The 134,500-nt window shown below is 42.6% G+C and overlaps 1 protein-coding gene across 1 annotated transcript; it reads left to right on the forward strand.

Moving 5' to 3' along the window:
* Positions 1-466: 466 nt before the first annotated feature.
* LOC126455855 (UDP-glucosyltransferase 2-like) lies at positions 467-83,452 on the forward strand. The gene is made up of 7 exons (XM_050091617.1): positions 467-510; positions 24,276-24,460; positions 38,876-39,057; positions 42,434-42,893; positions 53,790-54,012; positions 59,619-59,838; positions 83,173-83,452. Exons 2-7 carry the CDS (start codon positions 24,284-24,286, stop codon positions 83,450-83,452), a joined length of 1,542 nt encoding a protein of 513 aa, XP_049947574.1. The 5' UTR covers positions 467-510; positions 24,276-24,283.
* The last annotated feature ends 51,048 nt before the right edge of the window (positions 83,453-134,500 follow it).

A 134,500-nucleotide genomic window follows, 5' to 3' on the forward strand; every position in this document is an offset into this window, starting at 1 on the left:
ATCAACCATGCGTCTACGGCCTCTACTCGTACATCTATAATTTATATTCCCGTACAGGTCAGACGTTGTACTTGAAAGTCGCTTCCCACTATCGGCAGCTAAATACGATATTGCAGTGCCTATGTTATTCTGATTAGGATGGAAAGTTCCTTTTGACATGCACATATCCACGATAGCGAAGAACTACAGTTTTTTTTTTTTTGCGTGATGAATGATACCTTAGGAAACAACGCGACACACTTTCGTTATGCGATTCTGTTATCGTCTATGTTGACCGTGCGACTTTAGCTGCCACCGGATAGCACTTTTTAATTACTGAAGCTAAGTTGTGCAGCATTTCTCCCATTCAGCTAATCTACGATAACGCGCTCGTTAGCTCTGAAGTTATCGTTTACTTCTGACGTCCAGGGAGACTACTGAAACTATAAAAAAGGAAAACTTTGTGTGGCCGTCGATCAACTTGCACCTAAGCTGGTACCCTGCACCCAGTCGAAGAAGCGAGCTTATGAGGTAAGGATACGTTTTATTTCTCCGTGGGCTGCTGCATCTATGGCTACCGCCGTCCTAGCAATAGGACTCAGTGTAATTCTCAGCCATTTTCTCCCGTATCACATGAACGCCGCTCTTGTAAGACTGAATGAATATGTCTCAGATAAAACTTCTATTGTCCTTTCGGTTCATTAGTGCAGATTCAGATCACTCTTATCGTGTTATTTTCATTGTAATTAGAGGGGGCTGAAAATCCGAACAGGGATTTAATATCACAAGTAGAATCAAATAATTTCAGCCACGGAATAATCTCTAACGCACGAGGGGTGTTCAATAAGTAACGCAACACTTCTTTCTGAAAGCACGATGGTTATATTCAGGATTCCCGTACATTATATTATTCCCCACACTTTTGGTTATAAAACTACTTTTCAACATAATTTCCGTTCAGAGCGGCGGCCTTACGTCACCTGTATGCTCGCATGGTACCAATCCACTGGTCGACGTCGCAGCCAATGTCTTGCTGTATCACTAATCTCTGCATGTACTGCTTCCCGTGAGTGCATCCTTCAGTGGGCCAAACAGACTGAAACCAGAAGGAGCAAGATACGGGCAGTGAGGTTGATAAGGAAAAACAGCTCAACGAAGTTCCGTGAGCTCCTTTCCAGTGCGCAGACGGGTGTGAAGCCTTGCATTGTCATGGAGAAGGAAAAATTCGATGTATTTTTGTGGAGACGAACACGCTGAAGTAGTTTCTTCGATTTCCCGAATGGATCACTCCTGTCAGTTGCTCCCAATTTTACTACCATCTTTACACTTTTATGCTTACTGTGGCCAGTCAGCCAGCAGCAATACGCAACTGTTTGGCTGCCTTGAGAGAGATACAGATTTCCTGCCAGTTGCTCCTCTTGTTTTCCGATGTGTTTTGCCTGGTGTCGAGGCATTCGTTACCTTAAGAGAGTCGCAGTGACTCCTGCGAGCTGTTCCCATTTTTGCTCTCCTTCACATTTCATGGCTTACTGTGGCCAGTCCGCCAGCAGTAAAACGCAACTATTTGGCTGCCTTGAGAGAGTCACAGCTATTCCTGCCATTTCCGCATCGAGTCTGCTGATGTGTTTCGCCTGGTGTCGAAGTACGAGTTACCTTGAGAAAGTGATCGTTATTACTGTCAGTTTCTCCTCTTTCCGGGTACCTTCACATTTTCATGCTTACTGTGGCCAGTCCGCCAGCTGCAATAAGCAACTATTTGGCTGCCTTGAGGGAGCCACCTTTATTCCTGCCAGCTGCTTCTCGAGTTTGCTGATGTGTTTCGACTGCTGGCGAGTCATTTGTTACCATAAGTAAGTCATAGCTATTCCTGCCAAATGCTCCCCGTTTTTGGCCACCTTCAGATTTGCATCCTTACTGTGGCCAGTCCGTTAGCAGCAAAACGCTACTATTTGGCTGCCTTTAGAGAGTCACAGTTATTCCTGCCAGTTCCTCCTCGAGTCTGCTGATGTGTTTCTCCTGGTGACGAGGCATTTGCTACCTTAAGAGACTCCTGTCAGTTACTCCCCGTTTTTGGCTCCCTTTATATTTTCAAGCTTACTGTGGCGAGCCCGCCAGAAACAATACGCAACTATTTGGCTGCCTTAAGAGAGCCACAGTTATTCCTGCTAGTTACTCCTACCGTTTGCGATGCGACGACAACCCAAACGACAGACAGTCAACACACCCATCGACAAGCTATCCCTCGCTTCACGCGACCAGCATACGACAGGGAGTTCAATGGAAGAACGTATAGACATCAAGCAGAGTAACCTCTTCAGAATCCCAGAAGACCGTCGCCATGAGGGTTCGGGATTGAACGTTTTCGTCGGAGGGGAGGTGGTATGGCGCCAGTTCGTGAAATGCCGTTTTGTTTCCGGTTCGAAGTGATGAACCCATATCTTTTCGCCTGTGAGGAAGTTCGACAAAAAATTGTAACTAACAGCCTCATAACGCGAAAGAAATTCCTCGTTGATGGTCCATCGTTGCTTTTTATGGTCTTCCGCTAGACGGCAGAAAGCCAGGGGCTCACACGTTTGAGTTCCCTAACTGGTGGGCGATTGTGTCAGTTCTGCGAACAGAGACGTCCAGTTGATCGGCGAGTAGCCTGACTGTGATCCTTCGATCACGTCGAATCAGAGAGTCCGCACGTTTCGACACTGTAGGAGTCACCGCTCTATGCGGCCGGCCAGCGCGCGATACCCGCCCAACGACTCACGGTACTTTTGCCCAATGACAAGGATCCATACGAATTCAGCAAGAGCCTGTGAATATATGCAATGCTCCGGTTTTCCGCCAAGATATACTCGATGACAGCTCTCAACACGCCTCTGTTACAGATGCCATTTTGAAGGGTATGTGTAGTGTCACCAGCCATGGGAACTTGATGAAACTATAGGAGCAGAAAGGGGAACATTACACAATGTTCCGCAACAAATACCTCTTTTTTTCAACCGAAATTAGCCGAAAAAGTATGTATTGTATTACTTATCGAAAGGCCCTCGTATTTATGCATACTGATCTCAATGTTCTGCACCTTGTTCACAAAACTTATTTGTATGAATGATTAAGAAATAATATCGTTTTCTGTTTACCCTGGTGGAATTCGAAAAAATTAATCCATAGAGCAGAATGCTGATATTTATAAAACTTTGTGGAGATTTTCAGCTAGCAACAGGTGCCATTCAGGACTGACGTCCGTCAAACTGGTTCAAATGGCTCTGAGCACTATGGGACTTAACTTCTGAGGTCATCAATCCCCTAGAACTTAGAACTACTTAAACCTAACTAACCTAAGGACATCACACACATCCATGCCCGAGGCAGGATTCGAACCTGCGACCGTAGCAGCAACGCGGTTCCGGACTGAACCGCCTAGAACCGCTCAGCCACAACGGCCGGTGACGTCCGTCATCAACATCAGTGTGTGATGTGACTCATACGGGCACTTTAAAGTTCTTGTATTCGTTGTTGTTAGTCCATTGTCGGTTACACAAGTGGACGGGACTCGCTCAGAAAAGAGAGCGAGTACTCGAGTTCGCGGGTATAACCGCGGACTCGCGGCATTACCGCTATAGGCACAAACTTTTTGAACGAAATTTCCGCCATTACACTGTAAATTATTTTTCATTTATTTCACTCAACCATGGCTTCAGATTTGTAGACATTCGGAAGTGCAAGCTGCTATGTCACAAAACGTCTGACGTGCCTAAATGACACAAGCAACCATTGGGCATGACAATTGTTGTAATCCAATATAAGCCCTCGTGACTTCAACTCGATTTCTAAACTGAAGGAAACACTTCACGGCATTCGCTTCACAACTGCTACAAATTCGTCGGGCAATAGACCGCGCCTCTCGAACTGTTAACACAAGTGGCACGGCTACGACTGTCCTACGACTTCCACATCGCTGGCAACGGGTTATACACAACGTTGGTGACTACTTTGAAGGTCAGTAAAACTTTGAAACACGTATCTATTTTGTACGACCTGTAAATAAATAGGTGCCACTATTGAAGTTCCATGCCTCGTGTATATAACTTTTTTGATGGATGCTGTAAATTTATTTTAATCTATATCATATATTCAGAGAACTACGTATTAATATGACACATACACACTTCCGGGGTGTTGCCGAGTCTGTAATGGCAGTGCCAGAGAAGAAGACATTAGAATGAAATGCAGTCTGTAATTAGTGATTAATTAGTAAAATAAATTTAAACAATTTTCGCAACAGTTACAGAGGCGAATGATAAGCTACAAAACTAGCTGTCAGCCCATAAATGGAAGTTGTCATGTTGAAAAGAATACACAAAAAGCGCGCTTTTTATTCGCGGGAATATAATAGTGACGTTATTCCGTGCCCATTTTCGTCCGAAGCAGCACGTGTTTTCTCATGGTGGAGATGGAATAAAATGTAATACTACTATTTTTCGTGCAATAAATGGTTGCAGCTTTGTCATAAACTGCATTGAGAAGTATCTATTTTATTTCGTAAAGGTGACTAGCTTCGGACACCTGTGACCATTTTCAAACCATCCCTGCAGTAAGCGTGGCAAATAGAGGCGATAGCCCATGTGCACAAACTGTCCCTGCAGTGATCAAAGCAATATATATACGATTTAACAACGACTGTTGTTAAGTTTGGTAGTTTAACGTTAAAATGTTCATGGCGTAGCACTTTTCGTGTTCGTGTTCGTTAGTGTATGTGGTTCTCTGACTTACAATGATGAATGATACACGAAATAAAAAGTAGCGTATTTTTGCTACAAGCGTCCAATGTTAGCAGTATTTCACGTGTGGGACACGTTCTGTTGATGAGGGAGCCCTACCCAAATCATCATCGCAGTATCTCGAGTTAGAAACGTCACACATTCTGCAATTATGTTGGTCACCTGTTAGTGAAGGCTTGTACAGACAATCTTCCACTAGCCCCAAATAGAAGAAACTGCATGGTGTTTCATTGAGTCAACATGGAGGATATGTAGGACAAATTCGTGGTCTCATCGCCTGCGAATTATTCGGCACTGTTAATAACCCTATGTAAGCAGTATAAAAAACTTTTGCCACTGAGAACAATTTCATTGGCAAATGAAGTTGTCTGGTTCATTTCGTAGTTGCGTGCGAGTTACTTTTGCAAAGCGTAGGGTAACACGGTGGCTATTCGTGGTCTGGCCAGCCAATTTCAGACTAGCATTTGAACTAAAAATGCCAATCATACACAGTACTGATCGACAGTCATTATGGAAAAGAGAACACAGAAACAATAAACCTAATACTAATGAATTTATTTTTCCATTTATTTAAGGCTTTGTAATTATTAGCTGGTTCTTTTCCTTTCACGATAGCGATCTGGTTTTTATTTTAAGTACTTTTGTTAATGTTCCCAGGCCAGACGCTGATGTTTTAAATTCTTGCCTCTGCTTCAGGCCAGAGCACCTTATAAATCATAGTCGAGCACTATAACGTACATCTGCATACATCTTCGTTCTTATTGTATCTCGTGTGCGGCTTCGGCCAGCTGTACTAAAAAAGAGGGCTTATTTCTTCCTTCTTTGTCAGTAAAGCAATTTACTGCTTTTAAATCAATCCTTTAGCATTAATGTGCAATGCGAAAAGATGATTAATTAGTTTTCCTGTTGTTTATTTGCTGGTAAAGTTGAAAATGTCAGCTCCAAACAAAATAAAACTGTATATCCAGGCTCTGCACTGCCACAACGATAGTATTTAATTCATCTAACTATATTGTCCTGTTGGGTACTAATGGATATTTTTATGAAATCTGGAAATGATACCTCCAAGGGAATAAAAAAGGAACCGCGGTAGCATTTACTCCACAGCTTCCCACTCTATAAACTGCAACACTAAAGAACTGTATAAAAATGGTTTTTAGGCCTTCAAAACCACAATTCAGTGCACTAATACTCAGCTGTATCTGTGACGCACAAATGCAGTATTTATGTCGCACATATATACTATTCGCCATTAAAATTGCTACACCACGAAGATGACGTGCTACAGACGCGAAATTTAACCGACAGGAAGAAGATGCTGTGATATGCAAATGATTAGCTTTTCAGAGCATTCACACAAGGTTGGCACCCGTGGCGACACCTACAACGTGCTGACATGAGGAAAATTGCCAACCGATTTCTCATGCACAAACAGCAGTTGACCGGCGTTGCCTGGTGAAACGTTGTTGTGATGCCTCGTGTAAGGAGGAAAAATGCGTACCATCACGTTTCCGACTTTGACAAAGGTCGGATTCTACCCTATCGCGATTCCGGTTTACCGTATCGCGACATTGCTGCTCGCGTTGGTCCAGATCCAATGACTGTTAGCAGAATATGGAATCGGTGGGTTCAGGAGGGTAATACGGAACGCCGTGCTGGATCCCAACGGCCTCGTATCACTAGCAGTCGAGACGACAGGCATCTTACCCGCATGGCTGTAACGGATCGTGCAGCCACGTCTCGATACCTGAGTCAACATATGGGGACGTTTGCAAGACAACAACCATCTGTACGAACAGTTCGACGACGTTTGCAGCAGCATGGACTATCAGCTCCGAGACCACAGCTGCGGTTACCCTTGACGCTACATCACAGACAGGAGCGCCTGCGATGGTGTACTCAACGACGAACCTGGAGCACGAATGGCAAAACGTAATATTTTCGGATGAATCCAGGTTCTGTTTACAGCATCATGAAGGTCACATCCGTGTTTGGCGACATCGCGGTGAACGCACATTGGAAGCGTGTATTCGTCATCGCCATATAGGCATATCACCCGCCGTGATGGCATGGGGTGCCATTGGTTACACGTCTCGGTCACCTCTTGTGCACATTGACGGCACTTTGAACAGTGGACGTTACATTTCAGATGTGTTACGACCCGTGGCTCTACCATTCATTCGATCCCTGCGAAACCCTACATTTCAGCAGGATAATGCACGACCGCATGCTGCAGATCCTGTACGGGCCTTTCTGGATACAGAAAATGTTCGACTGCTGCCCTGGCCAGCACATTCTCCAGATCTCTCACCAATTGAAAACGTCTGGTCAATGGTGGCCGAGAAACTGGCTCGTCGCAATACGCTAGTCACCACTGTTGATGAACTGTGGTATCGTGCTGATGCTGCATGGGCAACTGTACCTGTACACGCCATCCAAGCTCTGTTTGACTCAATGCCCAGGCGTATGAAGGCCGTTATTACGGTCAGAGGTGGTTGTTCTGGGTACTGATTTCTCAGGATCTATGCACCCAAATTGCGTGAAAATGTAATCACATGTCAGTTCTAGTATAATATATTTGTCCAATGAATACCCGTCTATCATCAGCATTTTTTCTTGGTGTAGCAATTTTAATGGCCAGTAGTGTAGTTTTATTTATCGATCATAGATAACATGTTCAAATGGTTCAAATGGCTCTGAGCACTATGGGACTTAACATCTGAGGTCATCAGTCCCCTAGAACTTAGAACTACTTAATCCTACCTAACCTAAGGACATCACACACATCCATGCCCGAGGCAGGATTCGAACCTGCGACCGTAGCAGTCGCGTGGTTCCGGACTGAAGCGCCTAGAACCGCTCGGCCACCGCGGCCGGCAGATAACACGTAGGGACCTAATTCACTCTCCCTAAGACAAAGAATAATGTTGAAATAAATAACTGCACTGAAAATGTTATGCACATACCTTCTCGGTCACACGAGAGCGTGGAAGTTTTACTTCAAAAAAATATATTTTTCCAATGAAAAAGGATAGCTTCTTTTAATTATTCACATCTATGACAATCACTTTATCATGTCTACTTCAGACATAGTATTCTGTGGACATTTAACTTGTTTTGTTGCTGTCGCCTTCAGTCCGAACACTGGTTTGATGCAGCTTCCCACATTAGTCTGTCCTACGAAAACCTCTTCATCTCTGATTAGCCACTGTAGCCTATAACCATTTGAGCCTGCTTACGGTATTCCTTTCTCTCCCTTAACAATTTTTATCCACTACATTTCCCTCCTAAAGCAAATAGAGAATTATTTGATATCTGAGAATGTGTCAGATCATCGGATTTCTTCTTTTAGTCGAATTGTGCCATAAATGCTTTTTCACCCTACTTCGATTCAGTACCTCCTCAGTAGACATGCGCTCTACCCATACAATCTTCAGCATTCTTCTACAGCACCGCATTGCTAAAACTCCTGAACTTGTCTGAATTGTTTATCGTCCACGTTTCAGTTCCGTACGAGGCTATGCTCCGGACAAACACTTCCCCAACCCCCAAATTTAAATTCGATATTAGAAATTGTTCTTTTTCAGCAAAGCTTCTCTTGCTATTGCCAGTCTGCATTTCTGCATTTTATATCCTCTGTGCTTCGACTATCAGCATTTAATTTGCTTTCCAAATGACAATATTCGTCTACTCCTTTTGGTGCGTCATTTCCTGATCTGATACCCTCAGCAACTCGACTCCATTCTAATATCCTTGTTCTACTTTCATTGATATTCGTATCTTATAATCTCTTTTCAAGAAACTATCCATCCGTTCAACAGTTCTTCCAACTTCTTTGCCGTTTCTGACAGAATTACAACATAATCGGCAAACCCTAAAGTTTACCTTCTCCCTCATCTTTAATTCCCTTTCCAAATATCAGCTTGGTTTCCTTTCTGCGTGCTAAATATACAGCTTGAGTAACATCGGGGAGGGGCTACAACACAAACTCCATTCTCAACCACTACTTCCCTTTCACGACATCGGCCCTTGGAACTGTAGTCTCGTTTCTGTACATGTTGTAGATGACTATTTTCTCCCTGCTACCTTCAGAATTTCACAGAGTGTGATCCAGTCAACATTGTCAAAAGCTTTCTGTTAATACATAAGTGCTATAAACGTAGGTTTCTATTTCTTCTGCCTGTCTCGTTAGATACGTTGTTGAGTCAGTACGACTTCAAGTGTTTCTACATTTCTCCGGAACCCAAACTGATCTTTCCTAAGATAGGATTCTACCGCTTTTCCATTTTTCTGTAAATAATTCGTGCATTTTGAAGCATGACTTATGAAACTGATAGTCCCGTAATATTCTCACCGGTCTTGTTTGAGACAGGAACTATTACCTTCTTATTGAAGTCTGAGGTTATTCCATCTGCATGGTAGGAGAAAGTGGCCCAAAATGACATAGTAGGACAAAACGACATAGTCCCTTTTTTTTCTAATTTAGCAGCTGACAGGATCATAATCTTTGGTTTGCTTGATAGCTTGTTATGGCTACACTTTGGCCGCAAGACATTAATCTTTGCCTGCTTCCACATGGTGACGTGAAACGTGGGAAACCGTATTTTAAGTCAACGGAACCAGTACTTCTGTTAGCAAACTTTCACATTTGTGCAGTGTTGATTATTTTCGTGGAAAATTTACTATCAGGAGGACATCTTATAAAGGTAAGTCTTTAAATCTGCGGCAATATTTTGATGGTGTGTTCGTTATTTTTCGAAGTTATGGCCAAAGATTACGCTTGTGTTGAAGAGGGAAAAATGACACAGAGACTGCAGAGACAATCCTCCAAGAGATTTCTCCTCCTTCCAGTTTGGGTATGCGTAAGAAACGCAGAACTGGTGAAGGCTGCCAGGAGCTCACTGCAACACCAAAACTGCAAGTTCTGAAGGAAAAGGAGCTCCAGAAAAGGGAAAAGGAGCTGAGAAAATCAAACCGGGCTCCTGTGAAGCGACGTTTGGCCATGGTTCCCCCCCCCCCCCCCACACCAGATGAAGAAGTAGCGGATATAAACGTCAGTACTGCTGAAGAAAAGGACGCAGCTTGTATTTACTGTTGTGATTCATGCAGCCGATCAAAAGAAAGGGAAGAGGGCTGAAGTGTATGAGCTGCTCAAAACGGAGCAATGCTGATTGTGCTGGACTTTCAAAGGGTACAAAAAAGTTTGTGTGTGACTTGTGCCAATAACATATTTTTTTCTAACTAATTAACTGAAAGTATCATTCAGAAATGAATACTGTTCAAATTTTAAATGTGATTTGTAAGATACTAAGTTCCTGGAAATAATTTGCAATGCATTTGGTATATTTTACTAATGCACATCCTTAAGCTGGTAGGATTACAGTTCTAAGACTTAATTGAACTATAATATATGTTTATGCTATAATTTATGTTTATGTTAGCAATTTATTAGTAAAAATAAAGGAATTATCCTGCTAAGAGAAAAGGTGCGTCATTTTGCCCCACCGGGTAGCCCAAAATGACACGTTGACAACGTCTCTGAAATTGTGAGTTCATAGCAAAACCAATTATTTTGTACTGAATTCTTTATGCATTTGCTGCTGTATAAATCCACTGAAATTTAAAATTGCATTTATATAATTTTAATTGGCAGATATGCGCCGTGAAAGACAGTTAACTTTTTTGTATGTCGTTTTGGGCCACTTTCCCCTATATTTTGTATAGAAGCTGGAATAAATTTGTCATTGTTAGCTCTCCCAAGGATTCGATAATTCACTGGGAATATCATCTATTCCAGGTGACTCGTATCGGTTTAAGACTTTCAGACCTCAGTCAAATTCTTCAAGCCATCAAAACTCTTAATATTAGTAGAATGCTTCAGTTTTCTTCAAATGTTTCTTTAATTTTCCTACAAGTTGCATTTATTTTTGCCACAGTCATGCATCCGTACTAGTATTATGAATGAGAAAGTATCTCCGCTTGTTACGCTTTCACGACGAACACGCTTCATCGATTTTGATGAAATTTGGGGTGGAAATAGTTTGCATGCTGAGAAAGAGTATAGGCTACTTTAAAAAAGTAGCGTAGTAGAATATATATATTGATTTGAACAATATAAAGCGAAATATGGAACAATAATTACCTTTCAAAAAGCTACTTATTCTTTGACTTCTGAAACTTTATCATGATTGTGAATACGCTTTTATTGTTTGATGTGTTCTATATAATACGGTTCAACATAATGAATACAAAACTTGTAGAAACCTAAACGAGTTTAATCCACTGTTTTATACTACTACCTGTCACAAACCAGACGCATTTTAGGCGCCGAGCATCAAGCGTCTTTTACATCTGCCGACACCCTTAAATACTCACAACGATTAGGAACATTAAATACTGTGTGACAAACAGAGAGATGTCGCACCTTTACGTGAAGAACGCGGGAGACTTAAGCGAGGGTGCATTTGATTATGATATGTGAGCGCAGCTGTGAGTGGCAGCTCGTGGTTCTAACTTTCTTGTCCAGCCATTCCTGTTTTGCCAGTTAAGGCTTGGTATCAGTTTCATTTTTTAGACTTCTGCATTCCTATTTGACTGCTTCGTTTTCTGAATTTTTATATTTTTTACTTCGCCGTCAGTTACATTCAAGGAACGAGGGAAGATTAGGATTCAACGTCCCGCCGAAAGCTAAGTCATAAGAGGCACAACACACGCTCGGAATATTTCAGTAACACAGTCCGACAATGGAATTTACCCCAGAAGAAAAAAATATTTGTTTGCTACGTATTTCAGTACTCTGACGACAGTGGTGAAAGCCATTGTTCACTATCACCTGTCTTCTGGAAAAACAGTTTTATCTGCGCTTGGCCGCGTTATTATGCTGTCGCGGCGCTTATCACATACTGTTATTTTAGGGATATTATGTCCTAGTGTGGGCGTAGAGACGTTGGGGAGGGGGGGGAGGGAGAGATAGCCACTTGGAGTAGCTAAAGGAAAGTTTCATTTATATAGGTCAATCGACTATTGACCATCGACTGTCTCATTTTCAGATAACACAGTATGGGTTATTGACGTGTGTACAGTTGCTAACACGTTGTGTGTGTTCGAGTGTTTCTTACGTTCAGTGATGTCTAGGAAGTGTTGTTAATTTACCATATCTTTTCTATTATGTGTGTGGCAAGTTTATGACTAAGTCTCAAAGACATCCCATTTCACCGATCATCAAAAATCATACGAGTTGTATTCTGAATCCAAGGTATATGAGGGTAAGTGTTGGGCACCGTTGAACTGATGCTCGCGTCACGCCCCGTATTTACGAGGCTCTTTGCGTGGAACCCATCCATCTATGCCATTTGCCGTACCACAGTTGTGGAGGGAACCTAGAGACCACGATACAGATTATTACTTTTCTTTAACGAAAATAAAAAGGGTACCTAGTACATCAAAACAGACAGTTTCTTATCCAGCTCCTGCAGTTTTTTATTCTGATTCTCCCCCCAGTTCCAAAATCACCAATGGAATGGATCCTGGAAGATGAAACGGACGATGGTAGTGACAAAACAATAGATCAAGAAGATCTTGAGTGCACGTCATCTCCAGCAGGGCTACAAAAACGTCCTATGTCGGAGGCAGAATAGATTGATCTTGTAAGAGATCTAAATTATTCAAAGTGGAAAGGAGAATTACTTCGGTCTCGTCTTCATGAAAAGAACCTGTTACAACCAAACACTTCAATGGAACTCCGTAAACGACAGCTTTTTCTTTCCACTTTTTCCGCAAGGACAGAGAGTTTGGTATATTGTAATGATATAAATGTGCTGCTTACAAAATTTGCGATGATTCAAAATCTCGGAGAATGGATCCTATATAGATTCCTCAAAGAGTAACATCAGACTTTTTTAGTTACAGAACGCAAACGAGAAACCTTATGTACCAATGGCTCCATTTAGTTAAAGGAAATCTACGAGAACATGAGGTTACTCCTTGCTGCTTGCTACGCAAACCACAATTGGAAAATCTGTGGTTATCTCAAAGATCTGGGATTTCTTCTGGGTATGCCGACTGGTTCCATAAAATATCGCTGCTTCTTGTATCACTGGAATATTAGGGCAAAAAAAGACCATTATGCAGTGAAAGAGTAGCCTTTAAGAGAAATATGCCATGCTGGTGAAAAAAAAATGTTTCGCGTGAAGCCCTTGTTGGCAAAGACAATAGGCTGTTACCACCACTCGATCTGAAATTGGGCTTTATGAAGAATTTTGCGGAAAGCAATGGACAAAGATGATGAGGGTTTTCAGTTTTTACTATCTAACTTTTCTGCGATTGACACTGCAAAAATTAGAGAAGGCATTTTCATTCGGTCTCAGATCCGTGACTTAATGAAAGACACTATCTTTCAACAGCTACTGAGAAATCAGCTTGGCTTTCTTCGAAAGATGTGTGCAACAATTTCTTGGGAAACGTAATGTCTAACAGTTACAGGGACCTGGGCTATTACAATGCTATGGGGTGCAACATTTCTCTGGAATTACGGTAACTTAATTCCCAGTTGGATTTCTTATCACCTAATCTTGAAGATTTAAGTGACTAACATGGGAATGATTTCACTACGATATCGCTGCCACGGAAAACGAAATAAAGGAGCTTGGTCGCCAAACGTTCTGACGAATTACTGCTGACACTCTTACAATAAGATTACCGTCCAGTCACAAATGGTAAGTTTCCAGGAAACGTTTGTGACTTGTAAGTACATTTCAAGCTTTATTCAGCTTTCTCATACTATTTCCATTTTATTTTAAATTTTGTAACACAAACAGTAACTTTTGTTACATCATCAGTAAATTAAATAACTACAGAATTCTCCAGTATTGCTACTGAGTTGTTTCCAGTTTCTCGAAAATGGTATATGTGGCGTATGTTTTCCTGAAAAACTGGTTCTTGATGGAACATTTCTTATTTAGTTTTCAGTCAGCGTATGTGATCTAGTAAAGAAGACATACTTTCATCTCACGGCAAGACACGAAGTTGCACTTTGTAACGGGGAAGGAAATCGGTCGTGCCCTTGCAAAGGAATGTTCCCGTTATTTGCTTGGAACGATTGAATGAAATTATGGGAAACCTAAATCTGGATGGGCGTACGAGGATTTCAACCATCATACTGCCGAACGTGGATTCAGTGTGCTGATCACTGCGCCATCTCGCTCGGCCATTTAAATTCAATAAATTGTATGTTATCCAAGGATTCTGCTGGGCCTTGTCTTTTGCCTATTTGATCCTCTGCTGTCCCCACTACTGAATCTGTAAAAGTTGCCGATTCGTCTCCATTATGTTTCTTACCACTGACTCACTCAACTGTTGCCTAACGGTTCCTTTGAAACTTCCAGGAACTTCTGGTCTTTCCAGATTATGCAAGTTACATATCCTTAACTTTCTATCTTTTCGCAATTTCTTCTGTTTTAAAGTACAGTTAATAATAAATAAATTGTGGTCGCGTGCTCATCTGCCCCTTCAAATGTTCTGCAGTTTCAGATTCCGAAATTTGTGCCTTTCCATTAAGTAGTCTGTATGAAACCTCCTGGCGTCGCAAGGCATCTTCGATGCATACAACCCTGCTTTTATAATATTTGAACTAAGTACTAGAAATGATTAAATTGTGCTCTGTACAAATTCTACTAGGTGGCTTCCCTTTCATTTCTCTCCCCCCCATCCTCGTTCTAATATTTTTGTTTAAGGTACGTACATTCCATATTATCGAGGTCCAGTCCGTCATCACAATTAAATTTAGGTTTCTGTCATGTATCTGTATTGTGAGCGTGGGGTTGATCTGAGATTCTGTTATTCTGCGCAACGGATTAATCTGAGATGTACCCTTTACCCTGTGGCTCCTGCAAGATGCAATTTTCACCTCCATACTACTACAGAAGTCAGACAGACGCTCCTAATGTTCTAAAGAGAAATTCCTGAAAAACTTTCAGCAATAAATATCTTCTGGAGTCATCCACTGTAAGGAAATGACACAAAAATTCACAAAATTTCTTACGTAACTAGTGGGATACTTGGGTACTGGGGTAGTGCTAGTTAGTGTAAGAAAAGCATGAAACTAACGAAAGTTATTATTTATTTTGCAAAAATTCTGAGAAATCACAATGGCACTTTTAATTATGAATTGAACAAGTTATATCCTGGTTCTATTCGGAATGCGAAGTTACCTCTCAAGGATAGGATTCGCTAATGAAATTTCTATACAAAGTTTAAGATGGTTGTTGACTTGGCAGGATGGCTCAGAGGCGTGCCTACTCAACTTGAATAATTATCCTTTAGAATGTTGCTAGGTACGGTCGAAGCTGTTGCGTGTGAAATGCAGTGAAGTGTACTGTTGTGGAGGAAATATGGGGCTAGCAATAGCTGTAGCGCACAATACCATAAGCTGCGATGACTGCTGTCTGCGCTGCTCGCTGCTGACAAATAAGGTAACTCTCGTTCTATCTGGATTGACCTTCGCCAATCAAACACTCCCTACGCCTTGATGAAGTCAAGGATTCCTATTCGCCCCTCGTCTAACTATTGGCATGGTACACCAGTCAGATAACCAGTCCACCACGATGCCACTCAAAAATTCGCTCGCAGGCGTTTAACTATAACTCTCTCTATTCACACCGCACAATAAGTGTGTCAGCCAACACATTGAACAATACTTAATCGCAAGGACTCAATATAGAGAGTCGCACTTCGATTCGCTCTCGACAGAGGTGCTCTCCCAGTGAAGTACTGAGGAGAGACTTGTTCCTCGCTCCAAGAGCGACAGTGGAGCGGCGCCTCTCCACGCCAGATATCTCTTCCATTACTCCTTCAGCTCAAGGCGTCAGAAATATCATCTGCTAATCAGCATTGCTGTTCTAAAACTGGAGAATGACGTTTCGTTTAAGGCGACCAATCCGGAAATCTGTGGTATCAGCGTTCGACGTTTGCTGTCTCCCTGTGAAAATCTGTGAAACTGGCGTGCGGTTGCCTCTCTCGAACTAAAAGCTCCTGTGGCCGTCATGTCTGGAATGTATGTGTGTACGCCAGCCTCGAGTATTTCAACCACGGTGCGCAGTTGCGATTTATTAGTTATTTGCATATCATTCACATGAATTCACACAACACTGGCTTTATCTTATCGAGTTTGGGTTCGAATGAAGCGTCCTGATGTGCGGAATATGATTGTGAGGGCGGAATATGTAAGCAATGAAAGTCAGGAGACCACGATGCCCTACAGTATAATTTCCGTCATCGCTTCATGCATTGTTTCAATCTCATCATTATCTTCGGAGTGAGTAGGCTTATGAGCGTATACTACTATGGTGAATGTTGGCTTCGTGTCAGTCTCTGGTACTATAATTCGTTCACTATGCTGTTCACAGTAGTTTACATTAATTCCTATTTGCTTTTTCATTAATTAATTTGCTCTTTCCGATAATCCTGTGCTGACATAATCAGAAGTGCTGTTCTTCCTGCCACCATTCTATACTAATTCCCACTATATCATTTTTAAACTATCTTTTTTCCTTTTAAACTCATACCTACACCTTTAATGGGTCTAACCTACCTCTCTTCGACCAGGAGAGCGGCAATTTCGTTTTCCTGATGACAACATCTCCCCACATAGTCATCGCCCACAGATTCGAATGGGGGACTATTTTACCTCCGAAACGTTTCAGCCTCAAGGATACAATCATACTCCTGAGGGAGAATTGTAACGGCTGCAGTTTCTCGTTGCTTTCAGTCGTTCGCAGTACTAGGAAATAAGGCCATGTTGACAAATGCTACAAGGCCACATCAATCAATAATCCAGGTTGTCTCTCCAAGGAAAACGCTTCAGCCCCTCTTGAGGTCCCTTATGTTAGTCTGGCCTTGCCACAGTTACCCCTGCGATGTGGCTGTACCTTCAGTACGGTTATCTGTATCGTACAGGTACACATACCGACCCACCACGGCAAGGTATATGCTTCGTGGGGGTATACGAGTGTCGTATATTTACACATATTTTTTCTCAAGTACCTGTACGACATGTTTGGCCGTAACTGGTCCACTGCGTTTTTCTGCCGTACGACGTGGCTCTGAGCACTATGGGACTTAACCTCTGAGGTCATCAGTCCTCTAGAACTTAGAACTACTTAAACCTAACTAACCTAAGGACATCACACACATCCATGCCCAAGGCAGGATTCGAACCTGCGACCGTAGCAGTCGCGTGGTTCCGGACTGAAGCGCCTAGAACCGCTCATCCACCGCGGCCAGCTCTGCAGTACGACCTAGACGTAAACATCTGCACCAGATTTTTTTTTTTGTCAAGTGTTTATTATGCTATAGAAGCATCAGATTGCAACCAGTGCTACTCGCTAAGTTACTAATTATACTGATTGCTGTAGAACATCAGCACTAACGATACATACTACATCCTCATGAATTGGCTTCGAATACATTTCCGCAAACTCACGTGTCGTTTTGTCAAATAATCTACTCTTTAGACCAGTAGTTGACGTTGCTGGAAAAGTATCGTCATTGAAAGGAGTATTTAACACTTTAATAGCAGAGGTCCGTCCCAAAACGTGATGACATTAAATTACTCTGTATTGCTACTACAGTATCCTCGAAGTGTGCAACCTCTCCCCCACTATATCTTGCTGATTCTTTCTTCAAACAGTTTTCTTTGCTGGGGTCGGACATGGAAAAGGCATAATTAAGAGAGAGAACACGCTCCTTACGAAACCTGATAATGTTTCCCGGAACGAAGACGTGCCTCTTTCCTTTACGAATATAGAAGTTCTTCAATTTTAAGAGTAAAACGTTGTTTTGCAAAAAATAACAGCTCATACCATTTACTTAGTTTATTGCGTTCGTTAGCAACACACTTTCTAACAACGGTTGGACCCAGCCACACTCATGTTACCATATTGAATTTAATCCCATCTTGGCACTAAGTTGGCCGTTGCTATATTGCTTTTCCAAATTAAGCTGTGTCGCGCGTTCGCGGTACCCTCAACTATCGTTCAAATAAAAATGTAACCTGCACGGATGCTATAGATTGAACATGACCGTACTGATTTGCTCACCGATTTCGTGTGTAATTAGGTGTACCCTACCCGAACGCCCTTTTTGCCATTGCTAGCCTGCTTTTGATGTCCTCCTTGCTCCGTCCGTCATTGATTATTTTACTGCCTAGGTAGCAGAATTCCTCAACTTCATCTGCTTCGCCGATCCTGATGTTAAGTTTCTCGCTTTTCTCATTTCTACTACTTCTCATTACTTTCGTCTTTCTTTGATTTATTCTGTCAATTTTCTGTACTCGTTAGATTGTTCATTCCACTCAGCAGATCATCTAATTCTTCTTTGCTTTCACTTAGGATAACAATCGTATCACTGATATTCTTTCCCCATGAATTTCAATTTCACTCCTGAACCTTTGTTTCATTTCCGTCATTGCTTCTTCGATGTACAAATTGAACAGTATGGACAAAAGACTACATCCCTCTCTTACATCCTTCTTAATGCGAACGCTTCGTTTTTGGTCGTCTGCTCTTGGCGATTGCACATATTGTGTATTACCCGTATTTCCCTATAGCTTACCCCTCTGCTCCTCAGAATTTTGAACATCTTCCGCTATTTTACATTGTCGAACGCTCTTTCGGGTCAACAAATCCTACGAATGTGTCTTGATTTTTCTTTAGTATTTCTTCCATTATCAACCGCAACATCAGAATTGTCTCTCCCATGCCTTTACATTTTCTAAAGCCAATCTGATCGTCATCTAGCACATCCCCTAATTTCTTTCCATTCTTCTGTACAGGGTGAAAAGTATTTAAACCGACAAACTCTGGGAGGTTGTAGGGAACATCAAAGCAAATATTTTTTCCTAATGTCATTTTTTCCTATGAGGAGTATTTAGACCGGTAGACGAAAGATTTCTCTGGTGGCAAATTAATTAAACCAACAAACACTTTTCCATTTTTTATGCTCAAGAGATAACACATTAACACAACCCAATTTAAGTTACAGTAGATTTTCAAAACTACCTCCATTGACACGTAAACAAATGTTACACCGTCAGATCAAGTTCTATCTGACACGGGCAAAAACCCCAGGAGTATCCTGAACTGTTCCTGCTGCTGCTACTATCCGGGCAACCAGATCCTCTTCTGATGCAGCAGGAGTTGCGTAAAAAAATGGTTGCGCATCTCTCCCCACACAAAAAAGTACAGAGGGGACAAATCTGGGGATCGTGCAGGCCATGGTACAGGACCACCTCTGCCAGTCCACGCTTCAGAGAACCGTCGGTCCGGGAATCGACGCACACGACGACTGAAATGTGCCAGCGCCCCGTCATGTTGAAACCAAATGCGTTGTCCTGTAGGGAGCGGAATGTCTTGCAGCAATTCTGGCAATGCTCTGGCAAGAAAATTGTAATAGTGACTGCCATTTAATGGTCTAGGTAGCAGATACGGCCCAATTAAACAGTCCCCAACAACATCGACCCACACATTAACGAAGAACCGCACTTAATGAGCGCTAGTAACTGTGGCATGTGGGTTATCCTCACTCCAAACATGCGAATTGTGCATGTTGAAGACTCCATCACGCCCGAACATTGCTTCGTCGGTAAACAACACAGAGGATGGAAATGTAGGATGCATTTCACACTTTTCCAGGTACCACTGCGAAAACTGTGCTCTGGGTGGATAATCAGCTGGTTCTGGGTTGTGGACACGCTGTAAGCGAAATGGACGTAAGAATTGCTCTCGAAGGACTGTTCTTACATTCGTCTGATTCGTCCCTATGTTACGTGAAATTGCACGAGTGCTGATTGAAGGATCCCGCTCCACATGCTGCAGGGCAGCTTCCTCAAATTGCAACGTTCTTACCGAGCGACGGTGTCCCTGTCCAGGTAATCTGTTAAATGACCCGGTCTCACGCAGACGTTGGTACACGCAGCAAAGGTCGTATGATGCGGGATACGGCGATTAGGATATTATTGTTGATAAACCCGCTGTGCAGCTGGTCCGCTGTGGTGCGCTACGTAGTACGCACCAACCATATCAGTGTACTCACTCCAGGTGTATCGCTCCATTAGTAAACAGAGACAATGCACTACCACGCTGTTGGACAGCAGTTGCCTACAACTGAAGATCGTAATACGGCGACCAGTTTAAATAATCCTCATAGGAAGAAATGACATTAGGGAAAAGTATTTGTTTTGATGTCCCCTACAACCTCCAGAGTTTGTCAGTTTAAATAATTTTCACCCTGTATATTATTCTTGTCAGAAACTTGGATGCAAGAGCTGTTAAGATGATTGTGCAATAATTCTCGCACTCGTCAGCTCTTGCAGTTTTCCGAATTGTGTGGATAATATTTTTCCGAAAGTCAGATGGTATGTCCCCAGACCCATACACTCTACACACTAACATGAAGACTCGTTATGTTGCCACTTCCCCCAATGATTTTAGAAATTCTGCTGGAATGTTTTCTATCCCTTCTGCCTTATTTAGTCTTTCGTTCTCCAACGTCTTTTAAATTCTGATTCTAATACTGCATCCCCTATCTCTTCTAAATCGGCTCCTGTTTCTTCTTTTATCACATCAGACAAATCTTCCCCTTCATAGAGGCTTTCAATATAATATTCTCTCCACCTATCCGCTCTCTGCTTTGCATGTAACAGTGCAATTCCCGGTGCATTCTTAATGTTACCACCTTTGCTTTTAATGTCACCGAAAGTTGTTTTGGCTTTCCTGTATGCTGAGTCTGTCCTTTCGATCTCTCTTTTCCGATTTCTTCACATTTTTCATGCAGCCATTTCGTTTTAGCTTCCTTCCACTTCCTGTTTATTTCATTCCTCAGCGACTTGTATTTCTGTATTCTTCAGTTTCCCTGAACGGTTTTGTACTTCCTCCTTTGATGGATCAACTGTTACCCATGGTTTCTTCGCAGTACCTTCTTTGTACCTGTGTTTCTCTTTCCTACTTCTTTGATGGCCTTTTTAGAAATGTCCATTCCTCTTCAATTGTACTGCCTACTGATCTATTCCTTATTGCTGTATCAATGACCTTAGAGAACTTCAAGCGTTTCTCATCTTTCCTTAGGACTTTCTTTGCGTACTGATTCTTCATGATTGATATCTCAAACTTCAGCTACCTCTTCATCACTACTATATTGTGATATGAATCTATATCTGCTCCTGGATACGCCTTACAATCCAGTACCTGATTTCGGAATTTCTGTTCGACCATGATGTAATCTAACTGAAATCTTCCCGTATCACCCGGCCTTTTCCAAGTATACCTCCTCCTCTGCTGTCATAGAAAGGTTACTTTTGCGCTAATCAAGGTCCGCAAACCGTTATTCTTCAACTTGCATTTACAGTTACCAGTAACTGCTAGACTGTACTACAGATTTTGTCACATGGCAGTAGAAACACGCATTAATACCCACACATAAACAGAATAGTCTGGATTTTGCTGAAGACAAACAGTAATGAGAAGAAGATTAATTTACATGACCAGGATAAATTACAGTGCTATTGGTATGATCTGAGAATACGTCAGCCGGTGAGAATGAAGAGAAATTTTGGTGGTGGAACTGCTATGATTTGGGCAACCTTCTGCGCTAAAGATAAATCACAACAATGCTTAACTGAACACTAGAGTGTGTGCACACTGAGATGCTAGAAACAGAACTGATTATAGTGTATGAGGGCCTAGAGGACATAAGCTTAACGTTTCAACAAGAAATGAATCTGTGTTTGGTTCTGATAGAACCAGAAAGTGGTTTGAAGACAAAATATAAATGTCTTGCCCTGGCCTGAAAATAGCCAGGGTTTGAACCGTGCGGAAAATCTTTGTGGAAAACTTGCAGTGCTTGTTTCTCGCAATTGAAGGTCATTTGATGATATACGTAAACTGAAATGAGCTTTACGAGAAGAGAGGGTGACAATTTCATTCCAAGAACTACAAACCCTGGCAAAATCAGTGCCGAAGATAATTTTTGAGGAAATTAGGAAAGTACTAACAATCCAATAAAACCGTGGAATAGTGAGTGTTTTTATACCGATTTCCTCCAAGAAATACGATTGCCTTATTTTGTTACTTTGTGTTATAAAAGGACCCCTGTAGTTCCGTCATTATTGTTGATGTCTTATATGTACCTACTACTTTCATAGAAAATTCGATACATACATGTTTCAGTCATTGTAGTATTACTGTCATGGAATCATGCTTTTGTACTGATTTCCACTACAGCAAGTTTTCTCATGGTGAAATAGAATAAACAAGGCTACAACAATCTCGTTTGCATCTGACGAAAGTAAGTATATTTTCAGTCGGAAGTTAGATATCACTCCTTCTCTAATGGAACACATTTGTATTTGCGTGTTTGCCATCAATTAATTTTCGTCTTGCCCCTTCACAGCCTTACAAAACATAGCTTCGTTAAAGGTCATCTGATCCCAACAATCGGTCATTTCCCCTTGTCAGTGCTACTTTACAGCTGCAGCGTTATGCACTCATTTTCCGTACTGACGATAAGTCACGACTAGCCTCACATTCCTTCGTGTTTCAGTAAGAGAGAACGAGTCTGCTAGTATGAACCGACAGCAGCGCCACAGTTCTGACTCACCATACTCTCAGAACTGTATTCGGAACAATGGAAGCCCAGTACGAGTGGTAACAGTGGCGTCTAGATATATGAAAATGCAGCCTCAGCTTTAGACTCGTACTCGCTGCGTTTCTGATCTCTACTTCACAGTGTTTTGCTGAGTGTGCATGTAGATGTAGACCCGAAGCCTCTGAAAAAAGATTTAACATTAATTATTGCAAACTGAGCTTTCCCTCCTGGATTGTAAGGCCTCAGTATACGTGTACATCTATATCTATGCTCTGACACTATGACGTACGAGGTGCGACAATAAAGTAATGCGAATGATTTTCTTTGCAAGATGTGGCAACCCTGCAGGCTTGCGTAGGCACTATATCTTTGACCTTGGTCTATAAGCCGCTTCTGGTCCAAGCGGCACATCGATGCAACTGCTCAGTTGTGAGTTGTGCTGTAATAAGTTAACATGTGTTTGTGTCTCTCGTCATGGAAATGGAACCGCATTATATTGCGTAACGGTATGCCATTTCTTTTTGCGCTAAATTGGGTGAAAACGCGACGACAACTTACAGTAAGCTTCAGAAGGTTTTTGGAGAGGAGGTTATGTCAAGAGCTCAAATTTTTCGTTGGCATAAAATGTTTAGTGAAGGCGGAACGAGTGTTGAAGATGAAAACTGCAGCGGACGACCATCAACCTCACGGACAGATGTCAACTTGGTCAGGGTGCGTGAACTCGTATGATCTGATCGAAGAATATCCGTAAAAATGATTGCAGAAGAACTGAACATCAATCGAGAAATGGTTCGTCTAATAATAACTGAAGATCTTCGTATGAGAAAGATTTGTACAAAAATGGTCCCCAAAAACCTCACACCGAAACAGCGAGAAACACTGAAAAATGTGGCAGCCGATCTGTAACAGCAAACGGAAATCAATCCAGAATTGTTGAGCCATGTTATCACTGGTGATGTAAGTTGGGTTTTGCAGTACGATCCAGAGACAAAACGCCAAAGTTTGCAATGCTGCTCAAAGGGATTACCCAGACCAAGAATAGTTCACATGTCAAAGTCAAAAGTGAAATGCATGCTTGTCTGCTTCTGTGATTCCAAGGGAATTGTTCATAAAGAGCGGGTGCCTCCTGGACAAACAGTTAACCAATATTACTACAAAGAAATTTTATAAAGACTTCGTAAAAGAGTTCTTCGTGTCTGTGCCAACATTGCTGATAATTGGATTCTGCATCATGATAATGCGCCAATCTATACTGCTCTGTCAGTACAGCAATTTTTAATCTCAAGACAAATTTCAGTACTACCACAGCCACCCTATTCAGCAGATATCGCTCCGTGCAACTTTCTTCTATTCCCAAGAGTCAAAACGGCGGGGTCAAGGGACACCATTTTCGAACAACACAAGGTGTCCAAAAAGCTGTGACGCGGCTCGTGGAGGATATTAAAGAAGATGAGTTCCAGAAATGTTACCATCAATGGCAGAAGCGCTGGAAAAAGTGTGTGCAATCAGAAGTGAACTACTTTGAAGAAGACACTAAACTTGACTAAACCGGTAAGCAACTTTTTTGTTCACATGTCTCATTACTGTACTGTCGCACCTCGTATGTCGTAGGCAGTACTTATCGTACCAAACAGTTTGATAGCTCTCTGTTCCATTCACAGATGGAGCGTAGGTAAAGTGTTTATAAGACCATGTGCCACCTGTTGTTAGCCTATTTTTTTCTATTAAGCCATCTTCTCAGTAAGGTTGTGTTTGTTCAGATTCAGAAGGTCCTCGCTTTTGCCTGTTCTTTTAAATGAATTGTAACACCTAACGTGCTCCAAGCACGATGCTCACGTCGAAATGGGTAATTCACTTGCTGCTACCAGACGACCGTGTTCATTGCAGGAGGAACCATGCTGCAAGTGGTCGCGTTTTCGCTGCTGGCGGTGGTGAGCACGTCATCAGCAGCTATGATCTTGGTGATCGCACCGTCACCGTCCTACAGCCACCAGCTGCCATTCCACATCCTGACAAAGGCTCTCCTGCAGAGGGGCCACCGAGTCACCCTCATGACGACAGACTCCATGAAGGTCAGCCAAAAGCATATTATAAGCAACTGACTGTACAATCTAAGAAAAAAAAGACGCACCACGAAAGAATTATCCGGACGGGACGGAAATCGTCATTAGATGTAATGCAGAGACAAACAAATGATTATAGCTTCAGAAAAATTGGATGATTTATTCAAAAGAAAAAGCTTCATAAACTAAGCAAGACAATAATTCGTTGGTTCATTTCTGGCCCTTATCCAAGCAGCTATTCGCTTAGCATTGACTGATAAAATTGTAAGACGTCTTGCTGAGGGGTACCGTGCCAAATTCTGACCACTTGGGGGTTTATATCGTCAAAATTCCGAGACAAAGGGTCCTGTCCATAACGCTCCAAAGATTCGCAATTTGGAAGAGATCCGGCGACCTTGCTGGCCAAGGCAGGATTTGGCAGGCAGGAAGACAAGCAGCAGAGGCTCTCACCGAGTGTGGGCGGGCATTATCTTGCTGAAATGTAAGGCCACAATATCATCGACGTACCGCTGTGTTGTAAGGGTGCCGCGGATGACAACCAAAGGGGTCCTTCTTTAAAAAGAAATAGCGCCCCAGACCATGACTCCTGGTTGTTGGGCCCTATGGTGGACGACAGTGAAGTTGGCTTCCCACCGCCGTGTGGGGCGTCTTCGGCCTGGAATCTCATTGGCTGGAGTAGACTTGTCATCAGAGATGAGTCCCGCTTGGAGCTGAGCCCCGGTGACCAGCTTAGACGTTTCTGGAGACACCCTGAACAGCGGCGGGATACCAACCTGACTGTCGCCCCCCCACACAGCCCGAAAACCAGGACTGATGGTCTGGGGTGCTATTTCTTTTCGTAGCTTCTCTGCCAGTCCTTTTGCCAAGGTATGCAGGTGGTAAAAGTTGTACGCTTCGGGGAATTGCTCTTTTCACAGGCGCTTGAATCAAAAAATGGTTCAAATGGCTCTGAGCACTATGGGACTTAACATCTGAGGACATCAGTCCCCTAGAACTTAGAACTACTTAAACCTATCGAACCCTAGGACATCACATACACCCATGCCCGAGGCAGGATTCGAACCTGCGACCGTAGCGCTCGCGCGGTTCCAGACTGAAGCGCCTAGAACCGGCTGACGCATGAATCTCTACTAACCTCTCCTTATGGTCATTTTCGCGTGCTCTTTTGTATCGAGAGTGCAACAGCCTCTGCTGCCTCAGCATTTTGCCGGCCGGAGTGGCCGAGCGGTTCTAGGCGCTTCAGTCTGGAACCGCGAGATCGCTGCGGTCGCAGGTTCGAATCCTGCCTCGGGCATGGATGTGTGTGATGTCCTTAGGTTAGTTAGGTTTAAGTAGTTCTAAGTTCTAGGGGACTGATGACCTTAGATGTTAAGTCCCATAGTGCTCAGAGCCATTTGAACCATTTTGGACTTCAGCATTTTCCGAATGATAGGTCTTTTCTGTCCTTCATTCACTAACTGGGCAGATAATCCTCCAGACCACGAGTTACGATCCGCTTAAACTTCACCCATAATTCCTCTACGCCCATCATACTGGAAATAAGTGATGTCAATTAACTTTCTAAGTCACTTACTAACAATGCTTATCTCCTCTATCTATGAGAAATACTCTCCTAGCCTTTTTGACTGTTTTATTAACTTTCGTAGCCGCAGTTGCTATCATAACACGATGATCACTGGCCCTCATTTCTACTCCTACATCGTTAAGTAGTGTGTAAGCATAGGGACTGATGACCTTAGCAGTTAAGTCCCATAAGATTTCACACACATTTGAACATTTTTACTCCTACATCCATAAGGTCCTGTGTGTTTTTTAGCCAGGAGGTCTAAGATGTTTCGATTGCATGTCGGCTGTTAAATTGGCTGCTCAGGACAGTTTCCAGAAGACGTGTTAAAAAGTGCACCGCACGACTATCTGTGTGCACCCCCTGCAGTGAATCCATAGACATCCCTGTCAATATTCGGTAGGAGATTCTGCTCATACTAGGCTTGTCTGCTCTCTTCTTCAGTATATCCATCCAGTGTGGGACCTGCATCAGAAAGGACTGAAGGAGAACATCTAAAAAGTGAAAAGGAGGGCAGCTCGTTTTGTATTATCGCGAAATATGGGAGAGAGGGCCACGGATTTGATACACGAATTGGAGTGGCTACAATTAAAACAAAGACTTTTTCATTGTGACAGAATATTCTCACGAAATTCACTTTCGCCTTAGAGCTTTGAAAATGTTATGTCAGCGTCCAGTTATAAAGAGAGAAATGATCATCATAATGAAATAAGGGCAATAAGAGTCGCACGGAAAGATTTAAGTGCTCATGTTTCCCCCACATTGTTCTGCCAAGCAGTTCATTGTGGTTTGCAGAGTCATCATGTCATTAATTGTAAATAAAACTTCAGTGATTTTTGGATGTAATGATGCACACTCAAGCATATAAACTACTGCACATCACCTGATAAGGAAGGGCTGAAGACAAGTTGTTTCCTAATGGGTCTTAAATTATTGTGTTGTCAATTTTTGTTGCGGTACGTTTTGCAGAAAAATACCTCTGACGTAGAGGTTGCAGTTCACATACGTACTAATCGATACCAAACTGATTTCACAATGATAGCGTTTAACAAGAACACAGCAATCATTAATGCACAGTTCGTAGCGGGGCTCGATTGGAAACACTACATTTTCGTTACTTAGCACCTAGGAACGTGGTTGACCGAAGGAAGTATGATTTATAGACATTAAAAACTGAGGAATGGTGAGTATTCCAGCACTTCTGCACGAATCGTGGATCAGATTCTGTAACCTCAAGCGGAACCCATGTACAAAGCTGTGATAACGTTACAGCTACGTGAAGATGAAAACGATCATCAGATGCTATAGTTTTACTGGGTACTTCAGAACTGACTTACTTCAGCGTGGTGTCCTATTCTGCAACTTAGTCCCACACATGTTTCACTGCTCTAACAACTCGAATTATACATCCTACATGCCATACTATGACAAATTCACTTTCCCAAGACCAATCTCGACACTGTTGCAGCTCACAAGCATGTTTTTTGGTACTGATGCGGCATTCTGTTTACACATTTTCACTTCTTTCGACCCGTCTGTGTGAATGAGCCTTGCATTATATTAAACTTTCAGGTTAGTCTGGGCTACATATATGCCATCTCACTAAAGTGTTAATCAGTTACTGCTGGCATATATATATATATATATAAATATATACATATATATATATATATATATATATATATATATATATATATATATATATACTAGTTCACCACGTCAGCATAAGAAAACTAACTGTAACGTAACTCCAGTAATTCTACACTAGGAAAATAAAAGCAATGTGTGTGACCGAATAACAGAAAATATAGCATTTACTTTGTTATAGTTTCATACGGTTCAATGGCCTGGTACATGTGTTTCAAGTAGACGCCATTTCGGCAACTTACATGTCTGTAACCTACTCCAGCTACCCAACTTTGGAAAGATGACCTCCAGTTCATCGTGGAATCAGAACCTTGTGTTTTTTTCTGCTGACTCTTCACGTCGTTGAGAGGTGAAACTTAGGTTAAAACGCAGAGTGAAAACTCTGTGGTCCGACTGTGATTCTATCCCGCGACCTGTCGAATTACAGGCACGCGCTATGCGACCAGACAACCATGCCCCACTGCTTTCTCTGTTGCTGTGTTGTTAAGATCATCCCAATAAATTATCTGTGGTATAATCTATTTTTTTCGCTGTATAGTATGCATGTTACTTTCACATTGTGGAAGACGTGTGTAAGGGTCAGACAGTTGAAGTATCAAGTCTAATTTTAGGGTATAAGTACGTGCTGTTCTTCATTTGGTTGCATTGTGAAGCCTTCGTACTTCGTTACTGAATATTTTTGGAGTTTGATCGCTGAGAGCAGAACCTCGCAAATTGTTAACAACTAATTTTGGCCATTTTCAAGACTACTCAGTAAGTAATGTCAAGCTAAAAAAAAGGCAAACACTGCTGGCATGTTTTACTTTTGAATTTGGTTGAGACCATTGTGCAGTTGAAGCTACGAGAAGGATTTGACAAATTCCATTTGTCATATGTATGGGAGGGATGTATTTCTTGGGAAGACTGCACATACATGAATTTCTCGTTTCTAAGGAGAAAAATTCGACTTGTGTGATGAACACCTCTTTTGGTGAAAACTCTAGAATCGGCTTGTTCACAATAATCGTCGCCAAACAAAATGGGAAATGACACAACTTATTTCACTACTGGCCATTAAAATTAATACACCAAGAACAAATGCAGATGAGAAACCGGTATTCATTGGACAAATATATTATACTAGAACTGACATGTGATTACATTTTCACGCAATTTGGGTGCATAGATCCTGAGAAATCAGTACCCAGAACAGCCACCTCTGGCCGTAATAACGGCCTTGATAGGCCTGGGCATTGAGTCAAAAGGAACTTGGATGGCGTGTACAGGTACAGCTGCCCATGCAGCTTCAACACGATACCACAGTTCATCAAGAGTAGTGACTGGCGTATTGTGACGAGCCAGTTGCTCGGCCACTATTGACATGAGGCTTTCAATTGGTGAGAGATCTGGAGCATGTTCTGGCCAGGGCAGCAGTCGAACATTTTCTGTATCCGGAAAGGCCCGTACAGGACCTGCAACATGCGGTCGTGCATTATCCTGCTGAAATGTAGGGTATCGCAGGGATCGAATGAAAGGTAGAGCCACGGGTCATAACACATCTGAAATGTAACGTCCACTGTTCAAAGTGTCGTCAACGCGAACAAGAGGCGACCGAGACGTTAATCAATGGCATCCCATACCATCACTCCGGGTAATACGCCAGTATGGCTTGACGAATACACGCTTCCAATGTGCGTTCACCGAGATCTCGACAAACACGGATGCGACCATCATGATGCTGTAAACAGAACCTGGATTCATCCGAAAAAATGATGTTTTGCCATTCGTGCACCCAGGTTCGTCGTTGAGTACACCATCGCAGGCGCTCCTGTCTGTGATGCAGCGTCAAGGGTAACCTCAGCCATGGTCTCCGAGCTGATGGTCCATGCTGCGCGCAAACGTCGTCGAACTGTTCGTGCAGATGGTTGTTGTCTTGCAAACGGCCCCATCTGTTGACTCAGGGATCGAGACGTGGCTGCACGATCCGTCACAGCCATGCGGATAAGATGCCTGTCATCTCGACTGCTAGTGATACGAGGCCGTTGGGATCCAGTAAGCGTTCCGTATTACCCTTCTGAACCCACCGTTTCCATATTCTGGTAACAGTCATTGGATCTCGACCATGGGATCCAGCACGGCGTTCCGTATTATCCTTCTGAACCCACCGATTCCATATTCTGGTAACAGTCATTGGATCTCGACCAACGCGACCAGCAATGTCGCGATACGATAAACCGCAATCGCGATAGGCTAGAATCCGACCTTTGTCAAAGTCGGAAACGTGATGGTACGCATTTTTCCTCCTTACACGAGGCATCACAATAACGTTTCACCAGGCAACGCCGGTCAACTGCTGTTTGTGCATGAGAAATCGGTTGGCGATTTTCCTCATGTCAGCACGTTGCAGGTGTCGCCACCGGCGCCAGCCTTGTGTGAATGCTCTGAAAAGCTAATCATTTGCGTATCACAGCATCTTCTTCCTGTCGGTTAAATTTCGCGTCTGTGGCACGTCATCTTCGCGATGTAGCAATTTTAATGGCCAGTAGTGTACTTTACTCTCTATTACTCCTATCTGAACACGAGCTAAGAGTCGTCTTCCTATTAGTACTCTCGAAATCTGCGACCCAAATGGGGGCCGACCACCGATGAACAGCGTTGACAAGGGTAGCTGAACCCTGTCTTGCTGGAGCGGGGGGGGGGGGGGGGGGGGCAGGAAACTGGGTGGCGTGAGGAGCCGGGGGCCGCAACTGGGACTGACACCGAGCTCTCGGTCGCTCCTCGACATGTGTCCTGCGCTCGGAGGGGAACGTCGGTTGGAAAACCCCAGAAAAGGCACCCACCCTCTTCCTGTGCTACAGTCTGGAACCGCACGACCGCTACGGTCGCAGGTTCGAATCCTGCCTCGGGCATGGCTGTGTGTGATGTCCTTAGGTTAGTTAGGTTTAAGTAGTTCTAAGTTCTAGGGGACTTATCACCACAGCAGTTGAGTCCCATAGTGCTCAGAGCCATTTGAACCATTTGAACCTCTTCCTGTGCCAGTCCGACGAAAAATAGAGAGGGTGATCTACATCTACATCCATACTCAGCAAGCCACCTAACGGTGTGTGGCGGAGGGTACTTTGAGCACTTCTATCGGTTCTCCCTTCTATTCCAGTCTCGTACTGTTTGCGGAAAGAAAGATTGTCGGTACGCTTCTGTGTGGCCTCTAATCTCTCTGATCTTATCCTCATGGTCTCTTCAAGAGATATACTGCTTGACTCCTGGCTGAAGGTATGTTCTCGAGACTTCAACAAAAGCGTGTACCGAGCTACTGAGCGTCTCTGCTGCAGAGTCTTCCACTGGAGTTTATCTATCATCTCCGTAACGCTTTCGCGATTACTAAATGATCCTGTAACGAAGCGCGCTGCACTCCGTTGGATCTTCTCTACCCTATCTGGTACGGATCCCACACTGGTGAGCAGTATTCAAGCAGTGGGCGAACACGCGTACTGTAACCTACTTCCTTTGTTTTCGGATTGCATTTCCTTAGGATTCTTCCAATGAATCACAGTCTGGCATCTGCTTTACCGACAATCAACTTTATATGATCATTCCATTTTAAATCACTCCTAATGCCTACTCTCAGACAATTTATGGAATTAACCGCTTCCAGTTGCCGACCTGCTATATTGTAGCTAAATGATAAAGGATATTTCTTTCTATGTATTCGCAGCACATTACACTTGTCTGCATTGAGATTCAGTTGCCATTCCCTGCACCATGCGTCAATTCGTTGCAGATCCTCCTGCATTTCAATACAATTTTCCATTGTTTCAACCTCTCGATATACTACAGCATCATCCGCAAAAAGCCTCAGTGAACTACGATGTTGTCCACAAGGTCATTTATGTATATCGTGAATAACAACGGTCCTACAGCACTCCACTGCGGCACACCTGAAATCACTCTTACTTCGGAATACTTCTCTCCATTGAGAATGACATGTTGTGTTCTGTTATCTAGGAACACTTGAATCCAATCAGACAATTGGTCTGATAGTCCATACGCTCTTACTTTGTTCACTAAACGACTGTGGGGAACTGTATCGAACGCCTTGCGGAAGTCAAGAAACACGGCATCTACCTGGGAACCCGTGTCTATGGCCCTCTGAGTCTCGTGGACGAATAGCGCGAGATGGGTTTCACACGATCGTCTTTTTCGAAACCCATGCTGATTCCTACAGAGTAGATTTCTTGTCTCCATGAAAGTCATTATACTCGAGCATAATGACGACGACGGCTACAATGACGATGATGACGGCGCCCGTACCACTGAGGGTGGCGGGACGAGCACCGCGAAGTTTAGCTGCAGCGGCAGCGAAGCCAATGCGTCCAGCACCACCGGTTCCACCGGCGGTGCCGAAGAAGTACCCGGAGGTGGCTGCACCAGCCTCACGATCCCGGTAGGATGCGAATCAGGGGGTCAGCAAATCTGTAGAAGAATCTCGCAGTCGACAAGCACGAATCTGGTTTTGATGGCGGCGCAGCAACCCAGCAGGACCTTGAATTAAATACATGTTAGCGCCCAAATTTCGAAGAAACGTTCCTGTCCCCCAGCGCCTTGTGCGACAAAAACTCTGAAAAGAATAGAATCACTAGGCGCAAAGCGATACTTGTGGAGCGTGGGAGGCGCTATGCGCTGCGTTAAGTGCAGCAGCTGGAGCAGTGTGCAGTGGTGCCGGACATGTAGAAGCCCCACCGGCGACGGACCGTCACTGGGCTGGGAAAAGTACGTTTCGAGGAAGACCATCAGCGCTTGCTCCCACGTGTGTGAGGCACATAGTTTGTTCACCTGTTGCTTGAGTGCACGCACAATTCGTTCAGCTTCTCCGTTCCACTGAGAATGAAACGGAGCAATGATAAGGTGAATGGTACCACTGAGTGTAGAAAACTGTTCAAAGTCCTGAGCCGTAAAATGTGGTACGTTGACTGGAACCAGTAGTTCCAAGCAAAACTTATGTGGCGAAGTTCGAATGGGCACTACAAACGCCGCGCAGGATTAGCCGAGCGGGCTAGGGCTCTGCAGTCATCGACTGTGCGGCTGGTCCCGGCGGAGGTTGGAGTCCTCTCTCGGGCATGGGTGTGTGTGTGTTTGTCCTTAGGATAATTTAAGTTAATTAGTGTGTAAGCTTAGGGACTGATGACCTTAGCAGTTAAGTCCCATAAGATTTCACACACATTTGAACTTTTTTTTTTTTTTTTTTTTTTTTTGCACTGCAAACGGATATTTGTTAGCGAATAACCAATGTGTGTTGCAAAAGGGACCAGCAAAGTCACTCGCTGCCACGGAGGTTGTGACATTGGCCAAGCTGAAAGCGTTTGCGGTGGGGCCGATGGATTCCAGCACAAGTGCGACACTGCGACGTCATGTTTTCAATGTGAGTGTCCCGGCCAAGTACAGTGCTGACGCGCTGCCTGTTTTGTGCGCATTATTTCCCTATGTCCTTGGTGGAGCAATCGCAACACATCTTTTTGCATCATTTTACTAATAGGCACATGCGATTGTCCAGAAACATTTTGGAATGAAATCACACCATGCTGGCGGAGCGGCTATGCCGACGACCAAGATATCCGCGCAGATAAGAATTCTGAATGTTTTTCGCTGGAGGAGATCAAGCAGTACGGATGCAGTGCAACAAATGGTTCGTCAGGGTCTGCTTCTGTGGCCTGCACAGTTTTCGTATAGTTCAGTGGAAAAGTCTGTAACAGATCAGTGTCCTGCGCAATGATCTGATAACAAGATGCAGCAGTAGCATCGAATTCAGAATCAAGCCAACAAGAAGGCAAGGAAGGGCGTCAGTATTTGCGTGTTTTGAGGTGGCCGGTATAATATACCAAATGGTTCAAATGGCTCTGAGCACTATGGGTCTTAACTGCTGTGGTCACCAGTCCCATAGAACTTAGAACTGCCTAAACCTAACTAACCTAACGACGTCACACACATCCATGCCCGAGGCAGGATTCGAACCTGCGACCGTAGCGGTCTCGCGGTTCCAGACTGCAGAGCGCAGAACCGCACGGCCACTTCGGCCGGCAGTGTAGTACTGTCCACAGCTACATTGAAAATGACACTATCGTGTCAAACCCTTAAGTTCGGTGACCCACTGACGGCATGTCTGTTCTTTCTCCTTAGTCGAAAATACTTGTAACAAGCTGCAACCACCTGTGTACCTGATCCTCAGAATACTTAGAGAGGGCGGAAACTAAACCTCCAGAAACTAGCAACTTCGGCCTACTAGTGCGGATAAATTCTGAGCGAGGCGATTGTCTCCTGTACTGGCCACGGTAAGAGACAAGAAAGTTCCACAGTACCTTGCATTTGATGTGTAGCAAGCGTTGAACTTTGCTTAGTACTCATTCCATTACTCTTGTTTGTATGCGATCTGAGGTTTTCCCGGCGTGTTTCCAATTTGATTAGTTCTCGGGTGTCCGACAGGGTAGCGTCGTAATTTCTCCACAATATTTCGGCAGACGTACACGCTCCCATCTTCAGGTGGTTCCTGACGAATGCTGTGCTGTTCCTCTCGGCACCCTATATATACTAGCCGTTACCCCCTCCACCGTTCCTCTCCTGGTGTCTTCGGTGCGGCCGGCGCGGCGGCTACTGGAGGTGGCGGGGGAGGAGGCGCCTGGGTCTGAACTGGGGTCTGCAGTCTCCCTGCTGCCACCGTCGGGGGCGGTCCTCGATCTCTGGGACCGCATCTTTCTCTCCAAGATGAGAGCAGGGTTCCAAGCCTGACAAAGTTGAAGGCCGCTGACTTTATTGGGTTGGGTTGTTTGGGGGAAGAGACCAAACTGCGACGTCATAGGTCTCATCGGATTAGGCAAGGAAGAGGAAGGAAGTCGGCTGTGCCCTTTCAAAGGAACCATCCCGGCGTTTGCCTGGATCGAGTTAGTGAAATCACGGAAAACCTTTATCACAATGGCCGGACGCGGGATTGAACCGCCGTCCTCCCGAATCCGAGTCCAGTGTGGTAACCACTGCGCCACCCCGCTCGGTCTGACTTTATTAATTAGATCGTCCTGTAGTCGGATTTGGATGGCCTCTTTAGTAAAGCAGACCCAGCAGTAGGAGGATTGACAGTATTTTTGTTTTTTCATAGTCCATAGTATGGCCAGTCTTTATACAATGGTCAGCCACGGCTGATTTAGTGGCCTGGCGTAATTCGGTTGGGCGCTTGTGTTCGCGGCACCTCTCTTGTACAGTGCGGACTGTCTCCCCAATGTATGATTTTCCGCACAGACAGGGAATTTGATAAACGCCTGGTTTTCGTTGGCCTAGGTCACCTTCATCTGGAGCGAAAGATGCGGTCCCAGAGATCGAGGACCGGCCCCGACGGTGGCAGCAGGGAGACTGCAGACCCCAGTTCAGACTCAGGCGCCGCTTCTCCCACCACCTCCAATAGCCGCCGCGCTGGCCGCACCGAAGACACCAGGAGAGGAACGGTGGAGGGGGTAACGGCTAGTATATGTAGGGCGCCGAGAGGAACAGCACAGCATTCGTCAGGAACCACCTGAAGATGGCAGCGTGTACGTCTGCCGAAATATTGTGGAGAAATTACGACGCTACCCTGTCGGCCACCCGAGAACTGTTCAAATCAAACTCTTGTTTGTACGTGGAAAGCTCAGAATGAGGAAATGTGTGGAGGCAGTGCTGTGGATTTGGCTGTCTGTTGTGCGGAGACGATGCAGCAGGGGCTTCTGCATTAATGAGCGCGCTTCACTGCCGTCATCAACTGCGACATTAATTGGTTCTTAAAATGAATGAACTGCGTTAGACCAATAACAGCAAGCGGCGGAGGAGGCGGGTTAGAGGGCACTTTAATGTGAGCGCCGCAACAAATTATAAGTAGAAACAAGGCGAAAGAAAGAACACAATTAATAGCAATGCATCTCTGAAGGAAAAGAGAGAAATCTTAGTGACGCGCTGTGACGGAGCGGCGTAGAGCGAAGGCAGCGTTGGTTCTCGAATCCTCATCGCCAGATGTTGTGTCGGGTGGTGTGGAACTCAGCTCGGACACAAACAAGTAAGGAGAGAAGTTGCGATGGCCAGCGGCAGGATCCAAAATCTGTACAAAACACTAAGATTATTTGATCACTTTGTTTCTAAAAAGAAAAGAAACTTAACTACTTCCTGTGCGTCCAGTATACAAGTACGAGGGTCACTCCAAAAGAAATGCACACTATTTTTGTGAAAATACAGTTTTAATTCTGCATGTGTGAAAGTTTTACAGTGTGTAAATACATCCCTCCCGCTTGTTTTCAAACTTAGTTCAACCTGTTCCAGTGAGTGGCGCCGTCACAGCATGTCTTCAAGATGACTGCTACACTTGACGTTCGTCAGAAGCAACGTGCTGTCACAGAATTCCTGTGCTGTGAAAACGAGACAGTGGGAAACATGTACAAGAGGTTGATAAAGGTGTATGGCGATGCTTCTGTCGATCGCAGTACATTTAGTCGGTGGGCAAGTGGGTTACGTGATGAAAGCGGGCACGGCAATATTGAGGATTGTCCTCGCAGCGGCAGGCCTCGTACTGCACACAGTCCAGACAATATGCAGAGAGTTAACAAATTGGTGACTGCTGACAGACGCATCACAGTGAACGAATTGTCACGCTACGTTGGGATAGGGGAAGGAAGTGTTTGCAGTATACTGAAAGTGTTGGCGTTAAAAAGGGTTTGTGCCAGGTGGGTTCCCAGGATATTGACAGTGGCTCACAAAGAAACAAGAAAAACGGTATCCAGCGAACTTTTGGAACAGTACGAGAATGGTGGAGTTGAATTTCTTGGAAGAATTGTGATAGGTGATGAAAAATGGCTCCATAATTTTTCACCGGAGACAAAGAGGCAATCAATGGAGTGGCATCATGCAAATTCACCCAAGAAAAAAATATTCAAAACCACACCTTCTGCTTGAAAAGTTATGGCTACGGTGTTTTTCGACTCCGAAGGACTCTGGCTTGTGGACATCATGCCAAGTGGAACCACCATAAATTCTGGTGCATATGTGACGACACTAAAGAAACTTCAAGCTCGACTGAGCCGTGTTCGACTACATCGGCAAAAGCAGGATATTTTGCTGTTGCACGGCAATGCACGGCCACATGTTAGTCAAAAAACCATGGAAACGATCACAAAACTCGGATGGACAACACTGAAACACCCGCCTTACAGTTCTGGCCTGGCTCCATGTGACTATCATCTCTTTGGGAAACTGAAAGTCTCTCTTCTTGGAACAAGTTTTGAAGATGATGACTCCCTGGTGCACGCTGCCAAACAGTGGCTCCAACAGGTTGGTCCAGAATTTTACTGTGCGGGTATACGAGCGCTGGTTCTAACATGGCGTAAGGCAGTTGAGGGGGATGGAAATTATGTGGAGAAATGAAAATATTGTTCCTAAAGGATATATCTACACACTGTAAAACTTTCAAACATGTAGAATAAAAGATGGATTTAAAAAAGTTGTGTGCATTTCTTTTGGACTGACCCTCGTTCTTTAGTCTCCATTACTACTCTCAGAACACAGGCTAAGTATCGTCTTCCTATTACCCTGTACTGTGCTCTCGAAGTCTGCGACGGAACTGGGATCCGCCCAGCGATGGGCAACTGGTTAAATCAGAGTCGACAGGGGGCGCTGAAATCTGTCTTGCAGGAGGTGTGGTGCAGCCTGCTCTTTCCATTTGTGCTCGGGGCAGTGCCTTCTTGACGTCGTTCGCGGCGCTGTGCTGCTCGGTTGCAGTCAGTGCTTTAGGACTGCACAATAGGAACACTCCCATTTCGGCTCACAAACGTAATTTTGTTATTTCCATCCCTCCATCAAACCCAAGATTCACAGAAATAACATCAGAATGTGACCCACAAGGTACTACTAAATTTTTTCACACTTCAATTCTATATAACCGGCATGTTTAGATATTAACCAAATCACTAGGCTTAACCGAGTTCGCAGTTCCAAGGAATTACTACAAACTCGGGCAGCTCTGACACTGCTTCCTATGGTCCATTGTCGGCGGTCGGGAATACTCTTTTCATGTTCTTTGAGCACCTCTTTATTACTTTCACATGCTGTCGCGTACCTATCATGGACAGACAGCCACACTCAGTACGAAAGAATAAACAATAACGAAACCTGGGAAGATATCACATAGGAATGTTACGTGTTAGGATATGTAAACCTTACAGTACGTTTTTCTATACTTTAGTTCAAAAATTGTAAACAATTGCATTGTACACAGGTAGCCATCTTGATTGATAGGGAGCCGGCCGCTGTGGCCGAGCGGTTCTAGGCGCTTCAGTCCGGAATCGAGCTGCTGCTACGGTCGCAGGTTCGAATCCTGCCTCGGGCATGGATTTGTGTGATGTCCTTAGGTTAGTTAAGTTTAAGTAGTTCTAAGTCTAGGGGATTAATGACCTCAGATGTTAAGCCCCATAGTGCTTAGAGCCATTTGAACCATTTTGATTGATGGAGGGGGGGTGGGGAGAAGAGGAATCACATAATTAATTTTTGATTAACATTGAGTGGCACTAAAATACTAGAAGTTAGTAATTATTTGCTGGAAGGCTTCCCCAATATCCACAATCCAGTCCATTGAACTATGCATGCACGAAACTAGAATCTCCCATACGTTATGGATTGGTAAAAAATTTAATCATTATACAGTATAAATACACCTATGTCGACCACTGAACTTTTAATCGGAAATTGAGCATCTTATCTCTCAGGTTTTCTTTGTGTATCTGATTATTTTATGCTTTCTTGAGTACAACAACACATGTACAATACAGTACTATCAATTTATATATAAGTAAATACCTGTGAAATGTTGAGCTATTGCCTAAAATCATCGTGACATGTGATAAACTCCACAGAAATTCTGTGTGAGTCGTTGCTATCAAGGTCTCTATCAATTCAGGCGGTTTTTCAGAACGCTGGTCACACGATAACTGTTTTGTGTACTTACTAACATCTAAAGCCCAGTCGTCAGAGATATTAGTCCACCAAAACCATTCATTATATCTTGGAATCAATTACACCAAGTGCCAGAAGAATTGCTTGTCTGATTCATCTTGTTGGAAGAACATAGTTTTTATTATTAAGACACAGACTTTTATTTATCCTTACAGACGAATGTCATAAAGATACATTTGAGTATCATTTAGGTGAAAGAAACTGAGATTGTTTCATTTGTGTTTCAGATATCTCATGAGAACTATACCGAGATTGACTTGTCAATAGCTTATAGATACATAAGAGGCCACTATGATTTTGTGAAGGTATACGAAGAAACACCGACACGGTCGATGGCAATGAGGCTGGACATTTCCGCTAAGTGCGCTGAGATGCAGTTAAATGAGACTTCGGTACAGAGGTTCATCAGGTAGACGAATTATTTTATCTTTAATTACTGCTTTATTTAATTTTCTATACTTCAGTGTTACGCTGAAAGCTGTTTTTGCAGTCCACTGTCAGATAAATGGTGACGTATGGATCTTGAACAGAAACTAACATAATAGCACTGACTTGCTTTGATAACTGCTCTTTCAGTTAAGTATTATTATACATTTAGTTAGCTCTGTTATCTTCATGTAATCATGATCATAATTATTAGAACCTACTTTGAATTTAATGTTTTCGTATAATAGTCTCTTCCAGATTAGTTATTCATTTTGTAGGAAGTAATTACGAAACCTAGTCTCATGCAACTGAGTTTTATTCAGTGTTTGTCTTATAGATAAGAACAATACCGTCAAGTGAGTGTTTATTTCGTTTTTAACCACATATGTTCCATCTATTAATACTAGGCGTCATCAGTGTTTTTCATTTCTTTATTTTCTTGGTGGGTCAGAAAGTTCTTCTGTAGGCACTAGATGCACACAATATGAACGGTTGTATGTCACATTTACTTGATGACCTGAAGCTATTAATAAATTTTTCCGAGAACTTGGTTACAGAACCGACTATAAAGCGTATTGTCTGCGTCCTATTCAAGACAACTAGTGGTCGGCGTTCGTGTTGTCTCCCTTCAGAGCTATTAAAAAACTCTTAACTTCTTGCAGTTTCTGTAATTTCCTCTGTCTGGGAATATCTATTTCAGCCGCAGTTTGTGTAGGCTTTGCAACCACCTGGTGTCTGTGCAAGACACACTGGACCTACAACTGAAGTTATGGCCTAGAGTGCCATTTCGTATAATAGCAGGAGCACTCTCGTGTTTATCCCGCGTCCTGACTGCAAAATTGTACGTCAGTCTTACGATCTATTAATCTTACGATATATATTAATGAACAACATTCCAGGAGATTCCAGGGCTCGCCCACATACAGTTCCTGTAACCCAGCATGCACTACAAAATTTCGATGCCTTGGCCTGCTCAGTCACGAGACCAGTCTCCAGTCGGACGTATATGGAACATCATCGCTCGACAACTCCAGCGTCATCCACAAAGAGCATTTACCATCCGGGTATTGACCGTCCAAGGGCAACAAGCAACCAACTACATCCCACAAACTGACGTCCGTCACCTATACAACGCAATGAATGGACGACTGTATGTTGGTATTTGACATTCTGGCGGCTACACCGGTTATTAATGTACCAGCTTTTCACTTCTGAAACGGCTATCTCGCGCTTACTTTAACCTACGCACTTGCAGTGTTGATCACTTAACTGTGTTACCTTGACAAATATATTTTCTTTACAATAGTTATTTTTTTTGTCGTTGTTAAATTCCCACCAGTCGAGACAAGGCCCCGGGAGTAGACAACATTCCATTAGAACTAATGACAGTCTTCGGAGAGCCAGCCCTGACTAAGCTCTACCATCTGGTGAGCAAGATGTATGAGACAGGCGAAATACCCTCAGACTTCAAGAAGAATATAATAATTCCAATCCCAAAAAAAGCAGGTGTTGACAGATGTGAAAATTACCGAACTATCAGTTTAATAAGTCACAGCTGCAAAATACTAAAGCGAATTCTTTGCAGACGGATGGAAAACCTGATAGAAGCTGACCTCGGGGAAGATCAGTTTTGATTCCGTAGAAATGTTGGAACACGTGAGGCAATACTGACCCTACGACTTATCTTAGAAAATATATTAAGGAAAGGCAAACATCATTTTCTAGCATTTTTAGACTTAGAGAAAACTTTTGGTAATGTTGACTGGAATACTCTCTTTCAACTTCTGAAGGTGGCAGGGGTAAAATACAGAGAGCGAAAGCCTATTTACAATTTGTACAGAAACTAGATGGCAGTTAAAAGAGTCGAGGGACATGAAAGGGAAGCAGTGGTTGGGAAGGGAGTAAGACAGGGTTGTAGCCTATCCCCGATGTTATTCAATCTGTACATTGAGTAAGCAGTAAAGGGAACAAAAGAAAAATTCGGAGTAGGCATTAAAATCCATGGAGAAGAAATAAAAACCTTGAGGTCCACCGATGACACTGTAATTCTGTCAGAGACAGCCAAGGACCTGGAAGAACAGCTGAACAGAATGGACAGTGTCTTGAAAGGAGGATATAAGATGAACATCAACAAAAGCAAAACGAGGATAATGGAATGTAATCGAAGTAAGTCGGGTGATGCTGTGGGAATTAGATTAGGAAATGAGACACTTAAAGTAGTAAATGAGTTTTGCTATTTGGGGAGCTGGGGTAACTGATGATGGTCGAAGTAGAGAGGACATAAAATGTAGACTGGCAATGGCAAGGAAAGCGTTTCTGAAGAGAAATTTGTTAACATCGAGTATAGATTTAAATGTCAGGAAGTCGTTTCTGAAAGTATTTGTATGGAGCGTAGCCATGTATGGAAGTGAAACGTGGACAATAAATAGTTTGGACAAGAAGAGAATAGGAGCTTCCGGAATGTGGTGCTACAGAAGAATGCTGAAGATTAGATGGGTAGATCACATAATTAATGAGGACGTACTGAACAGAATTGGAGAGAAGAGAAGTTTGGGGCACAACTTGACTAGAAGAAGGGATCGGTTGTTAGGGCATATTCTGAGGCATCAAGGGATCAACAATTTAGTACTGGAGGGTAAAAATCGTAGAGGGAGACCAAGTGATGAATACACTAAGCAGATTCAGAAGGATGTAGGTTGCAGTAGGTACTGGGAGATGAAAAAGCTTTCACAGGATAGAGTAGCATGGAGAGCTGCATCAAACCAGTCTCATGACTGAAGACCACAACAACAACAACAACAACAACAATTTCCCACCTTCCACACAGCAGGCTCAAATGTAGAAAACCTGTGCTGGAACTCAGCCTTCTCCAAGAGTCTGTTTCTTGGCATGAAGAAGAGTGCTGGAGACCTTACGGATACCGTTTGCTGGACAAGATCTGTGGATTCACATGGATGGAACCTTACCACATATAGGTATGCAGCTGCCGAGGAAAACATGGAGCCGCCTTGACCACGTCAAAACCATTCATTAAGGATGAAGAGCATCCCTTTACGCAGTCCTGAATGTGACTGTGCTACAATGAAACGAACAGTATAACACATTATCGGAGAGCGCCGAATAAGACGTGAAGGAGACTGGAACATGAAGGTCTTTCCTACAACTCTTGCACAGTCGAACTCCTTGGTTATAGATCTACGATAAAACTTTGAAATTCATTTGCCATAATTTTATACTGATCCGTTAATATTTTCCTATTTTTGCTCGGTTTTATTTTTCTGTTTTCCATCTGGCACCTTTTCCTGTAGTTCTACCATACACTTTTAAATGAATAAAATAAATAACCTTCCTGCTTACAGATCTGGCGAAACGTACGATCTTGCGATTCTGGAGGGCTTCATATACATGTGCTATTATGGACTCATACACAAAATGGGCTCGCCTCCTGTCGTGAAGCTTCTGACGATGACGCCTCCCTCGTCAGTCTACTACAACTTCGGAAGCCCCATGAACCCAGCCTACATGCCGGATATGTGGCTCGGGTACTCAGACCGTATGAATTTCTGGCAGCGGCTGTACAACACGTACTTCTATTTAAGGCTGATGCACATGTGGTTCTGTCAGGCGATGCCAGTTCAAGAAGGACTTATGAGGAAACACTTTGGTCCAGATCCTCCGTCTGTGTACGAAGCAGACAGGAACGTCAGTCTCCTCATATCCACCAACCACTTCGTCATGGAATATCCTCGCCCGCACCTGCCCAACATCATCGAGATCACCGGAATCCACGTTGCCACAGAACAGAAGCCTCTGCCAAAGGTACTACTATTCGTTTTCTTTCCCCACAGTTTGGTCCACTTATGCAAACATCGCTAAGAATTATTTGAACGGTAGATATGAGAATCATTAATAAAACTAAAGCGAGAAGATAAGAGTCTCTGCAGTAAGTTATTAGTTATTTTGTACTTGCTTATACTTTCTATCAGTTTCTTCATGTAACATCCTCTTACACCTATTGCGGCTCAAATAACTTGCCATTAACAGCATTTACTGTTCGTGTTTCAGTTTTCATTGAACGATAATTTCAGAAACAGTTTTGACTGTATTTAGCACATTAACAAAAATCTTGAAACAAAAGAAAGTGAAACTTCCTGGCAGATTAAAACTGTGTGCCGGACCGTCACTCGACCTCGGTGAGCTACCCAAGTAGCTCAGTTGGTAGAGCACTTGCCCGCGAAAGGCAAAGGGCCCGAGTTCGACTCTCGGTCCGGCACACAGTTTTAATCTGCCAGGAGGTTTCATATCAGTGCACACTCCACTGCAGAGTGAAAATCTCATTCTATAAGAAAGTGAGTTCGAAACTGATATAAATTTCAAAACTAGATACACAGGATGAATTAGAGCGGCCATGACGAGATATCGGAGGTTGTTCAGGGTTTCTGTCCGAGTATTTTAGTAATATACAACTGGTGTTACTTCTTGCTCACTGTAGGGTAGTTACATTTCATTTACTTTCTTACCATTATTTATCACTGTAACTGTATTAAATTGAAAACATCTGTATAACATTGCTGACTTCGGCGGTATACACTACACGTTATGAGCCGAATGGGTGTGGTGGTCGTGGTCCATTGTTCAAGTTATTCCCACTTGTCAGCACAACAGCCAAAGAAAAGTCCAAGCTAACAGTGGCAGTGGTAGGAAACTAAAAAATCTAAGACGGCACTGGTGGGAAATTCAAAAATGCGGGATGGCGGTGGCGAGAAATTAAAAAAATGCAAGGTAGTGGGCCGCGCGGGATTAGCCGAGCGGTCTGGGGCGCTGCAGTCATGGACTTGCGGCTGATCCCGGCGGAGGTTCGAGTCCTCCCTAGGGCATGGGTGTGTGTGTGTTTGTCTTTAGGATAATTTAGGTTAAGTAGTGTGTAAGCTTGGGGACTGATGACCTTAGCAGTTAAGTCCCATAAGATTTCACACACATTTTTTTGCAAGGTAGTGGAACTAGCCACCTTGTGTTAGAAATATTAAAATGCGAGATCGCAGAAATAACTCATTAACTCTAACAACCATTAATGTACCATATTAAAAAGTATCTGAAAGGCCTGAATTTTATACCATGTTGAACAGTATCGGAACAGTCTGAATTATTTACCAAAAACATATAAAGGGTGTGGCGTTCAGTATTTCCACATGTGTATTATTTATGACAAATATTTAAGATTCACCTGAGTTAGTAGAATAGCGTCAAGCTCAAAGCTATCTGAATGAACAGAATTTTGCGTCATGTTCAAAAGTAGTTTTAACTATCTGTATTATTTATCGAAAATATGTAAGCACACACACACACACACACACACACACACACACTCGCGTTACACAGACAACGTCGTTAAATGAGAGGAAATATAATAAAATATTTCTTTTTATTTAGCTGTCGCAACGTGGTGGACTTTTCTCAAAAAATTATAATTTGGTTTTGGTTTTGATTTTTGAATTTAAATCAAATTGCATTTTGGAAAATTGGTTGTTTAATGAGAGTTAATCCTGAGCGAAGTTATCAGTCACATTAATAGCTTTAAAACACATTGATATTGAAACACGTTACATTTAAGTTGAAAAACGAAATAAACTTCTTTTTATATTTTTGCCTCTGCTAAACTTTTCTCTCAAGCATGAGATCTTTGATTATTATTTGCATTTGCCCACACACCCGCCTGAGAATTATTTCTTACCACCTTCTTATAATGCATTGTAGTCCGAATCGTGGCTCTGGATCTAGGCCGTTGAACTGAAAATCTTAAAACTATGCCTTCTGCTACCGCGTTTGTCGGCTGTAGAAAAAATGCTTATTATAATTTACGCGGGAGAATTCTTCACTTCCGCGTATTTTATAAATTAAGATTGCCACGTAATGATGTCTATGGCTGCAGCGGCAGCAGCAATTGTTGCGCTAAAAACCATTTGAAATACAGGTATTTAAAGGAAGCGGACATGAGATAGGGCTCAACTCTTACAAATAAAAATGAATATTAACATGAAAATAATATATTATCAAATCAAGATTACAATTGATCTTACATTCAACAGCACTCGCCAATATGTCCGACTTCTCACACCGAAGACAAGAGAGAGAGTGAACAGATAAAAGAAGACAACTGAACAGTCCTTTTTCACCTAGGTAGTCCATTATTGTCAGAGTGCATCCATTTTATTCTTTGCACTCGAAAATCTCTAACAGAATTTTATATAATAATAATAATAATAATAATAATAACAATAATAATAATAATAATAATAATACATGAGAAAAATTACCTACAGCCTGAGCGGTCAGTATTCATATTTAATATCGAGATAAAGTCAATTTTATTTGTTTTTTAAATATCACGTTCGAGATTTTTGCAATATTTCCACTGGGGCACAACACACACACACACACACACTCGTATACGCACATTGTGCAATGTTTCACTTCTGTATTAGTTATTAAAAATGTTCATATCAAATAGTGCACAGTCTTTCAGTAAATATCATCTCACATACAGCGTACGCACACACCGTAAAAATTATGTAATAAGTGTAACAATATTTACACTGAGTAAAATTCATCTCTCTGTTTTATATTTCACTAAAAACATTGTTTACGTCCAATATTATACTAAAAAAATTCTGCATCGTTAGTAAATTTCATCTGTCTTTGTTTTATACTGCATTAAAATAGATTGAAATACCATACTGGCTCATCAGGGAATTTCAATCCTTTCTGTAATGCTTACTTTCTACAACAAAAAACATACATTCCGCTAAAAGTAAGATACCAAGCAGGTGGGTGGCAATTCATTTTAGCTTTGAATAAGGCTATGTACCTGACCAGGCCCATAACGCTAGAAAACGCGACAAAACGCTAAAATACTATGCTAAGCAGGGAAGAAGTGATAGTTGAAGTAAACAAATAGGCATAAAAATATGTCATTTCAGTCTTTGATCGCTATTTTTTATTTTCGGTGACCGGTTTCAGGATAGTTGCCCATCTTCAGATCTGTTAGATAAAGTTAAAAATACAATTAATAAAAGAGATATATTTACTGATAGAACTATCGTAGTTTACAAAAAGAAATTTTGGAACGTATTAAATTCGAACATACCATATATTGCAGTTACAGAGTAACCTGTCAGTACAGTACTATTGGTTCGCTGTCATAACTAAAGTAATTTTTAATCTGTTAAAACCTTAAATCCCAGTTTGGAGGAACCTGATCGGCAAAAGTAAAAAGTGCCCTCTATCTGCAAAAATTGTGCATATGTACTCAGATCTTATTTTTTACCTATTGTCGCCACTGCAGTTTACCCAAGTTGAAAATGAGATTCAAGCAAGGATTGAGGTACACAGGGACGAAATCATAAAGACACATAATAAGAAAATTACTAATCTGTGTAGAGCAATAGCAAATGCAGGGAGGGAAACAGATAAAGTACAGTGTGTACATAAATTTTATGACAGAACCATTAACCTAACAGATATTGTTTTTTATAATGAAGAGCAGAAGCTTTTGGATAAGGGGCTTAAGCATAAGCCGCGAACGAACTTGCAAGATAGAGACATCAAGAGAATGATCGCAGAAGTGAAGGTAGCATGTAGGGACGATAAGATAACTAAATTCCAGGAGACATGTGTCGCCATCGAAGCCAAAGAGGCAATTGAATGCCAGAATACATTACGTAACGGTAATTATAGTGAGCTGAGGTTAGTGAAAGAAATTAACTTAAAACTGGATTCTAACAACGCAATCGCGATTAAGTCAGATTAGGGCAATACCTCAGTTGTGATTTACGAAAAAGATTATGAGATAAGACAATGAAGTTTTTTCAAGAAAATGGAATTAAAGAAATCAAAAAAGATCTAACAAAGAAGTTTCAGATAGCTTTAAAGGCTAGGGTATAAGCAATACAATTTTTACTCGCTCCAAGTGAAAAAGCTAGTGTTTCGCGAAAGGAGTGAAGGATATTGCAATTCCAGAGGACGGTGGCCTATCCTCGTTAGACGTAGTGAACCTCAACACTAATACACCAATTGCAGAAACTTTCCAAATTATAAGAAAAAAACCTGATAAAAAATAGGGCAATGAGCATCGGTGAAATCGTCGAACTCGTGGACATGCTAGAGTTCACATTGAGTTTTAATAGTTTCGTCTGTAACGACAAGGTTTTATTCAAGATGAAGGTTTAGCTATGGGAAACATTTTAGCAGAAATTTTTGTGGATGAATTTGAGAACAAAGTTTTCAGCTCTTTTCCAGAAATTAAGGAGAAGTTTATTTATTACAGACGGTATGTTGACTGTACTACTTTATTATTCAAAGGGAAAAAAGAAGAAATAGAGGAAATGACTAAAGTTTTAAACAAGCAGCATCCAAAAATTCAATTCACGCTAGAACTGGAGAACAATGGAGCGATTAACTATTTAGATTTGACCGTCATAAAGGAGGAAGGTGGGCACGTTTTCGGCGTCTATGGAAAAGACACTTGTTCCGACAACATTATAGAAGCGACGTCACACCACCCGGCACAGCGTACTTTCTTGCAATGTGCAACAGAACCTTGAGGTTGCCACTAAAGGAAGATGAGTTGCAGAAAGAACTAGGCATTATTAAGCAAGTAGCAGCAACTAAGATTTTGCACGTATGTTTAACAAGATCAAAAACAAATCCGCGGGTATCGGTAATGATTCTAGAAAAATAAAAAAAAAGAAGTTTGTCACCCTGATATACAAAGGGAATGTGTCGGAAAGAATTGATAAATGCTTTCCAAAAAACATCGCTGTGGCATTCCAGAATGAAGGGCAAATGACACATAGATTAAGACATAAACCAGCAACGACAAAACAAATGAAATACAACAATTCCGGAGTATACAAGATCAAATGTGCTGAATGTGACAGTTACTATGTAGGGTAGACAGGGCGGAATTTTGAAATTCGATACAGGGAACATTGCAGTCATAGCAATCGGACAGCATTTGGAGCGCATGTAAACGATAGTAAATATGAAGTAAATATGAAGCTCGATGTTATCAAAAGTTTTCAATGATCTTGCGCTCATTTGGTGGCACTTCTTGCTTTGAGCACATCATAGCACTTCACTATCACAAACACAGCTCACTAAAGGTGTTCTGGCGTCGAAGTTTATATCTTACGCAGTCCCGCCGCCATTGCACAAATTCGTGACCTCCTTGGCCACTTACTGCACAGAAACACGTGACAATGCGTTGCCACCGCCAGTACTGAAGGACAATAGCGGTTGAAATTCGACTGTTGTGTAGTTGCCAATAATCATACGACTTTCCAAATGCTCATACGTCAGGCACTGAACGCCCTTCCCAGTGGAATCGATATAGCCACAGAGAGGGTAGTAAGTCAAAATTGTTGTTTTCACAAAACACAATCGATTCAGTTCGACATTTGAATCACACTATCCATGTCCCCACTAGAAAACATGTCTTTTGTGCCACGAAATTTGTTTGGTGCCATAAATAAACTGATATTTTATCATTTCTCTACAATGTTACCGCGTATAATTAGAGACTTAAAAGAACTTATACCATCCTGTGCAAAAATCGCCCATTCAACTCCCTTTTTCTCAGCAGCTTAACTGCACTATAAATTCATCAGTATTCTATTTGTATCATAAAATGTTTATCACTAGAATTATTCTCTTAAACGTAATACGAATTTATCCTGAATTTACACACATAAACTTTATTTAAGAGACTCCCAAAATAACGTTCATTTTCGAATTAGCCCACTTAATACACCCCCAAAAATTAGCTTGTACTTTACATGTAGCTACATGTTCTACTTCCACAAGCAAAATTTTAATGAGGTCTAATGACCTCCAAGCACCTAAATTTCTGCCAAAAATAATTAAAAAATACTAAACACCACATGAAAAACCCATCCAAGATACTACAAATAGTATGTTTGCAAACCCCTTGACATTTCCCTCAAATTTTATGTGCAGTGCAATTCATATTCCTCTCTTAGGTAAATAACGAGGTTAATTACGTACTGTTGCACCAAGATTTGTCTGGCCAATATGGAGACCCTTCACGCACTAAGTTGTGCCACAGTATATTTCACAACATCTTAAATTCACCAAATTTACCCTTTACACAAAACAAAGATAGACACCAAAATTCTTAAGAACCACACATGTAAAAACCTATATTTGTACACCTTTTTTTCATTCCACATTCTTCATTCACAAGATGCAAGTCTGCCACTGTTCCCTCTTATGACATTTACGTCGCCTGTGTATCTTTTGAATCTCACGTTTTTCCACTTCTTCACCTACTCAAATTCGTGCACTCTTTCCTCTTTCTTTGACATCAACAATTGTATTTAAAGGATGCGCGCTTTTAATTTCAACCCTCTGAACATTGCTCTCATTATTTTTCCTCCATATTTATTCTATACATTAAAACATCAAACCAACTCTTAATTTCATTATCACTATCAAATAATTCATTAATTCCATTGTTTACCCCTTCAAGACCTCTACTTTATACTTCTCCCATGCCCAGAAATATGGCATTAATGACTTCAGTGATTCTCCATACCATCTCCAATCATTAACTGAGTAGACGCTTTCTTTACTGCTATACCTTTCATTACTAACATCACCTCCTAAAAAATTTTTCTTTATTATCCACTTCTATATTCTCCCAATCTAGCTCTATATCATCTGTAGGATTTCAATCATTCTCAGAACCAGTTGTTTCATCAAATATAGTGTTCCCTTCCTGTGAAGTAACGATATCAGTATCACAATTAATCACACTAAATATTTCATCTCCTTTACGCAAAACTTCACTTATTTCCGCCGAATCCCTATAGACTTTATTAAAATTAGCTCAATTAACATCCGCCGTTAACTCTTAAAATTCATTCCTTCAAACATCCAATAGACCCATCAATAAATTATACAAATCATCACCGATAATTCCGTCAACCTCCGCCGATGCACAATATCAACTGCCACTACTGTATCGCTCCACATTAGAATTCACTGTACACACGTATTCCGCCAAACTCGGATCTACCTCTGTCTCCGTAATATTTACTCTCCTCTCAGACGCATCCGCCTTTTATGCTTTAACATACAGTCTAAAACATTTTCACGGTCATCCTTCCACACCTAATCATAATTCATGCTTTCATCAAAAGCCATCGGTTCTCTTCCGTCAATGGCAATAAATGCACAACTCCTTCTTCCAGATATCTAAATCACTAACATCAACCTTCGCAACATCACCATCTAAATCAGAATCTTTACCTTCCTTTAACAATAAATCACCCACTTCCGTTGATACATAATGATTCTCTATCACCAGCTGATGTGACTATCGCTACGCGACCTTCACAAATACCTTCGCATACTTCCGTCTATACACCACAAAACTCACCTGCGGCTGATGAAACTACAGTTTCCCCGCCTTCACAGAGAGCTTCACCTACTTCCACCGATACAGAATCATCTACAGTACTTTTGCCCACATTACTACAACTGTTGCTTTAGACTAGTGCCTCATCAGAGTTCGTCATACATTCCACCTCCACCAAATTGAGATATGCTTCTGCCTCTCTTCTGATCAAAGAATTTTTCTTTATACATACATTCATTCCATCATTCACTTCTCTTTCGCAAAATAAATCCTCCAGCCCTATATTACCATTATGGAATCTCTCAGCACATTTTACTCCATGTATTGCACCCTCTTTACGTTGCGCTGCTTAAAATTTTTCCCAAAGTTATTCTTCCTTGTTATAAGCTCCATCTTTGAGATTTGTGGCTTCTTTTCCAATTTTCGACACTCACACAGTTTTTAAAATAATTTGTCCTTTTCGGCACCAGTTTATTTCGCCACATCTTGACCTGAGATGTGGCGATTTCTATTTATCCGACCTCGTGTTCTGGCATTGCATTTCGTGAGGCTCCTGCTCCTTTCATCTCTTCGTCTCGAAATTTTCCTTTCCGGTTTTGATTTCCCCTTTCAATATTATTGCTACCATTACGGTAATAATTATTTTCGTGACTATTATAATCCCCATTCTGGTAGCCATTTCCTTGTCTGCTATTCCCATTATGTGTCTTGATTTTCAGGGTCTGTTAGTTTCTCGATAAAATCAGAAAATTTGTCAATTGAATACGTCCGTCTCTGGATAAGATCCCATAATAAAAATTCCGTTTAGCATCTTTTGAGCGTCGTCATCTTCGTAAGGACGATTTATATGCGTCAACTTCGCCAGTTCACTCACATAAAAATCGCGCATCGGCGCACTTCCGGGTTTGAAACTTGGTCCATTTGCCTGGGCGGTTGACTGCACGAAGGTATCATGCATTCCTCTCAAACCGTTTGCCTGATGCCCTGGAAGATGTTCCATTTCATTTTCGGCAGAGGTTATGCTTCCAACATGATGGTGCACCTCAACATTCTGGAATTAATGTTGAAGGTATTTACACAGAATATTTAAAGGGAAACGGCCCGGATAGAGATGTCCAGTTGTACGACCTCCGCGTTCTTCTGACTTAAATCACCTAGATTTTTTCCTGTGAGGACACTTGAAGGAGCTAGTGTACTCTACTACGCCGACACATGCAGAAGAACTGATAGGGCGTGTTGATGTTGCGAAGAGTCCAGAGTTGTATGGTGCAGTGTTTGGACGTGCAATTGGAATCTCTATTCTTTTGTAAAAGTCATGCGATCATTAATACGGAAATCATTATTGTCACTGGTTGCTAATGCGTTAATCTGAGCAGGCGTACTCCATGTAGTACTAACGACTAGTAGATCTGAGCTATTTAACTGTGCAACCGTCTTTAGCATCTAGAAACTGATATTGCTTTTTTTCTGTTACTCTGTCATATGACAGGTCATTTGTTTCAGTTCTCTATTTCTGATCTGTCTGACCATGTTTATGTTAAGTTCCCCGTTACAATAGACTGCACTACGTAACTGTCGGATACGTATGGCTTAAAAAACAGTATGTGTAACAGTGCTATATGGTAGAATGAAATTGGCAAATAAAAACAAATACACCTCGACCTAGAATCGAAAACTCGACATCCTGCATGCTGACCCAAAAACAGTACCCACTGCATCAACTGCACAACAGTACGCCTGTATTCTGAGAGAGGTAGTTACAATACATGTTATTACAGGGTTGCCAGACTGCCAATCTTTAACGTCCATTTACTGCCGGAATTATGGGCAGGGCGAAATTTTGTGACAGTCCTTCTTGTATTGCTAGTATGTGAGGAATAACGCTACGAAGTCCGAGTGCGCGAACTTTTCTTCATCCTGTATATTGATGTGTAATGTTATGGCAATGGTTGCGTATGGAGTAGCAATACCACGAATCTTTGGTTATACTTCGGAACTCATGTACTCGTCCTTCTTTCTACGCTGGTGTAGTTTGCTTGTACCCGTTGTACCCGACAACACGCTCAAGTTTATTCAGTGGCAGACAATGGCGAATCGAGTCTGGGAGCGTAAAGAGACGATAAGTATGGGCATGATCATAGGACGCGCTGGCGAGCTTAAAGCGAGTATACAAGGCTCACAACAGAGATAAACTTTACAAGTCTATAACAAAGTTAATGCAGTTTACCTCAGGTGACTGCTGTGGACGAGTTTGACTGTAAATACAAATGCCTATGTCAATACGGTCTTTCATTCCTAAAATGTATCACAAACATGACTGATATAATATGGCTGATAATTGTAGATTACAAAATTCCAATTGCTTGGGTGAGGAATTCATTTACAGACTAGAAACTCTGGTCCGTTGGAATTGACTTAGGCCGTTTTTAAACTGGCTTTCTATCTTTACCAACTTGATGTTAGGAATATGAATGTATAATTGTGTTCCACTGTGAAGGACACTATTCTGATTAAGACAGATGTTCTGGCATGAGAGACAAGAATACTCTTGCAATTTCTTGTTCTATGAGAGTGCACAGAACTGTTTTGCTGATGTGCATTGGAGGTTTTTAAGAATTCTGTTAGAATGACTGTTGTTTCTTTAGAAAGTTTATCTTCAATGAAGGGGAAAGAGGATGAGATGAATCTTCTACCTTTACATTGCTTGTGGCCTTGAAGTTTTGGTAGCTATACAACAGGTTGCATTCCTCAAGTCTACAAGGAATGAATGTACGTAAAATAAATTAATACTGTTGTCTTCAAGAGGTTCTTGATTGACCATTTTGGTGTTAGACATTTAATTTTACTCTAAGTTTTTCATGTGGTGATTTATATTTAATGTTTATTTTTGTCAACTTTTATTGTTTCAGAATTGCATAATATTTGTGTTTGTAAGATTAAGACTTGAACTATTTTCTGTGAATCATATGTAGGCCTGTTGAGTAGTTGCCTAATCTGTGTTTGTTATTATGGAGTTGTCCGCCCCTGGTAGCTGAGTGGTCAGCGCGACGGAATGTCTTGCCTATCGGCCCGGATTCGATTCCCGGCTGGCTCGGACATTTTCTCCGCTCAGGGACTGGGTGTTGTGTTGTCCTTATCACCATCATTTCATCCCCATCGACACGCAACTCGCCGAACTGGCCTGAAATCGAAAGACCTGCACCAGGCGAACTGTCTACCTGATGGGAGGCCCTAGTCACACGGGATTTTACTTCTGATCTCTTATGTGTTGCCGTCAGGACATCAAGCAGTTTCTGGATGGGGCAGAACACGGCGTCATCTACTTCAGCCTAGGAACCAATGTCCGCAGTAATGCGATGTCAGACTGGAAGCGACAGGCATTCATTGAAGCGTTCCGGGAGCTGCCCCAGAGGGTCCTCTGGAAGTGGGAGAACGACACCCTTCCCGGTCGATCTGAGAACATCATGGTCACCAAGTGGCTGCCACAGCAGGACGTACTAGGCACGTAACTATATCTGCATATTGTATATATCTTAGCCTAATGGTAATCGGTGACACTCTAAATAATAATCTCACTGATGCAACAGTCTTTTCTGCACAGATGATAAAGTTTCTTCTTTTAAATTATAGCCTCTTTCCAACAGCTCCATTCATCATTACTACTGAATGTTGAACACACCAAGTTTTATTGCCAATCGTTCGCTGTTGTGTATCACTTCTCATCAGCATGTTTATCAATACCGTCATGAGAAATTTCCACTGTCACATTACCTTTATTGACCTATGTACCAGCAGATTCGCAGTTCTAACGTAGAGTGTTCTCATTGCGATAATAGCAGTGTTGACTTCTGCTACTCATCAAAGTGACTGATCGGTTAAACAGTTTGGCAGATCGCTCTGTAAATCCATACATTCTCACATTGCGTTGTTAGTCACTGGCTGTATTGCTCATTTGACCATTATTGTTGCATATACACATAAAAGTCACAAATACTCTAAATTATTCGAACAATGATGTCATGATACTTTACACTCATCACAACAACTATTATCGCGCGGCAGTGAACCAGTTGCAATTACAATCACTTGAAAAATAATTCCACACAACTAAAGTAGAATAAAATACACTCTTGATCTACGCAAATCTTTTCCCAGACACATTTTTTCTCAGACTGATGCCAACCCCGTGCGCCATACCTTTCCCGAGATTCACCTCTCAAAAACTAGCTAATGAGAGGCCAGAAAAGGACATGCCAATAGGAGACAAGAAATCGTATTTGTCACTCGTTTCACATGATAAACCGTGCACCCGAAGCGGGATAATTGGAAACCGGATTATATGCATCATAAAAACCTTATAATATGCATGAAAATGCATATAAATGCATAAAAAGTTCTGTTTCCATACACTGCATTGTGTGTCTCGAATAAAAGTTTCCCAATATATCAACAACGCGTTTGAAATTTGGCAGCGTGTGGCCGATAACCCCAAAAGACATTACATGTTGTCAGTAATTCCACATGTTTTTGTATTGATTGACCTTGAGAACATTTCAAACGTGCGTAACATTAGAGGCATTGACCAATGGTGCTCTTATCGATGTTTCGAGATTAGGCCGCCAAAGAGTAAAACCTGAGCTCAGTTAGATGTGGTCTTAACCGATAAGTAAAATGCATTTGCATTAACTAAGACAAAATTTCATACTCAGTCAGAGGCAGCTATTTAGCACACATTCTCGCTAATCTCGTCAATGGCTCGATTGGGAACTGACGCGTTGTTGGCTGAGGTATTTGAATAAAATGACAGAATTTGTGAAAATAAAATTAGTGTATGAGTATAGTTTATTTCTCATAGAGCAATGGAACAACGGTCCTTGTTGATGGTGGTGCGTATTCTTCCTATTGCATCTGATACGCATATAAAAAGAATGCAGTGAGTTCAGAACGAAATTGGCTCCTGAAGTTTTTGCCATTCACGAGCCGCACTAATTTAACACCACCATCAGTTCTGTGGTTCCCGTATCTTATAGAAGCGAGAACAGCAGATTCAGAGTTCAGAGATGATGGCCACATCATATGTACGAGGGAATATCGGAAAGTAAGGAACAATAATTTTACTATAAAAAAGTTTAATAGGTAACAAAAAAATCACAAATGAACTTACTTATCTACTTTCTTACGTAGTCACCAACTTTGTCAACACATTGGTCCCATCGTGCTACGAGTTTCAGAATGCCTGTTCGTATAAGTCCGTTCGGTTGGAATATAGCCATCTGCGGACTGTTGATTTCACTTCTGCATTCGTCGCAAAGCGTTGGTCGGGCAGGATTTTCTTCATGAGACTAAACAGATGAAAGTCCAACAGTGCAAGGTCCGTACAGTATGGTGGACGCTGGAGCACCTCCCACCCAAATTTGGCGATTTTCTCACGAACAGGAGCAGCAACATGGGGGCGAGCACTAACTTCAAGTGCCGTGAACAATATTGTTCACTGCACGCAATGATGAACTGCAGATATAAGGTTCGCAGCTGCACACGCCGGTCGTTCCAAGTTGCTGCGTGGCTGCAGCCGTTAATAGCCACCCGGAGCGTGGCGAATCACTAAGGTACCTCCAGTCTCTCTTGGAAGAATGCACACCACCTCGAGACATTGCTTAGATCTACACAGCGGTTCCCATAAATGACACGCATATCCATGTGAATTTCACTCGGTTTATTTTCTTTGGCACACAAATATCGAGCTACGCTTCGCTGCTCTTTACAAGTTGACGGCAATATCATGGGTGCTATTTGTGTTTCGTAGCTCAGGCTTGTCACACTAGAGATAAATAAATAAATAAACAAAGCACCTCTGTAGCACAAATTTCACACTACATCGTCTTGAAATTTCAGTCACTGAAGATGCTTCAAAAACAAAAGAAGTGAAACGCGTATGGCAATAAACAAACTACCTTCAGCTAGTTGCGCAGACGGAACAATTCTGCATGAATTTTGAAGCAACGAAGGAATGACGGAAAACAGAAAAAACGACGTTTCAGGATTTCAGCTTCAATACCAGGGTAGAAAAAAATTATTATGCGTTGCTTACCGATCCTCCCTCGCTATTTGAGCTTGTGCAAAGTATCTGCAAATAATCTCATGGACGCGTTTTGCTTATAACGGAATGAAATCAATGGCCGAATGCGAACTGCATTTGACAAATGGCCTCACTTTATCATCATCTGCTGACCTCACGGATTCAGCTGGGTTTTCTAAATAAAACTATTACAAAAATCATAAATCATGTACCGCTTAATAATCGCGGGGAGCACATTTCCTTTTAATTGAAACATAAATATACCCCCATTTTAACACATTTAATTATAAATCAAAACAAATACTACCACAGAGGGACTTACATAAAATACGCCAGCTTACTTCGATGGAGACGAGAAGAAATAGTGCTTCGCTCCTCGATTACATTTTGTTATGAAAAATTTGAAATTATTCCTTCGATTCGTTTCAGCCATAGGTTGATTTCCCTGATATCGTTGACCTGAATTAACAGTTCAATCGCGTTTTATCACATTTTTCAAAGATGACATGAAACATTTCCTTAAGAAAAGAGCGTACATTTGTGCAAGGAAATCACTTCGGAATATTTTTTTTTATTTCAAAAAGATGACTTTCTTCAAGTAGTGCATCCGGAAGAAATTTACTGGACTTTTCTTGTTTCTATTGTTGTATACTTGCAACACGGTCATTTTGCGTTTTTAGTTATGATACAAACATTTCCTATCAGTTGTTTGCTGCAATTGAATTGTGTGTATTACATATGCACACGTGGAAACGTAAGCAGCCACTATCGCCGTCATCCAAACATGGTTTACACTACAGCTTTCACTTTTCCCGGTCTGTTTGAGAGTTTCAGCTGTGGCTAACAACACTCTGCCTTACAAACACTTCCCTCATTAAAGTTGACAACGGAGAGGTGGACCACAGTTCTTCTTCAGCATAAAATTTGTGTATTTTTCAACTTTTTTGACCTCCAGCGGTATGTTCGTGTAGAGTGCCATACAAACTTAAGTATAGTGTATCACTGAGGCACTGCCCCTTAAAAAAAGACATATGATAAAATGAAAACATATATGCGTGGTCCATCTCACCCATAAGTGTATGGGTAAGGTCGATCAATGGTCTTGGACAGAAGAGCACGTAAAAAAAAAAAAAAAAAAAAGCCAGACATGAAGATGGGAGTCAATAAAAATTTCAGATTCTTGTTTTGAATATGTTTAATTAACATTGGCTTTTGTAATGAGTTGTTAGTTCTGTTCAAGCATAAGTCTGTCTTTCTCTCACTACAGCAGCTACACTTATTACCAAATGTTGATCTGAACAGGGAACACACTGAATCCAATCACAATTTTTATCAGTTTCTTAGTAGAGTTTACCACATCCAACACATTCATCCTAATCTGATTCATCAAAGTTATTTTCATAATCTTCTACAGTGTCTGCACAGGTGAGATACTTGCAATATCTCATCGAGCATCTTCAGTCTGTTTTTCGTCTCACTGCTATCTCCATTTGGTAATCATTTCTTGCCTTTTTTCTGTTTGCTTTCTATTATTATCCCTCATTTCCTTTACAGTTTCAATATTTCAAACAGAATTTAGCCCTCTGGATACAGTTGCTGCCTTCCTCTTAAAAATAATGGTTTTGTCAGTGGAAGGAACAGGTGATATTTCTTCCAAAATTTTTGTCTCAGCTGGCTTTCAGATTGTAGGTGGTAATCTTTGAAGTTTTAGGTTTAGTAGAAGTGGCTTCCGAAGCTGTGTCAGTGAAGGAATTTGACTTTTGTAGATAACTCTGCCCTTGTGATGTGTTTGGTTCAAATGGTTCAAATGGCTCTGAGCACTATGCGACTTAACTTCTGAGGTCATCAGTCGCCTAGAACTTAGAACTAATTAAACCTAACTAACCTAAGGACATCACACACACCCATGCCCGAGGCAGGATTCGAACCTGCGACCGGAGCGGTCGCTCGGTTCCAGACTGTAGCGCCTAGAACCGCACGGCCACTCCGGCCGGCGATGTGTTTGGGATCAGTAGCTCTTTTGACGAGTTTTGAAGTAGTTGGCTGACCTGTGTACAACATTCTGTCTTGCATTTGTTACCACAGACATATCTTCCGACAAATAATAATAGTCTGGGACTGCGGCTATCTTCAGTGGGTATACTGTGCATACCTTGAGCTAAATTTAATTGTGTAGAACTTCTCTCGCATGAAAACAAGTAGTCCATATCTCCCAAATAACATTGGTCCATCGCTCCCAACGGTCTGGGAAAGAAGAACCACCACCACTTTTGTCTGTAGGCAGCCAACTCTGTGGTCATTTTATATTTGTTTCAAACCCACACATTTGTCAGCTTCACAGTAAAAAAACTGCATCAATATTATACAAACTAAGCCTTAATATTGCACTTATGTAACTGCACGATAAAACTTTTCGGTTTATCACAACAGAGAATCTGATTTTTCTGCATAACTAACACGAAAATGACAGCAGCACTTCTACACTACGTTTCTTGACGAAAGAGCTTCCTTACAAGTAGCGGCAGCTGCCCTCCAGCGGCGCATTTGGGAAACACACCACTGGTCCGTCTCATCCACGGGTCCAGCTCTCCCGGACTTATCTTTTTTTATTGCTGTACTTATAGACACGCCCTCAGTTTTAAATTCTTCTGATGTCTGTGATCTGATGAAGATGGGAGTACTGGACAACATCAGTCACGGTGTGGTAATGGACACGTCAAAACACGACAGCTTCCTTCTGCCATTGTCTCAAATTTCCACGCCGATACATCTTATTACGCTCATTACACACAACCAACTGAAGCATGCATGTGCATATCGCTTCACTGCTACGACTTATGTCATCAGAACTTGATTGTGATCATCACGAAATTCGGCTCTATTAAGCGGGGGACTAATATTTTTACAGCGAGCTTACGTGGACTTAACAAGTCATCCTAAGAGGGTGGAAATCACGTTATCCGACAAAGAAACGTCAATATAACTGTTTTGAAGACTTTTGTAACATTTTACTTGTTTGTGTGTGTTACAGCTCATCCAAACGTGCGACTCTTCATCACGCAAGGTGGCCTGCAGAGTCTCAATGAAGCCACGTACCACGCCGTGCCGCTGCTGGTCATCCCGTTCTTCTGCGACCAGGCGCACAACGCCGCTAAGATACAACAGACTGGGGCTGGCGTCCGGCTAGAGTACAGTGACATCACCAAGGACGCCTTGCTGAGGAACATACGGACCGTCCTTCACGACTCCAAGTAAGCTAATTTACGCTTTTTTTCGTAAGTTACGACCATATTTTAACCGACATCTTAGCTGAGAAAGGTGTCATCAAGACTTAAATTTGTTCAATACCTCCGACGACTACGTACAAGGTGTTACAAAAAGGTACGGCCAAACTTTCAGGAAACATTCGTCACAAACAAATAAAGAAAAGATGTTATGTGGATATGTGTCCGGAAACGCTTAGTTTCCATGTTAGAGCTCATTTTAGTTTTTGAGTATGTACTGTACTTCCTCGATTCACCGCCAGTCGGCCCAATTGAAGGAAGGTAATGTTGACTTCGGTGCTTGTGTTGACATGCGACTCATTGTTTTACAGTACTAGCATCAGGCACATCAGTACGTAGCATCAACAGGTTAGTGTTCATCACAAACGTGGTTTTGCAGTCAGTGCAATGTTTACAAATGCGGAGTTGGCAGATGCCCATTTGATGTATGGAATAGCACGGGACAATAGCCATGGCGCGGTACGTTTGTATCGAGACAGATTTCCAGAACGAAGGTGTCCCGACAGGAAGACGTTCGAAGCAATTGATCGGGGTCTTAGAGAGTAGTTCCAGCCTATGCCTCGCGACTGGGGAAGACCTAGAACTACGACGACACCTGCAATGGACGAGGCAATTCTTCGTGCAGTTGACGATAACCCTAATGTCAGCGTCAGAGAAGTTGTTGCTGTACAAGGTAACGTTGACCACGTTACTGTATGGAGAGTGCTACGGGAGAACCAGTTGTTTCCGTACCATGTACAGCGTGTGCAGCCACTATCAGCAGCTGATTGGCCTCCACGGGTACACTTCTGCGAATGGTTCATCCAACAATATGTCAATCCTCTTTTCAGTGCAAATGTTCTCTTTACGGACGAGGCTTCTTTCCAACGTGATCAAATTGTAAATTTTCACAATCAACATGTGTGGGCTGACGAGAATCCGCACACAATTGCGCAATCACGTCATCAAGACAGATTTCCTGTGAACGTTTGGGCAGGCATTGTTGATGATGTCTTGATTGGGCCCCATGTTCTTCCACCTACGCTCAATGGAGCACGTTATCATGATTTCATACGGGATACTCTACCTGTGCTGCTAGAACATGTGCCTTTACAAGTACGACACAACATGTGGTTCATGCACGATGGAGCTCCTGCACATTTCAGTCGAAGTGTTCTTACGCTTCTCAACAACAGATTCGGTGACCGCTGGATTGGTAGAGGCGGACCAATTCCATGGCCTCCACGCTCTCCTGACCTCAACCCTCTTGACTTTCATTTATGAGGGCATTTGAAAGCTCTTGTCTACGCAACCCCGGTACCAAATGTAGAGACTCTTCGTGGTCATATTGTGGACGGCTGTGATACAATACGCCATTCTCCAGGGCTGCATCAGCGCATCAGGGATTCCATGCGACGGAGGGTGGATGCATGTATCATCGCTAACGGAGGACATTTTGAACATTTCCTATAACAAAGTGTTTGAAGTCACGCTGGTACGTTCTGTTGCTATGTGTTTCCATTCCATGATTAATGTGATTTGAAGAGAAGTAATAAAATGAGCTCCAAAATGGAAAGTAAGCGTTTCCGGACACATGTCCACATAACATATTTTTTTCTTTGTGCGTGAGGAATGTTTCCTGAAAGTTTGGCCGTACCTTTTTGTAACACCCTGTATACTAGTTTAGTTGTTTGACCCTTGATGGGTACCAAGATGACTTGCTTATGCGGAATACAAGCAGAAACACCCTCAGATGTAATTTTAAACTCGTCAAGTTGAACTGTGTGTGGGCAGGGATAGATTAATTTTCTTTGCAGGAGCAGTCGATACGAATGTTTATAAAACCTCTCGATACTAGTTCATATTTGAATTAGACGACGCGCATGCGATCAGATATAAGTAATTGTTCCACTCAGCATGTGTTGTATCTAATAAAAGAATTTCTTTGAGCTACAGGCAAGTATCAAAAGTCTGTGGAACACATAGTAATAGAGATTCGTCATCGTATCCTTTATTTTGAAACAAAGGAATTGATTAAAACGGAACTAATGATCCAAATAACACATATTACGTTTTTGTTTTTTACTGCATATTAAATGTGCAGTGCGTACTCAATACGTTCCAGAAGGTTTATTACTTTTCTTTTATACCGACTTTTTTTTTAAATATCGCACCATGTCAGTCCAGAAAATTGCTTAGCAGTCGTCGAGTGAGCCAGTTTGCGCGTTTGCTACCTAGGTTTTTGACATTTATATTTGCAGAGCTAGCTGCATGTTGGTAGAACATCCTTGCAATTTCTCGACATCGCTTTCCGGACGTGATACATCAGCCAGTAGACGCAGTTCTCACGGTAGACAATCCCTAGGAAGGTGGAGAGCCAGTACCAGAGCCCTATTCTGAATTCGGTGCAGATGTTCGATGCGGGTGTCGGCAGCGTTGCCCCAGGCAACTGCTGCAGGCTCAAGGAGAAGTCGTATGTGACGTATGGAAGCTGCCCTAGAAGATGGAAGAATCAGCAATGATCAACGGCATGAGGGTGCAGGAGGCATTGGAAACCACTGCGTTAAAGACGCGTAACGTGCATCCATAGGACATGTGTGTTGTAATTGAAAAAGTGTCATGATTATCACTCCATTGGCAAAAGATTTCGGACTTAGTCCCCCTTTCTCATCTCCGGGAAGGAACTTTCAATGGGGGAGGTGAAGACTGGAAAAAGATTGAATAACCAATTAAAGGGTGACGTTCTACGAGTCGGGGCGTGGAACGTTAGAATTTTGAACGTGGAGTTAGAAAATCTAATATGGGAAACGCTAAGGCTCAGACCAGGTATACGGGAGGTCGGTGAAGTAAAATGGAAGGAAGGAAAGAATTTTTGGTCAGACAAGAACACGGTAATATTAACAGCAGCAGAAAATGATGTAAGGGGAATAGGATTCTTTATGGATAGGAGCGTAGGGCAGAGAGTGAGTTACCGTGAATAATTCGTTGACAGGATTGTTTTCATCGGAATCGGCACCAAACCAAACCGACAGCAGTAGCTCTGGTATATATGCCAACGTCGCAAGCAGAACGTGGAGAGAGAGAGAGAGAGAGAGAGAGAGAGGAAATTATGAAGATATTGAAAGGGTAATTCAGTACGTACAGAAAGATTAAAATGTTCAAATTCAAATGGCTCTGAGCACTATGGGACTTAACTTCTGAAGTCGTCAGTCCCCTAAAACTTAGAACTACTTAAACCTAACCAACCTAACGACATTACACACATCCATGCCCGCGGCAGGATTTGAACTTGCGACCGTAGCGGTCGCGCGGTTCCAGACTGTAGCGCCTAGAACCGCTCGGCCACTCCGGTCGGCGATTAAAATGTAATAGTTTTAGAGGAATGGAATTAGGTTGTACGAGAAGGACTAGGAGAAAGGGTTACGGGAGAATACGGGCTTCGTAGTAGGAATGAAATAGGATTGTTCTCATCAGAATCGACACCAAACCAACGCCGACAGCAATAGCTCTGATATACACATTAATGTTGCAAACAGAACGTGCAGAGAGAGAAAATATATGTGGACATTGAAAGGGTAATTCATTACGTACAGAGAGATAAAAATGTAATACTCATGATGGACTGGAATGAGGTTGTGGGCGAAGAACTAGGAGAATGGGTTACGGGAGAATATGGGCTTGTTATTAGAAATGAGAGAGGGGAAGGGCGTTAAGTTCTGCAGTAATTTTCATCTAGTAATAGCGAATACTGTGTTCAAGAATCACAAGAAAAGGCCGAAAGATACAGGAAAATTCCAGTTAGATTGCGTCATTGTCAGGCAGAGATTCCGAAATTAGATATGGAATTGTACGGTGTGCCCGTGATGAGTTGTAAATTGAGATCACAATTTAGTAATAACGAAGAGGAGGCTGAAGTTTAACAGACTACTCAGGAAGAATAAATGCGCAAAAAAGTAGGATACGGAAATAATAAGGATTGATGAGATACGATTGAAGTTCTTTGAGGCTATAGATACTACGATAATGAACTTCTCAATAGGAATTTATTTGAAGAGAAATGTCCATCTATGAAAAGGTCAGTCGGTGAAGTTAAAGAAAACCACAGGCACAAGGAAGATAATTGCGAAGAAGCAATGCGTAAAAGTAGAAACACTTCAGCTGATCGAGGAATGAAGTACAAAAGCCTTCAGGAAAACACAGGAATACAGAAATACAACTCACTTACAACTTAAATGAATAGGAAGAACAGACAACCTAAAGCGAAATGGCTACATAAGAAATGAAAAGACATCGAAAAAGATATGATTGTCGGAAGAACTGAGTCAGCATACAGAAAGGTAAAAACAGTCTTCGCTGAAATCAGAAGCAAGAGTAGAAACATTAAGAGTGGAATGGAAATTCCATTAATAAATGCAAAGGAGAGAGCAGATAGGAGGAAAGAGTATATTGCAGACCTCCATGACGGGATGACATGTTTCAAAATGTGATAGCAGAAGAAACAGGAGTCGACATGTAAGGGATAGTATTAGAGTCAGACTTTAAAAGAACTTTGAACGACTGAAGGTCAGATTAGGCGGGATAGATAACATCGCATCACAGTTTCTGAAACTACTAGGAGGAGTGGCAACAAAACGTCTATACACGGTGGTGTGTACAACGTAAGATACTGGCGCTATATCATCAGACTTTCGGAAACATATCGCCCACACAATTACGAAGACAGCAATATCCGACAAGTGCGAGATTTAAGGCATAATCAGCTTAACAGCTCAAGAATTCAAATTGCTAACACAAATAACATATGCAAGAAGGGAAAAGAAAACTGAGGATCTGATAGATGGCGATCAGTATGGCTTTAGGAAAGATAAATGCACCAGAGGCAATTCTGAAATTGCAGTTGATAACGGAAGCTAGACTGAAGAAAAATTGAGATACGCTCATAGGACTGTCGACCTAGAGAGTGCGTTCGGCAGTATAAATTGATGTAAGATGTTCGAAATTCTGAGTAAAATAAGTGTTAACTACTGCGAAAGACGGGTGGTATACAGCATATTTGAGAACCAAGAAGGAAGACTTCTATACGACTAACGAAGTAGTCGGATTAAAAAGGGTGTAAGACGGGGATGTATCCTTCGCTCCTACTCTTCACTCTATACAAGAAAGAAGCAACGATGGAAATAAAAAATAATTGAAAGAGTGGGATTAAAATACAAGGTGAAAGATTGTCGATGATAAGATTCGCTGAGGACAGTGATATCCTCAGTGAAAGTGAAGAAAAATTACAGAATGTTTTAAACAGAATTAACAGCATAAACAGAATATGGATTGAAAGTAAATCGAAGAAAGACAAAAGTAATGAGAAGTATCAGAACTGAGACCAAAGAAAAACTTAACATAAGAGTTGGGGATCAAGGAATAGACGAAGTTAAGGAATTATGCTCCCTGTGAATCAAAGTAACCGATGCAGACGGAGTAAGGACATCAAAAACAGACGCAGGCGTTCCTGGCCAAGAGAAGTCTACTAATACGAAACATAGCTCCTAACACGAGGAAGAACTTTAGGAAATGTACGTTTGGAGCACACAGACTCTGGAAAAACCGGTAAAGGGGAGAATCGAAGAATTTGCGATGTTATGCTAAAGAAGAATGTTCAGAATTTGATTGACTGAGAAGGTGGGAAATGAGGAGCCCTCTCCTCAGAATCAGCGAGGAATGGAACATATTGAAAACACTGAAACGAAGAAAGGACAATGTGATACGATGTCTTTAACACATCTGCGAGTAACTTCCATGGTACTAGAGAAAGCAGTAGAGGAAGACAAAGAATACATGCAGCAAATAACTGAGGACGTAGGTTACAAGAGCTACTCTGAGGTGAAGAGACTGGCACGATGGACGAATACGTGGCGGGCTGTATCAAAGATTGATGAAAAAAAAAGGTCAGTAGGAAGTTGGACAGTACTCGCAGAGCCCAGTTCTGAATTCTTTCGACGGGATTTTCCCAGGAAATTACAGCGTGCTCAGTCTCATTCCAAATGTGTTCGATCGGGTTCAGCGCTGCCGAATTGGGAGGCCAACACATCAGTTGGAACTCGTCACTTTGTTCCTCAAACCACCCCCTCACAGTCCTGGCCTTGTGATATGGCCAATTACCTTTCTGAAAAGTGCTAGTTCCGCAGGAAAATATGATCGTCACGAAGAAGTGTATGTGATTTGCAACTAGTGTACGATACCCTTTAACCGTCACGGTGCCTTGCGAGAGCTCGACTCGACCCATGTATGCCAACGTAAATGTTCCCCAGAGCATAATGGAGTCCCACGATCTTGTCTCCGTCCCGCATTACACGTGCCAAGGAGCTGTTACATTGGAAGACGATGGAATCGCGCCCTCCCGTCCCGATGGTGAAGAAGGTGTCCGGATTCATCAGACCATGCAACGCATTGCGCCAACGTCCTGTGCCTATGGCCACTTGCTCATTTCAGTTGTAATTGTCGATGCCGTGGTATTAACATTCCCACGCGCATGGGCCGTTAGAAAAGGAGGCCAATCGTTAGGAGCGTTGAGTGCGCTGTGTATTCAGACACACTTGTAATGTGCCAACGATAGTGCAGGTATACATGCCGACGTCGCAAGCCGAAGATGAGCAGATAGAGAAAGTGTATGAGGATATTGAAAGGGTAATGCAGTATGTAAAAGGGGACGAAAGTCTAATAGTCATGGGCGACTGGAATGCAGTTGTAGGGGAAGGAGTAGAAGAAAAGGTTACAGGAGAATATGGGCTTGGGACAAGGAATGAAAGAGGAGAAAGACTAATTGAGTTCTGTAACAAGTTTCAGCTAGTAATAGCGAATACCCTGTTCGAGAATCACAAGAAGAGGAGGTATACTTGGAAAAGGCCGGGAGATACGGGAAGATTTCAATTAGATTACATCATGGTCAGACGGAGATTCCGAAATCAGATACTGGATTATAAGGTGTACCCAGGAGCAGATATAGACTCAGATCACAATATAGTAGTGATGAAGAGTAGGCTGAAGTTCAAGACATTAGTCAGGAAGAATCAATACGCAAAGAAGTGGGATACGGAAGTACTAAGGAATGACGAGATACGTTTGAAGTTCTCTAACGCTATAGATACAGCAATAAGGAATAGCGCAGTAGGCAGTACAGTTGAAGAGGAATGGACATCTCTAAAAAGGGCCATCACAGAAGTTGGGAAGGAAAACATAGGTACAAAGAAGGTAGCTGCGAAGAAACCATGGGTAACAGAAGAAATACTTCAGTTGATTGATGAAAGGAGGAAGTACAAACATGTTCCGGGAAAAATCAGGAATACAGAAATATAAGTCGCTGAGGAATGAAATAAATAGGAAGTGCAGGGAAGCTAAGACGAAATGGCTGCAGGAAAAATGTGAAGACATCGAAAAAGATATGATTGTCGGAAGGACAGACTCAGCATACAGGAAAGTCAAAACAACCTTTGGTGACGTTAAAAGCAACGGTGGTAACATTAAGAGTGCAACGGGAATTCCACTGTTAAATGCAGAGGAAAGAGCAGATAGGTGGAAAGAATACATTGAAAGCCTCTATGAGGGGGAAGATTTGTCTGATGTCATAGAAGAAGAAACAGGAGTCGATTTAGAAGAGATAGGGGATCCAGTATTAGAATCGGAATTTAAAAGAGTTTTGGAGGACTTACGGTCAAATAAGGCAGAAGGGATAGATAACATTCCATCAGAATTTCTAAAATCATTGGGGGAAGTGGCAACAAAACGACAATTCACGTTGGTGTGTAGAATATGATTCTGGCGATATACCATCTGACTTTCGGAAAAGCATCATCCACACAATTCCGAAGACGGCAAGAGCTGACAAGTGCGAGAATTATCGCACAATCAGCTTAACAGCTCATGCATCGAAGCTGCTTACAAGAATAATATACAGAAGAATGGAAAAGAAAATTGAGAATGCGCTAGGTGACGATCAGTTTGGCTTTAGGAAAAGTAAAGGGACGAGAGAGGCAATTCTGACGTTACGGCTAATAATGGAAGCAAGGCTAAAGAAAAATCAAGACACGTTCATAGGATTTGTCGACCTGGAAAAAGCGTTCAACATAAAACGGTGCAAGCTGTTCGAGATTCTGAAAAAAGTAGGGGTAAGCTATAGGGAGAGACGGGTCATATACAATATGTACAACAACCAAGAGGGAATAATAAGAGTGGACGATCAAGAACGAAGTGCTCGTATTAAGAAGGGTGTAAGACAAGGCTGTAGCCTTTCGCCCCTACTCTTCAATCTGTACATCGAGGAAGCAATGATGGAAATAAAAGAACGGTTCAGAAGTGGAATTAAAATACAAAGTGAAAGGATATCAATGATACGATTCGCTGATGACATTGCTATCCTGAGTGAAAGTGAATAAGAATTAAATGATCTGCTGAATGGAATAAACAGTATAATGAGTACACAGTATGGTTTGAGAGTAAATCGGAGAAAGACGAAGGTAATGAGAAGAAGTAGAAATGAGAACAGCGAGAAACTTAACATCAGGATTGATGGTCACGAAGTCTATGAAGTTAAGGAATTCTGCTACCTAGGCAGTAAAATAACCAATGACGGACGGAGCAAGGAGGACATCAAAAGCAGACTCGCTGTGGCAAAAAGGCATTTCTGGCCAAGAGAAGTCTACTAATATCAAATACCGGCCTTAATTTGAGGAAGAAATTTCTGAGGACGTACGTCTGGAGTACAGCATTGTATGGTAGTGAAACACGGACTGTGGGAAAACCGGAACAGAAGAGAATCGAAGCATTTGAGATGTGGTGCTATAGACGAATGTTGAAAATTAGGTGGACTGATAAGGTAAGGAATGAGGAGGTTCTACGCAGAATCGGAGAGGAAAGGAATATGTGGAAAACACTGATAAGGAGAAGGGACAGAATGATAGGACATCTGCTAAGACATGAGGGAATGGCTCCCATGGTACTAGAGGGAGCTGTAGAGGGCAAAAACTGTAGAGGAAGACAGAGATTGGAATACGTCAAGCAAATAATTGAGGACGTAGGTTGCAAGTGTTACTCTGAGATGAAGAGGTTGGCACAGGAAAGGAATTCGTGGCGGGCAGCATCAAACCAGTCAGTAGACTGATGACAAAAAAAAAAAAAAATTGTATCGCAGACACAGTCCCTTTAACTGTTCAGATATGTCTCTAAACCCACCAAAAAATGTAAACAACCGTGAATGAGCAGCGCCTATTAGACGTAGCAGGTCCGACGGCTGATCAGTTCCAGTCATTCCATCAGGAAGGAGGTGCACGGCTCGTGTTGTCTTTAGTTCAACGATGCCTAGACGGTCAATACCACGGTTCGATCGCGTACGCATTGTTACTTTGTGCCAGGAAGGGCTCGCAACAAGGGAAGAGTCCAGGCGTCTCGGAGTGAACCGAAGTGATGTTGTTCGGACATGGAGCGGATATAGGGAGACAGGAACTGTCGATGACATGCCTGGGTCAGGCAGCCCGAGGGCTACTACTGCAGTGGATGACCGCTACCTACGGATTATGGCTCGGAGGAACCCGGACAGCAACGCCACCATGTTGAATAATGCTTTCCGTGCAGCCAAAGGACGTCGTGTTACTACTCAAATTGTGCGCTACAGGCTGCATGATACTCAACTTCACTCCCGACGTCCATGGCGAGTGCAACCACGACACAATGGGCTCAACGACATACCGAATGGACTGCTCAGGATTGGCATCACGTTCTCTTCACCGATGAGATATTGCATCGGGATTGAATACGAAAGGCACAATGCCCACTTGAGTACAAGAGGAGTGACTCTTCTAATAGTCTGTGCTTTGAGCTTCTTCTGGGAGATCAGTATTAGATTCCGGTGCACCACTGCAGTTTTTCTGTTTCCCTCGGACCTTCACATTGACCATGAAACACAGATATTGCCTTCAGCCAGACAAACGTCGGAGGTATGTTTCAAGGCAACCCGGCCAGGCTGAACGCCTTAGACACACTGTGCAGCGAATGTAGCAAGGTGGAGATTCCCTGCTGTTTTGGGGTGGCATTTTGTGGGGCCGACGTACGCCGCTGGTAGTCATGGAAGGCGCCGTAACGGCTGTACAATACGTGAATGCCTTCTTCCGACCGATAGTGTAACCATATCTGCAGCATATTGGCGAGGCATTCGTCTTCATGGACGACAGTTCGCGCCCCCATCGTGCACATCTTGTGAATGACTTCCTTCAGGATAACGACATCGCTCGACTAGAGTGGCCATCATGTTTTCCAGACATGAGCCCTATCGAACATGCCAGGGATAGACTGAAAAGGGTTGATTATGGACGACGTGATCCACCAACCACTCCGAGGGATCTACGCCGCATCGCCGTTGAGGAGTGGGACAATGCAAGAGGACGTGCTACTGGGTATCAGAGGTACCGGTGTGGACAGCAGTCTGGACCACTGCCTCTCAGGGTCTCGCTGTATGGTGGTACAACAGGCAATGTGTGGTTTTCACGAGCCGTGAAAAGAGCGGAAATGGTGTTTATGTTGTCATCTATTCCAATTTTATGTACAGGTTCCGGATGTGTGTACACAAGGACAGTGCGCTGGCTGATACTACACGCACTTTTCGTGCCTCTGGCTAGCAGTCACTCCTCGCCAGTTGACTCTGCTGTGGCGTAGATGGCTTTATATCGATAGTGGGTCGGTGGTCATGATTTTCTGGCTGATCAGCGTAAATTTCTTTTAAACGGTTGGTTCTGAGCACTATGGGACTTAACATCTGAGGTCATCAGTCCCCTAGAACGTAGAACTACTTAAACCTAACTAACCTAAGGACATCACACACATCCATGCCCGAGGCAGGATTCGAACCTGCGACCGTAGCGGTCGCGCGGTTCCAGACTGAAGCGCCTAGAACCGCTCGGCCACACCTCTTTTAAATGGACACGCCGTATTATATCTTAAGCAGCCAGTAACACGAAAAATTACAAAACGGGGTTTGCATGTCAATAAGTCAGTTATATCCCGAAAATTACAAAATAAACGCGCCGCTATTGCATATCCGGAGAAGCAAGCGCAAAGCCTCGTTACTGCTAATCGCTATGTGATTGACGAGCGTAATCTTACTTTCACTGTTATCACGAGGACTGAACGTAATAACAGGGTTTCCAGCCACAAACATTGATAGGTATATGGTGGTTTCCCTCTTTCATGTTTTATTTATCTATGTACACACTACAGAATACTACCGGTTAGTGTACATTCAACTATTACACTACCCAGTAAAACCATTCGTCTCTGCACTTGTGTACTGCAACGGACCGTAGTTGCGGCTGTGTGGAAGAACTGCTTACTACGGAGCAGGCTGATCTGTGTGGAGGTACGTACAGGTAAATTGCACTAGTGTACTGTACACTGTAGTTGGTATCAGTGTCGTGAGCATGGTGTTAATTTATTTGTCCATCCGTTCGAGGCATTCGACATGTAAATAGCTGACATGTCACTACTTTATGGAGAATGTCACCAAAGTGGATTGAGCGGCACAACTGTATACCCAAAGTTACGCAATAGACATGATCCGACCCGCACTTCATTTTCGAAAAGTGTTAATGCCTTCACGCGACAGGACGCATGTCTTCACAAATGCGGATCCGGAGCAAAGAAGTAACACACGAAGCAGAGGAGGCAACTGTCCTGGCAGCCGCTTCAATGAACCCTCATGCAAATTCGCTGTAAATCGATAGACTGGTGAGAATCCCTCGAACAAGCGTTCAAATGGTTCAGATGGCTCTAAGCACTATGTGACTTAACATCTGAGGTCATCAGTCCCCTAGACTTAGAACTACTTAAACTAACTAACCTAAGGACATCACACACATCTATACCCGAGGCAGGATTCGAACCCACAACCATAGCAGCAGCGCGGTTCCGGACTGAAGCACCTAGAACCGCTCGGCCACATCGGCAGGCCGAACAAGAGTCCTGCACATTCTTCGTAGGCATAAAGACCGCCCATCCGCATATCACTACATCAAGGGCTTCACAACAAAGAATACCAAATTCGCCTGGAACACTGTTAGTGAGTTGAGTTCTGCGTCGAACCTGGAACTTTATGCATAGGACACTTTTTACCTATGATGCCATGTTTACAAACCATTGGAACGTCAACTTACACAATATGCACAACTAGTCACCAGAAAACCCACACTGGAATGTCACTGCACAGTGTGGTATTGTAGGACAACTCATGGTTGTCTCATATTTGCTGATGGCATTCTTAATGGTTGACTGTACGGGTAATTCTCGAGATGCAGCTTACCTGGACTGATGGAAGATCTACTTCTTCACTTGCGTCAGCATGATGGATGCCTTACGCATGGTGCCATGGCGGAAAGAAATGCACTAAACCAACAGTCCCCAAACCGATGGATAGGATGGGGCAGTCCTGTTCAGAGATTTCCAGCGCGTTCGACGACGTTACCACATGGATTTTTGTTTGTTTGGGGACGTGTGAAAAAATGTGGTGTATCAGCAGGTGTCAGCAACAGTGGACAAAATTAAAGCCTGTATTTCCGCTGCATGTGCTGCAATAACACCAGAAACATTGACAGCAGTGAGCCGATCAATGTTGGAGCGTGCATAGAGGTGTAGTCATGTAAATGGTGATCTCTTCTAAAATAGGCTGTAGCGTTCCTGCTTTGAGCAATGTGACTGCAAATCGTCTTACATTTCGTGTGTTTCTGAGAAGACGTATGTTCGATTTGTAGGTACTAGTGAAAGTTTATGTAACCTTTTCAGTATGTGCAAAATTTCAGTTTTAACGTAATCATTGACATTTCTGTTTGTGTCAAGTACCTTTATCTGATTGATGTACAACTACGTACAACTAGCCTTTACTCCTCTGTTAGATCCTTGGTTACCCATTAACTATGTTAAGCCTGGCCGGTGAAATTCGGAATTTCTTTACTGCAACGTCTATTCCAGTACTGTAGTAAAGATCAATAAAGCACGAACGAGTAACTCCTTTCCTTGATTTTCATTGTGCGTGACTGGACGTCTGTATTGTTTGCAGTCCACTCAATAACAGTGTAAACAACAATAAATTCAATGTTTGTCACATCGTAGTACGTCAGTCACATCGCGATTACGAGCTACGTGGAGTTCACACTTGCATTTTGGGATTTACAATAGCGGCGCGTGTCGTTCATTGAAGGTTCAATTTCGCTTTGCAATTTCTTGGGGGGGGGGGGGGGGGGGGAGTAGCTAATGTACTGCGATGCAAACTACGCTGCTGATGTTTGCGTGATAAATAGTTCATTAAAAAAAACCTAAGTTTGTGTTGAAAATAATATTTGGTTACATTTTAGAACGTCTCACAGTGTTTACTTTCATGAGCTCTGCCTGACATTCATCGTGAAACTCGGTTTTCACTCTCTATCGGTCCAGAGATTCTTGCATCGAAACGTTTAAGTAGGCAACACTGTGTATATGTATATTCTTCTGTCTATCCGTCAATGGATGTTTGCGATCACACGATGCATCTTTATCTTTTTTCTATGAGCTGCACTAAATACTAGGTGATCTGCCCTTGGTGCTCTTGTCCACTGCTTTATATTGAACGAAGATGTTCTTCTTCACGCTTTTCACTTTCACCCTCAATCTCCCCCTCGGTTATCAACAGTAAAGGTATATACAGTGCTAGGAAAAACTTAATGACATGATAGATAAAGTAACATAACTTACTAATACCTAATAATAGCTCATCGGGAGTGAATGAAAGTTTGGCAGTGTGTTTCCAGTGGTCTCCTAGTCGTGTACGGGAAGTTCAACGCCACATGGTGTGAAGCCGGCCTGACTATAACTTCAGGTAGGGCCAGCTACCCAACATACAACTGAGGGAACTGGGAATGACAGTGTGTGTCTATCAGCTAGCAATTGGGGTGCTCTGTCGACATGAGTGGGTAACGAAATTTGGTTGATTACACAAGGTGAACAATCATCGGGAATCTGGAAACATAAAGTGTAATGAGTTCAGCCCACGAATTTGGAACTGCTCATAGCATTATTTCACGTGCATGGGGAGCATTACAAACCATTGGTACTGCTGGGCGAAGGAGGGAGGTGACTGACCACGGTGAGGTGTAGCAGCAGTTGACGGCTACATTGTCCTGAAGGCAAGAAGAGACAAACGTCAAATAGTGGCTGGATGGGGGTGATCCCTTTGCTCGCTGACCAGCACTTGTCATTCCGTTAATACCCGCATATTAAAGGAACCGTTTGCGATAGTGCCAAGAGCATAGGGACTGGACCAAAGAAGAATGGGGTCACTTTATCTCCTCTGACAAGAACACATTCAGTCTGACTTGTGATTGTGGTTGTATCCTCTTTTGGTGAGAGGTGATGCACACAGGAACATTGTCTAACATGATAGATTTAGTAGTCCAGGTGTTATGGCGGTGGTAGGCAAAATCTTGCACGGGCGTACTGATCTCCAAATCTTTGAACACGATACACTCACTGATCAGCGTTATCGTGACACTGTGCTCCTTCCACATGTCCGTCTTTTCAGGGGAGCATTCGACCCTGACTTCATTTTTATGGATGAAAAGGCGCGATAACTTCGAAGAGCACAAGTGGTGGACCTCTTGGAGTGAGAGGATACTCGGCGCATGAGTTGCAGCTTCCCCTGACTTAAATCACATCACGCACATGTGGGATACGGTAGGGAGACATATATCAGCAGGTCTACAGGCACCAACGACCATCCAGCAGTTGTCAACTATGCTGGTAGAGCTACTTTCCGACCTTGTGACAAGCATGAGAGCACGTTGCAATTCATGCACTGCTGCCCGTAATGATTGCACGCCCTGTTAAAAACAATGTTCTGTATTTGTCAAAGTTAAGTTCTAAGTAAAGAAGGGAAAACAGAAAGGTCGAAGGAGTGTACAGAGGGTCTATACAAGGGCAATGTTCTTGAGGACAATATTATAGAGATGGAAGAGAATGTAGATGAAGATGAAATAGGAGTATGACACTGCGTGAAGAGTTTAACAGAGCATTGAAAGATCTAACTCGAACCAAGGCCCAGGGAATAGACAATATGCCATTAGAACTACTGACAGCCTTGGGAGAGCCAGGCGTAACAAAACTCCACCATCTGGTGAGCAAAATGGCGAAATACCCTCAGACTTCAAGAAGAATATAATAATTCCAATCTCAAAGAAAGCAGGTGTTGACAGATGTGAAAATTACCGAACTATCAGTTTAATAAGCCACGGCTGCAACCTAACACGAATTCTTTACAGACGAATGGAAAAACTGGTAGAAGCCGACCTCGGGGAATATCAGTTTGGATTCCGTAGAAATGTAGGAACAGGTGAGGCAATACTGACCCTACGACGTATCTTAGAAGCCGGCCGGAGTGACCGAGCGGTTCTAGGCGCTACAGTCTGGAACCGCGCGACCGCTACGGTCGCAGGTTCGAATCCTGCCTCGGGCATGGATGTATGTGATGTCCATAGATTAGTTAAGTTTAAGTAGTTCTAAGTTCTATGGGACTGATGCCCTCAGAAGTTAAGTCCCATAGTGCTCAGAGCCATTTGAACCATCTTTGTATTTATAGATTTAGAGAAAGCTTTTCACAATGTTGACTGGATTACTCTCTTTCAAATCCTGAAGGTGGCTGGGGTAAAATACAGCGAGCTAAAGGCTATTTACAATTTGTATAGAAAACAGATGGCAGTTATAGGAGTCGAGGGCATTAAACGGAAAAATCTATGGAGAAGAAATGACAACTTTGAGTTTCGCCGACGACATTGTAATTCAGTCAGAGACAGCAAAGGACCTGGAAGAGCAGCTGAACGGAACGGACAGTGTCTTGCAACGAGGATATAAGATGAACATGTTCTGAGGCATCAAGGGATCACCAATTTAGCATTGGAGGGCAGCGTGGAGGGTAAAAATCGTAGAGGGAAACCAAGAGATGAATACACCAAGCAGATTCAGAAGGATGTAGGTTGCAGCAGGTAGTGGGAGATGAAGAAGCTTGCACAGGATAGAGTAGCATGGAGAGCTGCATCAAACCAGTCTCAGGACTGAAGACCACAACAACAACAACCTCCTCAATAGTTATGTGATCTACCCATCTAATCTTCAGCATTCTTCTGTAGCACCACATTACGAAAGCTCCTGTTGTCTTCTTGTCCAAACTATTTATCGTCCATGTTTCACTTCCATACATGGTTACACTCCATAAAATACTTTCATAAATGACTTCCTGACACTTAAATCTATACTCGATGTTAACAAATTTCTCTTCTTCAGAAATGCTTTCCTTGCTATTGCCAGTCTACATTTTATATCCTGTCTACTTCGTCCATCATCAGTTATTTTGCTCCCCAAATAGAAAAACTCATTTACTACATTTAGCGTCTAATTTCCTTATCAAATTCCCACAGCATCACCCGATTTAATTCGACTACATTCCATTGTCGTCGTTTTGCTTTTGTTGATGTTCATCTTATATCCTCCTTTCAAGACACTATCCATTCGGTTCAACTGCTCTTCCAAGTCCTTTGCTGTCTCTGACAGAATTACAATGTCATCGGCGAAGCTCAAAGTTTTTATTTCTTCTCCATGGATTTTAATGCCTACTCCGAATTTTTCTTTTGTTTCCTTCACTGGTTGCTCAATATAGAGATTGAATAACATCGGGGAGAGGATACAACCCTGTCTCACACCCTTCCCAACCACTGCTTCCCTCTGATGCCCGTTGACTCTTATAACTGCCATCTGGTTTCTGTACAAATTGTAAATAGCTTTTCGCTCCCTGTATTTTACCCCTGCCACCTTTATAATTTGAAAGAGAGTATTCCAGTCAACATTGTCAAAAGCTTTCTCTAAGTCTACAGATGCTAGAAACGTAGGTTTGCCTTTCCTTAATCTAGCTTCTAAGATAAGTCGTAGGGTCAGTATTGCCTCACGTGTTCCGATATTTCAACGGAATCCGAACTGATCTTCCCCGAGGTTGGCTTCTACTAGTTTTTTCATTCGTCTGTAAAGAATTCGCGTTAGTATTTTGCAGCCGTGACTTATTAAACTGATAGTTCGGTAATTTTCACATCTGTCAACACCTTTCTTTGGGATTGGAATTATTATATTCTTCTTGAAGTCTGAGGGTATTTCGCCTGTCTCATACATGTTGCTCACCAGATGGTACAGTTTTGTCAGGACTGGCTCTCCCAAGGCTGTCAGTAGTTCTAATGGGATGTTGTCTACTCCCGGGGCCTTGTTTCGACTTAGGTCTTTCAGTGCTCCGTCAAACTCTTCACGCAGTATCATATCTCCCATTTCATCTTCATCTATATCCTCTTCCATATCCATAATATTGTCCTCAAGTAGATGGCCCTTGTGTGGACCCTCTATACACTCCTTTCACCTTTGTGCTTTCCCTTCTTTGCTTAGAACTGGGTTTCCATCTGAGCTCTTGATATTCATACAAGTGGCTCTCTTTTCTCCAAAGGTTTCTTTAATTTTCCTGTAGGAAGTATCTATCTTACCCCTAGTGAGATAAGCCTCGACATCCTTACATTTGTCTTCTACCCATTCCTGCTTAACCATTTTGCACTTCCTGTCGATCTCGTTTTTGAGACGTTTGTACTCCTTTTTGCCTGCTTCCCTTACTGCATTTTTATATTTTCTCCTTTCATCAATTAAATTCAAAATTTGTTCTGTTACCCAAGGATTTCTACTAGCCCTCGTCTTTATACCCACATGATTCTCTGCTGCCTTCACTACTTGATCCCTCAAAGCTACCCATTCGTTTTCTACTGTATTTCTTTCCCCCATTCTTGTCAATTGTTCACCTATGCTCTCCCTGAAACTCTGTACAACCTCTTGTTTAGTCAGTTTATCCAGGTCCCATCTCCTTAAATTACCACCTTTTTGTAGTTTCTTCAGTTTTAATTTACAGTTCATAGCCAATAGATTATGGTCAGAGTCCACATCTGCCCCTGGAAATGTCTTACAATTTAATACCTGGTTCCTAAATCTCTGTCTTACCAATATATAATCTATCTGAAACCTGTCAGTATCTCCAGGCTTCTTCCATGTGTACAACCTTCTTTTATGATTCTTGAACCAAGTGTTAGCTATGGTTAAGTTGTGGTCTGTGCAAAATTCTACCAGACGGCTTCCTCTTTCATTTCTTACCCCCAATCCATATTCACCTACTACGTTTCCTTCTCTCCCTTTTCCTACTGACGAATTCCAGTCACCCATGACTATTAAATTTTCGTCTCCCTTCACTACCTGAATAATTTCTTTTATTTCATCATACATTTCCTCAATTACTTCGTCATCTGCAGAGCTAGTTGGCATATAAACTTATGCTACTGTGGTAGGCGTGGACTTCGTACCTATCCTGGCCACAATAATGCGTTCACTATGCTGTTTGTAATGGCTTACCCGCATTCCTATTTTCATATTCATTATTAAACCTACTCCTGCAATACCCCTATTTGATTTTGTGTTTGTAACCCTGTAGCCACCTGACCAGAGGTCTTGTTCCTCCTGACACCGAACTTCACTAATTCCCACTATATCTAAATTTAACCTATCCATTTCCCTTTTTAAATTTTCTAACCTACCTGCCAGATTAAGGGATCTGACATTCTACGCTCCGATCCACAGAACGCCAGTTTTCTTTCTTATGATAACGGCATCCTCTTGAGTAGTCCCTGCCCAGAGATCCGAATGGGGGACTATTTTACCTCCGGAATATTTTACCCAAGAGGACGCCATCATCATTTAACCATACAGTAAAGCTGCATGCCCTCGGGAAAAATTACGGCTGTAGTTTCCCCTTGCTTTCAGCCGTTCGCAGTACCAGCACAGCAAGGCCTTTTTGGTTAGGGTTACAAGGCCAGATCAGTCAGTCATCCAGACAGTTGCCCCTGCAACTACTGAAGAGGCTGCTGCCCCTCTTCAGGAACCACACGTTTGTCTGGCCTCTCAACAGATACCCCTCCGTTGTGGTTGCACCTACGGTACGGCTATGTGTATCGCTGAGGCACGCAAGCCCCCCCACCAACGGCAAGGTCCATGGTTCATGGGGGGATTGAGGAGGTATTGAGCAGAACTGGAGAGAAGCGAAATTTGTGGCACAACATGACTAGAAGAAAGGATCGGTTGGTTGGTTATATTCTGAGGCATCAAGGGATCACCAATTTAGTATTGGATGGCAGCGTGGAGGGTAAAAATCGTAGAGGGAGACCAAGAGATGAATATACTAAACAGATTCAGAAGTATGTATGTTGCAGTAGGTACTGGGAGATGAAGAAGCTTGCACAGGATAGAGTAGCATGGAGAGCTGCATCAAACCAGTCTCTGGACTGAAGACCACAACAACAACAAGGGGATGATCATAAATCGTGGCCACTTCCGTGTAATTATTGTCTTTGAATAAAAGTGTCATTTATTTTACACTCACTGCGTATTTCTTTCATTTACGTTATGGAAAATGTTGTAGCAGTTCAATACTGTAACAGGTTAAAGCTTCATCTATGTTATTTTGCAGTGGCATATGTGGAACATTACTTTCGACCTTAAGATTTGCACATGACTGAATTTGGTCTTCTGTGAGATATATCCCAGGAATTCAATTATTCTTGTTATCTGTACTTTTAACACTTCATGCTGTTTGTGTAGTAATACATCTGTGTCAATTACTCTTGCTGCCCACGGTATTTTTATCATTCTGCCGTAAATCCGCATTTCAAAGACCTCGATTTCCCTTGCTGACATTGTATTCAGTGTACAACCTTCAAAACTGTTTGGAATTACAGGCCAGCTGTAGCATTTTACAAATCTAACTCTGACGTGAAGGTCCTGGTCTGTACTTTGTGAGAATTTTCTTAAATTTTATGAAAGCATTGCTGGAGATCTCTAAGCGAAATTTTACCTCCATATCTGATCTCTAGTCTTTACGTAGCAGCAAGGTGCTTAAACTTGTCCGCTCTCTGTATTAAGAAGCTACTAAACTGTATATCTGTATTTGTAAAAGAGTTGGGCTGTCATTTGACAATAATAAACTGCATCTTATTTATTTTAATATTCAGATCTAGATCACGGTTGTAATCTGCTACCACACTGATGAACTGTCGGAGATCATCTACGTTATCAACAACCAATATCGGGTCATGAAGATAGCGACTTCAGTTGACATGGCAGTAGACAGAGTAGGCAGCAGCGTCTCCTTAAGCCTTTCAGACTTGCAAATTTTTCCTTATGTAGCACTGCTAGGAGATTTTTTAATGATTTTAGATGCTAAATTTGTACAAAAATATGGACGCATTTTCAAAACATACTGCGTTCGCTCATGGACTAAAATAACTAATTACGAAATATTCTCTATTGTAAGAAATAGTGAAATTATCACTCAATACTTAACATGCAAAATAACAATATTGAATTATACAGTGTAATATAACGAACCAACTACATTCGTGTATTCTGGTGGCCACGAGCTGCTGCGCACCACGTATTGACTTGCTGATTTTTCATAGTGATGCCCAGCGGTTGGCAGCAACTCCGCTTGATGAAAAGGCTGAACATTCACAAATATGTACCTCAGGTTTTACTGATTCTTTTGCAGCTAAGACACAGTAAAAGTTAATGTATTGCAATTGTAACCAGAGGGTCTTAAAGTGAAATGTGGCGAAAGAGCAGATTCGTTTGCCAGTCATGGCCAGTTAAGATAGCTACGTACACGAACTACACGTTGTTTCCGGTTACAGGAAGCAACAGTAACTGGCATTGCCGGTTCTTGAGAGCCCATGTAGTCAGAAGAATCTGCATGTCGCATTCTATGTTATTCTGTATTACTATGTGTTCCAAACAGCATAATTATGATGTATGGATTCATAGACACACAGTACATTACGTTTTACACATATGTGCTTTTTATTCTCTCTGTCATAAAGTTTCTTCTAGACTCCTCTCGCTGCTTCAAAAGCTGGTATTTCAACCTTATTTTCTGAGAGTTTTAACCAATATTCTGTGGTTGATATAACTATTCCACTGAATGGACAATTTCGAGCCTTAATATGAGTTTCTTGGTAGATACAGGCATAAATGTTGGCAATTTCTTGTTAATCACATGCATTCAGTACAGCAGTAAATTGCACACTGTCCATGGCCGTTAGACTCTAGAAATAAAGAGAAATTTGCATTGTTTGGGTGCATACATAGCCATTTAGCTATGTCGTCTTAACACTATAACAACACGTGCAGACAGGGAACCTACTGAACCCCATTGTTACAGCCAAAGTTGAGTTGTCTATGTCAATGCACTCTCCTGTGAAACCTGATTAAGTTTCTGTACAAGAACTAACAATAATTTTAACGGAGACACTACAGAAAAGTTGGTCCAGTGCTTCCATCAGTCACTACTTCTGTCAAGTGGTGAAGGAGACCAAAAGTAGCTCACAATCAACGTGAGTTGCAGCCTTATACATTTGGGAAAAAGACAGATGTGACAAGAAGTTATGGTCAGTTATACTTGATAAGCATATGACCACTTACAACTATCCTTCTGTACTAAGTCAGTATATCCTGCGTAACTTGAAATTTTTATCCTAAGGAGAACATGGGCAGAAATGAAGTCATACTAAGTTCTGTAAAAAAAAAAAAAATACACTAGCGGCCATTAAAATTGCTACACCAAGAAGAAATGCATATGATAAACGGGTATTCATTGGACAGATATATTATACTAGAACTGACATGTGATTACATTTTCACGCAATTTGGGTGCATATATCCTGAGAAATCAGTACCCAGAACAACCACCTCTGGCCGTAATAACGGCCTTGATACGCCTGGGCATTGAGTCAAACAGAGCTTGGATGACGTGTATAGGTACAGATGCTCATGCAGTTCATCAAGAGTAGTGACCGGCGTATTGTGATGAACCAGTTGCTCGGCCACCATTGACCAGAAGTTTTCAATTGGTGAGAGATCTGGAGAATGTGCTGGCCAGGACAACAGTCGAACATTTTCTGTATCCAGAAAGGCCCGTACAAAAAGTGCAACATGCGGTCGTATATTATCCTGCTGAAATGTTGGGTTTCGCAGGGATCGAATGAAGGGTAGAGCCACGGGTCGTAATACATCTGAAATATAGCGTCCACTGTTCAAAGTGCCGTCAATGCGAACAAGAGGTGACCGAGACGTGTAACCAATGGCACCCCATACCATCACGCCGGGTGATACGCCAGTGTGGTGATGACGAATATACGCTTCCAATGGGCGTTCACCACGATGTCGCCAAACACGGATGCAACCACCATGATGCTGCAAATAGAACCTGGATTCATCCGAAAAAATGACGTTTTGGCACTCGTGTACCCAGGTTCGTCGTTGAGTACACCATCGCAGGTGCTCCTGTCTGTATAACCGCAGCCATGGCCTCCGAGCTGATGGTCCATGCTGCTGCAGACGTCGTCGAACTGTTCGTGCAGATGGTTGTTGTCTTGCAAACGTCCCCATCTGTTGACTCAGGGATCGACACGTGGCTGCACGATCCGTTACAGCCATCCGGATAAGATGCCTGTCATCTCGAGTGCTAGTGATACGAGGCCGTTGGGATCCAGCACGGCGTTCCGTATTACCCTCCTGAACCCACCGATTCCATATTCTGCTAACAGTCATTGAATGTCGACCAACGCGAGCAGCAATGTCGCGATGCGATAAACCGCAATCACGATAGGCTACAATCCGACCTTTATCAAAGTCGGAAACGTGATGGTACGCATTTCTCCTCAAACGAGGCATCACAACAACGTTTCACCAGGCAACGCCGGTCAACTACTGTTTGTGTATGACAAATCGGTTGGAAACTTTCCTCATGTCAGCGCGTTGTAGGTGTCGCCACCGGCGCCAATCTTGTATGAATCCTCTGAAAAGCTAATTATTTTCATATCACAGCATGTTCTTCCTGTCGGTTAAATTCTGCGTAAGTAGCACGTGATCTTCGTGGTGTAGCAATTTTAATGGCCAGTAGTGTACAATCGTAAAAGGGGAACAAACGCAATGATTGGTATTCAATATATCACTGAAGCAATGCCAGTCACAACGCCATTTATTTCTGTTTCGTGGAACTTTCGGTTAATTATTCTGAGGCTGAATATAATTTCTAAATCCATGTAGAATTTTAACAATATGGAAGATTTACAGAAGGTGACGAATATACTCATACACTTTATTCTGAAGTGCCATTTTCTGATCTGTATCTTTTTTTTTTTTCAGGTACAGGGAGAGCATGAGAACTTTGTCGTCGATATTCCGTGAGCACCAGGTGGACTCTTTGGAGCGCGCCGTGCGGTGGCTGGAGTACGTGATACGTCACAAGGGGGCCCTGCACTTGCGCAGTGCCGCCCTCGACCTGCACTGGTGGCAGTGGCTGCTGCTGGATGTCATCGCCTTCCTACTTCTGGTTGCCGCCATTGCAATCTATCTTTTGTGCATATCTGTTCGCAGACTTGTCCAGTTTCTCTCAGGATTTAAAGTGAGGGTAAAAACTGAGTAGTTATTCAGCTGTAGAGTCACTGAAGAACTATAACTGTGGCATTGCATCAGAGTTTGTATCTGAAAATATCTTTGATGTAAAAATGTGACAATACATTCCTGCAAGCGAGTATGGAAGATAATTTCAAGATCTACACTCCTGGAAATTGAAATAAGAACACCGTGAATTCATTGCCCCAGGAAGGGGAAACTTTATTGACACATTCCTGGGGTCCGATACATCACATGATCACACTGACAGAACCACAGGCACATAGACACAGGCAACAGAGCATGCACAATGTCGGCACTAGTACAGTGTATATCCACCTTTCGCAGCAATGCAGGCTGCTTTTCTCCCATGGAGACGATCGTAGAGATGCTGGATGTAGTCCTGTGGAACGGCTTGCCATGCCATTTCCACCTGGCGCCTCAGTTGGACCAGCGTTCGTGCTGGACGTGCAGACCGCGTGAGACGACGCTTCATCCAGTCCCAAACATGCTCAATGGGGGACAGATCCGGAGATCTTGCAGGCCAGGGTAGTTGACTTACACCTTCTAGAGCACGTTGGGTGGCACGGGATACATGCGGACGTGCATTGTCCTGTTGGAACAGCAAGTTCCCTTGCCGGTCTAGGAATGGTAGAACGATGGGTTCGATGACGGTTTGGATGTACCGTGCACTATTCAGTGTCCCCTCGACGATCACCAGTGGTGTACGGCCAGTGTAGGAGATCGCTCCCCACACCATGATGCCGGGTGTTGGCCCTGTGTGCCTCGGTCGTATGCAGTCCTGATTGTGGCGCTCACCTGCACGGCGCCAAACACGCAGACGACCATCATTGGCACCAAGGCAGAAGCGACTCTCATCGCTGAAGACGACACGTCTCCATTCGTCCCTCCATTCACGCCTGTCGCGACACCACTGGAAGCGGGCTGCACGATGTTGGGGCGTGAGCGGAAGACGGCCTAACGGTGTGCGGAACCGTAGCCCAGCTTCATGGAGACGTTTGCGAATGGTCCTCGCCGATACCCCAGGAGCAACAGTGTCCCTAATTTGCTGGGAAGTGGCGGTGCGGTCCCCTACGGCACTGCGTAGGATCCTACGGTCTTGGCGTGCATCCGTGCGTCGCTGCGGTCCGGTCCCAGGTCGACGGGCACGTGCACCTTCCGCCGACCACTGGCGACAACATCGATGTACTGTGGAGACCTCACGCCCCACGTCTTGAGCAATTCGGCGGTATGTCCACCCGGCCTCCCGCATGCCCACTATACGCCCTCGCTCAAAGTCCGTCAACTGCACATACGGTTCACGTCCACGATGTCGCGGCATGCTACCAGTGTTAAAGACTGCGATGGAGCTCCGTATGCCACGGCAAACTGGCTGACACTGACGGCGGCGGTGCACAAATGCTGCGCAGCTAGCGCCATTCGACGGCCGACACCGCGGTTCCTGGTGTGTCCGCTGTGCCGTGCGTGTGATCATTGCTTGTACAGCCCTCTCGCAGTGTCCGGAGCAAGTATGGTGGGTCTGACACACCGGTGTCAATGTGTTCTTTTTTCCATTTCCAGGAGTGTATTTTATTACGTCAGAGTAGACGCAAAGGATATTTGTGAGACAGTGAAACAGTTGAGAAGCTCAAAGATAAAAATAATACTGTGATTTGTATCATGTGACAGATAGCATAAATGCTATGGGAAATTTCCTGCAATCAATACTGACGGAAAAAATCGGATCCCAAAAAAATAATTAACATAGAGCAATGAAAATTCTCGTTATCTCACGACAGTTACAGCGTGTATTTAAAGCAAATCTGATTTGCATCCTCATAGGGGGCAACTGGCATGAAATGTGAGTAGACATCATCTTTCAGTTGTAGTAACACGCCTATCAACTTTTCTTTCCGTCATACAACTCCTTGGTGCTTCGATTTTTCCCCGTTAGTATATTAAGAACGCTGTTACTGTTTGAATCTCATTTACGGTATTGAAAATAGCAGTGAAAACATTGTAAGGGTTCTGCTATGATGGAATATTAATTTTTTCATCACTTTTTTATGATTTAACATACAGAGAGAGTGATGTACTCGAAGCCATTAGGAGGCAGATTTACTATTACATACTTTAGTATTCATATTAAACATTTAAACTATTATTGATCAACGACAGTTAAGACTATCATGAAATTAAATAAAGAATTAACAATACTAATTTTTTTGTAGGAACATGGCTCATACAAATGATTAATTTGTGTTAGGAAAGGCAACCTGTCTGGATGCTTCTGAGTGGGGCAAATTGGTGGAACTAGTGCTGAAGAAACCGTCTGTGTCAAAAGGCAAACACTGCCTGTGAGAGTGGAACAAGCACAAGGCAGCAGGGCAAAATGCGATCGTTTAAGACATGTATCATCTATGGTAACGATGATCAGACATATGTTATTACCGTAGATAGTGATGGCTGCCGTTTCCACAGCAGCATAGAGAAAGGACGCTACCCCCTCTCTTTTAAACCGTCGTAACTACAAAAGACATTAAGGATAGGAGGGTCCTTTTAACTACTCACATCTGAGTAGTCATGGTTCATAGTTCCACTGTATTATGTAAAAACCGGGTTGATTAATATTGTCTTCCTACTATGTAAGTAAGACTCCAATTTTTTGTGCTTTTGTAACGCAATTGAGATATTGAATGAAATGGTTCCACTTATTTCCGAACTATCTGACGGCAAACAATGAGCAGGTAAGTTATCTGCAGAAGTCGACTCGCCGAACACAGCACTGAGAAGACACCGCAGTGTAAGTGATATTTCACACAATCACAAAACTGTGAAGAGCGAAGTGTGTGAAAACTGAACTCTGCCCCATTTGTAACTGCATTTTGTGGCTAAATAACGCCCGAAATTTAACTTTCGATCTTGATAATAAGAGAAATTCAATCATTTGTAGTATTCTTATGTAGAATACTGAATATTAATGCCTCTTGTTCTGGAATTAATTGGGATTAACTTCTTCTGAGAAGCAGAGTTATCTTTGAGAGATGTTGTCTAGTGGGTTGTACTTAGTTCTAAAGTTGATCTGGAGCGGTGGAGTAAGTATTAAAAATATTACTGTTGCAGTGAATGCTACATTTAACTGTCAGAGGGATTAACTTTGAGTGGCTACCCTTGTAGACCCTCCCCGTTCAGCTGAAAACATAGAAACAGCACTGAACAACGTATGCTGCCCCCGCCTTGAGTTAGCAGCCATATCTTATGTGAGACGGTTTCTCACTTAGCGACAGAAGCCTGAAGAAATTTAACTGCATATGGACTGAACCGTGGATTTATTTTCAAAGAATATTCTTAAGAATTTATTTTATTTACTAGCGATTCATCAAGAACATTAGCACATTTAATCACACCATGTGCGCGTGTAAGTAGTTGCCAGGGAGTAACTCATGAAATCATAAGCAAATTCCTTTTTAACAAATGGTAATTTATTCAATTTAATGGTGCCTAAAGCCTTTTTTTTAAAAAAAAAACAGATTTAAAATTATAACCACAAAGCACCCTCTAAATACCAAGTCACAATTGCTTCAGAGGCAGAAAGAAACAAATTTTTGACTGTATGAGCTTTCGGGCTGTGAACCTTGCCACTCCCTTTTGACACGCCCGTAGTTACGACCGCTCACAACAACCTCTGAAAGACTACACTGGTGCAAATCTACAACACACCAGATTACTTTAAAATAAATGTTTTAACAATTCACACAAGCACACAAACTATGCACCCTGTGGGAGGGATGGAAATGGTACAAAACACTAACAATTAAAATATTAACTTTGCCACCGTAGGTGCAACTTGATTTTAACTTCTAAGAAAAGTCTTACGGTGAAAGGGTGGCAGCTTTATATACTAAAATGATCATTTAAATAAAAGCCCATGAAATGCAATCTTATATAAAATTATACAAGGTTGGCCAAGCAAGTTAACATGCCCTACAGTACACAGATACCGCCTCTCAAGATGATAGGCAAGATCAAAACATATTTCAGGAATTAGGCCGTGACACTCCAAGCAATAAATTCTTTAACACACCAAATTCGACAAACATGACAGAGGCAGCTCCGAACGAGACGAGAGACAGACGAGCAAGCTGGGGACGAGAGACTGACCAAGAAAACAAGAAGAATTTAACAACGGTAAATCACACAACATATCACCAATCACTTAACTTCTAATAAACTGCGATTTCTGGAGAAGACCTGGCGCAGCACCCCCAAATCGCTCTCCTGAACTGTCCGCTGCCAGCCGCTTCAACGGACGCAGGAAGGCGCGCCGATCTCACGTCTTTCCTGGTCCGCACCAACCGACCGACTGCCCGCTGCTCCGTTCGCGACTGCTGTTCCGTCGCGACTGCCCTGCTGGTGCGTCTCCCACTCACTTCCAGACACTCGACGGCGGAAATACTGGCTGGGACCCAACCATGCAGAGGAAACACGCCCACTGGCAAAACGACATCCCTGCATCAGGAAAGGATCGAGCCAAGCTCCACAAGATGGTAACTGAAAGGGCCCAGAAGCGCTCGGAGAACCAGTTACACCACGGCGTCGCAGCTTGCACCGGCCAGACTGATGTCATGGGTTGACTCCTGTTGTTCTCGTGTCGACCGCAAAGTCACTACCCCTCACTATACGCCGCGGCCCACTGGACTCAGGTGGCGACCTCACATGCACCGACGCTCAAGACGGACAAGTCATCTTGTGTCTCAGTGCGCGACCGACCAATCGATCGATCCAACCGCCAATGACTATTGCCTGAGCAAACTCGAGCAGACTGGCCGCCTAACGCGCAGACTCAGATACAGGAACTAAGTCCCGACCGGGCGACCACTCGCTGAGCTCTCTTACTGACGGAGTGGAAAGACTGTCATTTCGCCGGCTTTAAAGGTTGATCCGATCGACAGACATAATAGCACTGCGGACGTCAGACCGTCGCTAATTGCCTCACAAATTCGGACGAGAGACAGACTAGCAAGCTGGGGACGACAGACTGACCCAGACTGACCCCAGACTAACCGACTGGCGAGCTCATAGCGTCCCTTAAATGCATGTGAACAGCAGCCTTTCCCCTTTCCCACCAGAGGGAGACACCAAAGCTGCGATTGCCACAGCAGCGCCACCGCCAAAAACGGAGGGCGACCGCTTCACACTACGCGCTGCGGCGCGCTCTTCAAAACAGCAATTTTTACCGCGGCTCATGGACGTTATATAAGACTACGTACGTCCGCCTCGTGAATAACTTTTTATCTACAAGATTGAGCGTGCTACATAATTGCTCTTGGTGCCATATCATAAGAAAATCCGACTTCCAAATTATTGCAGAGATACTAAAGACAATTTTGTAACATTTCATCACTTAGTAACGTCAGAAAAGTTCTACTAGACGTAACCATGGCAGCACATGTTACTTCAATAAAATCACAACAGTGACAGAATGCAGCTCTAGTGTTATGATATATCCCGATTTTTATTGGAACTTCAAAAAAGAAATGATATTTGTATCAAATTTATACGTAGTTTGAAAATATTATGTTCATTAATTTCTTATAAACTGGACAGAATTAATTAAGATGAAATAAAAACTGATAACATAGAGGCAGAGGAAGCTATTGGCGAAAATGAAAAACAGCCCAGTATACTGACAAAGGAAGTAGAGAAGGCGATAAAGGACATGAAGAGTAGGAAACCTACAGGGGATGACGACATACCAGTAGATTTGCTTAAAGAAATCGGAAATGGAAGTTTGAATGCTCTGACACAACTCATAAACAAAATCTATGAAACTGGAGACTGGTCTGAAGACTTTTTGGACGTCACAATGGTTACTCTTGAGAAGAAAAAGGAAGCCAAGAAGTGTAGTGATTATAGAACAATTAGTCATATCGCATTTGGCAAAGATCGTTGCAAGAATATTAAATAGACGGTTGTAAAACAAAATTGAAGAAGTCATGGGAGAAGACCAGTTTGACTTCAGGAAAGGAAATGGGACCAGAGACGCCACTGGCATGATGAGAACATTGTCAGAGAGAGTTTTGGCCGTTGACGAAGAAGTTTGCGCTTGTTTTATAGACTGGCAGAAGGCCTTCGACAGTGTCAATTGGAATATATTGACGAACATCCTTAAGGAAATAGGAATCAACTGGAGAGATAGGAGAAGTATAAGAAACTTGTACCTGGGACAAAGGATAAAGGTACGACTGAACTATGGAGAAACGAACAGTGTGGAAATAGGAAGGGGAGTGAGACAAGGATGTTGTCTGTCGCTAAGTCTCTTCAACCTGTATCGAGAAATGCTGTCGAGAGAAGCGATGAAAGGATGCGGAACCTTCAAAGTAGGAGGACGTCTCATCAACACCATCAAGTATGTAGACGACCTGGTAGTGCTCGCCAAAAATCAGAGACAGCTGCAACACATGATGAACAATTTGGTGGAAAAGGGAAGAAAATACGGCATGGAAACCAACATCGAAAAATCAAAAGTGATGCGCATATCAAAACGTGAGAAACACTTGAAGATAACTGTTAACAATCGGGAACTGGAAAATGTGAATCAGTTCTAGTACCTGGGAAGGTTTATCACAATGGGTGCCCACTGCACCAACGAAATCCGAGCAAGAATTGCCATGGCCAAAGCTGTTTTCAACAAGAAGAGGACTCTGCGGACCAGCAAGTTGAGTTTGGCATTGATGAAAAACTGATGAAGTGCTACATTTCTAGCATTGAACTGTATGGAGCAGAGACATAGACCATGAGAAAGAAGGAGAACAAATACTTAGAGAGCTTTGAAATGTGGCCGGCCGAAGTGGCCGAGCGGTTCTAAGCGCTACAGTCTGGAACCGCGCGACCGCTATGATCGCCGGTTCGAATCCTGCTTCGGGCGTGGATGTGTGTGATGTCCCTAGGTTAATTAGTTTTAGTTCTAAGTTCTAGGGGACTGATGACCTCAGACGTTAAGTCCCATATTGCTCAGAGCCATTTGAACCACTTTTTTGAAATGTGGTGGTGGAGGAGAATGGAAAAGATCAAGTGGACAGATCTCGCATAATAAACGATGTACTCCGAAGAGTAGGTGAGAAGAGAAGTATTGTGGATACATTTCTTCAGAGAAAGGCCAACTGGATTGGACATGTACTTAGACACGAGGGACTCATACATCTTGTCATCGAAGTGAAACTCAGAGGAAACGCAGGACGAGGAAGAAGAAGAAAAAAATGGTTAAAATGGCTCTGAGCACTATGGGACTTAACTTCTGAGGTCATCAGTCCTCAAGAACATAGCACTACTTAAACCTAACTAACCTAAGGACATCACACACATCCATGCCCGAGGCAGGATTCGAACCTGCGACCGTAGCAGTCGCGCGGTTCCAGACTGTAGCGCCTAGAACCGCTCGGCCACCGCGGTCGGCGAAGAAGAAGAAATCAACATCTGGACGACATGAAAGATGGAAGGAGATATAACAGACTGAAGGAAGAAACTGAAGACAGGGAACAGTGGAATCAGAAATTCTCCGTACGAAGACACGGACCTGCCACTAGGCAGAATACTACATAATAATAATAATAATAACATGTAATTAGTCACTGAGGATAAAATCTTGTTGTATGTATTACCAAGAGATATACACTGTCGATGACCAAACTAGATTGTCATTTCATTCTTGATCTGACTGTAATGGCATTAGTGCGTAGATTAAGGTACAGACTTCCATGTAAAAATAAAATTATTGAGATATCTTAGCACGTCTTTTTTTAATTTCAAAACGGTACTTGCTTAAAAAACACGCCTCTTATCTTCGCCGGCCGCGGTGGTCTAGCTGTTATAGGCGCTCAGTCCGGAACCGCACGACTGCTAAGGTCGCAGGTTCGAATCCTGACTCGGGCATGGATGTGTGTGATGTCCTTAGGTTAGTTAGGTTTAATTAGTTCTAAGTTCTAGGGGACTGATGACCACAGATGTTAAGTCCCATAGTGCTCAGAGCCATTTCAACCTCGTATCTTCCTTCAAAGCATATTTTTTCATTTGTTTTATGTCAGTTTCAGAATTTTCTGCTATAGCTCTTTGTATCATTGCCACATAATGTTTCAGCCGTCTTGCTGTGAAAGGCAACAGAATGTTTTCCAAATATCATTCGTCTTAGAAGTTATTTGGATAAGTACTGACATTTACACACAGTGGAACACTTTTTAGTCTCTTTTGCTAGAACGTCACGAATATGTGCCTATTAATGTTTTTCTCCATCTCATTAACCATTTTGGTTTCCTTCTCTTCAACATTTTTCGACAGTCCACAGTATTTGTGTTTTCGACTAAGCTCTGCAAACGCCTTTCGATCCGCAACGCTCGTTCCTGGTGTACAGTGTGTGAGCGACAGCTGTCAACAACGGACTGCAGTGGTGCAGGGGAAGTCGAGAGGACTAATACTTGACATAGAACAAGTTTTATCTATCAATTCTGGAAACAGCCTCAAACTGGTCTACGAAACTCACCTAAGCTACGACCCATGCTTACCACTCTAGATTTTTAATGTCCTCTCGCTCTCTATGCTTTCGTTAACCTTGACTGTAAGTGTAATGAAAGGAGAGGTCTTTTGAACATGTTATACAAGAACTAAGTAATTCTCTGATTCGATCTAAACTTAACCCTTACAAACTTAGTGATAAGACGGCCAGAGCAACAAGGCGATTTAATTTTCCATTTTAAACAGTTATCATTCACAGCATAGTAAGTGTACGCCTAACCCGGTAGCGTAGGAGGTCGAGAGGATACTATAAATCTGATGCAATTTGCATTCGCCGTAGCTTATTTTGCTTATCAATGTGAATTTGATGTTGTTTCCAAATTTGATAGACCACAGGTATTGTTCGGCTCTACATCCCCTGCTGCAGTGTGGTACTGTGGCGGTTTTGCGTATCATCAACATGGACAAATGCAATGAATATGGATGATATGATACTCTATGGTATTCTGCGGTTTGAATTCACTTTGATATTTAGCAGTTGCATTGATTTGATTTTGCAAATGATACTGACAATATTATACACATGTATAATGCAATATTCATACTACAACTTCTCCCGGATAATTATTTTGTTCAAATTGCACAAGAATTCCACCTGACGTAATGTAATAATGTTGACTGTAAGTTGAGTTCATATCACTAAAATTACAGATCGCACATCAGAGTTTTTATAATTTTTGTCTTCAATGGATTTAATTATTCTTAGCAAATTGATCATGAAAAGGAACCACAGAATACCACCCGCACACAACACTGACGTATGCTACCAGAAATATTTTTCTCCATGAATCGTGCGTAGTTTAATTTTGGCCTCATACATGAGCAATGAAATCTTTTTCAACAATAAATACCTTCACCACTGTTCTTAGAAGATGCAGTCTGATTCGATTAATTTTTTTTATAAACAGAGTTCAGTACCACCGGTGCACATTTATTTCTTACACATCGGAATATTGTTTGCAGTTTCAAGTAATTTAAATTTGCAGCTGAGATAAAATTTAAGATGGCGGCCAACAAAAGATAGAGGATTTCTTTTTTAACTAAGATTTTCCTTTGCTCAATAAATAATTATTGATCATTTAAATTGATGCCACCAAAAAAATTATTAATACTGTTTTGCAAATTAGTTTAACACAAACCCATGATATTTCGACCAGAAGTACAGACGAAGTTGCTATATAATCGCAACTAACAATGGCTGCGCTTCTTGCAGCTATGTTAAAACAATTAATACAAAATTATAATTAAAAGAGGAAGCGATTTTCAATAACTAATCATAAATAGTTTTACCGCATTTGGCTCTATTTGTTTTTTACCAGCAAATGAACATAAAACTACAATAATTTTACGTTAAATGTTTTTCATTCAACAGACCTCAAATCGATTCGCGTCTTGCGTCGACGACTTTCATCAGAAGAAGACGACAAAAGGGCACAAAACAAAAGAAAAGAATGACACAGATTAACAAGGAATGTGAGACAAATATTGTCTCTGTTTTACATAATTATTATCTTTTTAAGAAATAATTATATAATTGAATGAATATTATTGAGTTACGTAATTTTCCACACGTTCATATTCCACTCGTCACATATATATATATATATATATATATATATATATATATATATATATATATATATATATATATATATATATATTTGATTTTGAAATGTATTTCTTGATTTCGTGTGAAATAAGGCTCATGGTTGCGGTAACGAAGTTCTGTGAACAGCTCGAGCTATGTGCACCGTTCCTTTATTTTCTGCTTTTATCAGTTACAAGAATGTTTTTTCTTATTTTGTGTACAGTCCACTTGCACCGGCTGTGATGAAATATTATTGATGGTTTCATCTTCAGAATCTAGGTTGTGGTTACAAATTGATCGGTAACGAAGCCAGAGATCTATGTTAGCTTGGAATCCAATGATGCGATTTTATGTTATTTTCTGCTTACTTTCATCCAGAATCAAGCAGTATTTGAAAATATTTATATCAATAACAGAAACGCCAAAGTGCTGCAAAGAAAGGTAATAAAATCTCAGTGTTAAATTTTTAAGTGTTTACCCTTATTTTCCCTTGCAAAAGAAGTGTTTCTTCTCCGAAAATTTAATTTGATCGCACTCTAGCAACTTGTATGTTTAGGTCGTTGTTTTGTTGCACGATAGAAACGGAAAGATCGTAACGTCACTGCCTGTAAAAATGAGTGTCGAGTACGTTTCACTATTTTTTACTGGAACTGATGTAACCGTGACAGTGGCGCTGTGAAGGCAACCAGAAACAAGGCTATCGATTTATCGATCGCTGTAGCGCCGAGCTGATGTTTATAGAGGGGGTAGTGACAGTAGAATCTCACAGTTGTAGCGAGAACTGTTTATAGGAATGTGTTTTTGGTTGCACATTGTGCGACATATTTCTGCCAGGAATATCGTTTCGTTCTTAGAAATTTTAGCTGTTCTCTTAGGTTCCTGCCTAATCATAGACTCAGAAATCATCACATATTCGGAAATAACCCAAATATTTATTTCATCCTCCGTTCTCCAATCAGACGGAAATGTTAAATTAGAACATATTTGTATTACATTCATGATAAACTCCCATGCAGTATTAACAATGCTGAAATGAAAAAAAGGATTACCATGTGGCAGAATGGAACATACATTCTTTCACTCCGTAATATCACGACAGTATCCATTACGCTAAAGCTTAATCATTTGACTTTTGTCTGAATTCTTGGGTATCGTGATACTTCTTCAAGCCTTGTATCGTTGCTGCGTTTTTAACTGATACTGAACAATAAGTGTGGCATGTTTGTGATACATTTTCATTTGGACATTGCTTTGAAACTGCATACTGGGACACGCACACTACAAAGTAAGTGAGTAGTCAAAATTCACATAGTTCACACAGGTGTTCTTCACACTGATTCGTGGAAGTCGTTAGTCGAAAGCTCACTAGTGACGTCACGACCGCAAAAAATAACTGTGGAGTCTACTCGATACATAGAAATCAACTATTCCGGCATCATAAATTCCACGACCGCTTACGACAGGTGGTGGGAACAAAGACTTCGAAATTACAGTGTGGACGGCCCCTCAAGAGGTTTTACCTCGTTTCCTGGTCTTACAGCTCTTTGCTTTCTTTGTATGATTCAACTAATTGCTTCTGTGCGTTCTCTATTTCGCATCTGAATTGTTTCTTCAGCTTCCTATGTAACTGAACGTGCATGGATTTCTCCCTGTCTTTTTATTAACTAACTTGTCGTTTCTTTCTACACCCTTGTTCTGGCCTATCATTCACTTCTTACCATCCTCGTCGCCAAATGAAACTACAATGAACACATCATTCACTTCTTACCATCCTCGTCGCCAAATGAAACTACAATGAACACCTGTCCTGTTATGACCTCATACCTGATACCAGGCTATCGCCACACCACTATTCTGGTGGGATGGTGGCATAGCTATTCCTTTCCCTCGTCAAGGTTTCGCTATTTGCTATGGGCTGACAGAAAGAAAGAGCTAATCTGCTCCTGTAGCCATTGGCCCACTGCAGGAGGTCAGCAGTCGACCGCCACTCTAGTCCAAACCGCGCAAGAAGCTCTCACACTGCCAGCAGCACTTTTGGCCGGCTCTCCATGCGCGAGATACAAATGGCTACCGACAACATTATGTATATTACCCATCTTTTCCAACACCTAACTCCTATTTTTCTCATAATTTTGATCATATTCGCACCTATTTACAATATCCAATGCTTCCTCTAGGTCTACAGATTCTATGAGTGTGCCTTGATTTTCCTTTAGCGTTGCTCCATTTATCAGCCTCAACGTCAGAACTGCCTCTCTGGTGCTTCTACCATTCCTAAAGCCAAACTGGTCGTGATCTATTAGATCCGCAGTTTTCTTTTCGATTCTTCTATATAATATTCTTGTCAGCAGCTTGGATGGATGAGCTGTTGTGATGACTATGCGATGGTTCTCGCGCTTATATGCAATCTTCGGCGTTGCGAGCCTACATTTTTCCGAAAGTCTGATGGTACGTCATCAATCTCATACATTCTATTTACCAGCTTGAATAGTCGTTAGTTCCAGGCAGTATTTCCTGGACTGAAAAGGGGCAAACAGTATTGGTGAATACTACACAACTAGATTAAAGCAAAAGAGTAGCGGTTAGCTCACTGGATGAGGATTCGGAAGGAGCAGGGTTAGAAACCACTCCCAAAATCGTGTGAGATGATGTCCAGACAGTTACTATAAAGAGGAAGTGGTCAAATTGATTTCCTTCCATATCCAGTCTTACCCTCACTTTGGCTGTAATGACCTTGTCGTCCACATACATGAAGTCCTAACCTTTCTTTCTTTTTTCTTGTAAGTAAAAAATAGCACGATAATAGCCCTGAATTGAAAGTCATCATACTTCAAGCGACGTCCCTCTTCTGAATGAGCTTAGGTGATGACAAAGCTACGGAATTTCAAGTGCGAATTGTTAGGAAGTTCATCTTATTCACCAATTCTTCACCCTCTTGTTTTGAGTAGTCTCGCATGTCAATGCCATTCTTCCTGGAAAACGTTTCTAGTCCAATGAGGAGGCTGTTCTGATATTTGTAATTGTATTTTTCAGATATCTTAGATCAAAATTAATCGATGAAACCTACTCACTAGAAGAGACTCTGCACCAAAACTTATTGCCCAGAAAGTGATCTTCACGTTAGAGTGATCCTTTTGCAGCCACCAAGCGAGGTGACGCTGATGTTGGCACACTGGACTCTCACTTACTGTAACGACGGCTCAAATCCGCGTCCATCTGTCCACATTTAATTTTTGCGTGATTTCCCCAAATCGCTGCAGGCAACTGCGGCAATGGTTCCTTCGAAAGGGCACGGCCGATTTCCTTCCTCATCCTTGGAACAATCTCACGTCGTGCTCCGTCTCGTTCACTACTGGTAGCTAAATCCTAATTTTCCTTCCTTCTTCCTTTGGCAGCCCTTGGTTGTTGTGGTCGGAATTGAAGTGGCTTTAACAATATTGTGAACTAAGAAGTGTAATTAACGTTTACAGAAGAAAGTGTGGCTATTGGATTGAAATGAAACGAGAAAATTAATGTAAAACCATCGCAGGAATGAGATAATGAGTCGAGTATTCAGCTTTCTTCTAATGGTTAAAATAAAATTGTTTTGGGTGCACTGGCAAGGTGCTCACAATATTTTTCACTCATTCAATATGTAAATCAATTTTACACATCATTTATTCGGCTTTTAGTATAAATTATGTATAATTTTGTGTAAGGATTTCATTTATTGTGAACAGTACCCAACAGTGTGTTGAAATTCCAGAGGAAGAGGACATTCGCTAAATGCACTCTTTTCCTGTATGTTCATTTTGGAAGGATTTTTTTATTACGTTGTAAGTGTTCATAAATGAAAAATTTCTTTTTCATTTCTGCATGTAACGTTATGTGTACTCATAGTTTGGTTCTTTTAGAATTTTTGTTGATATTTGATCTTTTGAGAAATTATAAGGCTTTAGATAAGTAAATGACGACAAATGAAATGCAAGAGAGAAATGACATAGCCGTTATTTATTATTATATTTCTTGTATTTTATCCAACTGGACACTTCTGTGCCTGACTCAGTATCATAGGCTGATTAACAATGTACACAGAATTTACTCAAAAAAAGGAGGGAGCTGTGAAGTACGATAATAAAAGTAACACTTTCTAATGGGAAAAGAAATGACATAATATTACCAGCTGTAACATTCAACTGGAACGGGTAAGCAAATAATTGAAATAAGTATTGACGTCACTTAAAGAATATACAGCTTCTAGCTGAATGAAGTTATTACTTAACTACCAGTTGTTTATATACGTTATCTGTCATACCTGTCTACCATGTTACTACTGAATATGTAATACCTCTATAACTTCTATACGAGCCATTAAATAGGTGATGTAGACAAGTGAACAGTCAATCTAGACAGAACATTCACTGATAAAGGTTCCTGTAGGCTTTATATTCAGACAGATCTTGACGCTCATATATTTAAATTAGATTTGTTGAAGTCTCTGTGGATAGCTGACGTATTATGTAAAAATAATAATGAAACCTCTTATTGGCAAGTTTATCACGTGATAATAAATGTACTTTACCTAGAAATTTAGTGCAATTCCGACGATTCTTAAATATCTTTGAGGGCATATCAGTTCGTGTACTGGATAAGAAATGAAAATAAAGATTGAGGGAAGTAAGGTCAATGATCTTTGAGTTTTGCCGTCCATTTTCGTAGTTTAAACGGAAAGATGAGGAACATTTATCCGAGGAAGACGGTACAACAATTGTTCTGCCACCATCGTTTAAGTTGTGTGGGGGCTATGAGAATTGTAGAAACTAGGGCGCGCGCGCAGAGGCAAAAATATGGACAACATTCTTCCGTCGCTTAATATGAGCATGTAACTGGACAAAAATTCCATAATAGTGGCTTGAAGTACCCTGCGCCTCACACTGTGTAGTGTTTTTGCAGAGTATATGTGAAGGTATAATTAGCAAATACGTGTTCCTGCAGAATTACTACGGTTCAGGTTACACATAACGTAATACAAGCTTTGCTATGATTTACTAGAAGTACGAAGAAGCCTTGCTGCAATGCTTGCAGTATGATAGACGCTGAGAGAGTCAAAGATGGACTTCTTAGCTGCATAGTAAATCTTCGCGACACCCCTACATGGGACCTTTCTCCTAGATGCAAAAAAGCAAATATATAAAGTATATACAATACTTTTTACTCTGCAACGACTATGAGATATACAGTTTTGCAGTTTCATTGCAAAGACTCTTGAATAGGAACATATGAACAGAAACATAAGGCATACAGTAGAATAAGCTTATTACTCTCAACCAGGGCTATAATTATCTCCCGACATACTTGACATCTCTTCGCGACACCCCAACATGTCGCGACATGGCGGTTGGGAAGCGCTGATCTAAACCATTATATAAAGACATGAGGTTGTTTAACCCCTCGTTTTAAGCGGCTTCAATTCCATTCAAAGTTTTGTTTGCAATAACAATTAACAATGTTCAAGAGCAGAGAAAGGGGGCAAGAGATGATGGACAAAGAAGGGGGTGAGGAAGACATGGGCAGAGAGACAGGGAAGGAGGCGATGGACAGAGGGAGAAAGAGGATCAGATGGATACAGAGAGGGGGAGGGGAAGATAGAGAGGCGGAAGGAGGACCTTAGGACTTATTTCCAATTCCAATACATATTAAGCAGTCGCAAAGCATTTATTGGGTTTGCTAGTCAAAGATTAAGCTTGCAGGTAAAAAGCCATCATTATTCCAGGAAATCAATTCAGAAAAGGGAGGGTATCGTATGTCAAAGAATGTATGTTCGATACTTATTGGGCTAATGACAGCCGACAGCTTGTCTGCTGGAGTGTCTCAGCAAGAGCAGAGTTGCTCATTCAGTCTGTGACGAGTAGCGGAATTAGAGCTAAGAAGGACTCTGGCAAAAATACAAGACAGCGATGGCCTGGCAGCGGGAACTTGGCGAAACGGCGTTGGCGCTTCTTGCCGTTTTGTTTCATGTCGCGGCTCTGGACGAGTGAGTGCGACAGCAGAGAAGAGCATGCGACGTGGAAGCAAGGCAACTGCATGTTTGTTTGCAAAAGAAAAGAATAGTATTAATAAAGTGAATTCTGTCCTAGAGTATGGAACATTTTATTTCATCCCTCTTATGAATGTATTTGGAATTTTTGGTGCTAATCGGAATACGACCTGCCATAATCTGAACTTTGCAGATTAATTATTCCGGACCTGTTCATACACTAGTTAAGAAGCAGAGAAAAGAGACGTAAAACACTCACTGCTGTGACGCAATATAGAATGGACTATTTGGTCCAGTAAGCGGAAGACCAAGAGCAGTGTGTGACTGAGTAGCTACACAGACCTACCTTCTTATGCTGTGTCCAGTCGCACATATTCTACCTGTTAACTTTACCTGCCCTTACTAGTTATGTAATTGTTAATACTTTTCACCTCAAAGTGTGAAACTTGGTTCAGATTTTCAAAAAATGGTTCAAATGGCTCTGAGCAGTATGGGACTCAACTGCTGAGGTCATAGGTCCCCTAGAACTTAGAACTACTTAAACCTAACACACATCCATGACCGAGGCAGGATTCGAACCTGCGACCGTAGCGGTCCCGCGGTTCGAGACTGAAGCGCCTAGAACTGCACGGCCACTCCGGCCGGCTCAGATTTTCTTCAACACAATAACACTCCATGAGAATTTAGCGCGTATAAAGTAAATAACAAGCTAATTTGATAAAGTCATCGTACATTGTTGTATGCAGTTTGGTTGGTGCACATTAGTTACAACGATTGTGCAACGTAAGATGTGACATTCATCATAATCCATGGAGCTTATCCAACTGAAATCTAATTTCGATAACCAACATACTCGTACATTCGCGCCGCGCAGGGTGTACGTGCGATCTGAGGCGCCTTGTGACGGTTCCGCGCGACTCCCCCCGTCGGAGGTTCGAGTCCTCCCTCGGGTATGGGTGTGAGTTTTGTCCTTAGCGTAAGTTAGTTTAAGTTAGATTAAGTAGTGTGTAAGCCTAGAGACCGATGACTTCAGCAGTTTGGCCCACCGGAACTTACCACTTCTTCCACCTCCGTGCGACCGCCTTTACCAAAATATCTACTCGGGTATACAATTGCCATAACAATGCTGCTCAATAAATTGGGGTGCAGAAATATAGCTCCAGGGTAGTTTTGACTTAGTGACAATAATTCGCAAAATATTTTCCACGACAAAAAGTAATCTAATCTCACAATCAATTAGAAGGCTATCTATTAACAGTAATATTGAGGCGGTACACAACCAAATAAACAACATCGTCGAACTCACCAGCAGAAGACTGAGTGATGTCATATTTCTTGACATAAGCGTTGTTAATGACACTGCTTTCATCTAGGGCTGTAAATATTATCACCATCAAAATATATTTACTGTGCGGCTGGTCCCGGCGGAGGTTCGAGTCCTCCATCGGGCGTGGGTGTGTGTGTCTGTCCTTAGGATAATTTAGGTTAAGTAGTGTGTAAGCTTAGGGACTGATGACCTTAGCAGTTATGTCCCATAAGATTTCACACACATTTGAACATTTTTGAAAATATATTTAGCAACACCAAAAAAATGCAGTGCCCACGTAACTATACTTATTCATACTTTGTCGACATAAAATCAACAAATACGTAGCTTAATACGTAACTGAGTTCTCACTCATACAATGGTCACACGTATTTAAAACTTTTGGACTACTGTGATACCAGACAGGCCGTTTTACCAATATTTTCCCTGCTAATAATATTGTGACCTACATCGGTTCCTTCAGTGGAGACCACTTGAAATAACTTTCCCTTCATTCTGTCTCTTAAAAAAATTTGGATGTTTTTTTTTCTTTTTCTGGGCTTCAGGGCAAGGGACAGATCCACGTGCTTGTTGCTAAGGGGTATCAATCCCCGCAAATTAAAATCGCTCGTGATTCGTAGATCGGATGACAATGAAGTTGCACTAATCGATCTTAAATAACAGACCACACACATGCAGGTTCCAACCCTCTTTCTTGTAGTGATCAGCTATCAGGATTTCATAGCGAAAGAACTTGGAAATGAGCAAGGTCAATGAGGTTACACTTACTGCCACGTCCCATGTACCTGAAGACAGTAGAAGAACACATGAATAGGGAAAGCATTCAGGGTAAAAGTAATGCCAGTTACAGAAGGTGCCAAAAAAGTTTAGCAAATCACTTACAGAAAAAAAGAAGATCTATGGGAAAGAAAGTGACAATAATGGTCAATGGAATGAAAAACAATTAATAATCATAAGATTCGTTATTTAATAAAAAGAAAGCGTTCCACTTTGCATAAATATCTATACTTATTGGAACACTGTTATTAGTGTAATGTTTGAGAATAAATATTTTTACCTACTAACATCGTCGAAACAATGTAAACTAATGGGAAATGAAGTAACTAAAAAACCTGCTCAAATTAATAGCACTGAGATCGAGAAGATGTCATGCTGTAGAGAAACCTGATAATGAGGAAAGGATTGCTGTACGCGGAAAAACAGGTCTAGTTAGAGTTTAGGAATAATATTATTATCACTTTTAATTATAGACAATGTTTATGACATAATACTGTATACAAGGTCATATTAACTTACACACATACTGTAATTATATCATTTATCGTTATACACTTAAAATGTGTATTGCATCATCCCCGTTCCCAGAACTCTTGAAGATAGACGTCGACTGTGGATACTGTATCACAGACACAGTCCCTTTGACTGTTCGGAGATGTCACTAAACCCAGCCAAAGATGTAAACAACCATGCATGAGTAGCGCCTATTGGACGGAGGGGTCCGACAGCCGATCAGTTACAGTCATTCCACCAGGAAGGAGGTACACGGCTCGTGTTGTCTGAGGTTCAACCATGCCTAGAAGGTCAATACCGTGGTTCGATCGCGTCCGCATTGTTACTTTGTGCCAGGAAGGGATCTCAACAAGGGAAATGTCCAGGCGTCTCGAGGTGAACCAAAACGATGTTGTTCGGACATGGAGGAGATATAGAGAGACAGGAACTGTCGATAACATGCCTCGGTCAGGTTGCCCAAGGACTACTACTGCATTTGATGACCGCTACCTACGGATTATGGCTCGGAGGAAATCTGATAGCAATGCTTCTCATACAGCCACAGGACGTTGTGTTACGACTCAAACTGTCAAATAGGCTGCATGATGTGCTACTTCACTCCCGACGTCCATGGCGAGGTCCATCTTTGTATCCACGACACCATGCAGCGCGGTACAGGCGGGCCCAACTACATGCCGAATGGACCGCTCAGCATTGGCTCAAAATGGCTCAAATGGCTCTGAGCACTATGGGACTTAACAACTATGGTCATCAGTCTGCTAGAACTTAGAACTACTTAAACCTAACTAACCTAACGACAGCACACAACACCCAGCCATCACGAGGCAGAGAAAATCCCTGACCCCGCCGGGAATCGAACCCGGGAACCCGGGCGTGGGAAGCGAGAACGCTACCGCACGACCACGAGATGCGGGCTCAGTATTGGCATCACGTTCTCTTCACGGATGATTGTCGCATATGCCTTCTACCAGACAATTGTTGGAGACGTGTTTGGAGGCAAACCTGTCAGGTTGAACGCATTAGGTACACTGTACGGCGAGTGCACCAAGGTGGAGGTTCCCTGCATTATGTGGGGGCGACGTATGCCACTAGTGGTCATGGAAGGCGCCGTAACGGCTGTACGATACGTGAATGCCATCATCCGACCGACAGTGCAACCATGTCGGCAGCATATTGGCGAGGTATTCGTCTTCATGGAGAACAATTCGCGCCCCCATCATGCATGTCCTGTGAATGACTTCCTTCATGATAACGATATCGCTCGACTAGAGTAGCCAGCATGTTCTCCAGACATGAACCCTATCGAACATGCCTGGGATAGATTGATAAGGGCTTTTTATCGATGACGTGACCCACCAACCACGCCGAGGGATCTACGCCGAATCGCCGTTGAGGAGTGGGACAATCTGGACCAAGAGTGGCTTGATGAACTTATGGCTGGTATGCCACGAAGAATACAGGCATGTATAAATGCAAGAGGACGTGCAAGTGGGTTTTAGAGGTACCGGTGTGTACAGCAATCTGGACCACCACCTCTGAAGGTCTCGCTGTATGATGGTACAACAGTCAATGTGTGGTTTTCATGAGCAATAAAAAGGGCGGAAATGATGTGTATGTTGATCTACATTCCAATTTTCTGTACAGGTTTCAGAACTCTCGGAACCGAGGTGATGCAAAACCTTTTTTTAAATGTGTATATAAAATTTGAAGTGTCAAGTCAGAGGGGTGTTCTGAACACAATTTAGACACAAAGCAGCTCAATAGGCTGTGGAGTGGAAGGGGTAGGCTAGCAATAGAACAGTGCATCACCATTGACTAGACACTCATTTATTGGATACATAAGTCAGGTATTACCCAAAAGGAACAATCAGTACAAATTACCAAATAATATTCTTTTCCTTTAAGTCACTCAAACATTTAAACAGGCAAATAGCAATCATTCAACTGAAAGCCTTTTAAGAAAGCAAGACTAGGAAATTTGAATAATGAGTTAAAATCATATTCAAATAGGCTCTGATTGAGCACATATTTTAAAACGAAATACTTTCTTTAAGAAACCAGCGACCAAAATTACAGAAATATATAAAATCAGAGAGCTGCAGTCCCAAGTTTTAAGCAGCACGTTTCAGATGGACTGCACTGCAACAGTACAATACAAGTCCCTCAGAGGATCTCCCCACACAGGAAGTTATTGCCGCAATCGACAAAATATCAACATCATTCCATGTACAGACATAAAACAAACTAAAAGCTCTCTTAAGTTTGGTACAGTTAATTCCCTTTCAACATAACATACATCACAAGTCTAGCCCTAGGACTTCACCGACGCCCCGCAATTTAGCACGCGAAAAACTACAGCGATGCACTCATCACGTATCCTTACAAAATCCAAGAACAGAGAGCCGGCTCTCCAATAGCGCAACATTTAACCACGCGCAGCGTGAGGGATTGCGGGATGCTGATCTCGCCCTTAACCTCAGCCTACAATCTTGAACCACCTCACACAATCCTTCAGTTACTGCATAGAAAGCCAACGTGATAGGCAAACAGACCAGCATATGATAAAAGCTTAAGCAGTTTCCTTACTAGACAACCCTTATGAATAGTAGCCGTATTTTTTTTAAACGTGAGCACACCCACAATCCAAAGACAAACAACGCCAATCATAAGGACAGTAGCACATAAGCAAGTAGCAATGGTAACTTCTGCTTAGATTGGCTACAAATCAGCGCGTGATTTAACACACCAGAGAACAGTCCTTACAACTTAACCATCAATACAATAGCAATTTACTCACACGTGTACTCCCCCACGATTTCGATTCGCAAAGCCATAGACAAAACGTGGAGAACGTATCACTTAAACCAACATAATGGTGCTCCCTCAGTTACCCCAAATAACTGACTCCCTTAGTTGCACAGCAAAGAACCAGACCTAATGAAACCACCACAGTTTTCGCCTCTAAATTGTACAGTACAAGTAAGACTCAATCACAAATGTAATTTTACATCACCAGTTCCCGTATAGTCAATACGAGCGCCTGATTTTCACCCGTTTATAACGGCAGGAAGCAACATCGTACGGAAAAGAGCGTAGACACAAGCTCTTACCAATTCTCTTCTCCGAAAGCAGCCACCGCAACTCTCGGGAACCACTGGGACATTCAATGGAAAAATCGTTACTCCTTCACACAAATTACAGGACGCCCGCTTCCCGCTGCTTGCTACGGCGCCTTCCGTTCAGAGCCAACTTGTATAGCTCCATGCGATAGGTCCGGTCCCACACTCTCTGCGTCAACCCGACAACCGTCTTCCACCACGTCCCGGAGCACAACACCCCAGTACCTCGCCTCGTTACTCCTCGCGTAGGCCCCAGAGGGCGCTGCTTACCGCCCTGACCGTGGCACGAAAGATAAACCACCAGAGTGGCACTATCGATATGAGCCGCCACGGCTCAAAATTGTTTTTACTCGATTTGTAAATTTCATTGACATAATCGTTTGATACTAACTATACATTTAATAAAAATGTTCTTTGCTAGTGGAGGTAACAAGGAGATTCGAACCAGATATCCACAGCTGTTTTCAGAAAAATAAATGTTTCGAAATATTAACGGAGTTTTTAATATTGTTCCTCAATATTCGTTGCCGAAATTACCTCAAGACGTTTCTGAGCACTCTCAAATATCTCAATCAGAGTATCTTTTGTACCATAAATCTGTCAGTTTTTGATGTGAAAGTACACATGTACAGAAACCCTTTTTTCAAAGTAACGAAGCAGTTCCATAAATCGTGCTCCATGCCTATGTGCAGAAAAATGTGGCCACATATTCACAGCAAAGATTTTTCACGTGCAGATCCTGACACACTATCACAGACGTGCTTCTTATTGACTACACAGCTGAATGTTTACTCAGCTTTGACCTCCACTCTAAATCCTGAGAGGAGCTGGGCGATTCTCTGAGTGGATATGTACACCAGACAGAATTCGATGGGGGTCGTCAGAAGAACGAAGCCAATGACATCGAGTAGCAGTCGCTGCGATCAGTGGAGATCGAGGGAAGCACTGCGCATGTGCGGAGCCCCCTTGTGACGTATCACGTATTCCAGCCACCACATGGCGCGGTCCACTGAATCCGTCTTGTCCTCGCGGAATGTCGATGACAAAATCCTCATGTTCTCCTTGCACCTAGAAACAACAGAATGCTAAAGGACTGGATTTTACACTTGAGCGTAGCTGGAAAAATGAACAACCAGGGAGTCTGTCACCTTAACAGCGAAAGATTTATGTCACTACAGCTTTAAACCAATTTACGAATTCAGTTTTATAATGTTGCAGCACACTACGCTCAGAGTAAGTGTTGTTCATGTGTTTACCTGCTGGCTCCATAAGCTTCAGAAATATTTACTAGCTTTGATATGTAGTTGTTCGGTTCTACAAGCTTTCCTCATAACAAATATAAAGAATAACATAATCAATACTGAAGTCTGCTGTGTAGGAAACAATTTCGTGAGTCACTGCATGTATATCGCATTCTCTTTTACTCAACCTCTTTCTCTCTGTCTTTCTCTTCATAGCAGCTTCTTTTGGTGAGAGTTTTCCTTTGGAAAGTGGAGCATCTCTGATTTGCACAAAAGGACGTTGGAGCTGGTGCCAATTTTCTAGGAAGGCATCTCCGATTTTGCGAGTCAAATGACGTGAAGTCACAGGTAGTTCTGTCCCAGGACGCAGAATTACATTCTTATGTGAGTATTTGTGCAAGCTGAACAGCACTGAGTCGGGTTGGTAGCAGGCTACCAGATACAGAGCGAAAAAAAAAGATATGACCAGTCTTTCCACAAACGTTCATCACACGTAAGTTGTATGGATATGGTTCTGGAAACCCTTCACCTACATATTAGGGCTCAGTTTCCACAACTCTTCACACATTAATCGTGCAGAACAAGTAGGAAGAGATATTACAGTATGAAACACTTTCCTAACCTAAATGTTCAAAATGCCCTCCATAAGGAAGGATACATGTATCAACCCGCAGTTGTATTGAATATCTGATGCACCAGTGCGTCGTTGGAGAACTGCGTGCTGTTCCACAGTCTTCTACAAAGACTCTGTGCATCTAGTACTGGAGTTCCATACACTAGAGCTTTCAAATCCTCCACATATAAAAATCTATTGGATTTAGGCCCAGAGAGCGTGGAGGCCAAGGGATGGGCCACCGTCTATAGATTCATCTATCACAGAGTTTGTTAAATTGAAGCCAACGAATATTAACATTAAAATGAGGAGGACCTCCATGGTGCATGAAGTGTGCGTTTTGTCTCACTCGTAAAGGCACATGATTTGGAGAACAGGATAATATTCCCTAAACGGAACGACATGTTTCTCCTTTGAGCGTGGATGGAAGAACATGTGGCCCTAACAAATAATCACCAGAAATGCCAGCTCAAACGTTGACAGAAAATCTGTGTTGATGATGCGATTGCACAATTGCATGAGGGTTCTCTATAGTGTATATGTGCTAAATGTGAAATTTTACCTCTGATCACGATGAAACGAAGCCTCGTTCGTGCACTGAACATTTGCACTAATGTGGGAGTTGACACATTGTTGAATGAACAGTTTGCTGAAGTGTACCCTTGCAGGTAATTAGCTGCTGATAATGTATGCACACACTGTACGTGATACAGACACAGCACATTCTCATGTAGCTCTATCCGGACAGTCACGCGGTCAGCATTACCTGTTGCAGATAATTGTCTTACGCTGACACTAGGGTTGTCGTCAACTGCACAAAGAAGTTGCTCCTCCAGGTGAGATGTTCTCGTCCTTCTGGGCCTCCCATAGTCGCTTAAACATTCATGTTCCCCGAAACGACTCCCAGTACCATCGAACGTCCTTCCGTCGTGGCAAATGGGTATCTGCCATCTGCGCATTTGAGTACATTCGCATTGCACTACATCGGAAACTAAGTCCTTGATGATGCTAGTAGAGCGATAGGGTAATCGCATGTCAAGACAAGCAGTGAAATGAGTCACATGTCGTTATCTTCGTTCCATTGTAACAAAAAACACCGGCGGTGAACCTAGGAATTACACCTTACAGGGCATTGTAACCAAAGCTAACTAGGTGCATATTTTGAAGTTTCATGTAATGTCGGAACGTTCTGTTTTTGTGTGTTTCCCATGATGAATGTGATTTTTAAGAGGAGTAGAAAATGAGCTCTAACGTGGAAATATATCGTTTTCTGAGCCATGCCATTTAACACTTTCTTTCTCTATGTGTGAGTAATGTTTCCTGAAAGTTGGTCATTCTTTGTTACAACCTGTTCGTAAGTGTCGGAGCATAAACTAAATGGAGCAGTTAACGATGTATTCAACTCTAGTTGTCTGATTTAGTTTTCAATTTTATTTGTGGAGATTATAGTTCCGGCAGTAAAGTCTCATGTAGCGCTTGGCTCCGTTCAATCTCTTGGCATGTATTCTGGTCAATGTGTTGCGTTTGAGTGCAATTCCAGGGTAATATAGTCACTGCCCGTATTTACTGTTTAAGCTCTAGATGAGAGATTTTTCTAAATTTCAACTTGGACATTGTTCAGTCCACTTGTAACAAGGCATGGTAGTTTTAGTTTTTCTTTATTTGTACTGGCGCTTTCTTCACGGTCAGTTTTGTTCCGAATATCATTTCATAGCATTGCATGTGTCTCATTTCTTGTGTTTACTTAGTTATAAAAGTTATACAATAATTATTCGTGTTTTTCTCCTACCATTCACATTTATTAATTTAATCTTTAATTTAACACGTTTTGAGCATGTTTTGCTCATCATCAGACGTTTATGCATACAGGTTTTACATGAAGCTAAAATGTTTTGGTTTAAATTTATGTGGGACTGTTTTGAGCACGTGTTCTGCTACTGGAGTGGCCATTGTGTTTTGTTTTTTTTTTTTTTTTTGCGTTGGGGGAGGGGGGGGGGGGCCAGACATCGATGTCCAGCGTTGTTGTCTCCTGCTGGCGTGGAGCTGTGCCTCTCGCCTGTGCAGAATGCAAATAGTATTGTGTAAGTTGTTGTCACGTGATGATCGTGTGACACGATATACTTTTTATATGTCGGTTGTTCACTTACGATTCTGTCGTCCCAAAACTTCATCTACATCGCTATTGGACTGATGGAGCTGTTGTTGAACGTTGTACTGTTTCACTGCTTGTTTTAACGCTGGTTCTTGACGTTCTTTGACAGTACAGTCGTTTCTTCATAGATGTAAGCAACATACAATATACAATGGTTGTGAGATGCACATGGCAGTCAGTACATAAAGATCCTTTGTGAAAGGCCAAGAGATCATCACAGTCTGTTTCCTAGCATATCTCACATTGCACCACTGATATTCACTATTCTTTCCGTCTTCTTTATTTGCGGAGCAAATGCGAATCTTCTGCTCCATCTACTATGCATGTGGTGGTCATGAAAGAATCTTACGTTCAAATAATGTAACCCTTCACATGTTGAGCGCTAATAAATCTTGTGTATCTGCGAGCTAGGCTGCACACGTGTTAATGAAATTTTATATGCATAGAAAAAAACAGTCAGGGCTCGCGACTTTAATTTTCACAGTAGTCACATTTCTCGGCTTTTACTGATATATTTCAGATGACAGGTAAGTATGTCGCTCCCAGACTCTACGAAAACATATTTTAGTGAGCGAACGTAAAGGAAAAGCTTCTTCTATATCAAATCTGGTGATGAATTTTCTGTGATGTTTTGAGAAAAATGTATTGTGGGCACAGCCCATATTAGTAATTACACAAAGACAACATTCACGTTCTGCATTATTTAAACGCTATTTCTGGTAGCCATCTGTACACGTTAAATACAGAGTGAATCAAACTGCTTGATTCTATTTCATTTTCTCTGATGGCAGCGAGAATTAATGGTAGAAAAGATTATTATTCTATCTCTACTTTTGCTACCACTCATCCTATCACTCAACAAATCTTTCTTGTATGTGCATATGTGAAAATGTCAAGTTTAGACGTGATTTAGAGACTGTCTTATACACCATACTTCGCCGGGTCAATCAACTTGTTCGGTGGAGGAACGCAAAGCATACTATTTCCAATACGATAATGTCAGCAGTGATCTGTATCATTGGTATGTCAAACTTTAATATTGATGTTTTAGTAAACTTGACACAAACATTCATCACTGTAATTAATCCCTTCACTTCTTTTTTTCACAAAATTGAGACTTTGGAATGCACTCTGATAGAATTCCAGTTATCTGTGAACTTTCATGATTAAGAAATCGATTTCTTGTAAAGGTTTGATAACCAAATCGTGGAATCTGGAAAAGTGGTATCTGAGTTATATTTTCACTGCACATAACGCATTGAGGGCGTATAAAAAGTGTCTGATATTCGAACCGGAGATATTACTAATCAGAACTAGAGGAAAAGTCCTATAGATACATGTCCAGAAATACTTGCGGAGAGCCGCCCGATTTAGGTCTAAAGTAACAATACTCTAGCACCTCATCGAGATCTGGTTTCCTAGACGACAGAAAATGTGAAATGGCCCATTACCTGAAATGCGGCACGTTTCGTGCCTATGAAAGAGAAGTTATGATGTTTTTCACACGCATAATATAACACAGTAAGTCCTGTCCACATTCGTCAGTACAGAATACAGTTTCCTGTATCTGTAAGTTTATTTACATACACAGACAAATTCACTGATCACGAGAGTTTTAATCTAACAATGAGCACGTGCAGATGATTGGAAAACAATATCTCCCGCCAAGTATGGGTGCCTGCCGAGATATTTCGCCTGATTTCATGCAACCTCAAGTAACGTAATTGTCATGCATTTTCTTCTCCATGACAATACTCGGCCGATCCCTATAGGAGCAGTGAAGACGCTTCTGCAGTATTTTCGAGTAGAAGTGTTTGATCACCCGCCAAACAGCCCGGACGTGCCTCCCTCTAAGCTTCATCTCTGCTCAAATGAGCCGCTCGCTATCAAGACAACTTTTTGCACAATCAGTGCGCAGCAGACCATAGCAGAGAACTGCGGAAAGCATAGGCAGGTACCTCCTATGATAAAGATACTGGATTGGTATAACGCTACGACAAGTGTCTAAGACGGAGCGACGACTATATAGAGAAATAGCTGGAATGTGTGGCTAAATGGTTCAAATGAAACATTTCTGATTTTCACTATGTTTTTTTTCCCATTTCGCTTCCGATCGGAACTTACTTCCTTCAAAACTCTGGTAATGAAGAACCGTACAAATGACAAATTACAAATAGAATCCGAATGTATTTATACTCATTGTTTCATAAACAACCGAAATGGTACTTGAATGCGTGGGACGTATTGATCTGATTTCAGACTGAGAGTTTCTCTTAAATCCTGGCTACTTAAGATCATCTGATTTTAACAGTCAAATCGGTATCACATATGAGAGAAAAACTAAGTTATGGATTACATGGCGTGGTGACGTCACTGTACTCCAGCCCGACGCCTATCCCCGCCTGCTGTATATATCTTGGCGGCGTTGTGCGCCTGGTCGGAGAAAAACGGGATGACGAGCAGCGGCACGACGTGGTAAATGGCTTCGTTCAGACTCTGTAGGTCTCCTTGCGTGATGAAGAGCCGCACGTTTGGAAGTAAAATGTTACAAGTCTGAAAATTCATTAAACTTAAAACTAACGGCACATTACTGAAGAAAGCTCTTCTGAAGCTCACAGGTGGAAGTATTATTTACGTGTTTAGACAAATTAGGCTCTCTGTTGTAGATTTGTTGTGTCTCTCAGACGGAACGTAACTGATATGACCACATATCGTATCACGGAACATATCCAAAATGCTGTGATGAAACTGTCAAGTACGATGTGAATGTCTGAAAACAGAGAATGTAACACTTAATTAATATGCTATTTACATCTACCTGATTGATCAAAGGCCTTGTCGCAGTGGTAACACCGGTTCCCGTCAGGTCACAGAAGTTACGCGCTGTCGGGCTTGGGTACCATCTGGATGGGTCATTGCCCTGGGTTGCTTGATGTTGGCAAGAGGGATTACATAGTGCTCAGAGCCATTTGAAGCATTTTTTTTTTTTTTTTTTTTTTTTTTTACAATTCCTTAAGACTCTTCCTTTGTATCTCAGTCTGGTATATGCTTTTTCTACTATTTGTTTTATGTCGTCGTTGCACTTAAGGTCGCTCTGGATGGTTAGGCAAATAGTGTTTAGATCAATTTGCCATTAATAATGTAGTTGTAGAGTTGTGGATTTCTTTTCCTATGTATGTAGAGTATATTACTTTTCTTCCTTTTTTGCATTCAAAGGAAACTGCCAGAGCCTAAACTATCCACCAATCATCTGTAGGTCATTTTGCAAATCGATACTGTCCTATGGCGTTGTTACTTTCTTATTGACAACGACATCAGCTGTGGGTAGTTTAAAGAGCTTCTGATGATTTCTGCTAGCTCATTTATAAACATAAACAGATGAAGATGTGAAAGTTCCAAAATTGTAAGTCCACACACTAAGCACGCCAGAATCGAAGTTCAGGAGCGACGTGCAAAACCTAGTACCAAGACAACGGGCAAAGATAAAGTGCCAAACAGATGTACAAGACTTTATGTCAAGCGTATTGCCAATGAAAAAGAAAGACAAATGTTATACAGTACAGTTGCTGATCATGGCGTCAGAGGCGATGTCTCTATGATGTAGAGGTGACGAATGGTATAGGCAGCAGGGGGCAGCTCCTGGAGGCAAAGGTCGAGGTGAATATCGTCGGTGTTGTAGCAGCGACTCCAGAGTGACATAGTTTCGGTCATGAGACTCATGAAGGAGAGAAGGTCTGCACAGCCAGTGACTTCTGTTAGGACTTGTGTTGCCACGTGGTAGCTGGGTAGATCTTGGTCATTCACTATCTGTCGTCTGAAGAGCTGTCCCCTGCAAATTATGTGCCCAAATAATCCTTCTGTTTTGTTTGGTGGCTGAGTAGGTGCAAGACTTTCGCATCACATTCCTCCTCCCTCTCCTCCACTGAAGGGGACCAAGATTGTACCACATCTCTATGTCCCCAGAAGGGCTTGGTACCTGCCAGAGGCCAGCGTGTTTGGGGGCTGCAGTCGACTTCCATCGATACTGGTGAGGCATGTGTAGCACCTGAAGGCCCCTCTAGGGAGCTGACCACAGGCCAGAGATAAGACAGCCTGGTGGTGTCCAGTATGGTCATTGTGGAAGTTTTTACCTCTGGAAAGAAAGAACATCGGATAATACTGTACCCAGGCGAGGACCATGGTGATGCCACAAATGTCTTTTGTGTTTGTTGCACACTGTGTTGTCCTGAAGCATCACCTTGTCACAGAAGATAAAAAACGATCACAGGAAACCAGTTTTAGCGGCCTTTGCTGAAGACCCAGGCCCACATGGAATCTTGTAAACAGCAACAGTGATGGATGGATCACTGAGAGGGTAGTGGTGGCTAGTGGAATGGATGACAAATACTTCCAACCATTGTGGTTGACCATGGACTTTACTGCTGGGATTGACAGATACTGAGGAGTGGAACGACAAGAAGCCAGAAAGAGCATATGAGCCTCATCTAAAGGGCGTGGACAGCTGTGATTTAAAGGTATGGTCGAAGGGTATGGCTACACCATTACAACCTGGGTTGCAGGGTGTAGTATGTTACAGCTTTGTGCCATTTGCTTCACAGAAAATGGAAAATTCCATAGAAGCAAATTGATGGCAATTACCCACGACAGAAAAAAAATTGTGGGACCAGGTTTGAAAGGTCTATCATGTGGATGCATGTGACACAGGGAAAGTTTGCCAGCATCTATGGAGATTAACCAATAGTACCCCAGGATGGGACCTGCAAAATCCAGATAAAGCCAGGACCAGGGGCAAGAAGTGTCTGACTAAGGAAATAACTGATATGGAGGGGCGGTGTGCTTGTTCTGGCAGTGGGGGAGGTAACCAAGTGTGAGATCACTATGTCCATGCACCACCAAGCAGGCCAAGCGCTGGTGAGTGCCTGACATGCAAGAGAGACAAGATGCGCTACTGCAGGACTGTCAGGATTACAACTTGGTGCGACTGTTGAACTTATGGAGCAGGAGCACATTGTTGAAGGTAGAAAGCTCGTTCTGGCAATACCAGTATGCCTGGACCTCTGAGCGTTGCAGCTGCCTGCAGTCTCATGGCCAGCTGTGTTGCATCATGCAGCTACCTCTTCGACGACATTCAGGTGGAAAAGAAGCTCGGGATCCATGTTGAAGGCTGGATTCTGGCCCAGGGGACACATATGGGAGGAATTAAGTATTACATAACAGTACTGAATGTGATAATTATAACTTGATAGGTACAGAGCATTCCTTTAAGGGTAGTGGGGTGTTTTGGTCAGAATAAATGCTGACACTTTGAAAAGAGGGAATAAGGGCTTGTGACTCATGAATGGCCTAAACTGGTAGCCATAGACTTAGTCATGAAAATTTTTTAGGCCAAATAAGATTGGTAGAGATTATTTTTCTATTCGATTGTAGCCACACTGTGCAGTGGAGGACGTCTTACACAAATATGCAGTTGGTCACTCCACTGTGTCAGTCACATGTGAAAGTTCCACCCCAAACCATAATCCAATGCATCAACTGCCAAGATTAGGGGCTTGGTGGGATCATATGTCTTGAAGGACAGGCAAAGGCTTGGTGCAAGTCTTGGAAGTCTTTATCACATGCCAGAGTCCATTGTCAGAGACCATTGCCAGAGTCAATTGCCAGCAAATGTTCTTGTGTGAGAGGTGGTGTAAAGGTTCTGCAATGGCGGTTGCATGCAGAATAAATTTACTTTAATAACTGATTTGCCACAGCACTGATTTCGTCTGGCTGGAGTCGGTAGGGCCTAGAAATTTTGCACCACCTCAATTTACTGTGGGTACAGAAGAAGAATGACACACTAAAACTATGATGCAAGTATTACATATGGTCAAAAAAAAAAACAAAAAGAAAACAGCACTTGTCATTATTACGTTTTAGTTTGGCCTGTTGGAGGACCATGAACAGACTGTGCAGCTTGTTAGCCAAGTCGCCCGCGATGTAAATGTCATCCAAACAATTTGCTGTGCCTGGCTCACTGTTGGTGGAGTGCTTGAGGTAGTGCTGAGGAATGACTGGAGCACTGGCAGTGCCAAATGGAAGTCTATTATACTAATCCAATCCAAATGCCTTTTTTTTACAGTGACATTAGGGACGACACATTGGCTGTTAGAAAGGGGAAGGGGAGAGAGAATACGATTATCCTCAGCTGGTAGTTCCAGCCGATGTTTGCCCCGGAGTGCGAAGGGAACATTTCTGACTTAGATGGACTTTGGTGCCGCTGATTGAACGAGAGCTACATGTGTCTTGAAGTCTTTGACACCCAAGGATGGTTGTGTGAACAATGAGCTAAGCTTGGGAAGGAAGTCCTTTAGATAGGGTTGTCACCCAGCAAATTGATGGTGGAGGCAGAATCATGCAGGGTTTATTGAACACATCCAGGTCCAAGAAACTGATGACTTCAGGACCATCGACAGCTGACATCCTGTCAGTGAGGGTGGTCAAATGGTATTAAACATGGATAGCCAAATGGCTGTTGACTTAACTGTTGTCATTGGTGTAACTATGCAGCAGAGTGTCAAAATGTTGAAGGGGAGAGGACCCTATCAAGGTTGCAGACTATCCTGTGTCTATCTCTAGCTCGATGGATACATTGTTGATGGCTACCATGAGCGATAGAGACTCCTCTGAGTGGAGAATCCCGTATTGGATATAGGACACATCTGGGTACAGGTCTGCTCGGTCGTCCACCCCTGTGCGTGAGGTGTCCATGCATGCACAGTCGACATTCATTTTGAGTGCTGCTTGGCATACTTCAGAGCTGTTTGTGTATTTCCCACAAGAGGTGCGCTTAGCACGCCAGTAGCTGCATTGTCGTATCCAGTGACTAAAGAAACACTGGCTTCAGGAATCTAGCTGTTGAGGGAGGCGCCTGGCCGCTGAGTCTTTGTCTGCAATGGGAGAATCCGACCTGGGTGGGAGGTGTGACGGAGGCTGAAGGTTGGTGATGTGACAAACACATGTGATTGGTCCTGCAGGGTGGTTGACTATCTGAGAGATTATTCAAAAGCTCTGACAATGGACAGACGTGTTTTTAAGAGAGAGTCCTACAGTTTAAGGATATCTATGTCTAGTCGTTCATTGGTGGTGTGCACGGAAATTATATCCCAGACCCAGGAATCAACATATAATTGCTTACTCTGAGGATTGTTACACTGGAAATGGCAATTGCGGATTCTGCATGGCCAGTGACCTGGAGGCAGGCGATCAATTCGCAGTAAGATTGTCCATTAAGTTTATGGCAACTGAAAAACTTGTGTCAAACTGGATGTCTATCTGCCATAGGGCAGAGCTTGGGGTTCCATTAACAGGGTAAGTTGTTGCAGAAGGTGGTAAATGTCTGGACCCAAATAAGCCAGAAATAAGGTGTGTTGCTCGGTATCATCTGCTATCCATGGGCTTCAAAGTGGGGAGGGGGGGGGGACAGTGTGTCCAGAAGCCCTCGAACATGGTGTCGATTCAAGAGACGCGTTGGAGAGATCTAGAGTTGATTTGGAGATGGCTGCCAGCCACTTGATTAGGAGTCTGTGGTTGCACTAGATCTGCTGGAGCAGAGACAACACTTGAGCAGAGGCAACCATGGGTTCCTTCATGGAGGAAGTAACGTAAGAGTAGGTGTTCCTGATTGTTGAAGAACAGATATCATAGCACCGTCTACCTGCGTCGGAGAACATACGTGAGTCACTGACTCTAAAACAAAATACCTTGTCACTAAATGGTACATGGACCGAAGGTGATGCAAGAAATATACCTAGCTACAAAATGAATGTGAAGTTTATTGTAACACACATATAAAATTATCTCTGATGAGAGTTAGTCTGGAATACAATTAGTGGAAACAAGTAACTTCCTGAATACTGAAAGAGTAACAATAATATCTGAAGGCTTGTAAATGTCACCATAAATTTGAAATTGCAAAATCCGATGCCCATACACTAAGTGCGCCGCAAACAAAGATCGTAAGGAATGTGAAAAAGTTAAAGTCCTGGGAAGAAGAGCAGGAGTTAAAATCATGAAGCAATGCACGAAAGTTTGGTGTATTGGCAATGAAAAATGAACACAAATGCTACCAAGTCAGTTGCTGTTCATGGTGACAGAGATAACTACCACTTGTTCCAAAGGTTGGCTCAAATGGCTCTGAGCACTATGGGACTCAACTGCTGAGGTCATTAGTCCCCTAGAACTTAGAACTAGTTAAACCTAACTAACCTAAGGACATCACAAACATCTATGCCCGAGGCAGGATTCGAACCTGCGACCGTAGCGGTCTTGCGATTCCAGACTGCAGCGCCTTCAACCGCACGGCTGTTCCAAAGGGAACAGGTCCTCAGCTGCCAGCTCCTGAAGGCGAAGGTCGACCACGGACGGAAGCGTCCTTACAATGGCGGTAGCGGAGTGAGATCCTAATTGTGGGAGTGCTTTCGTAATCGGAGACTGGGCTAGGATATTCACTTAGAGTGAACTCCTAGAGTGTAGCGTGCGCGTTGGCCTAAATACTGCCTGAGGACCAGGATACTGGTGTTGTGGCCTGCCAGTGATATTTAGCGGTGTTGGTTGCCGCCTGGTAGCCACGTGGAGTGCAGGCATCCCTTCTCTGTCGTGTGGAGAGCTGTTCTCTGCGGGGTCTTTGCCTGCATAACCTGTCTGTTGTTGGCTGCTGGCTGAGTAGGCCTAAGACCTCGACACAGCAGGAAGTACAATGAATTGTAGACAAGGATATTTGCTCCAACATTGACATCATGATTGTCAAATACTCAAGATCATAGTCTGGCAAAGGATGCTTGTAAACAATTAATTCTGTCTGAATCTACACTTACATATCTTGAGAGGGTGCTGTCGAGGTGAGGAAAGGTCTTAACTGCTTGAAGACTCACTCCGTTGATGGCGGCATTGATGTTTGTCTGTCCTTCCCTAGATGGTTCCATTATTTTTATCAAGTATGGTATGGAGAATCTGGAAATTATGAAAAAAATTACAATGACGTTGCTTAAATGCTATAAGCCACCACATTGTATTTATTTTCACCTGAACGCACAATTTATGCATAATTTCACGTAAATTTTAATCAGATGCAGAAAAAACATACAGAACGTTTTAAAGGACTGAACTGATGAATAGGTTTCTTTTTAGCTCAACATGATGACGCAGGCGCTTCACAAGCAGCAGCTCGGCGGATGTTCTTTCTGCCTGGCTTTCCAAACAAACCGTCATTTTGTCCACCTTCATTGTTCCTTTCGTGTGTGCCATAATGTATTCATATTGAGCACCAGCTTCTGAAAAGTCACGAAATTGTCGCTTATACTCGCTCTCTGTAATAGCCGAGCCAATGCACGAAAAACGGGATTTTGTGTTAAGGACTTATGGGACCAAACTGCTGAGGTCACCGGTCCCTTAGCTTACACACTATTTAATCTAACTTAAATTAAATTACACTAAGGACCTCACACACACACACACACACACACACACACACACACACACACACACACACACATGCCTGAGGGAGGACTCGAACCTCCGACGGGATGGCGGGGGGAGGGGGAGGAGGGAGCCGCGCGGACCGTGACAAGACGTCCTAGACCAAGCCAATGTACGTACAGGGTGGAGCAAATAAAAGTGGCTCAGACGAGTGGATACGACTGGACGCGAATGTGTGCATATATCCATACCCCGAGACGCCTAAACGATATGTATGCCCGCCACGTAATCCACGCCAGTTCAGAGAATAGTACGGGCTGTGTCAGTGTGAGTGGAGCACTGCAAAGGGGACGATGCGTGGGAAGTTACGTGACAACAGAGTCATGGATAAGGTGTCGTCAGTTGTTTGCTGAGAAGTTCAATGGTGTCAAAGTGCTAGCAGAGTGCCATGAAACGCTTAGTCAGAATATGGTGTCAGACAAGGTGTGTTTTGAACAAGTCAAAAAAAGATTCTGAAAAGTGCCAGCACATCAGAAATTCTGTCTGAAGTACACCAGAAAATGCTTCAGGGTCTTATCAAATCAACCCAACGCATGATGCAAGAGACAGGCATACCACTTCGATCATGCCGGCGAATGCTCCTTGCGGACATAGTCTCTGGGTCACTTTTTTGTCCCAAACTGTACAAGCCGTTTTATAAGTTGTATTATATGTTGAAATATGTGTCTGTTATGTGAGTATGGAAATTATAGTTTTCTCTTTCCATGTAGCGACAGATCACGGGGAGAATGTGTGATGCTTTTAAACACTGGTCGCGCTGTCTAAATCCGGTCACATACCGTAACCCTCCGATGACTATCTTTCCTAAGAGCAACGATCACATATTCTCCATGTAATTTTTTCTTTTCCGTGAGACTTTCACAGTAATTATTCTACCGGGAAGTTAAATGGAAATGTTTTTGAGGTGACAGCAGTTATTATCAGATTGGTCTGTTCATTCAGATGAAGAAAGCTTACGACAATAAATAAATGTTTTTGAACCTAGCAGGTTAATGCTAAATTTGCACCCGGATGCAAATCAATTTTACCAAAAAATCTATTATAAATTTTATTATAGGCTGGAAGTGGAAGAGGAGTTTATGGGACGGGCAACAAGAGGTTGTTGAACTACGAAACGATATTGCGGTTGCGAATACGGACAACCGTCAGCTGTACAATGGAATGACAACAGTGAAAATTTGTGCCAGTCGGAACGGGATTCGAACCCCGATTTCCCGCTTGACGCGAACGGTTCCCTTAAACACCTGGGTGGGGAGGGGGCGCGGGGGGGGGGGGGCGGGGGGAGGTAAAGTGGACAGGAGTCATCTCTCGAGGCTTGACCACGGTGTCCACCTAGCACTCAAGGGAATAAACGCTATCCACAAGCAGGAATTCCTTAAAATTATTTATTTATTTTACTTTATTTTTGAGTCGATATATACGAGTCACGTCTTGCCATGAAGAGAGAGAGTCACCCTACCACTGAAAAAAAGTAAACATTCAGAATACTAGTAGTTGCAACAAGGGATTCTCACGTCGCAAGATCATTTTAGCGTGTCTTCTCGTGTCTTTTGTTGGTTCACCATTGTTTGTTCTAAAGTCATCTGCGTTACTTCATGTCTATCGCCTCTCGTCATGGATGATCCAACTGTGTGGCGGGTTGTATAGTACACTCCACAGGTAGCTCGAAAAATATCGTCTATACTTGGATTCCTAACTATCGCGCAATGTCATTTTTGAATGTAGTTCCAAAAATCGAGAACCTTTGGAGCGTCATTTAATAAGTAATGGACAGCATGGTCCCGGATCACGTGATGGCGTTGGTTTTCGTCCACGGACAGTATTGAAAGAAGAAGAATTTGGGTGGTGATGTGCGTCGGTGTTATCCACAGTAGACAAGGCAACATTTGATTGGCGAAGTACCAAACTGCCGCGTCCTCTCCGCGGCTCAGGAGATATTCGTCCGAGTCAATAACGTAACATGGAATTGTCGGACTCTGCCAGCGCCAAACCATTTTTTGTAGACATTCTTGTGGCAACTGGTGACGGTCGCATGCCACGTGGACTGGACGTCTGAGTCGAGCATGACTGCGTGGACTGTCCGCCACATCACTATCGCGTGCTGGGGTATTTCGTTTCCGTCTCCGATGCAGGACCTGCTTAGCTGGGTGGTAACGTGCTCGCCTCCCATGCAAGCTGGCCCGGGTTCAATTCCCGGCTGAGTTGGAGGTTTTCTCCGCTCGGGGACTGAGTGTTGTGTTGTCCTCATCATCATTTCATTCTCATCACTGGCGCGCAAGTCACCCAATGTGGCGTCGACCGAAATAGGACTTGCACTTGGCAACCCAACTTCCCAGGATGGGGCCTCCCGACCAACGATGCCATAAGCGCATTTCATTTCATTTCTGATGCAGGGTGCAGTAGATCTCCTTCACCGTCGCCAAGGTTGGAGGCAGGAAAGCGTCAGCGTGTGTAACTCAGTTTCAAGTAGAAATGCCCAAGATAGAAGAACAGTGCCGGGATGGTTTGCAACGACACCGGGGACTCGAGAGAGACCTGCACTTGTGTTTCCAGCAGCAAGCTCGTTTGGCTGCGGGGTGTGGGGAAGTGGGGCAACTATTCCATAACAATAACCGTAAAGCTGAACTAAAATCGGGCCACGTCTCTATCGTAGACGTTTACTATCCCTAATCCTCCCCCGTCCTATCGGAGGGTGAGGGATTCATATGAGCAACATTACTGTGCTAACGAAGTTACCAAGGATCACCATAAAGCTTCAGGCCATTGGGTTCGTAATAGGAAGAGACCGTGCAAGGTGCGAGATGCGTGACGCTAGGTAGAAATTAACATACCGTGTCGTTTGGAGGACGTTCACCGCAGGCGGTGAGATGCTATCCCTGCTATAATTTGGTGCAGGAGCCGTCTTTAAGTACGGATCGTCGTATGGATTATATCACCCATGAGATCTAAAAGCAAGTATCTCATCTGGTGCTCGCCCGTGTATGACTCATGGCCACACCCATACTTCCACGTGTTGTCTTTCATGCGTCACAACCCGCACTTGTACTCAGTATGTAATTCCCGTCAGGCAGCAGAGACATTGCAGTATCGTACTTATCCGCCGATACCAGGCAGTTACTTTCAGTAGAGATGTCCTCCTCTTGTACGAGAATTACATAACGCGTACAAGTAAAGGTTGTGACGCATGAACATATGGAAGTTTGTGTCTGGCCGTGAGTCGTCCTTGGATAGCGAAAGCGATTAAAACGACCGCTCGCGTAAAGCGGCACAAAACTTCATTGTCGTCATACCACTTTACAGCTGATAGTTCTCCGTTTCACAGTTGCGAATACGTTTCATGGGTTGTTGAACTATTTAGACAAGGCACTCTTAAGAAGCAGAAATGAGATTTATTATTTTTGGACGACAAATAGAAGTTCGCTGCGGGCCTGCTTCGATTTAATGATTGCTATACAGGACACGTAGACTCGAAGTTTATCACAGTCGTCATCCCTGCACTACGTTGCTTATTACCTTCTCCTTCTCACGCTGAACCTGCCAACATAAAGAATGAAATTATGAAGAATTTTGGTACACAGCAGAGTACAGAGTATCTGCAGAGAGATCTTTTGCTGTCTGAACTGTTACGTGATGTTCGGGGAGTGTTCGAGAAGCTAAAACAGTGTCATTCGACAACGAAACAACATCATACTTCGTTAGCTAATCCGTTATCATTGTCGTCTTGACTGCAGACGAACAAACGACGACAATCTCGTCATTAGAAATCATACTGTAGCCAGTGCCATTGTCTTTTTCCAGCGTATCAAAATGGTTCAAATGGCTCTGAGCACTATGGGACTTAACATCTGAGGTCATCAGTCCCCTAGAACTTAGAACTACTTAAACCTAACTAACCTAAGGACATCACACACATCCATGCCCGAGGCAGGATTCGAACCTGCGACTGTAGCGGTCGCGCGGTTCCGGGCTGAAGCGCCTAGAACCGCTCGGCCACACTGGACGGCTCCAGCGTATCATTAGCATTTTTAACATCTATATCTGAGCATTCTGTGTGTCCATGGACACTACAACCATCCTTCTCCTCCGGACTATCAAGTTCTCTACACAGCTACTATATTAAAAATAAAACTTAAAAATATAAAAGCGACCCGGATGCACTGAAGATAAAATTAGTCTACGTCTACAACTACATTCATACACTGTAAGACACCGTGCAGTGCTTGGCGGAGGGTACTCTGTACCAGTAATAGTCATTTGCTTTCATGTGCCATTCTCAAATAGAGCTAGGGAAAAACGACTATCTATATGCCTCCGTATGAGCCCCAATTTATCGTATCTTCTCTTGATGGTCCTTATGCGCAATGTGTGTTGGCGACAGTAAAATCGTTCGGCCGTCAGCTTTAAATGCCAGTTCTCTAAATTTTCTCAATAGTGTTTCTTGAAAAGAACGTAGTGTCCCTTCCAGGGTTTCCCAATTGAGCTCCCGAAGCACCGACGTAACACTTGCGTGTTATTCGAACCTACCGGTAATAAATCTAGCATCCCGCCTCTGAATTCCTTCGACGTCTGCTTTTAATCCGATCTGGTACGGATCCCAAACACTCGAGCAGTACTCAAGAATAGGTCGCACCAGCATTCTGTATGCGGTCTCTTTTACATGTAAATCACACTTTCCTAAAATTCTCCCAATAAACCGAAGTCGACCATTTGCCTTCCACCGACCGCTGTGGCCGAGCGGTTCTAGGCGCTTCAGTCCGGAACCGCGCTGCTGCTACGGTCGCAGGTTGGAATCCTGCGTCGGGCATGGAGGTGTGTGATGTCCTTAGATTAGTTAGGTTTAAGTAGTACAAAGTCCAGGGGACTGATGACCTCAGATGTTAAGTACCATAGTGCTTAGAGCCATTTGAACTATTCGCCTTCCCTATCACAGTTCTCCCACGCTCGTTCCATTTCATATCGCTTTGCAACTTAGCGCCCATATATTTAAACGACATTGCGTCAAGCAGGGCGCTACTAATACCGTATCCGAACATTACAGGTTTCTTCTTGCTACTCATACGCATTAACTTACATTTTTGCACATTTAGACCTAGCTGCCATTCATCACACCAAGTAGAAATTTTGACATCCTTGTATCTTGGTACAGTCACTCAACTTCGACACCTTACCGTACACTACAGTATCATCAGCAAACAACAGCAGATTGATGCACACCCTGAACGCCAAATCATTTGTGTTTACAGAGATCAACACCGGTCCTATCAAACTTACCTAGGGGCACGCCTGATGATTACCTTGTCTGATAAAAACTCAAAGTCGAGGACAACATAATGGGTTCTATTACTTCAGAAGTCTTCGAACCACTCACATATCTGTGAACTTATCTCATATGCTCGTACCTTTGTTAACAGCCTTCAGTGGGGCACCTTCTCCAATGCTTTCCGGAAATCTAGAAATATAGAACCTGCCTGTTGCCCTTCATCCGTAGTTCACAGTCTATCACCCGAGAAAAGGGCAAGCTGAGTTTCCACGAGTGATGCTTTCTACAACCATGCCGATTCGTGGGCGTAAGTTGGTCAGTCTCAAGAAAGTTTATTATATTCGAACTGAGATTATGTTCAAGGATTCTGCAGAAAACCGAAGTTAGGAATATTGGTCTGTTATTTTCTGGGTCCGTTCTTTTATCCTTCTTATATACACGAGTCACCTGCGCTTTTTCTCAGTCGCTTGGGACTTTTTGCTGGTGGGAGAGATTCACGATGAATGCAAACTAGGTAAGCGGCCAGTGCCGTACAAATCTCTTTGTAAAATCAAATTGGGATTCCATCCGGACCTGGTGATTTATTTGCTTTCAAATGTTTCAGTTGTTTCTCTATGCCAGGGATGATTATTTTTATGTCATCCATGCGGAAATATGTCCGATGGTCAAATGACGGTATGTTTGTACGATTCTCCTGTGTTAACAAATTCTTGAAGGTGAAATTTAGAGCTTCGTCTTCCGTTTCACTATCTTCAACTGCCACACCAGATTGGTTTACAAGAGACTGAGCAGTAGCTTTAGACCCGTTTATCGATGTTACATAGGACCAGAATTTTGACAGGTTCTCTGCCAGATTTTTTTACTAAGGTATCACGGTGGTAGTTGTTATATGCTTCGCCCATGTCTTACCACAGATGTACGAATCTCTACTAATCTTTGCTTGTCGTCATTTGTGCGTTCTGTTTTCAACCGAGAACGCGACAACTTCTGCTGCCCTAGCATATTCCGGATTTCTGTATCAAGGAATGGTGTTTTTTACACCGTTATCCTCTTATGAGGCACGTAACTCTCCAGACCACGTTTTACAGCCACCTCAAATTTTGTCCACAATTCCTCTACGTCCCCATCTTATTGGACTTAGGTGATGTCAGTTCACTGTCTAAGTGAGATGCTAACAACAACTTATCTGCTCTATCCTCCTAGCTTTCTAGAGATTTATTACCTTTCGTAACCACTATTGCTACAATGACATCGTGATTACTAATCCCCGTTTCTATACCCACATTGTCCGTAAGATCCGGCCTATTTGTAGCTACAGGGCCAAAATATTTCCACTGCGTGTGAGCTGCCGAGGTAGATGCTGAAGGCAGTTTTCAGAAAAAGTGTTCAAAGGTACTTCTCACGACTGCCTGTCTGTACCCCCTGCAGTGAATCAATAGACATGCCAGTCAAAAAAATGGTTCAAATGGCTCTGAGCACTATGGGACTTAACTTCTGAGGTCATCAGTCCCCTAGAACTTAGAACTATTAAACCTAACTAACCTAAGGACATCACACACATCCATGCCCAAGGCAGGATTCGAACCTGCGGCCTTAGCGGTCGCGCGGTCCCAGACTGTAGCACCTAGAACTGCTCGGCCACTCGGGCCGGCATTCCAGTCAATACTGGCTGAATGAGGTATACATAAACGAGACTCCACAGAACCGAATCTCTAAGAGCCTTCAGGCGCATTTTTTCTTGTGTTTTGGCAGGTATTTGCAATTTCTTTTTTGCGCTGTGTAGCTGGAGTCATCCGAAACAATTACTGTCCACGTCTTTCATGCGACACTCAGTAACAAGAGAAGTGTCGGTTTGATCCCATTACAATCAAAATTGATTTTAAATCGGAATTTTACTTCCCCATTCGACAGAGAGCTCACAAATTAATCTATTCCGATATTCGTTTTACACACACATCAAAGAAAGTTTTGCATCATGCCGGTTCCCAGAATTCCTGAAGATAGACGTTGACTGTGGATATTGTATCACTAAAGCCGCCCAAAGATGTAAACAACCATGCACGAGGAGCGCCAATTTTACGGAGGGGGTACGACAGCCGATCAGTTCCAGTCATTCCACCAGGAAGGAGGTACACGGCTCGTGTTGTCTGTAGTTCAACCAAGCCTAGTCGGTCAGTACCGCGGTTCGGTCGCGTCCGCATTGTTACTTTGTGCCAGGATGGGCTCCCAACAAGGGAAGTGTCCAGGCGTCTCGGAGTGAACCAAAGCGACGTTGTTCGGACATGGAGGAGGTACAGAGGAACAGGGCCTGTCGATGACATGCCTCGCTCAGGCCGCCCAAGGGCTACTACTACAGTGGATGACCGCTACCTACGGATTATGACTCGGAGGAACCCTGACAGCAACACCGCCATGTTGAATAATTCTTATCGTGCAGCTACAGGACGTCGCGTTACGATTCAAACTGTGCGCAATAGGCTGCATGATGTACAACTTCACTCCTGACGTCCATGGCGAGGTCCACCTTTGCAACCACGACACCATGCAGCGCGGTACGGATCGGCCCGACAACATGCCGAATGGATCGCTCAGGATTGGCATCACGTTCTCTTCATCGATGAGTGCCGCATATGCCTTCAAACAGATAATCGTCGGAGACGTGTTTGGAGACAACCCAGTCAGGCTGAACGCCTTAGACACACTATCCAGCCAGTGCAGCAAGGTGGAGGTTCCCTGCTGTTTTGGGGTGGCATTATGTGGGGCCGACGAACGCCGCTGGTGGTCGTGGAAGGCGCCGTAACGGCTGTAAGAGACGTGAATGCAATCCTCCGACCGATAGTGTAACCATATCGGCAGCGTACTGGCGAGGTATTCGTCTTCAGGGATGACAATTCGCGACCCCATCGTGCACATCTTGTGAATGACTTGCCTCAGCCGGCCAGGGTGGCCGAGTGGTTCTAGGCGCTACAGTCTGGAACCGTGCGACCGCTACGGTCGCAGGTTCGAATCCTGCCTCGGTCATGGATGTGTGTGATGTCCTTAGGTTAGTTAGGTTTAAGTGGTTCTAGGTTCTAGGGGACTGATGACCTCAGAAGTCCCATAGTGCTCAGAGCCATTTGAACCATTTTAACTTACCTCAGGACAACGACATCGCTCGACTAGAGTGGCAAGCACGTTCTCCAGACATGAACCCTACTGAACATGTGTGGCATAGATTGAAAAGAGCTGTTAATGGGCGACGTGACCCACCAACCACTCTGAAGAATCTACGTTGAATCGCCGTCGAGGAGTGGGACAATCTGGACCAACAGTGCCTTGATGAACTTGTGGATAGTATGCCACGACGAATACAGGCATGCATCAATGCGAAAGGTCGTGCTACTGGGTATTAGAGATATCGGTGTGTACAACAATCTGGACCACCACCTCTGAGGGTCTCGCTGTTTGGGGGAACATGTAATGTGTGGTTTTCATGAACAATAAAAAGGACAAATGTGATGTTTATGTTGATCTCTATTCCAGTTTTCTGTACAGGTTCCGGAACTTTTTCTGATGTGTGTAGACATGTATTAACAGGGACCGTAAGACACGAAGAATAAACAGCAGCGACTTTCTATCACTGTATGCTTGGCAGTAGCAGACAGCGCTTGCCAGCTCAGTGGTGTCGTTGCTGGGGTACTCGTTACGCTACGTGTTTTACTGCCCCTGTTAATACGTACTACAAAACGGGTGTCGGACGAGACTTACCTGGAACTGCTCTGTCGAAAGGACACGTAAAATTCCGCTATAAAAATAATTTTGTTTGCAAGGGGAAACGAACCGACGCCTTTCATCGACACAGAGTCATATGTGAGTCGTGATGATGAGCAGTATTTGTTTCGACTGACTCCAGCCACACAACACAAAAAGGAAATTGCAAGTGCCTTCTGGACGACCAGAGAAAATGTGCCTGACGACTCGGAGGATCCAAAAGATTAGTTTGACTGCTCTCCTGTAGGTAAGTATCTAATTATATGAGTCACGACTGCCTACTTGTAACGTCAACGCTGTTGGGCCGTCTTAAAGGGGGGTTATCCTCTTTGAAAGTTTCAAAGAATTTCTCTCTTTTCATTCTTTTTTATTCTTTATGCTTAAAATATTGTTTTCATCTCAAGTCCGCAGAAACTCCGTTATCGAGTTACAAGGCGATTTGGGAAAAAACATTTCCGAAAACCATTCAAGCAAAGGGGGAAAATAGTCGACATCGCGGCCAGTGTGGCAGCATGTAATTTCAACGACGGGGTGACAGGTATTATCGAAATTATGAACATTCTCGAACTTGAGATCGGACCAGCCTGTTACAACTTCTGCTGACAAGCGGACTGAAACCGTATTGGGCGAACAGCGCAGCCGATGACAGAAGCTGCCAAAGAGGCCCGAACGACCCCATGGCCTCGGAAAAATGGATCTTTCGATCTGGAAGAATTGCTGTATGCTCCATAAATCGCTGATTACGGGCATGTTTAACTTAACTAGAGAAATGGAAGCTAAAACTCTAAACGCCATTCTCTCCAAACTCTATTTTTCAGATCGGTGGGAAATTTAACGTGCGAACGGTACATACGAACGAGATCGAAATTTGATGCTGTAATTCTAAATTAAATTTTCTACCAGCGTATGTAGCTGATATTTTCAAAAATTTATTTTCTGTGTACGGTTTCGTCTCGATTTTGTCGGCAAAGAACATGACAATCGTTTCAAAGTGTCACCATTTTGCTGGAACTCAATATATTGAAAACTGCTTATGGAAAGTTATGTTGTCATAAGTCCAATAGAAGGGTGTCCGGAATTTCTACCGACGACCAACGTTCAGGGGGCCATGAGTCTGTCCACCTGGTGCTGCGGTTACAGGTAGCGTCTGAAGTGAACACAAAAATAATTTCTTAAGGACAAAAGTGTTAGAAGAGAAACTGTCTCATCTGATACAGCATTAAATATTTTAGTTGAAAAAAAATCATGATTGTAACTTATTTTTCAAGCGTTCAGAGAGGGCGATCCCCTTAAGGCTACTAAACATGAAGTAATCATATTTTATGGCATACAAGTGCATTTATATCATAGATTTATTGCTTTAGTTACTTGCTGCATTATTTCTTGTTTTGATTTAAATTTAATGAAACCAATTTTTTTTCTTATTTTGTGTACTGGGACTCAAACGAGGACTCCTGTATTTCATGGACAATGTTCAAAATGGCTCTGAGCACTATGGGACTCAACATCTGAGGTCAATAGTCCCCTAGAACTTAGAACTACTTAAACCTAACTAACCTAAGGACATCACACACATACATGCCCGAAGCAGGATTCGAACCTGCGACCGTAGCGGTCGCGCAGTTCCAGACTGAAGCGCCAAGAACCGCTCGGTCACACTGGCCGGCTGGTCAGTGCTGTCACCATGCACATCAGACACAAGTCCTCGAGTCTACCACCTGAAATCACTCTAGACACGCTTGACTTCTTTAACTAGAGCTCCTGGAAAAAGAGGATACGAGGAAAGTTACAGGGACTTTTTGAGCTTCCTTATTGCAAACTTGAGTCCATGAGTTATCAAGTGGTCATATGAGCTGAGATAACAATCTTAAGGTCACTTCTAGTGACAGGCTACACCTGGGACAGTTGAGTAACATGTATTCATTGCCACCCAGAGAAACACCAATACAATGCACATACTTCTCCCCCCCTCCCCCCCCACCCCCCCCCCCCCCCGAGACCAGCCCATGCACTGGTAGTGTTACATTCCAGGTCACATCTCTCCCTCGTCTCCTTTCCGTCTTAAAAGAAGGCGTGAAATCCTTGGACCAATAGGAATCGAGTTCTCTCTTCACCTTCCCTACTTTATTTTATAAAAATCCTGTTGCCTGAGCCTCCTAATTCGAGTTCTGTGGTGAAAAGAGCACCATTGTCAGGGACTAAGCAGCGCTCCTAGGCAAAATAAGAACAATAAGACTTTCATATGAAAGTAAGCATTTATCCATCCATTATTATTAATATTTTTACTGTTATAATCATTTATTAATATATTCAATCATATATTCACATTGTTATTTACCAGCAGCTCTGTGTGCTCCTGTCCAGTACTTGCAGAAGGTGTGCCACCGCAGCTGCAGCAGCAGGCACAGTCTTGCTATCCTGTACCTCCACAACCGCTACAGCAGCGACGACTCGAACATCCTCACATCGCCCATCGTTGGTTAAGTTCTAGCAGAATACTTCTATTCGCCAACACATATAATTTGACTGCCAGTGGGTCTAAATGTGTAAATGTAGTCATAGCAATATGAGTTTGACAAGCATTATCTATTTTTTTACTATCGAGACCAACTTGTAGATCTTAAAGTTGGTCTCTCCAGTTTTACAAAACGAGGTCAGGACAGCCATCAACAGCGCAAATTTCCTACTCAAACCGTTTCAGAAGAAAATGCTCATTAACATGTACCCTCAGCCCCCAAAACGTCGGTCTCAATTTAAAATCCAATAACCTAATCATCAGATACGCCCGATATCTAATAGTATGAATAGTGCATACCATGATCTGGCCAAATTTCTGCATGAAGCTCTTAGGAAATCCTTTGTTTTTGTGAACAATTTTTCCTTCCCAAACAGTCACACCTTAGTCCAAAAAATAAAAGATTTAGAATGCAGTTCAGACACCAAGTTAGCTTCTTTCGATATTAAAAATCTTTATACTAACGTCCTTGTACAGGAAACGCTTACAACTGTAGAAAAAAAAATACGTCGGTTCAAAAAAGATATTTCAATTGAACAAATCACGGACTTCATGAATCTCATCTCAGTCGTAGTCAAGTACAACTATTTAGAATTTAATGGACATTTGTACCAGCAATCCGACGGTTTCGCTATGGGAAATCTGTTAGATGGTATCCTTGCCGATATTTTCATCAACTCCATAGAAGAAAAATTTTTAATTGTTTTCCAGCTGCGTCACTAGGCACTCTTTCTTATCCCAGATACGTTGATCATATTCTAATAATCTAAAAAGGACCCGTTGACGGTGTTGATCGTATCTTTAACCTATTCAGTGATCTTCATGAGAAAATTTCTTTCACTATCGCATTTGAAAATTAGGCCTGTCAATTAAACTTCCTTGACTTGACGCTTACTATAGAAACAAATAAAATTTCTTTCAATATTTTTCGTAAAGTAACATATACCGACCAGATCGTTCCTGCATCTTCTACTCATCCACAATCGCATAAAAAAGCCTTCTTTCATTCTGCTGTTCACCGAGCCATTTCCGTCCCACTTTCTAAAGAAAACTTCAACGACGAAATCAATTTACTTAAAACAATAGCAGTTAACGACGAGTATAAACCTAACATAGTAGATGACGTCCTTAAAAAGGAAACTGCTAAAAGAATTACTACGCTAGGCACTTCTGTTATCGAATCTAACGAAAAAAAAAAAATTCTCTATTCTTTTCGTGGGGCCTATCTCTTATCAAATCCAACGCATTCTTCGAAAGAAATACGATTGCAACGTTGCTTTTTCTACTAATAACAATTTGAGAAAAAGAGCTTCATTCATAATTTACATCCTATGCGTTCCCCTTTAGAAAATTCTGGTGTCTACAAAATTGTCTACGATACTTGCTCCTCTTACTATATAGGACAAACTGGACGTGCCTTCGCTACCAGATATAAAGAACACTTGCTAAGAAAAAATGGCACTAGCCCCCAAAATTCGTCTTTTGCCGACCATCTTCTAATTACAGGTCATTCACCTAAAGCCATCTGCGATAGCAAAATTTTGCACACCGAAAAGAAAGGGCGTAGACTAGATATTCTAGAAGAATTAGAGATTTTCAAGCATTTTGCTCGAAAGGATAGCCTCATCCTTAACGAACAGCTACAGCTACGTAACAAAAATTTTTTTAACGGTATAAAGCCGTTACTCGATATCTGACTTCGGATCTCCTTGTGCAGGTTGCCAATATGTTCTTTTCCTTCTAAGGTAGTCCTACGTTTTTCAATTATCAAATGTTTCTTGGCTCCATTTCACGTAAAATTGCTTTCTACAATTTGTCATTCAGTTCTATCTACATTTACATAATGATGTTTTCATGTTTTATCTGTTACAAAATGTAATGTTGTATGCTAACTATCAAACTAACAATGCTTTCCATTATGTATCAAATACTGTTTATTTATCATCATTTCTGCCTATATTTCAATATGAAGTAGCCTAATTGTATCTACGGCTACTAGATGGCGCGCTCGTCGCAGTGCCATGTTCACCTGGCCGCATTTGTTAACGAGGGCACCTCGGTCCGTTGTTCAACCTGCACCACTCAAGTAACGAGCAGCCCTTAGTGACTCGCCATCACAGTTTTCTTTATCTTGAATATCTTTGTGACTAATGCCCTTTTGGCATATTTATTATTTTATAAATGACATAAGTACTGCCAGTCTTTCACGATAATTGCGTACTTATACTCTATCATACGTTTTTAGTCATAATTCTGTGACCATGTTATACACCATTCTTTGGTTTAAATTCTGAGGAAGACACTCCTAGTAGTGTTGAAACCCGGTTAATAGTGACCGAGGGCTGTTTTCTTTTAATTGTAACTATTCACGGTCTCTGAACGTGCAGCCATGTACAAAATTTTCGAAAACTTTCAGTGTGTTGGTGCTAGAGTGCTGTATTCTTATTACGAATGGGACTCTCTGTGCAGCCAGATAGCAGTGAAGCACGTTGAGAAGAAGATGAGCACCGAGTTTGATCCATCACATACCCGAATCGACGTTCATATGTTTAGGAGGAATATTCCAATAGTTAATATACATGAGGAAACTGTGCTTGAACTGATTACGTTGGCACAGGAATCTACGTAAAACGAATTAGTATTCTTAATATGCTGTGCTTTGAGAATTCCCATAGACAGACTGAATCACTGGTGTCCGTATGTTAGAGGCGTGTACCACGACTTTGTGAACTATTTGCACAAAAACATAAATACATAATATGAATTTATAAATATCTAAATAATGTGAATCAATTATAACAGTGTATGAATGCATATATGCAGCCAGTGCCAAAGTACACAAGTGTTTTAAGAATACAAGTGTTGACCTTATAAAGTCCATAGAAGCACAATTCTCAGACAGTATTGCTACGTACATTGTCATGCCTACTGGACTGAATGTAATACAAGCTAAATTTAAGGCTTATAGAAGACAATTGTTTGTAAAACATCGCACAATACAATGGAAGTAAACTGTACGTATGGAAATAAAAACAAAATGTTTCCTACAAATTGTTCTTGTTCTTGCCCTGCCTTATCGAAGAAAGCTACCTATGTTGTTGAAAGAGTGAGAAACACAGAAAGTACTGTTACTTGCCATGAATGGGTGCTCGTGTCCCACTGCCCTCGTCACCGCTGCCGCCGTCACCCTCTGTCCTGCCACACGCCACATCAAATGCTCCCTTTATACAGTAGCAGCAGTGGGAGACAGTGTCCAACGAACATAGAGATACTCGTATAGCCGACTCTAGGTCAAGAACCGCTGGCTTGAGAGCAGCTAATTCCATAAGGCGCCCACATTGTCGGACAACCACACAAATACAGCCATGGCTAAGTCGACAGCTGCTGGCTCTAGATTCGCCATTCCAATAAGCCACCCAAATTATCTGACGATTGTAGAGGTGCAGCTACACCTGCGTTGATAGCCAGTGGCTCGAGAGCTGGAAATTCGATAAGCCACCCACATGTGTATACCTTCATAATGGCCAACTCATATACACACACACACACACACACACACACACACACACACGCACACACGCACACACACACACAAACGCACACACACACACACACACAGTCGCAGTACTTCTTCTCTGATAGCGGTAGTCAACATTCGAGTATGAATTAAAAATTAATGTAGTCACAAGGGCTTGGTGAGTAGCTTGTCTGAATCCCAAAGAGAATTAGAATCCCATTACCATAACCCAACCTACTTGCTAAGTGTGGTGACAACAAATGTTATTGCAACCAATCATGCAGGTAGGGCAACCAGAGCTATGAGCAATCATCTTGGGTAATAAGAAGACGCTTCATTGTATTCAGTCCTTTATTTTCATATCATCACCGGTTTTGTGGCATTAAAAACCACATCCTCCGGTGATCATATAACTAAAACATTATACCTAAAGTGCTCGGACCTTTGTGCCCAAAAATCGTTGTCCGTCACACTACTAAAAGGCGCTATGTCAATTAATAAAAGAGCCAGATGAATGTATTGCTTCCAATTTAATCTGGTGGGTGGTGCCATTTCTCCAGTCTATAGACAATCATGAATAGGGGAGATGGGCACGTGCTGTGTCTAACAG

The sequence above is a fragment of the Schistocerca serialis genome, chromosome 2, assembly GCF_023864345.2.
Source record: "Schistocerca serialis cubense isolate TAMUIC-IGC-003099 chromosome 2, iqSchSeri2.2, whole genome shotgun sequence".
NCBI classification, from domain to species: Eukaryota; Metazoa; Arthropoda; class Insecta; order Orthoptera; family Acrididae; genus Schistocerca; species Schistocerca serialis.

Bases quoted from the DNA above. Each gene is read 5' to 3' on its own strand.
- LOC126455855 (XM_050091617.1), top strand. From the start codon at position 24,284: ATGCTGCAAGTGGTCGCGTTTTCGCTGCTGGCGGTGGTGAGCACGTCA. The intron at 39,058-42,433 runs GTAGACGAATTA...TCCTGCTTACAG, and splicing joins TCGGTACAGAGGTTCATCAG to ATCTGGCGAAACGTACGATC. The intron at 54,013-59,618 runs GCACGTAACTAT...TGTGTGTTACAG, and splicing joins GCCACAGCAGGACGTACTAG to CTCATCCAAACGTGCGACTC.